Raw genomic sequence first — 108630 nt, 5'->3', positions numbered from 1 at the left:
GCACTCAAGGTTCACCTTCCAACAGGACAATGACCCTAAGCACACAGCCAAGACAATGCAGGAATGGCTTCCTGTCAAGTCTCTGAATGTCCTTGAGTGGCCTAGCCAGAGCCTGGACATGAATCCGATCAAACATCTCTCGAGAGACCTGAAAACGGCTGCTTCCCATCCAACCTGCCAGAGCTTGAGAGGATCTGCAGAGAATAATGGGAGAAAATCCCCAAATACAGGTGTGCCAAGTTTGTAGCGTCACACCCAAGACTTGAGGCTGCAATCGCTGCCAAAGGTGCTTTAACAAAGTACTGAGTAAAGGGTCTGAATATGTAAATGTAAAATAGTTTTTATTTTTAATACATTTTCAAAAATGTCAACCTATTTTTGGTTTGTCATTATTGGGTATTGTGTGTGGATTGCTAAGGAAAAAACTTTAATCCATTTTTGAACAAGGCTGTAATGTAACAACGTGGAAAAGTCAAGGAGTCTGAATACGTTCCGAATGCACTGTACGTCATTGATCAAAACACATGGTGAAACTGAAACATCACTAACATCACACTCACCACATTCTTTGGGCGAGATTGGAAACACAAATTGGTTTACACGGACTGGCCTGGTTTAGATTTTATCTGTCGGAAAGATATCAGTTTGTCCTCTGACAAATCAACTGTAAATTTCGGTGTTCCTCAAGGTTCTGTTTTAGGACCACTATGGTTTTCACTATATATTTTACCTCTTGGTGATGTTATTCGGAAACATAATGTTAACTTTCACTGCTATGCGGATGGCACACAGCTGTACATTTCGATGAAACATGGTGAATCCCCAAAATTGCCCTCCCTGGAAGCCTGTGTTTCAGAAATATGGAAGTTGATGGCTGCAAATGTTCTACTTTTAAACTCGGAACAAAACAGAGATGCTTGTTCTAGGTCCCAAGAAACAAACGGATCTTCTGTTGAATCTGACAATTAATCTTGATGTTTCAGTCGTATCAAATAAAACTGTGAAGGACCTCGGCGTTACTCTGGACCCCGATCTCTCTTTTGACGAACATATCAAGACTGTTTCAAGGACAGCTTTTTTCCATCTACGTAACATTGCAAAAATCAGAAACTTTCTGTCCAAAAATGATGCAGAAAAATTTATCCATGCTTTTGTCACTTCTAGGTTAGACTACTGCAATGCTCTACTTTCCTGCTACCCAGATAAAGCAATAAATAACTTCAGTTAGTGCTAAACATGGCTGCTAGAATCTTGACTAGAACCAAAATATTTGATCATATTACTCCAGTGCTAGCCTCTCTACACTGGCTTCCTGTTAACGCAAGGACTGATTTCAAGGTTTTACTGCTAACCTACAAAGCATTACATTGGCTTGCTCCTACCTATCTTTTCGATTTGGTCCTGCCATACATACCTACATGTACGCTACGGTCACAAGACGCAGGCCTCCTTACTGTCCCTAGAATTTCTAAGCAAACAGCTGGAGGCAGGGCTTTCACCTATAGAGCTCCATTTTTATGGAATGGTCTGCCTACCCATGTGAGAGATGCAGACTCGGGCTCAACCTCTAAGTCTTTATTGAAGACTCATCACTTCAGTAGGTCCTATGATTGAGTGTAGTTTGGCCCAGGAGTGTGAAGGTGAACGGAAAGGCACTGGAGCAACGAACCGCCCTTGCTGTCTCTGCCTGGACGGTTCCTCTCTCTCCACAGGGATTCTCTGCCTCTAACCCTATTACAGGGGCTGAGTCACTGGCTTACTGGTGCTCTTCCATGCCATCCCTAGGAGGGGTGCGTCACTAGAGTGGGTTGAGTCACTGATGTGATCTTCCTGGCCGGGTGACAAGGTACAAATCTGTCGTTCTGCCCCTGAACAGGCAGCTAACCCACTGTTCCTAGGCCGTCATTGAAAATAAGAATTTGTTCTTAACTGACTTGCCTAGTTAAATAAAGGATTTATTTTTTTTAAAGTATGCTCTCTCTAATTTTCTCTTTCTTTCTTTCTCTCTCTCGGAGGACCTGAGCCCTAGGACCATATCTCAGGACTACCTGGCCTGATGACTTCTTGCTGTCCCCAGTCCACCTGGCCATGCTGCTGCTCCAGTTTCAACTGTTCTGCCTGCTGCTATGGAACCCTGAGCTGTTCAACGGACGTGCTGTCCCAGACCTGCTGTTTTCAACTCGCTAGAGACAGAAGGAGTGGTAGAGATACTCTAAATGATCGGCTATGAAAAGCTAACTGACATTTACTCCTGAGGTGCTGACCTGTTGCACCCTCGACAACCACTGTGATTATTATAATTTCACCCTGCTGGTCATCTATGAACATTTGAACCTCTTGGCCATGTTCTGTTATAATCTCCACCCGGCACAGCCAGAAGAGGACTGGCCACCCCTCATAGCCTGGTTCCTCTCTAGGTTTCTTCCTAGGTTCTGGGCTTTCTAGGGAGTTTTTCCTAGCCCCCGCGCTTCTACACCTGCATTGCTTGCTGTTTGGGGTTTTAGGCTGGGTTTCTGTACAGCACTTTGTGACATCAGCTGATGTAAGAAGGGCTTTATAAATACATTTGATTTGATTTGATCAAAACACATGGTGAACCTGTAACATCACTAAGTAACAGCTCCATTGGCACAGATCTAGGTTTTCTCTGCATCTCCTATCAATTATAAATCATCAAATATGTTGTAGAATGTTATACATTAAAAAGGAATGTTTGAATTATACAAGGAAAACCAGGGATGCTAGACATCCCAAGTGGGAATTTAAAAAACAATATATACTTAAATCATACTTCGTTAACATATTTTAAGTATATTTAAATTGGAGAAATATTAAATATTTATTGCATGTAATGTCAATTTTATTAGCGTTTAATATATTAACTACATTTCAAATTATCTAAATTGGGAAACCTGTGCTTAATTATATTCTTTGTATATTAGATAAAGAGCTTAACAAATATACTTTGAATACACCTTAAGTACATTTTATGTATACAGTATTTCTGACAATTAGAAATATACTAAAAAGGTATTTGAATTAGAATTCCTGTGTTTTCTTTACAAAACATTTTTTGACAGTGTTTCAAGTATAGTTTTTCAATACACTTCTGCTTATTAATCACATTAGCTATATAAAGGTTACCTTGATTGACCATGGAAGTTTCTCAGCTTTAAAAAAATATATATATTTAACTTTAATTTAACTAGGAAAGTAGGTTAAGAACAAATTCTTATTTACAATGACGGTCTACCACGGCCAAACCCGGACGACACTGGGCCCATTGTGCGCCGCCCTATGGGACTCCCAATTACGTCCGGATGTGATACAGCCTAGAATTAAACCAGGGTCTGTAGTGACGCCTCTTGCACTGAGATGCAGTGCCCAAGACCACTGCGCCACTCAGGAGCCCTTATAAAGCAGTTGAACAGGAATTCAGAAAGTACTTCAAAACGAATTATTGGCACTTGCAAAAGTATTCATACACCTTGGATTTATTCACATTTTGTTGTTACAAAGTGGGATTCAAATGGATTTAATTGTCAACAATCTACACAAAGTACTCTAATGTTAAAGTGGAAGATTTATCTTCTTTTTTTTTAAAGATTGATTGAAATTAAATTACTAAAATATAGTAAGTATTCAGCTCCCTGAGTTTATAGTATGTAATGACACTGTTGGCAGCGATTATAGCAGTGAGTCTTCTTGCTTAAGTCTCTAAGAACTTTACACACCTGGATTGTGCAATATTAGCCCTTTATTCTTTTCATAATCCTTCAAGCTTTGTCATGATGTTGGTGCTCATGGCTAAACAGCCATTTTCAAATCTTGCCATAGATCTTCAAGCAGATTTAAGTCAAAGCTGTAACTTGGCCACTAAGGAACATTCATTGTCTTCTTGGTAAGCAACTCCAGTGTAGATTTGGCCTTGTATTGTAGGTTAATGTTCTGCTGAAAGGTGAATTCCTCTCCCAGTGTCTGTGGTAAAGCAGGCTGAAGCAGGTTTTCCTCTATGATTTTGGCTGTGCTTAGCTCCATCCCGTTTCTTTTTATCTGGGAAAAACTCCCCAGCATTTGCCGATATCAAGCATACCCATACCATGATGAAGTCACCACCGTGCTTGACAATAAGGAGTCAGTTACTCAGTGATATTTGTGTTGGATTTGCCCCAAATACAACGCTTTGCGTTTAGTTTTTTTGCAGTATTACTTTAGTGCCTGCATACAATGTATTTTTGGGAATATTCTGTATATTTGTATTAATATTTTCACTCTGTCATTTAAACAATTATTGTGTCACGACAATATCAATTTTTCCCATCACAGCCATTAAACTCAGTACGTATTTTACAAATCACCAATGGCCTCATGGTAACATTACTGAAGAGTTTCATTCCTGTCCTGCAGCTCAGTTCAGAAGGATGACTGTATGTTTAATGTATCTGGGTGGTTAAATACATATTCCACAGCATAATTAATATCTTGACCATGCTTAAAGAGATATTCAATGTCTGGTTTGATATTGTTACCGATCTAGGAATCACTGCCCTTTTATGAGGCTCTTGAATGGCTCCCTGGTCTTTGTAGTTGAATCTGTGCTTGAAATTCAATACTTGACTGAGGGACCTTACATATGTTGTATGAGGAAGGGTTAGTCATAAAAAAAATCATATCAACCCCTCCATGTAACATATTCTGTGATTTGTTAAGCCTGAACTAATTTATGCAGGCCTAAACAAAAAGGCTGAATGACTATTTTAGTTATCAAATTTGTATTCATCTTATTATTTATTTATCTTCCACTTTGACATTAGAGTATTTTGATAACACGCATGACAATTAAAGTTTTAGGGAAGTTATAGGCCCCGGATTGAACATAATTATACACTCGCAAAGCCAACTAAAAACGAGGGCTGAGGGCCTTACGTTGAAAACTTCCCTTGCTTGGCTAATCATTTGGACCACTCGCCAAGATGGCGATGGGGATTCCCCCAAGGGCATAAGGCGAGGGTAAGTGGACGAGGGTGTGTCTTTTAAGTCAAATCAATGCTTCAATTTAAAAACAACCAAGTGTATTTTGAATTAATATACTAAAATTACAATTCAAGCGTTTCAAATTGAAGTACAGTTTTAATGAGTGTGTTTAAGTTTAAAGATAGTGAACATATAGTATACTAAAAGACTGAAAAACAATTAATTTAAACTATATTTTGAATAAGTGTATTGAAGGTTGACAATAGTATATTTATAGTATACTAAAAGCTTAAAAACAATTCATTTAAAGTACACTTTTAATAAAGGTGTAATGATAAGTGTAATGATATTATATTTATAGTATACTTAGGATATACAAGAGAAAAATCTCGTATTTGATGTATATTATTATATTTTTTTGTATATTTAAGTATACTTGTAATATATTAAAATATTACATATTTTTCGCATGGGATGTTAATCAGCAAATGTTAAGATCTTGGATTTAATTCAAGATGCTAGATTGTGTCAATCCAAATGATTTCCTGGGTAAAAAATATAGCATTTTACAGTCTGAAAAATGTAAATCTGAGACGTTATCAATATACTGTATTTATGTAAATTATCAACAGAAAACTATATGTTCCTTCAATAGCATAGCCTATAGTTATTGAAACAGATAACAGTATAATTCATTGTTTTGCTTGTAGCAGCTCTTATTCTCTTTAGCTATTTAAAAAGGATCCTTACAGTTTACATTCTAATATTTTAGTCAAAGTTAACCATGTCTGAGTTTATGTGCAGGAGGGTATGCATTGCTGAAGTCTATGTAGCCTACACATGAGACATGACCATAAACAGTTAAATGTAACCTTTTTGCATCAATTTCCAGACCTTAAACATACTGCGGAATACCTTACCTCTATATCAGTGTGCCAGTTCCACCTTGTGTTGCCAGGATTGTGTTGCCAAGAATCTCAGGATTCTTATTAAAGTCATGTGTCTTGTTTCTGATTAAGGATTAGTTCACATAAATCAATTGTTAAAAATACATATTGATCAGTTCCAGGATGTTGTAAGGGACATGAGAAGGGACGGTGTGTATCAAGCCTGCAGATAGTTATTCTGATACAGAATTGACTGTTGTACAACAGAGGCATCTGGTGGTGACACTGACTATCTGATAGTGACCTGTTACTGTGGCCTTTGGATCTATTTCCATCACCCCAGTTTCCCATTTAAAATCATAAGAACATGTTGCGCTTTGGGGGTTGTAAAACCATTAACACAGAGTCCATGAATTCATCTTCATGATCGTTTAATGTGATTGAGGAAAATAATAAGGGTTATATAATGCTGTCACGTGAAAATTTTGATAGAGAAAATTACGAGCAGCATTCCTTGCATTTCATCAAACATCAAATAATGTCCTGATTCAACTTAAAGTTAAATGTGTTGAGGTATTACTGTTCTGTATAACCACATTACTGTGTAGTTTTTTTGCAGAAATTTAAGTATCAAAATGTTCACTGTTACAGTAACTGATGGAAATATTGCCTTCTCAAAATGTAGAAGATATTCTTATTCAACTTGCATGCAAATCAAATACGGATTTTTTGGGAGGTCAAATTGGTATGAAGACATTGAAATCAATGAAAGGGAACAAAATAAATTGCTCTGCTTCCAACTATCATTAGTTACTATAGGTTAGACACCTTATGTTACCCCCAGAATAAGAATAATGTTTTAAGGTTTTAACTGTACCTTAGACCTACAGTGATAATTAAGAAATTATTAGTGACAGTTAGTATTTTTCAAATGAACTGACTTCACCAGAAGTACAGTAGATCGATCAACCAGGTGTATATGTTTTTTTTTTTTCTTCTCATAGACAAGGAAACAACAGAGGAATCATTCAAAGTTATCTTTCAGTGGACCATTTTGAAGAGGCCTGGTGGTTTTAGGTTATTTTGGAGGTGCACAGGCAGAGGGCGGGACACCAGGCGTACACCAAAGAATTGCTGCACCCGGCCTGCTTTTTCATGGCGGCACAGTTGGCATACTTGTTTACGTAAGGACAGGGATTGGCTGAAATGACACATGAGAAGAAACATTGGCAGTCAATTCATTGTATATTGACAGTTTACATTTGGTGATTATTGTACATTGAACCCGTGTGTGAACATGTTTTTAAAAGGCATCACTAACATTGCTGAGTCATATTGGTAAGATTTTAGACGGCAGGCATGTGTTTTCATCCTGTCTGGTACTTACTGCAAAGCTTATTTTCGCAGGAGTTGGGGCAGTCAGCACATGTGGCTCCTTCCTTGTATGGAGCCACTCCTTTGTAGTTTCCCCTGTTAACCAAAGTATTGAAATGATTCCCGGATGATGCCTGCCTTCCACTACCAGTTACAGTAAATAGGGTGAAATTGTACACAGGTGTTAGGTGCATTTTGGGTGTGATTGGTGCAACATACGCTCTGTAGTATTGGCATCCATAGAAGTAGACTGAGCCAGGACACAAGGCCACACCACAGCCAACCTTGTACGAACTGTTCCAAACCACCTATATGAAAGGAAACGCAGTTTAGTGTTATCAGAGTTTCATTGGCAAATATCCATAATGACACTTGTCGGTAACTACGCACCTCTTGGTCACATGAACATATTTAGCAGATGTTATTGCAGGTGTAAATTAATGGTCCATAACAATATACAGTACCGGTATACAAAATGTTAAGAACGAAGAACACCTGCTCTTTCCATGACATAGACTGACCAGGTGAATCCAGGTGAAAGCTATGATCCCTTATTCATGTCACTTGTTAAATCCGCTTCAATCAGCGTAGATGAAGGGAAGGAGACCGGTTAAAGAAAGATTTTTAAGCCCTGAGACAATTGAGACATGGATTGTGTATGTGTGCCATTCAGAGGGTGAATGGGAAAGAGTCTTTGAATGGGCTATGGTAGTAGGTGCCAGATGCACCAGTTTGTGGGGGGGGCAACTCAATATTAGGAATGTTTGGTATACTCAGTGTATGTACAATACAATGACTGAAATTGCTACCAAAATAAATGTCAATGAGTTAGTAATCTATTTTGTAAGTATACTCCTTTGGTGTCAACAAGTATATGCAATTAAATATCTCTGAAAATGTATGTGACAGAATATGAACTGTAGTTTTGGTGTGTGTTTCCTATCTGACCCTAATTAGTGGTGGACATGTAAAATGTATAAAAATACAACATAGTCCATTGTGGGTCCTTTTGTACCTAAAGGTCCAGTGTTAAGACTGCATAGTGTTGTTGGTGTGCACTCTGTTTTGGGTGTGGTCGAATCTGTTCAGAGGGTATGTTTATTTCTCTATCGGTGTGCTTAGGGTTGTTGTCCTGTTGGAAGGTGAACCTTTGCTCCAGTCTGAGGTCCTGAGCGCTCTGGAGCAGGCTTTCATCAAGGATCCCATTGTACTTTGCTCCGTTCATCTTTCCTCGATCCTGACTAATCTCCCAGTCCCTGCCACTGAAAAACATAATCACAGCATGATGCTGACACCACCACCATGCTTCACCGTATGGATAGTGCCAGTTTTCCTCCAGATGTGACGCTAGGCATTCAGGCCAAATAGTTCAATCTTGGTTTCATCAGACCAGAGAATCTTGTTTCTCATGGTCTGAGAGTCCTTTAGGTGCCTTTTGGAAAACTCATAGCGGGCTTTCATGTGTCTTTTTATTGAGGAGTGGCCTCTGTCTGGCCACTCTACCATAAAGGCCTTATTGGTGGAGTGCTGCAGAGATAGTTGTCCTTCTGGAAGGTTCTCCCATCTCCACAGAGGAACTCTGGAGCTCTGTCAGAGTGACCATCAGGTTCTTGGTCACCTCTCTGACCATGGCCCTTCTCCCCTGATTGCTCAGTTTGGCCGGGTGGAGAGATCTAGGAGGAGTCTTGGTGGTTCCGAACTTCTTCCATTTAAGAATGATGGAGGCCACTGTGTTCTTGGGGACCTGCAGACATTTTTTGGTACCCTTCCCCAGATCTGTGCCTTGACACAATCCTGTCTCGGGGCTCTCAGACAATTCCTTTGACCTAATGGCTTGGTTTTTACTCTGACATGCACTGTCAACTGTGGGACCTTATATAGACAGGTGTGTGCCTTTCCAAATCATGTCCAATCAATTGAATTTACCACAGGTGGACTCCAATCAAGTTGTAGAAACATCTCAAGGATGATCAATGAAAATTGAGCTCAGGTGCATCCTGTTTTCAAGTCTCATAGCAAAGGGTCTGAATACTTATTCAAATAAGGTATTTCTGTTTTTTGTTTTTAATAAATGTGCAAAAGTTTTCGCTTAGTCATGATGGGGTATTGTGTGTGGAGGAAGTTGTTTTATTTAATCCATTTTAGAATAAGGCTAACAACAATGTGAAAAATGTCAAGGTGTCTGAATACTTTCTGAAGGCACTTCATGTCATAATGTATCTGCACATAAGATGAATATTACCTGTGTGTAGTGGCCGATGGGTTTACCATTGATAGATCCATTGGGATAGGAGTAATCTCTGACCTCACTGTGCCAGGCTGTAACGATTTGAGTCCAATTCCTCGAAGCGGAGGACATGAACAGGTTCTCACCCATTTCATAGTCTGTTCATAAGTAAAGCATGCATGGAAAAGTTTGCTACATACTGTCGGTGGGTAACAATGAAATCAAACTGGAACAATTGACGAAAATGTATTTGAATGCAGGATATAAGATGTCAACAAATATAAGATACCAGGTAAGTTACCATAGTCACTGGTGATAAGAAATCATGACATTCCAAATATATTTCAGCTTAAGATTGCGCTCACATTGATACCATTGCAGCGAAAGTCTTGAGTTGCATGAACCAATCAAATATATTTGTCTTAGTTTGCTCTACAGCAGGGGACGAACAGGAGATGTCAAGGAGAGACAAAGGGGAAAACGTACCGCCAAGCATGCGACTGCTGGGTGGGCCATGAGTCATGGAGCAGGTGTCAACCCAAGCCTGAGCACTGGCCGCTGCCTCCTCGCTCCAGTTCTGCAGATCAGATACAAAAAACTCTAGAATAATGCCATCCACAAGACTGCCATCCACATTCTAGTGTCCAAGGAGTATACCATAGGGCTGCTCTATGAATTACATATCAGGGATTATACTCTTTACGGTGGATTTTGGGGAATACTATGTTGGAAACATTGATTCTGAGGTTGTTACTGATGGAAAGTATATGAATCATGAAAGCGTACCATCTTGAGCATGTCTCTAGCAGTTGGCGTAACCGCTCTCCGGAAGGCGTTGTGCTGGTTAAGGATCTCAGTCTGAACTACTGTGCTGTCTGGGCACATTTCTACACACACACACACACACACACACACACACACACACACACACACACACACACACACACACACACACACACATATTATATTGTGGGATTATATGCACATTACTAACCCCACAGGTAAATTCTTCACTAAACCATAATACAAAGCAACTATTTGCTCCTAATGTATTTTCCAACATCTTGATTATGAGTCCCAAATCAATCCACTTTCTTTTGAAAAACAGCACGTGATGAATTAAACATTGTGTGTAATGACTAAATCCAGTTTAAATAGTTTAGAATCATGTTGGTAGAGGATAGTGAAAGTGCACACCGTTTGCAAAGTCTTCACGTTTTGCTGCATGAAATTGAAAGGGATTAATTGCAGGGGGGGGGGGGGGGGGGGGGGTGTTCTCCTACAGTACAGATCTACTCAACCTACTCCACCTTTCTGAAGTAAAATTAAGTTATAGAAAATGTAAACACACTACAACAAAAAAAACAAAGATGTTTTGTTTTTGCTTATGTCTTCACACCCCAGAGTTAATACTTGGTGGAGCAGCCATTACAGATGTAAATCATTTAGTATAACATTCTACCGACTGTGCACAACTCTTAGGGCAGCATATGCCAATTATTTTTTGTCAGAATTGCTCAAGCGCAGTAAATTTGGTTGGGTATCATTGATGGAAAGCATATTTGAAACCTCTTTTCAAGCAAATTTATGTCAGGACTGAGTCCAGACCACTCGGCGACACAACACCTTTTGGAAATCCATTCGGGTGTGTCTTTGACATAAGGTTAGGTATAATTGTCTCACTGAAAAATACAACTCTATCCCAGGGTTTTCAGAAGACTGAGGAGGGGATTTTTTGGTCAATATTTACCTGGGCTTTGCGGCTTTCATATTTATTTTGAAATTGACAAACTCCCCTGTCCCTGCCGATGACAAGCTTTACCAAAACATGAATCTGCCACCATAATACTAACCCTGAGGTAGTTTTTTTTTCTACAGGAAAATTATAACTATTTTAATGCCAAAGACACGCCTGAATGGCTTTCCAATAGGTGTTTACTTGTTCCTGAATGGTCCAGTCTCAATCCTGAATTAAATCTCCTTAAAAAAGGTTTGAATATTGCTGTCCATCAATGATTCCCAGCCAAAATTACTGAGCTTTAGCAATTCTGACAAAACAATGAATACATGTTGCCGCGTTGTGCGAAGTTGGTCGAATCTTATTCAAAATGATTCAATGCTTTTAAGGGCTGCCAAAGGTGCTTCAACCAAGTATGAACTCTGGGATGTCAAGACATATGCAATCAAGACATTTTCATTTAATTTAGAATTGATTTGGAGAATGTTCTACAACTGTCTTTCACTTTTAAAATCTGGAGTCGGTCGTGTGGCTCTGTTGTGGAACATATGAAAATGAATCGCTTTTTAAATGTTACGGCAGCAAGGGGTGTGTAGACACTGGACACTGTGTTAGAATGTCCGCAAGGCATTGTACTTACGTGACTGTGGGCACAGCAGTAGGAGATGGCCCAAGGGAAAGAATGAAAAGCTTTCAGAGTCAGACCTTTCATAAATACTTTAACATGCAATTGGCCTCACATCTAATGTACTGTTCCATATTACATATGTGGTTTTCTTTTCAGTAATTAGTAGGAGTACTTACCACATTGCACGCAGAGTACACGTCATGCAGTGTCAGGATGCAAACCAATAACGCAAACATTGTGTCTGAAATCCGGGAGAGAGACACTGCACCTATCTAGAATAAGAATCCACATGATCAGAATGGAGTACCTTGCCTTAGTTGACCTGTTGTCAGAACCTTTGCACAACTGTATGAAAGTATTTATTGCATTTTTGTTACTGTATTTTAACACCAACTTTTGTCTTTTCTCACTAACATATTCACATTGATAGCCATAAGCGAAAAATGCACTAAACAATGAAAATAGGCAATCCTTTGAGAATCAAGAGACTAGCCTTTGCACATCACGGAGACTGATGAATTCATATTTTAACTTGCATGTTCTCGAATAGTTAATGCTGCAAAGATCTGTAATTCTTGCAGAGCGAAGAGGCTTACCTGCTCATGGGTCTTCAAGAGGTTGAGTGGCGCTCGGTGCTGTTCTTTTTCCTTTTATAGGGCCAACGCCGGGCTACATTCGTGACTGTGGTAGGCTCACCTTTTTTTTCACTACTAATGATGCAGAGGCTGTCAATATTACACAATAGATGCAGAACAACAATGCATCCAGAAACCAGCATTGAGAAGCTGACAGAGGTAAATATGAATTTGTAAGCGCATGGGGTGTAGTTTCTCCACTCTGCAGCCCTCCACAAAGAAAGGAGAAGCGCTCTGTAAATACTAGTGTAAATAAAATAACAATTATGGATGGCGTTGACTGCATATGAGTGGATGCATTTCTTTGTTTGGAATGATACACCAATTAGGGAGCAAATAGTCTTCCTTGAGTTTGTTCTAGCTTGCACTTTTGTCAGTCAGATTAATTAGCCTTTGAAGACTTTGCCTGTGGGGTCTGCCTAGTCAATGTGTCTGGGTCACAATAATGACTGTTTAGTGTGTATGACCAAATCCTGTTGTATAAATTCAGTTAACAGAAGGATTTATCCTTTGCATAATAACTATCTGCTCTGAGGTCAGAGGCATTTCTTTAAAAATGGAATGCATGACTTGTTGGCAACTGACATAATACAATTGGAAATCATTTTGTACACCTTATCATGATGCAAGGTGACTTTGGGTGTTCAGAAAGGTCCCTAACAAATAAAGTGGAAACCTAGTCAGTTGCAGAACTGAATGCCTTCCGCATTTAAATCAACCAAAAATGTGGGGGGATGCCTTAATCAACATCCACGGCACCCAGGGAACAGTGGGTTAACTGCCTTGCTCAGGACGACAGATTTTTACCTTATCAACTCGGGGACTCATTCCAGAAACCTTTCAGTTACTGGCCTAATGCTGTAACCACTAGGCTACCTGCCACCCTCAATAAGATTATTTGATTATGCTAATGACTTGACTTTATATCAAGATCTCGTTAACTTTGATTAATAAACCAATAAATCACTGAATTGACTGTGTATCATTGCTAATAAACAAATGTCTGTCATAGTCAAGGTGTAATTCGTTTTTTCCAATCCGATTCCCTCTATCCCTAAAAGGCTGAAATTCAGTATGTCTAGAGGGCACATAGAAAGTGGGTAGGTACATTTATGAGAATAGTTTTTTTTAAAAATCTGCAACACACTTAAAATGCAATGAGAGAATATGCTGAAACCAAGCACCCAGGTCATGTCTTTCAATGTCATATCACGTTTACCATCATTAACCTGTCAAGAACGCCTGTGATGTTTGTATATTTAACTGGGTGTTGCTCTCTACATACTATACATTTTTGGGTGCAGCAAATACAATACATGCTCTCTGACCTAAAAAATACCAAATAAAGTACAAATGCAACATTCAACAATTACAAAGATTTTACTGAGTAACAGTTCATATAGGGAAATCAGTCAATTGAAAGAAATTCATTAGGCCCTAGTCTATGGATTTCACATGTCTGGGAATACAGATATGCATCTGTTGGTCATAGATTCCTTTTTTTTTAAGTAGGGGCGTGGATCAGAACCAGTCAGTATCTGTTGTGACCATCATTTGCCTCATGTAGCACGGCATCTCCTTCGCATTGAGTTGATCAGGCTGTTGATTGTGGCCTGTGGAATGTTGTCCAACTCCTCTTCAATGGCTGTGCGAAGTTGCTGGATATTGGCGGGAACTGGAACATGCTGTCCTATGTGTCGATCCAGAGCATCCCAAATATGCTCAAATGTTGACATGTCTGGTGAGTATGCAGGCCATGGAAGAACTGGGTCATTTTCAGCTTCTGGAAATTGTTATATTTTTGGACCTGATGTGGTAAGACAGTTGAAATGAAATCACAATCCATTTTGAAAGTTATATTCTTCAAGACTCAATGGCTACACAGTATATTCATTGAAATGTCCTGAAATGGATGTACCAATCCCTGATTGCTCCTTTTAAATAATGTTTACAGTTTTTTTTTTTTACAATTACTAACAAGCATTTACTTATACGTAAGATACTTTTTCTAATGTCTTAACACAGCAACATCACACAATTAGCCAAATAGTACATTTTCTGCTCAAAACCACATTTTGTTCCTTAAACACCAACTCTCCATTTTAAAATACAAAAAACTTTCTCTACGTACACTAACTCTATCATAACACGGCAAACCTGACTCAATATCTAATCATTGTCAAAACACTTACGCATGTTTTCTATCCAAGAGGAACATATAGGAAATCATAGCACAGCGACTTTCAAAAATACTAACAGTTGATGGCATTACAAAAACTGCATTACTTTTCATGTTTCAGTTCTACCTGCATACAATAGACAATACGAAATCCATAGTGTTTCATAATTCAGTTTCCTTTTACTGTAAACCACTACATTTTTTGGTTGAGTGTTGAATGTGTGCATTTTTGGCAACATACTATCTAAAAGTGAATGAGTCATCTTTACTTTATCGAACGTAGAGTAGAAAAAAATATTAAGTGACAGAATTGCTGCAGTAAAATCTTTATTAGCAACATGAAATTGCTGCCAGTGATCAATAACAAAACACAACATACGTGGCCTTTGGTTCCAAATGTGTAAAATTAAAACACAATTACAGTACAAAAGGGGAAAAAACACAAAAATGCACAGTCCTGTTCTAATCTATATGATCTTCAGCATTTGGCCACATGTTCTCGTCCACATCACATCTTATGTCGTCTCTCGCTATGCAGCTTGGATAGAAATGCTTGGCATGCCTTATCCACCCCTGGCAGTCTTCAGCTAAGAAGTCTCTGCACCCAGCATCCATTACATCCAGGAGGGACATTTGGTCATGTGGACGATGATCATCCACTTTCCACCTCCAGGCAGAAAGAAAGGTGAGTAGGTGGGGAGGAAAAGGAAACCATTCTTGGATGGGCTGCAAACCAGTTTGTGATTGCATGTGAATGGTGGAATGCTACATTGCCTCATGCAATCACAAATGTTGTACTTTGTACTGCTCCCCTGATTCCTGCTTCAGTGGGAGAGAGATCGGTCCCTCTTTTTGTGTGTCTGACAGTTTGCCATTTATATACAAACAATTTAAAACTTGATAGTAATGGTAATTTCAGTAGTTTATCAAATGTTTATATCTCCATTGGAATGTCCAGGCTAGGGCTTTTCCCCATCCGAAAGGAATGAATTGCCATCGATAATTCATTTTGTGTAATTAGACCTTCACAAGAATCCTGTTTTTTTGTCACATAGTTTATAAAAAGATTGGTAGAAGGATATCACAACTCATCGTGAAGTGAGGTTGGAGGAACTTGACAATAGAACATTTATTTACAACATTTTACTTCCTCATTCAAAATCTCCTTTGGTGAGAAGTATTTCTGTAGGCAATTTTTTTGTTACGTTTATATATTGAAGGTTGAGGCATTTTTTGTCATTCTCCATCCAGTTTGTTCCGTTTTTTTAAGATAAGGGAAGCCTGATCTTTCCTGATTAAGATCCTCAAACTTAGTCCCTGACCCCCCCCCCCCCCCCCCCCCCCACACACACACACACACACACATACACACACACTCAGTTGTATGACCTATAGATATTGAACTATCCTTAGACTGTACAGTTCCATTTGTCCAGTGTCTCTTGAATATTTGAGCCATGTGAAGCTACACCTTCAGTAATAGACACTAGAGGGCATTCTCACTTATTAAAAGGATGAGGCAGCTACACTCTCCTCCGTATGTATTTGGACAGTGAAGCAGAAATGTAAAATGTGGCTCTGCATTTTGGATTTCAGATCAAATGTTTCATGAGGCAACAGAACAGGGTGTCACCTTTTTGTGGCTATTTTCATGCACATCTGTTTTACAGTTTAGAAATTAAAGCACCTTATCTAAGTCCCTGAACACTTCTAAATGAATCCTGATAATGCCACGGTTTCCTTTCAATGAATAATGGTCAGTGAGAAGGTTAGAGGCTAGAACAAAACATGTTAACCTCTTACATTTTTTTATCTGCAAAACACTTAAAATGTAATGAGAGAATATGCTGAAACCAGACACCCACGTCATGTATTCAATGTCATATCACCTTTACCCTCATTCACCTGTCAACAACACTTATGTTTGTATATTTAACTGGGTGTTCCTCTCTACACACTATACATTTTTGGGAGGCAGCAAATACAATGTATGCTGTCTGACCTAAAAATACTGAAGAAAAGTATAAATGCAACAACTTCAGAGATTTTACAGAGTTACAGTTCATATAAGGAAATCAGTCAATTGAAATACATTCATTAGACCCTAATCCATGGATTTCACATGACTGGGAATACAGATATGCATCTGTTGGTCATAGATTCCTTTTTTTTTTAAGTAGGGGCATGGATCAGAACCAGTCAGTATCTGTTGTGACATCCATTTGCCTCATGCAACACGACATCTCCTTCGCATTGAGTTGGTCAGGCTGTTGATTGTGGCCTGTCGATTGTTGTCCCACTCCTCTTCAATGGCTGTGCGAAGTTGCTGGATATTGGCGGGAACTAGAACACGCTGCCGTACGCATCGATCCAGAGCATCCCAAACATGCTCAATGGGTGACATGTCTGGTGAGTATGCAGGCCATGGAAGAACTGGGTCATTTTCAGCTTCTGGAAATTGTTATATTTTTGGTCCTGATGTGGTAAGACAGTTGAAATAAAATCACAATCCATTTTGAAAGTTATATTCTTCAAGTATATTAATTGAAATGTCCTGAAATGGATGTACCAATCCCTGATTGCTCCTTTTAAATAATGTTTACAGGTTGTTTTTTTTTTACAGTTACTAACAAGCATTTACTTATACGTAAGATACTTTTTCTATTGTCTTAACACAGCAACATCACACAATTAGCCAAATAGTACATTTTCTGCTCAAAACCACATTTTGTTCCTTAAACATCAACTCTCCATTTTAAAATACAAAAAACTTTCTCTACGTACACTAACTCTATCATAACACGGCAAACCTGACTCAATATCTAATCATTGTCAAAACACTTACGCATGTTTTCTATCCAAGAGGAACATATAGGAAATCATAGCACAGCGACTTTCAAAAATACTAACAGTTGATGGCATTACAAAAACTGCATTACTTTTCATGTTTCAGTTCTACCTGCATACAATAGACAATACGAAATCCATAGTGTTTCATAATTCAGTTTCCTTTTACTGTAAACCACTACATTTTTTGGTTGAGTGTTGAATGTGTGCATTTTTGGCAACATACTATCTAAAAGTGAATGAGTCATCTTTACTTTATCGAACGTAGAGTAGAAAAAAATATTAAGTGACAGAATTGCTGCAGTAAAATCTTTATTAGCAACATGAAATTGCTGCCAGTGATCAATAACAAAACACAACATACGTGGCCTTTGGTTCCAAATGTGTAAAATTAAAACACAATTACAGTACAAAAGGGGAAAAAACACAAAAATGCACAGTCCTGTTCTAATCTATATGATCTTCAGCATTTGGCCACATGTTCTCGTCCACATCACATCTTATGTCGTCTCTCGCTATGCAGCTTGGATAGAAATGCTTGGCATGCCTTATCCACCCCTGGCAGTCTTCAGCTAAGAAGTCTCTGCACCCAGCATCCATTACATCCAGGAGGGACATTTGGTCATGTGGACGATGATCATCCACTTTCCACCTCCAGGCAGAAAGAAAGGTGAGTAGGTGGGGAGGAAAAGGAAACCATTCTTGGATTTTATTTTATTTTATTTATTTTTTATTTTACCTTTATTTAACCAGGTAGGCAAGTTGAGAACAAGTTCTCATTTACAATTGCGACCTGGCCAAGATAAAGCAAAGCAGTTCGACAGATACAACAACACAGAGTTACACATGGAGTAAAACAAACCTACAGTCAATAATACAGTATAAACAAGTCTATATACAATGTGAGCAAATGAGGTGAGAAGGGAGGTAAAGGCAAAAAAGGCCATGGTGGCAAGGTAAATACAATATAGCAAGTAAAACACTGGAATGGTAGTTTTGCAATGGAAGAATGTGCAAAGTAGAAATAAAAATAATGGGGTGCAAAGGAGCAAAATAAATTAATAAATTAAATACAGTTGGGAAAGAGGTAGTTGTTTGGGCTAAATTATAGGTGGGCTATGTACAGGTGCAGTAATCTGTGAGCTGCTCTGACAGTTGGTGCTTAAAGCTAGTGAGGGAGATAAGTATTTCCAGTTTCAGAGATTTTTGTAGTTCGTTCCAGTCATTGGCAGCAGAGAACTGGAAAGAGAGGCGGCCAAAGAAAGAATTGGTTTTGGGGGTGACTAGAGAGATATACCTGCTGGAGCGTGTGCTACAGGTGGGAGATGCTATGGTGACCAGCGAGCTGAGATAAGGGGGGACTTTACCTAGCAGGGTCTTGTAGATGACATGGAGCCAGTGGGTTTGGCGACGAGTATGAAGCGAGGGCCAGCCAACGAGAGCGTACAGGTCGCAATGGTGGGTAGTATATGGGGCTTTGGTGACAAAACGGATTGCACTGTGATAGACTGCATCCAATTTGTTGAGTAGGGTATTGGAGGCTATTTTGTAAATGACATCGCCAAAGTCGAGGATTGGTAGGATGGTCAGTTTTACAAGGGTATGTTTGGCAGCATGAGTGAAGGATGCTTTGTTGCGAAATAGGAAGCCAATTCTAGATTTAACTTTGGATTGGAGATGTTAGATATGGGTCTGGAAGGAGAGTTTACAGTCTAACCAGACACCTAAGTATTTGTAGTTGTCCACGTATTCTAAGTCAGAGCCGTCCAGAGTAGTGATGTTGGACAGGCGGGTAGGTGCAGGTAGCGATCGGTTGAAGAGCATGCATTTAGTTTTACTTGTATTTAAGAGCAATTGGAGGCCACGGAAGGAGAGTTGTATGGCATTGAAGCTTGCCTGGAGGGTTGTTAACACAGTGTCCAAAGAAGGGCCGGAAGTATACAGAATGGTGTCGTCTGCGTAGAGGTGGATCAGAGACTCACCAGCAGCAAGAGCGACCTCATTGATGTATACAGAGAAGAGAGTCGGTCCAAGAATTGAACCCTGTGGCACCCCCATAGAGACTGCCAGAGGTCCGGACAACAGACCCTCCGATTTGACACACTGAACTCTATCAGAGAAGTAGTTGGTAAACCAGGCGAGGCAATCATTTGAGAAACCAAGGCTGTTGAGTCTGCCGATGAGGATGTGGTGATTGACAGAGTCGAAAGCCTTGGCCAGATCAATGAATACGGCTGCACAGTAATGTTTCTTATCGATGGCGGTTAAGATATCGTTTAGGACCTTGAGCGTGGCTGAAGTGCACCCATGACCAGCTCTGAAACCAGATTGCATAGCAGAGAAGGTATGGTGAGATTCGAAATGGTCGGTAATCTGTTTGTTGACTTGGCTTTCGAAGACCTTAGAAAGGCATGGTAGGATAGATATAGGTCTGTAGCAGTTTGGGTCAAGAGTGTCCCCCCCTTTGAAGAGGGGGATGACCGCAGCTGCTTTCCAATCTTTGGGAATCTCAGACGACACGAAAGAGAGGTTGAACAGGCTAGTAATAGGGGTGGCAACAATTTCGGCAGATAATTTTAGAAAGAAAGGGTCCAGATTGTCTAGCCCGGCTGATTTGTAGGGGTCCAGATTTTGCAGCTCTTTCAGAACATCAGCTGAATGGATTTGGGAGAAGGAGAAATGGGGAAGGCTTGGGCGAGTTGCTGTTGGGGGTGCAGTGCTGTTGACAGGGGTAGGAGTAGCCAGGTGGAAAGCATGGCCAGCCGTAGAAAAATGCTTATTGAAACTCTCAATTATGGTGGATTTATCAGTGGTGACAGTGTTTCCTATCTTCAGTGCAGTGGGCAGCTGGGAGGAGGTGTTCTTATTCTCCATGGACTTTATAGTGTCCCAGAACTTTTTTGAGTTAGTGTTGCAAGAAGCAAATTTCTGCTTGAAAAAGCTAGCCTTGGCTTTTCTAACTGCCTGTGTATAATGGTTTCTAGCTTCCCTGAACAGCTGCATATCACGGGGGCTGTTTGATGCTAATGCAGAACGCCATAGGATGTTTTTGTGTTGGTTAAGGGCAGTCAGGTCTGGGGAGAACCAAGGGCTATATCTGTTCCTGGTTCTAAATTTCTTGAATGGGGCATGTTTATTTAAGATGGTTAGGAAGGCATTTAAAAAAAATATCCAGGCATCCTCTACTGACGGGATGAGGTCAATATCCTTCCAGGATACCCCGACCAGGTCGATTAGAAAGGCCTGCTCGCTGAAGTGTTTCAGGGAGCGTTTTACAGTGATGAGAGGAGGTCGTTTGACCGCTGACCCATTACGGATGCAGGCAATGAGGCAGTGATCGCTGAGATCTTGGTTGAAGACAGCAGAGGTGTATTTAGAGGGGAAGTTGGTTAGGATAATATCTATGAGGGCGCCCGTGTTTAAGGCTTTGGGGAGGTACCTGGTAGGTTCATTGATCATTTGTGTGAGATTGAGGGCATCAAGTTTAGATTGTAGGATGGCTGGGGTGTTAAGCATGTTCCAGTTTAGGTCGCCTAGCAGCACGAGCTCTGAAGATAGATGGGGGGCAATCAGTTCACATATGGTGTCCAGAGCACAGCTGGGGGCAGAGGGTGGTCTATAGCAGGCGGCAATGGTGAGAGACTTGTTTTTAGAGAGGTGGATTTTTAAAAGTAGAAGTTCAAATTGTTTGGGTACAGACCTGGATAGTAGGACAGAACTCTGCAGGCTATCTTTGCAGTAGATTGCAACACCGCCCCCTTTGGCAGTTCTATCTTGTCTGAAAATGTTGTAGTTTGGAATTAAAATGTCTGAATTTTTGGTGGTCTTCCTAAGCCAGGATTCAGACACAGCTAGAGCATCCGGGTTGGCAGAGTGTGCTAAAGCAGTGAATAAAACAAACTTAGGGAGGAGGCTTCTAATGTTAACATGCATGAAACCAAGGCTATTACGGTTACAGAAGTCGTCAAAAGAGAGCTCCTGGGGAATAGGAGTGGAGCTAGGCACTGCAGGGCCTGGATTCACCTCTACATCGCCAGAGGAACATAGGAGGAGTAGAATAAGGGTGCGGCTAAAAGCAATAAGAATTGGTCGTCTAGAACGTCTGGAACAGAGAGTAAAAGGAGGTTTCTGGGGGCGATAAAATAGCATCAAGGTATAATGTACAGACAAAGGTAAGGTAGGATGTGAATACAGTGGAGGTAAACCTAGGTATTGAGTGATGAAGAGAGATATATTGTCTCTAGAAACATCATTGAAACCAGGAGATGTCATTGCATGTGTGGGTGGTGGAACTAATAGGTTGGATAAGGTATAGTGAGCAGGACTAGAGGCTCTACAGTGAAATAAGCCAATAAACACTAACCAGAACAACAATGGACAAGACATATTGACATTAAGGAGAGGCATGCTTAGTCGAGTGATCAAAAGGGTCCAGTGAGTGGAGAGGTTGGTTGAGGGTCACGGCGATTTAGACAGCTAGCCAGGCCATCGGTAGCAAGCTAGCATAGGATGGAGGTCTGTTGTTAGCCACCTCTTGCGTTCGGTCAGTAGATTAGTGGGGTTCCGTGTGGTAGAGGGGATTAATCCAAATCACACAACAACAACAAAAATAAGAACAATAGATATAGTTATAGAGGCCCGAGAAGAAAACATAATAATAATAAAAATAAATAAATTGTCCGATTGTCTATTCAGATAACAGCCGGTAAGACAGCTAACGGTTAGCGGGCCGCAGATGGGCGTTCAGGTAACGTCGCGACGGAGGAGCCAGCCGGATCTCCTTCAGGTAGATAACGTCGGCAGTCCAGTTGTGAAGGCCCGGTGGGGCTCAGCGTAGGCAGTAAAACGGGTCCGGATAGGTGACTGCAGCCCAGGAGTGAATGATGGAACTCAGGAGTGATTGACGGAGCTGGCTAGCACCGGAATAATTGATGTTTGCTCCGGAATCGACGAAAGCCGATTGTCACACGGATAGCAGCTAGCTAGCTGTGAGATCCGGGTATGAATGTCCAGAGAGCAGTTGAAATCCAGGGACATGGAGGGAAAATTGGTCCGGTATGTTCCGTTCCGAGCTCCTGGCTAGCATCTGGCTAGTTTCTGGCTAGCTTCTTGGAGTTTCTGGCTAGCTTCTTGGAGGATTACAGATCTGAGGTAAATAATACTTTTTTATAAATATAAATTGGTGAGGCGGGTTGCAGGAGAGTGTTTTGAAGATGAGTTGATGGAAAATAAAAATGATGATAGTAATGGTAATTTCAGTAGTTTATCAAATGTTTATATCTCCATTGGAATGTCCAGGCTTCGGCTTTTCCCCATCCGAAAGGAATGAATTGCCATCGATAATTCATTTTGTGTAATTAGACCTTCACAAGAATCCTGTTTTTTTGTCACATAGTTTATAAAAAGATTGGTAGAAGGATATCACAACTCATCGTGAAGTGAGGTTGGAGGAACTTGACAATAGAACATTTATTTACAACATTTTACTCCCTCATTCAAAATCTCCTTTGGTGAGAAGTATTTCTGTAGGTAATTTTTTTGTTACGTTTATATATTGAAGGTTGAGGCATTGTTTGTCGTTCTCCATCCAGTTTGTTCCGTTTTTTTTAAGATAAGTGAAGCCTGATCTTTCCTGATTAAGAAATGTAAAATGTGGCTCTGCATTTTGGATTTCAGATCAAATGTTTCATGAGGCAACAGAACAGGGTGTCACCTTTTTGTGGCTATTTTCATGCACATCTGTTTTACAGTTTAGAAATGAAAACACTTTATCTAGTCCCTGAACACTTCTAAATGAATCCTGATAATGCCATGGTTTCTTTTTAGTGAGTAATGGTTAGTGAGAAGGTTAGAGGCTAGAACAAAACATGTTAACCTCTTACATTTTTTTTATCTGCAAAACACTTAAAATGTAATGAGAGAATATGCTGAAACCAGACACCCACGTCATGTATTCAATGTCATATCACCTTTACCCTCATTCACCTGTCAACAACACTTATGTTTGTATATTTAACTGGGTGTTCCTCTCTACACACTATACATTTTTGGGAGGCAACAAATACAATGTATGCTGTCTGACCTAAAAATACTGAAGAAAAGTATAAATGCAACAACTTCAGAGATTTTACAGAGTTACAGTTCATATAAGGAAATCAGTCAATTGAAATACATTCATTAGACCCTAATCCATGGATTTCACATGACTGGGAATACAGATATGCATCTGTTGGTCACAGATTCCTTTTTTAAAAGTAGGGGCGTGGATCAGAACCAGTCAGTCTGTTGTGACATCCATTTGCCTCATGCAGCACGACATCTCCTTCACATTGAGTTGGTCAGGCTGTTGATTGTGGCCTGTCGATTGTTGTCCCACTCCTCTTCAATGGCTGTGCGAAGTTGCTGGATATTGGCGGGAACTAGAACACGCTGCCGTACGCATCGATCCAGAGCATCCCAAACATGCTCAATGGGTGACCTGTCTGGTGAGTATGCAGGCCATGGAAGAACTGGGTCATTTTCAGCTTCTGGAAATTGTTATATTTTTGGTCCTGATGTGGTAAGACAGTTGAAATAAAATCACAATCCATTTTGTAAGTTATATTCTTCAAGACTCAATGGCTACACAGTATATTAATTGAAATGTCCTAAAATGGATGTACCAATACCCCCCCCCCCCCCCCCCCCCCCCCACACACACACACACACATACACACACACTCAGTTGTATGACCTATAGATAATGAACAATTCTCAGACTGTACAGTTCCATTTGTCCAGTGTCTCTTGAATATTTGAGCCAAGTGAAGCTGTACCTTCAGTAATAAACACTAGAGGGCATTCTCACTTATTAAAAGGATGAGGCAGCTACACTCTCCTCCGTATGTATTTGGACAGTGCAGCAGAAATGTAAAATGTGGATTTGGATTTCTGCATTTTGGATTTCGGATCAAATGTTTCATGAGGCAACAGAACAGGGTGTCACCTTTTTGTGGCTATTTTCATGCACATCTGTTTTACAGTTTAGAAATGAAAACACTTTATCTAGTCCCTGAACACTTCTAAATGAATCCTGATAATGCCATGGTTTCTTTTTAGTGAGTAATGGTTAGTGAGAAGGTTAGAGGCTAGAACAAAACATGTTAACCTCTTACATTTTTTTTATCTGCAAAACACTTAAAATGTAATGAGAGAATATGCTGAAACCAGACACCCACGTCATGTATTCAATGTCATATCACCTTTACCCTCATTCACCTGTCAACAACACTTATGTTTGTATATTTAACTGGGTGTTCCTCTCTACACACTATACATTTTTGGGAGGCAGCAAATACAATGTATGCTGTCTGACCTAAAAATACTGAAGAAAAGTATAAATGCAACAACTTCAGAGATTTTACAGAGTTACAGTTCATATAAGGAAATCAGTCAATTGAAATACATTCATTAGACCCTAATCCATGGATTTCACATGACTGGGAATACAGATATGCATCTGTTGGTCATATATTCCTTTTTTTTTAAAGTAGGGGCGTGGATCAGAACCAGTCAGTATCTGTTGTGACATCCATTTGCCTCATGCAGCACGACATCTCCTTCGCATTGAGTTGGTCAGGCTGTTGATTGTGGCCTGTCGATTGTTGTCCCACTCCTCTTCAATGGCTGTGCGAAGTTGCTGAATATTGGCGGGAACTAGAACACGCTGCCGTACGCATCGATCCAGAGCACCCCAAACATGCTCAATGGGTGACATGTCTGGTGAGTATGCCGGCCATGGGAGAACAAGTTCATTTTCAGCTTCTGGAAATTGTTATATTTTTGGTCCTGATGTGATAAGACAGTTGAAATTAAATCACAATCCATTTTGAAAGTTATATTCTTCAAGACTCAATGGCTATACAGTATATTAATTGAAATGTCCTGAAATGGATGTACCAATCCCTGATTGCCCCTTTTAAATAATATTTCAACCCTGAACCCCCCCCCCCCCACACACACACACACACACACATACACACACACTCAGTTGTATGACCTATAGATAATGAACAATCCTCAGACTGTACAGTTCCATGTGTACAGTGTCTCTTGAATATTTGAGCCAAGTGAAGCTGTACCTTCAGTAATAAACACTAGAGGGCATTCTCACTTATTAAAAGGATGAGGCAGCTACACTCTCCTCCGTATGTATTTGGACAGTGAAGCAGAAATGTAAAATGTGGCTCTGCATTTTGGATTTCAGATCAAATGTTTCATGAGGCAACAGAACAGGGTGTCTCCTTTTTTGTGGCTATTTTCATGCAAATCTGTTTTACAGTTTAGAAATGAAAACACTTTATCTAGTCCCTGAACACTTCTAAATGAATCCTGATAATGCCACGGTTTCTTTTTACTGAGTAATGGTTAGTGAGAATGTTAGAGGCTAGAACAAAACATGTTAACCTCTCATATTGCAAATAATGTGAGTTTATCATTTTATGTTTTTTTTTGCAGGGGGGGGGGGGGTGATCTTTGTGCCTCTGTATCCTCACATATTATTAACGATTCATTCATGATTATCCATGATCATGGCAGCATCCACAGTAATGTAGAAGTGTTCAGAAATATCTTATAATATCTTATATTCTTACTTACAATAAAAGTAACTCCAAAATGACAATACATTATTCACCATTCAGTTATTTTGGGTTAAGTTTGACCCGAAATGCAACCAAAACAAACTGCAAATGTAAAGTCACAAGCTTGATGTAGTCATTGAGTGCAAGGAATATGGGATCAAATAATTTTGGACTATTTTAATACACTAAGGGAATTTGTCCAAATACAGTACTTTGCATCAAATGAGGGGGGGGGGATAGATGCATAAAGTGCTTTCATTTCTAAACGGGAAAACAGATATTTTCAAATGAGGCGACAGTACGGAATGCCTACCTATTTTGTGAGGATGTTTTCAGATGAGAGATGGGAGAATATGACGAAACCAAGCACCCACGTCATGTCTTTCGATGTCATGTCACCTTTACCCTTACTCATCTCTGTCAAGAACACTTATGTTTGTATATTTAACTGGGTGTTCCTCTCTACACACTATACATTTTTGGGATGCAGCAAATACAATGTATGCTGTCTGACCTAAAAATACTGAAGAAAAGTATAAATGCAACAACTTCAGAGATTTTACTGAGGTACAGTTCATATAAGCAAATTAGTCAATTGAAATACATTCATTAGACCCTAATCCATGGATTTCACATGACTGGGAATACAGATATGCATCTGTTGGTCACAGATTCCTTTTTTAAAAGTAGGGGCGTGGATCAGAACCAGTCAGTCTGTTGTGACAACCATTTGCCTCATGCAGAACGACATCTCCTTCGCATTGAGTTGGTCAGGCTGTTGATTGTGGCCTGTCGATTGTTGTCCCACTCCTCTTCAATGGCTGTGCGAAGTTGCTGGATATTGGCGGGAACTAGAACACGCTGCCGTACGCATCGATCCAGAGCATCCCAAACATGCTCAATGGGTGACCTGTCTGGTGAGTATGCAGGCCATGGAAGAACTGGTTCATTTTCAGCTTCTGGAAATTGTTATATTTTTGGACCTGATGTGGTAAGACAGTTGAAATGAAATCACAATCCATTTTGAAAGTTATATTCTTCAAGACTCAATGGCTATACAGTATATTAATTGAAATGTCCTAAAATGGATGTACCAATCCCCCCCCCCCCCCCCCCCCCCCACACACACACACACACATACACACACACTCAGTTGTATGACCTATAGATAATGAACTATCCTCAGACTGTACAGTTCCATGTGTCCAGTGTCTCTTGAATATTTGAGCCAAGTGAAGCTGTACCTTCAGTAATAAACACTAGAGGGCATTCTCACTTATTAAAAGGATGAGGCAGCTACACTCTCCTCCGTATGTATTTGGACAGTGAAGCAGAAATGTAAAATGTGGCTCTGCATTTTGGATTTCAGATCAAATGTTTCATGAGGCAACAGAACAGGGTGTCTCCTTTCTGACAAAGAGGAGTAGTACGAAGGATCAGAGGACCAATGCGCAGCGTGGTAAGTGTTCATCTTGTTTATTTGCCTGAACACTAAAATACAAAATAACAATGTGAATAAACAAAACAAACGAAACAGTCCCGTGTGGAACAAACACTGACACGGAAAATAATCACCCACAACTCAAAAGTGAAACCAGGCTACCTAAGTATGGTTCTCAATCAGGGACAATGATTGACAGCTGCCTCTGATTGAGAACCATACCAGGCCAAACACAGAAATCCCAAATTATAGAAAAAGGAACTGCCCACCCCAACTCACACCCTGACCATACTAAAACAAAGACAAAACAAAGGATCGAAGGTCAGAACGTGACAGTACCCCTCCCCCCCAAAGGTGCGGACTCCGGCCGCAAAACCTGAAGGGAGGGTCTGGGTGGGTCTGGGAGGGTCTGGGTGGGCGTCTGTCCGCGGTGGCGGCTCTTGCGCGGGACGTGGACCCCACTCTACCGTAGTTTTTGTCGCCTCTTCACCTGCCTCCGTGGCCTCTTTACACCCTCGCTGCCGACCTCGGACTGGGGACCCTAGCCCTGGGTCCCGAATGGATTGGAGATTCTGGAAGCACCGGACGGACGGGAGACTCCGGCAGCTCCGGAGTGAAAGGCGATTCCGGCAGCGCTGGAGTGACGGGCGATTCCGGCAGCTCCTGGCTGACGGACGGCTCCGGCAGCTCCTGAATGACGGACGGCTCCGGCAGCTCCTGGCTGACGGGCGGCTCCGGCAGCTCCTGACTGACGGACAGCTCCGGCAGCTCCTGGCTGACGGGCGGCTCTGGCGGCTCAGGACAGACGGGCGTCTCTGGTGGCTCAGGACAGATGAGAGACTCTGGCAGCTCAGGACAGACGGGAGACTCTGTCAGCTCAGGGCAGACGGACGGCTCTGGCAGCTCAGGACAGATGGGCGGCTCTTGCAGCTCCTGACTGACGGACGGCTCCGGCAGCTTCTGACTGACGGACGGCTCTGGCAGCTCCTGGCTGACGGGCAGCTCTGGCGGCTCAGGACAGACGGGCGGCTCTGGTGGCTCAAGACAGACGAGCGGCTCTGGCAGCTCAGGACAGACGGGCGGCTCAGGACAGACGGGCGGCTCTGGTGGCTCAGGACAGATGGGCGGCTCTGGTGGCTCAGGACAGATGGGAGACTCTGGCAGCTCAGGACAGATGGGAGACTCTGGCAGCTCAGGACAGATGGGAGACTCTGGCAGCTCAGGACAGACAGGCGGCTCTGGCAGCTCAGGACAGACGGGAGCACCTGTAGGGAGGAGACGGAGAGACAGCCTGGTGAGGGGGGCTTCCACCGGAGAGCTAGTGCGTGGAGGAGGCCCGGATAGACCGGACCATGGAGGCGCACTGGAGGTCTCGAGCACCGAGCCTGCCCAACCCTACCTGGCTGGATGCTCCCCGTAGCCAGGCCAGTGCGGCGAGGTGGAATAGCCCGCACTGGGCTGTGCTGGCGAACCGGGGTCATCATGCGCCAGGCTGGTGACATGTACCCCGGCCCGCACTGGAGACCAGATGCGCTGAGCCGGCTTTATGGCACTTGGCTCGATACCACTCTAGCCTGTCCGATACGAGACGCTGCTATGTACCGCACCGGGCTATGCCTGCCCACCGGGGACACCGTGCGCCTCACGGGCTAACACGGTGCCTGCCCGGTCCCCCTCTCTCCACGGTAAGCACGGGGAGTTGGCTCAGGTCTCCTACCTGACTTAGCCACACTCCAACTGTGCACCCCCCAATACATTTTTGGGGCTGCCTCTTGGGCTTCCAACCGCGCTGCCGTGCTGCCTCCTCATACCACCGCCTCTCGGCTTTCGCTGCCGCCAGCTCTGCCTTGGGGCGGTGATACTCTCCCGCCTGTGCCCAGGGTCCTTTGCCGTCAAAAATCTCCTCCCATGTCCAGGAGTCCGGAGATCGCTGATGCTGCCCGTTACCACGCTGCTTGGTCCTTTGGTGGTGGGTGATTCTGTAACGATTGTCCTCCTCTTCTTCTGACAAAAAGGAGTAGTAGCAAGGATTGGAGGACCAACGCGCAGCGTTGCCAGTGTTCATCTTGTTTATTTCCCTGAACACTAAAATACAAAATAACAACATGAATAAATGAAACAAACGAAACAGTCCCGTGTGGAACAAACACTGACATGGAAAATAGTCACCCACAACTCAAATGTGAAACCAGGCTACCTACGTATGGTTCTCAATCAGGGACAATGATTGACAGCTGCTTCTGATTGAGAACCATACCAGGCCAAACACAGAAATCCCAAATTATAGAAAAAGGAACATAGACTGCCCACCCCAACTCACGCCCTGACCATACTAAAACAAAGACAAAATAAAGGAACTAAGGTCAGAACGTCACAGCTTATGTTTGTATATTTAACTGGGTGTTCCTCTCTACACACTATACATTTTTGGGATGCAGCAAATACAATGTATGCTGTCTGACCTAAAAATACTGAAATAAATAAATGCAACAACTTCAGAGATTTTACAGAGTTACAGTTCATATAAGGAAATCAGTCAATTTAAATAAATTCATTAGATCCTAATCTATGGATTTCACATGACTGGGAATACAGATATGCATCTGTTGGTCATAGATTCCTTTAAAAAAAGAAGGGGAGTGGATCAGAACCAGTCAGTCTGTTGTGACCATCATTTGCCTCATGCAGCACGACATCTCCTTTGCTTTGAGTTGGTCAGGCTGTTGATTGTGGCGTGTTGATTGTTGTCCCACTCCTCTTCAATGGCTGTACGAATTTGCTGGATATTGGCGGGAACTGGAACATGCTGTCCTATGTGTCGATCCAGAGCATCCCAAATATGCTCAAATGTTGACATTGTGTTTGTTGTGATTGTGACAATTTTACCATCATTATTTACAATATCATTCATAATGATACCTTCCATATACATTTTTTCCAAATAAATGGGTCTTTGCTCTATCAGTATATTGGAGTTAAACTGTAATATTTGTTCTGCCTCTTCTGGAGGATGAAATTAGAATTGTAACCAACTCTGTATGACTTCATTTTAAAAAAGGACACTTTAAACAGGGTTCCATTGTCAAGCCACCTGAAATGGTAACATGGGATGACGCTAGAGAGACGAAGCAGGTACGGGGAATAAAACGCTTAATATAGAACGGACATGGAACGAGACAGTAACAGCATCAGCAAACAGGGAACACAGACAAAAAACAACAATTAATGCAGCAGTGGGGAGCAGAGCAATGTAACTGACAAATATGGGGGAGGAAATAAACAGATGATGAGTGAGTCGAGGTGAGTCCAATATCGCTGATGCGTGTGACGAGGGAAGGCAAGTGTGGGTAATAGATGATAGGAGTGAGTGATGCAGGGCAGCCTGGCACCCTCAAGCGCCGGGGGGGGGGGGGGGGGGGGGGGGCGCAGACGTGACAGACATGGTGGGTTTTAATCTGTATTATGGCGAAAAGGCCCCCTTTTGAACATTGGTTGTGCCTCTCTAAGGCTACGTTTACACAGGCAGCCCAATTCTGATATTTTTTCACTAATTGGTATTTTGACCAATCAGATCAGCTCTGAAAAAGATCTGGTGGGAAAAGTTCAATGTGATTGGTCAAAAGACAAATTATTGCAAGAAATATATATTAGAATTGGGCTGTCTGTGTAGACGTAGCCTGAGTAGCCTACTAGGAAAACCAGTTTGGATTTAGATATCATTTCGGCATGGGGGTTTTGAGAGGTTTAATGGCTTAATATTTAATTGCGTAGTCTCTAATCCATTAATTTTGAGCCCCTTAATGTTATCATTACCTCCGATTTTTAAAGCTAACATTTCAATAACCATAATAAATAAGAATGGTGACAGAGGACTTCCTTGTTTTACTCCTCTTGACAATTCAAATTTCTCAGCGAAATAACTTAGTTTTACACAAAGGATTGTTGTACAAGACGTTTACCCTGCATATAAGAGTTTCTCAAGTAAAACAAATACAGGCACTTAACAAATTCTGGACTTACTGTATCATCATATTTCTATAAAGATTACACCTGGTTTCCCTGCATTTTCTTACATTTTCAATAATTTTTCAAATATTTTTTTTAAGAATCCCGTCTGATGATTATTTTTAAATTCTGAGCAATACATTTTGCCAATATATTTGTGTTGCAACATTGATGGGTGAGGGGCCTCAAATTCCTCCAATTTCCTGATTCCTGCTTCAGTAGGAGAGAGATTGGTCCCTCTTTTTGTGTCTGACAGTTTTCCATTTATATTCAAGTAATTTAAAACATGATAGTAATGGATCCGTTCAGTAGTTCAGAATTTTTTTATATCTCTATTGGAATGTCCAGGCTAGGGCTTTTCCCCATCCGAAAGGAATCAATTGCCATCGATAATTAATTTTGTGTAATTAGATAATTGTAACAAGAATCTTGTTTTTTGTCACATCTTTTTTTTTAAATTGGTAGAAGGATATCACAACTCATCGTGAAGTGAGGTTGGAGGAACTTGACAATAGAACATTTATTTACAACATTTTACTTCCTCATTCAAAATCTCCTTTGGTGAGAAGTAGTTCTGTAGGTAATGCTTTTGTTGCATTTATAAATTGAAGGTTGAGGCATTTTTTGTCATTCTCCATCCAGTTTGTTCAGTTTTTTTAAGATAAGTGAAGCCTGATTTTTCCTAATTAAGTCCCTCAAACTTATTTTGTTTTATGTCTAGATTATTCAGTGCTTCTGTAGTACATTTACCAATACCATTAATGTGTAATGTTAGATGTTCTATTTCTGTTGTAAGTCTTTTCTCCATTGACCAATAACATTTTTGTTTTTTTTGGGATGAATATTTAAAGGCATCCCATACAATAAGTGGGTCCACTGAACCTGTATTGTGCAAGAAAAAGTGAATTCCTATGAATTCCTTTGTTTTTGTTAAAGTACTGTCAGTCAATAAACCCAAGTTAAATGTACAATATGTTCCAAATGTTTCTTTGCAGTTCTCATCATTATGTTTATCTGTGTAAAATCTACCAAATAAACTGTTACATTTCAGCACATAAGTTAGTTCAATTATTTGAAAATTAAACATTTGAATCTGGAAATGTATTTGGTCATGTTTTTTTAATCTCAACTCAATTTCTCAAGATTTGGCAGTGTTTACAGTTATGCTACAATGACACAAAGTTCCATCTAAGCAATTTCTTTAGACTTATTTTGAGTATGACTTGTATGAAACACCAGCATGCACAAAGCTACGGCTAAAGCTAGGTGCTGCTATCCCATTTGAATGGTTTCTGAGCTTGTGTCAGTGGGAAAATGTCAGTAAAACCAGTGGTGCATTCCTTTAGGGTCATCTTAGGGTTACAGTCAAGTATAAACCTAATAACACCACCCAGGCATTCACTCTGATGACATCATGTAAATGTCCTTTGTTTTCAACATGATTATTTTTGACAGATTATAAACTGATTACCCGCGACTAAACATGGTGGCAACTACACTGTGGAAGATCATTACTGTTCTTCAGGCTTCAGCAAAGGAGCTATTCTGGCAGACTGGCTGCTTTTGATTTCAGTTGTAGCTTATAACAAGCGGGAAAACAGCTACCCATCCTTTACCATCAGTGCTGCGTGTTACGTGATATTTCAAATCTTCTCCAAGGGCAGAGTAGTACTCCTGGAACAGTTTTTCATCCAATGTCACCTTTGCCTGAAAAATGTACTCCAATGCTAAATATGCCATATTAAATTGGATGCGTGTAGCCCAGAACTAAATGTGTGTTGGCAGTTCCTATTCTTGCTTTCAGGGGGTACGTTTGAACTCTAATAGGGATCCTGTTGTGTAGTAGAAGAGAGAATCTCAAGCTTTCAACAGAGATGCATCATTAATTTGTGACCCGAAGAAATGGTTGCCTTCTGACTGAGGCCCAACACCACTGGAAGAGGTGTATGCCCTTGGATGAAAGTGCCCTGTTTTGAGCATACAACTGCCCTATTGTTCAAGGAAATGGGCTGAGGCCAGGATTCTTCCAATTGCAGAGTGGCTTTCCAGATAATGCTTTCAGAAGCTCATACAATGTTCTAAGCATAACTATGATGTTGTATGATAATTTCTTTGTCCAGAAAGGCTGAAATGTATGTAGTGTATTTCTAGAAATGTTCCTTGGGATGGAAGTCTGCTGTCATGGATATGCTTTGCATGTGATTTTCAAATGTCAGGCCATGATTAAAGTTGACACAAGCCATTTTTAACAACAATTCAGAGAGTTCTGACATGTTCATGATTTTCTTATGACCAAGAGCATCATGAGGCTATCATCTGCAGCGCAAGGGAAAGGCATATGTTTATTGATAACATTTCCAATGAGTAACGCAAAGGACATTTTAAAGCAGAATCTTGAATGCCAAACTCAATTTTATTTGCACTCCGATTTGTCATCTAGATGGACAAAGGAATGCTTCTCAGCCAATTTGTTAGCTAAAATGTGATGACTCACTTGCGATAAACTGAGATTCCTTGTGATTTCTGCCTTCCATGTAAACTCCCCTTGTCTACTGACTTCTCCAGGGCAATGGCATCTTTCTCAAGGCATTGCCTCTGGTCCTTCGTTTCAGATATTAAGCCAGAGACACACTGAGACGCACGAAAACAGATGGAATCGTATATGACGTACATAATTTTCCGTCAAAAGTACAACTCAAGTGAACTATTTTCGGACGATTTGCCGCCATCAAAAGACAGACTCTCTCATTCATTCTCATTCTCTCAACAGATGACTCCCATTGGAAAAGCATTGGTTCCATGTGAATTACTCAGACAACAGTGTGTTGCCAATTCTGGTGGCAACATCTGAACTGTCCAGCAATGTTTTTGCTGCTCCATGAGAGAATAGTATCCTCAATGATGCAAGAGCCCCACATGTACACAGTAGACCCAACGCTGATGTCCCATAAATGATCTGTCCCATCCACCTGCACAGTGGTGTAAAATACTTAAGAAGAAATGCTTTAAAGTACTACTTTAAGTTGTTTTTTGGGGTATCTGTACTTTACTATTTATATTTTGGACAACTTTTAATTTTCTTTAGGAGTGAAGTAAAAGTATGTAATTTTTACTCCATACATTTTCCCTGACACCTAAAAGTTACATTTTGAAAGCTTAGCAGGACAGGACATTGTCAAATTCACACCCCTGGTCATCTCTACTGCCACTGATCTGGCGGACTCACTGAACACAAATGCTTTGTTTGCAAATTGAGCAATGTTGAGTATCTGGCTATCCGTAAATTTAAATACACATTGTGCCATCTTGGTTTGCTTAATATAAGGAATTTGAAATTATTTAAACTTTTACTTTTGATACTTAAGGATATTTGAGCAATTACATTTCATTTTGATACTTGAGTATATTTAAAACCAAATAGACTTTTACTCAAGTAATATTTTACTGGGTGACTTTCACTTTTTCATTTTCTATTAAGGTAGCTTTACTTTTACTCAAGCATGACAATTGGGAACTTTTTTCCACCACTGCACCTGCATAAAGAATATCTTCCATGTTACAGTAAGTTGCAATCGTTTCCCATGTTGTTTTGCTTCAATGTTCGCTTCTGTGAAAATCCCTGGTTTCTGTGTCAGACAACTGTCTCCAGAGCAGTGGTCCCTCTCACAGCCTGGTGTGAATAATGAATATGCAGCTATAGGGGGCCTCGACAGGATCGTATTAAATATGTATAGTCACCACAGAAGTGCTGACACAACAACTTACCCACCAAAACATTCTCACACCCTGTACCCTACCCATAGTCAACCCCACCAAATTCTCAAGGAATACACTAGTATGTATAATACATCATATCTCTCCTTGAAATTACAATTTTTATTTTCCATCCTTCTGTCTCCCCAGCTCTTTCTCCACTTTTACTCCTTGTACACCCTTTCTTGTTTCCTCACCTCTCCTCATTTCGCCCTCTCTCTCTCTCTCTGGCATCCCCCCACCCTTCCCTCTCGCCCGCCCTCTTTCCCCCAGCCTCATCCTCAGATGGATTCTTCAGTCAGTCGACTGGAACTGGTGCGGCTCCCGGAGAAGCCTTGAGTGAGTGAAAGAGAGGGAGAGGGAAAGATAGAGGGGTGGAGGGGCTGCGCCGAACAGAGGTTGGGTCAGAGCGCTCCATCGCTTCAGACAATCACAAGAGAGGAAGAGAGAGAGAGAGAGAGAGAGAGAGGAGGTAGATATGTGACAGGATGTGGTTTCCCTGAGCTTGCAGAACATAGCCGAGGCATACTTTGAGCATGACCTAAACGCACGCGCTCAAAGTGTTTGCTGCGCACCGTTAGCTAGTGAGCCTCTGGCGAGGATCGAACAAGCTGGCAGAGCTACTGATCCCATCCAGATTTTAGTCTTCTTGCTGTCTTTTTCCCCTCTTTGACCCAAAAGCCTCTGTTCGAGCTGTATCTGCAGGACCTGAGTGAAGAATCGCAGAGGATCTGAGCGTGGACTGTTGCGCGGTGCTGTTCTCCTGTCAGTAGAATGTGTGTGTTTGTTCGGGGAGCCGTTCCAGTGGCGTTCTCTTGATCTCAACAGTAAACTTTCCAACTCCTGTAGTCAACAGCTTCTGATCAGGTAACTCCCTTTTTTTTCTACTTTAACTTGCATGTGTTTACCACTAGTCTACATCCTTATTTCTCAAGGCTTGAGAAAAGAAACATGTAGCCTACAGGAAAAGACACTGATAAAGACAGACTGTACATCTCTTTGGACAGAAGTCACAGACAACTTAGTGTTCTAGTTGTTTATAGCATAACAACCGTTCAGAGGCAGATTAATGAGCATGAATGCATCAGTCAAGGGATGCCGCAAGCCACAAGTTTGGCTTGTGTGCAATGCCTTACAAGAAACTCCTGATCACCAACCCACACTCCTCCAAACGTGCGCGCGCATACACACATAAACACCTTCTTATGCTCAGAGCAGTAATCGCGTTGATCAATGAGCTGGTCGGTTTGAAGTCACATAAAAAAAAACATGTATTTTTATTTTTTTAGTTCACCTTTATTTAACCAGGTAGGCTAGTTGAGAACAAGTTCTCATTTACAACTGCGACCTGGCCAAGATAAAGCAACACAGTGCAACACAAACAACACAGAGTTACACATGGGTTAAACAAACGTACAGTCAATAACACAATCTAAAAATCATTATACAGTGTGTGCAAATGTAGTAAGATTAGGGAGATAAGGCATTAAATAGGCCATAGTGGCAAAATAATTACAATTTAGCATTAACACTGGAGTGATAGATGTGCAGAAGATGAATGTGCAAGAAGAGATACTGGGGTGCAAAGGAGCAAAAAATAATAACAGTATGGGGATGAGGTAGGTGGGTGGGCTATTTACAGATGGGCTGTGTACAGGTGCAATGATTGGTAAACTGCTCTGACAGCTGATGCTTAAAGTTAGTGAGGGAGATATAAGACTCCAGCTTCAGTGATTCTTGCAATTCGTTCCAGTCATTGGCAGCAGAGAACTAGAAGTGTGGTACCAGAGGGGTGAGAATGCCAAAAATGTCTACCTAGCTCCAATCACTGAACCCTGATGGCATTTCAAGATGTGCTTGACATACAGTATTAAACCTTAGGCTCTACTGCAGAGAGAGAGAGAGAGTGTGAGTGTGTTTGCCAGTGTGAGAGAAAGCAAGAGCGAGGGAGGGACAAAGTAGAGCGAACGAGTTGAAGGATGTGAGAAGGGATAAGAGGTTGGGAGAAAGGAGAAGAGGGCATGAGAGAGGAATGCACACAGACAGGAAGAGTGAGAAGAAATGAGAGAGAGCGTTAGGGAGTGAGTGAGGAAGAGAGAGAGTTTGAGTGAACTGTTAATCAGTTCCAGCTGGTTGGTTGTGAGGGCTGGGCTGTTAACCCTATATTGTTGCTGGGTCACGAGCTAGCACGCACGCACGCACGCACACACACACACACACACACACACACACACACACACACACACACACACACACACACACACACACACAGGGAAACACTTTTCACCAGGAACCCCCAAATGACTGCATCACAGACTAGCCACAACCCAAATATAACTGGCCAGCCCTGAATGGGAAAGTCATTGTGGTATCTGCTCCATGCTGTAGGCCTCATTTGAAACAGAGAATAATAGATGGGACAAAAGGTGAATCGAGGGAGCCGGAGCAGAAACAGTTTCATGACATAATGACGGTGTTAAATTGAATACTCGCCTGATATAATCTATAAGGCCTACATAGTAGGAACTCACTATTTTGTGTTTCATAAAGTTGATCATGGTCACAGATTTTCTGAACATTGACTTCTGTCGTCCAGCTGCGTTGACGTTCAAACTTCCATTTGAATCCAGTTCCCACATGTCTGACATTGGACCAGGGTGTAGAGATTTATCTGGTCCTGAGTTGAATTTGAATAGAATGGGAAAGTCTTGCTTGATTTTAAACCGTTTCCGTTTAACGGAATTCATCTTACCAGAATCTCCCCAGAAGCGGCCTGATGCTAATTTAAATACATGTATACAAAATTACCCGATTTAGTAATTTTAAATGTTACTATTATACATTTTATACATACAAATTATACCAACCCATCCACAAAAAAATTGTGTTTCAGCGTGCCTGTGCCTGGCCCACCACAGGAGTCGCTACAGCGCGATGGGACAAGGACATCCTGGCCGGCCAAACCCTCCCCTAACTCAATTGTGCGTCGCCTCATGGGTCTCCCGGTTGCAGCCGACACAGGTCTCGAACCAGCATCTGTAGCAATGCAGTTTGCACTGTGATGCAGTGTCTTAGACTGCTGCGCCACTCGGGAGGCTCCATCCACAAAGATTTTAATGCTTATCAATTGCCTTGCACAAAGTATCAAAATACTCAAATACTACACAGGACTCTTAAAGAATTTCATTTAATTGTTCATTGTATTTTTTGATCACAGACACAATGAGAAAATATGGAAAAATAAATAATTAAATGTTAATTATATAAAGCAGCCCGTGTAATCATCTGCCAGAGAGTAGCCCCCAATCGGCCCAAGCCTCAAGTAATATATTTGGGCCAGATAACTCTCACTGGAATCAGTCTGAGGCCCAAGTAATACATTTGGGCCAGAAAACTCACACGGAATCGGCCCGAGCTCAAACCCACATCCTAGCCACAAGTAATACTGCCGAAGGCGGCCCAGACTCGGGCCACATGACGTCGGTCGTGTCTGACTCTAAGCCGAGTGCCCCGACTATCAGCCGGAATTGGCCCAGATTCACTGTGCTAGCTGGGATAGTACTTGAACATAGTTCTGTCTTCCCATAAAACATATTTTAAACAAGAACCAAAACTGAGAATTACTGAAATAATATTTCCATATTGAAAGACTCTACACACACACACACACACAATTCCACACATACTCTATTTATCCCTATTTGCCTCCCTACAAGTACCTACCCACCGTATTTTAGGCCTTTTGGGTAAACAGCTTAGCCTGATTACTTGCTGAAAGATGACGGGTAATTCTTTGCATTTCTCCTGACAGCGATGACAGTCTAAATGGATTATACTCTTGCATAAGCATCACATCTATGTCCTTTGAAATGCTTCGGTACATGATCTGTGGCAAAGATTGTACCTTTTTCTTTCTTTAGTGATGGGCTTTTGAAGAGACCAATTTATTCAAGCCTTTGGCATAGCCTGAAAGTACTTAGAATGGATATTAAGAGAAATCCCTTTGCTGGAAGGAAAACATGGTGGTATGCAGTATTCACTTGTTTTGTAGTCGCTAAGCGAGGAAGAAAACTTCCCTTTGATACTGCATTTCTCGAAGGAAAATTGACTGGGTGGTCAAGAACTGCAGCAGTATTGATCAAGTAATGTTCAAGGACTTGTCGATACTGTATCTGAAAAGCAAAACTTAGCTTCAGTTGGCTGTAATAAAAAAAATGGCCCGCCTCCAGCAAGTTTGCATGAAAACAATGAGTCATTCCTTGAAATCTCTGTGCCTATGTTTTGGAAAATATAATATTATTAACCAGATTTTCCTCTTTCGCAATGTTATTTCCATTCTTGCTGTGTGCCATTCACTTTAGCCATGATCGGACTCATCCATTGCAATGTTTATGCATGATAGATTTAGAAATGCTTTGAGTTCAGGGTATTTTATAAAACCCAGAGTGAAGAGATTATACACACTTTATCAAGATAATGACTGTCAAACAAAGCAAATGCAAAATACAGACCTGAAAGACAGAGACTGGGAGGAAATTAGAGAGAAGACCTTACAGGCAGTGAGAGAAAGAGAAGGGAGAGACGAGAGCTTAGCCCTTGGAGAGAGGAAAATAGAGATATTGGTGTCTATTATTCCCCTGAGAGGGGAAGTAGTTCTAAAGGGGCTGGTTCCCATGGCAATAGCTCCCTACAGTACATGTGTGTCTGGGTGCAGCATATGTAGCCGGCTGTGCCCAGGCCTTGAGACGATAGAGGGATGGCTTGGCTGGAACCAGATCGAACCAACCACCGGGCCAGCCAGGACACTCAGCCTTGAAGCACTGGAGAGGCTCAAGCAGACGCTTGTTTACTACGCTCTGTTTTTACCAGCACTTATCTCCCCTCATCTTTCAGCAAGGCTCTTTCTTTATGTGTGTCATTATGTCTTGTCCTTGGAGATTTATATTGAATGTAATAAACTGTGTCTAGCTGTGGGTTTTCAAAAAAGCTTTTCAGTTTTCAGAGAAGGCCCAGTATTTGGGATTGTGCTATGGTCATTGTTTTCATCTTAACTACAGGGCTTTCAAGCTATGTAATATTAGAACTGGTCTAATTGTTTTTGTTGTTGTAGTATGGTCACCAACACCACCTAAATCCCAGCCCACCTCTGTTTTTCCTCTGTCGGGCCCCTTGCTCCTATCCTCCTTGTCCACTGTCCCGCCCAGGTGAGAAGCCAAGGAAGGAAGGAGGGAGGAAGTCCAAACAGGGAATGGCCCTGCTCCGGGCCCCTGAGAGCACTCTCCCCCCTGAGTGGACAACACAGCAGCTGCCAGGAAACTGTGCCTTTTGCACAACTGCTTTATTTGTCACATTTAAGAACCCGGGGTAAACGGGGTTACTGTGGTAGACACAGGCAGAAGTCCGGGGTAGAGACGGAGGCAATGTAAGAGATGGCCGTGTTTTAAAGAGCGTCTGCCCCTGAAAAGCAACTTCTTAGTTTTGAATACAGCCTGCCTATGTGGCATCGATGAGAGTCAAACGTTTATTCGATTGTCATGTCCGCTGCATTTCTTAATGACCAAGCCGAAAAACAAGGCCAAATCAGGAAGTTCAGCCGCCCTTTAAGTTTGGAGATGGATAACTCTTCCTCTAATCTAGCGGTCACCAACCTTTTCTGAGTCAAGATCACTTTCTAAGTCAAAATGCAAGCCTAGATCTACCACTCAGATTTTTTAACATGACTTAAATAACGTAAGCCTATGTAACATTACCCAATTAAAAACAGTACTGTAGCAATGAGGTTTGTGCAGTGGGCTATAGGACCCAAACATTGTCACTGCATATTGGCTATGCTTGAATTACCCTGACAATGTTGTTCTCAGACCCTTTTGGAATTATATTTAAAATTAGGTATATGATCACACTGGTAGTAGATCATTTGTTGCATTACTTGTGAGCCACAGCTAAGTAAGCATAATAATTGGTTTCTATATTTTTTAATGTATTTATTACTGGACTGATGGTCAGTTTGAGGGGAGAGAAGGAGCAGCATTGAGGCTGCCTCTCACCCGACTCATCGACCTCCGCTCTCCCTCCCTCCACCGAGAAAAGGGGACACAGTCTTCCAGCTGATGGCGAAACTCAAGTCACACTGCATTATTTTTGCCTCATACACAAATTCATGTTATTCCTATGACCAGAGAAAGTGAAATATTCCTCCTTATTAAAAACGACACAAGCCGCTAATAATAACAACACAAGCTTATCGTAACACTTTTCTAACATTGTACTCATTCATTGCAGCTGCAGTGCTGGTTGTAGCATGAGTGGAAGTAGGGAAAACGCGCATTTATGACAAAAGTATTGAACAAAGTTTTGACAGTGCTGAATAAACATGAACTTACTCATAAAAACAGCAGCCCTATGTTGTATTTTTTGGCTTTTGAAAGTTTTGAAATCTCAAGAGTACCAATCTCAGAGTAGCAACTTTGCTGTGTGTGCGAGGCTTTTTACAGTCTATGGCTCGAGGAAGCTGTGCAGCCACACTGATCTGAGCTATCTGATTGGTCAGCGGAAGGCCTATAGGTGCACTTGATTTGCTCTCTGGGCATGTCGGGTAGGCAGAGTTCTACCTTCAGACTTCCCGGCACTAGGGCTGCTGAATCATTGTGCACCTACCGGCAACTGCGCAAAACAAATTAAAAAAATAGGAACACAAGGCTTTATCGTTGGGTTTTTTACTGAAATGTTTAGTGATCAACTTAGAATCCGATCAAACGGTTGCTGACCACTTCTCTAATCCTTTCTAGTCCAAATAGATATTTTCCTCACAAGTTGAGCTTTGTTCTCAGGGATTTGTGTCTTTACATGACACTTCCAAGAAGACAAATTATTTTATGATTAGATAGCATTATGGAAAGATAAATGAATCATCACTCGTTAAATTGTTGCCCATATCTGATCCAACCAAATATTTACAGAATCATCGTACATTATTAACTCATGTATTAAGTTTACTCCCATGCAGATATAACAAATTCTGTGCTAGGCAACTGTGGAGACGTTGGAAGGTTATGAAAGATGTTTAACCATTGAATTCTATATTTATTAAGGATCTACTCTTCCTAGGGTCCAGCACCATTAAGACGGTTATATTCCGTTCCAAACAGGTTCATAGCTAACAAACATGACTTTCTACACGGAACAAAAATAGAAATGCAACATGTAAAGTGTTGGTCCCATGTTTCATGAGCTGAAATAAAATATCCCAGAAATGTTTCATATGCACAAAAAGCTTATTTCCCTGTTAGTGATGAGCATTTCTCCTTTGCCAAGATAATCCATCCACTTGACAGGTGTGGCATATCAAGAAGCTGATTAAACAGCATGATCATGACACAGGTGCACCTTGTGCTGGGAATAATAAAATGCCACTAAAATGTGCAGTTTTGTCACACAACACAATGTCACACATGTCTCAGGTTTTGAGGGAGTGTGCAATTGGCTTGCTGACTGCAGAAACTTCTACCAGAGCTGTTGCCAGATAATTTCATGTTGATTTTTCTACCATAAGCAATGTCGTTTTATAGAATTTGGCAGTACGTCCAACCGCCGTCACAACCGCAGACCATGTGTAATCACGCCAGCCCAGGACCTCCAAATCCGACTTCTTCAAATCAAATCAAATGTTATTTGTCACATGCGCCGAAGGTGTAGACCTTACTGTGCAATGTTTACTTACAAGCCCTTAACCAACAATGTATGGTCTGAGACCAGCCCCAGACAGATGATGAAACTGTTGGTTTTCATAACCAAATAATTTCTGCTCAAACTGTCAGAAACCATCTCAGGGAAGCTCAACTGCATGCACGTCATCCTCATCAGGGTCTTGAATTGACTGCAGTGGGAAACTCTGTCTTGATGAATCCCGGTTTCAAGTGTACCTGGCAGATGGCAGACAATGTGTATGGCGTGGTGTGGGCGAGCGGTTTGCTGATGTCAACGTTGTGATCAGAGTGTCCCATGATGGCGGTGGGGTTATGGTATGGGCAGGCATAAACTGCGGACAACAAACACAATTGCATTTTATTGATTGCAATTTGAATGCACAGAGGTACTGTGACAAGATCCTGAGGCCTATTGTCGTGCCATGTATCTGCCGCCATCATCCCAGTTCTTCCATGGCCTGCGTACTCACCAGACATGTCACCCATTGAGCATGTTTGGGATGCTCTGGATCGACGTTTACCACAGCGTGTTCCAGTTCCCGCCAATATCCGTCAATGAAGAGGAGTGGGACAACACTCCACAGACCACACTCAACATCCTGATTAACTCAATGCGAAGGAGATGCGTTGCATGAAGCAAATGGTGGTCACACCAGATACTGACTGGCTTTTTGATCCACGCCCCTACCTTGTTTATTAAAGGTATCTGTGACTAACAGATGCATATGTATTCCCAGTCATGTGAAATCCACAGCTTAGGGTCTAATTTTTTTATTTAAATTGACTGATTTATTTTATATGAACTGTAAAATCATTTAAATTCTTGTATGTTGCGTTTATTTTGTTCAGTGTATATCCATCCCATCCAGTTACAACAAACCCTTTGGACTTCTATAACATCTTGCCTTACAAAGTCTTATCGAGTAAAACCTCAAATGCAATTAACTCCAAACAAAAGAAGGAAAGAAACAGTGAACCGATCGTTACTAATTCAGCAAAGAATCAATGCCTTTCTGTTTTTCTGACAATATCGAGCCGTTATTTGGACTGTTGGTGTAACCCAAACTCCCTCGCTGTCAGTCTGAAAAGCAGAGGAGATTAACCAAAGCAGGCCCATAGAGGCAGAGCTCAGACAGAGCATGCTCAGAACAACACCTCGATTCCGAGGAGACGTTTGAGAGGGAAAACAGTCCCTCTGAAAATCATAAACATCTCACACTTCTTCGGTCAACTCTAAAAATACCCTGGCCCCGCCTCACTCCCCCCGTTGGTCTCCAGGAGCTATACGAATAAGAGCCCCTACGTTTTTCTAAAATGTTCAGCCTTTTGTTTTTCTCTCTTCTTTTGTTCAGACTTCTTCTGCCTTTCCTGTACACTACATTACGGAGCCTCTCTCCGGAGTTCACTGGAACTTAGACAGAGCACATCTGAGATAATATTAAAAACTATGGATATTTTACTGTAGTATTTGCCTGTTTTCTTTGATGACAGAAAAATGGTGATGTCATTGAGCCGAGTTGCTTCAGAGTTCAGTCCTGGGGGGCTGTTTTGGAGAAATTGAACACTTTTAGGGAAATGGAAGATCTGTTTTTGGGGGATTTGAAATGTGTGCTCTTGATTTTGGAACTGAGACATGAGCCCCAGTTTATTAGACACAGAGAAGAAATTACACAATTCCCGGAGATGACTCGCCGAGTTCTATTTTAAACATTTAAAAACCAATTTTAAAACTTCTTTGAAGCATATTTACAAAAATACAAAACATCAGATCCTGCAAGCATTCCTTGTATTCACTGGTGTACTAAACGCCCTGCAGCCACTGCAAGGCAGGACAAAAGCCATGGCAAAATGTGTAGAATAGCAGGAAATATGCTTAAAGAATGCTAAATTCTCTCAGCCTCATTGCAAAATGTGTAGAATAGTATGAGATGGTCAATAAAACTGTGGTATGCCACTGCTTGTATTGACTTGAAAGCCTGTAATTGTTATAAATTATACATGTTATGCACACGTATGACATTTATTAAAAAGAGACAAAGATTATAGGTGATACACACATTTCATTTCATAATACAAACACGGATATCTATGTAGGTGTTGTGGAAGACAGTGGCTCTCATGACAATACTTTTGAATCTCTGTCATCTCCCTCTTCTCGTCACTTCTATTCAACAGGGTCTAATTACAGTGGCCTATCTCTCCAGACTCTACTTGCCATGCATTACCTAACTCGTCTCTCTAGCGAACAATCTCCAACCAGCCACCCATTTCCTCTTTTTCCCTTGATTGATTCTCACCTTTTCATTCTTCCTGCTCACCTCATTAACAGAGCACCGGTTCGCTCCTGTCCCCCCCCCCCATCCTCCTGTCTCCGCCACGGCCTCTTGGATTAGTCCGCTGGCGGAGCCCGGAACGGCGTATAATTAGAGGGGAACATAATACAGTGCGTTCCTCATCAGCTGGGGGGCCGGCGCCCCCTGGAACCCCCATCACACCCTCCCGGGTTTAATCAGCAGAGCACAATGGGATATTACCTGTGCCAGCCTGAGCCAATGGAGATGCAGCACCGCTGTCACAAGCCATTTGGGTGACGCCCGGTGCACAGGCTCTTTAGAGGCCCCTTTCCATAGTCTTTCACGGTTGTCTCTGTTAATTTGTCCCCCAGGGAATGAGGGCTCCGGAACCCATGAAAAATCAAGCTCATTTATGCCTTATTTATTTATTTATTTGGAGCCGCTTATCCAGCATGTTTTTATTTATTGGTTTTCCCTCTGAGACTCCCTTGGGGCCCCATACGTGAGGTATGTGTGTGTGTGTGTGTAGGTGTGTGTGATAGAGAGATTAATCCATCTCTCCCTAAATTGAACATGTCTTATGCTTTGGGACTGGTGTCCAGTTTCACACACACACAAGCATCAGGTAGCCTAGCAGTTAGAGCGTTGGGCTAGTAACCAAAAGGTTGCTAGTTTAAATCCCAGAGCCAACAAGGTGATGGCAGACCCTGGCCGTGACTCCACTCTTTAAGGGTGTCTCAAGGGGATTTAGGATATGCAAAAAAACTAATTTCAAATTCACAAGTGTATTAATAAACACTTGTACATGTGTGAAATAGGACAGATATATGAACCCACCTTATTACACACACACACACACACACACACACACACACACACACACACACACACACACACACACACACACACACACACACACACACACACACACACACACACACACACACACACACACACACACACACAAATCTCATTCTGCCCCATCTATTCCCTATGTAGGGTCCACACACACTCTGGTGAAATGGGCTGTGGACTGAGGAAGCTGAAGCCATCAGAGGAGAGCAGTCCAGGGAAGATCTACTCCACCCTGAAGAGACCACAGGTGGAGACCAAGGTGGGCGTAGCCTACACATACCAGTACGTCGACTTCCTCGTCGGGAAAGACGGTAAGACATGCAACGTTTCAGAGACAATTCAGTGGTTATTTCTAAGCCGTTTGAAAAACGTACTAAATCACTGTTACAGTAAGAATACCAAATTATAATGTTTTCCAACTCTCTTTTTACACACCAAAGATATGCTGAACAATCATATTGTCCATCATATTGTTCAAGTTCAGTACCAGAAATTAAACTGACATGCACTCCAACCACAGAACATGCTGCCCGCCGCCTCACACTTAGATGGAAATACATTCCTCCACCATAATAGACTCCATCTCCTTCTCCCACCTACTCACACACCCGCAGCCAACAGAGGCGTTTCTTGTTGCAATTTGAGGTGTTGATGAGATGCAAGCTGGGGTGTTGCTTCCTGAGACCTGCTCTGCTCATGGCTCAGGGGCGGGTATATGGGGCGAGCAGCAGAGACCTATGGAAGCTGGGGATAAATATAGCCATCACTTTATTTCCCTCCATGAGAAGTTACAATTCAAACAGTGTGAGTGGTGGTGTGATGGTGGGAGATGCAGCCCTCTGGAGCCGGGAGAAGCTGGGAGATGTAGTGTGCTGTGTGTTGGCTGTGACAGTTTATTAGACTCCATTAGCTAGTCAATCTGACGGGGAGAGAATGGGCACTAAGATACACCATCTGGGTGTCTGGGGCTGTATGTGTGCATCTCTCTCTCTCTCTCCTCTTCCCCCCCACCCCCACTGGGTCTGTCTTGACTGTCTCTCGCTCGCTCGCTCTTTCTCAGTTCTCTGCCTCGCTCTTTTTTAAAGCTGTGCCTGTTTATGTCTCCTAGGACTATACTGAGTCTGTGTAGTTGTGTCCCTGTAGTGTTTGGGTCTGTCTGAAAATCCTTACATTACCTAAGCAGTTTTTAGGGTAACTGTTGGGGGATAACTTACTGTATGTAATTATATTGTACCAGGCATGTGACTAGGCTACAGGGAGTTTCATAGTTCCTGCAACTCTTAGTGCTGTTTCCTACAAAATACACAACATTTCATATGATCACTAAAGTGCACTATACGTACTCATGGCTGTATATACTAACTGGCCTGTTTATTCCAATTACTTGGGTATAAGGCCTTTGTAATGTAAATGTGGCCTCTGTATATCCGGGTTCATACTTTCTTGTTCTAGAAAGTGCTTTGGTCTCAGCAACAAGCTCTAACCAAACATTTTCGACTAATCAAATCTAGGAGAATTTAGGCAAGAAATTAGGACATTGGAAGATTACAAATGTTCTAGTTTATTTGTTTCCAATCATGTCCATAGCTCAATGTATCTCTAAAACAGGCACTATATAGTACTGCCAGCTACTTTTAGGGTGTTTTCACAAATGTAATTTGGTACCCTGGTTCGGTTTCCTGGAGCAATTCTACAGAATACGTTTTGCTTTCACAAGACCTGAAAATACTGGGAAAGAAAGTTCCACGCAACTCGTGCTGCTGTGTCACGATATCTGGTACTCTGGTCCTGGATCTTGGTCCCGCTACTCACACAGGTCCAGGATTCATTTCAGCCAGGGTTCGTTTGCGTTTCACACATGCTTTATAGCACGGATCAGGGTACCAAACGCTCCAGGATCCGGATCATAAGGGGATATGTGAAAGCGCCCTTAAATGACTAAATGACAGGGGGCCATGTTGAGCCACATAAAGACCGGACCGAGGTATGAAGAGCAATGTGTCATGAGCTTTTAATAAACTGCCACTGTAAATACCAGGCAGCCTTAGCTAGCAAGCTATAACCCCACGTTTTATGTAAGTATATTACTCACATTCACAAACATAGCCATGCTGCTACCTTTCATTTACCTCAGAAAATGGTTTTCAAACAAAGAGGCAAGAATTATTTGATATTAACACCATGGCCCCATAGGGAAAGGACAAACTGAGTGCTGTGCTAACCGGTGTGGAACGAAACCATCTCACCGTACACACATAGAAAGGCTCTTGGAGTGCCTGGCACGTATTTTATTTCCTAAAATGTGATTTCAAATGTTTAAAATGTCAAGAGGATGAAAAATTGAAAACACACTTATGTTAGTTTCCAGTAGACAGCATATAGCTACAGAGATTTTGTCCTTGAAATCAAATCCAGCTGACAGACACACGCACACACACACCATTTGATTTCATCTTGGCTCCAGACACATTATTTATATGCAAAACCCCCAGAGCCTGAAGTCCTCTTGTTAATATAAGCTTTCCTCACCGCTCCGTGTGACTGACATGTAGAAACAGCGGCGTTCCGCCTGTGCTCTGATCGGAAGCGGGAATATGGAGCACGGAAATGAGAGGTCAGTGGAATTTTAGAACACCGTAGTGTGTTCTGAGTGGAGATTAGCCCCTGGATGCGGGGAGCCAGAATTTATCCCGGTTCACCACTCCGAGAGGGAGAATTGAACAGCGGTCGGTTCTCGGGGAATGACATTGAAGTGAATTCACGGTCATCAGGTTTTACTTTAGATTTACATTATATTCTCATTGCATGGGTGAAGTGTTTGCATGGCACATGCTCGATTCCATTCAACATGTTGTTTATAATGTAGATATGACCTAAACAGAAAAGACACACATAGGGTAGATGTTGACCCCAACCACAGATCTAGGATCCCATGACCTTACACCCCCTAATCCTAACATTAGAGGTATTACAAATGAATGAGCCTGTAGGACTACTAATGATTATGGCTATTTTATATTCCAAGACATGCACACTGTTTTATTTAACTAGGCAATTCAGTTAAGAACAGATTTGTATTTACAATGACAGCCTAGGAACAGTGGGTTAAATGCCTTGTTCAGGGGCAAAACCACAGATGTTGACCTTGTCAGCTCGGGGATTTGATCTAGCAACCTTCCTGTTACTAGTCTAAAGCTCTAACCACTAGGCTACCTGCCGCCCCATGTAGGATGCACATCTGCCTTAAAGTGTGAATGTACAGTTGAAGTCGGAAATTTACATATGCTTAGGTTGGAGTCATTAAAACTCGCTTTTTCAACCACTCCACAAATTTCTTGTTATTAACAAACTATAGTTTTGCAAGTCGGTTAGGACATCTACTTTGTGTATGACACAAGTCATTTTTTCCAACAATTGTGAACAGACAGATTATTTCACTTATAATTCACTGTATCACAATTCCCAGTGGGTCAGAAGTTACATACACTAAGTTGACTGTGCCTTTACACAGCTTGAGAAATTACAGAAAATGATGTCATGGCATTAGAAGCTTCTGATAGGCTAATTGACATAATTTGAGTCAATTGGAGGTGTACCTCTGGATGTATTTCAAGTCCTACCTTCAAACGCAGTGCCTCTTTGCTTGACATCATGGGGAAATCAAAATAAATCAGCCAAGACCTCAGAAAGAAGAAGACCTCCATCTCCACATTGGTTCATCCTTGGGAGCAATTTCCAAACGTCTGAAGGTACCACGTTCATCTGTACAAACAATAATACGCAAGTATAAACACCATGGGACCACGCAGCCATCATACCGCTCAGGAAAGAGACGTGCTCTGTCTCCTAGAGATGAACGTACTTTGGTGCGAAAAGTGCAAATCAATCCCAGAACAACAACAAAGGACCTTGTGAAGATGCTGGAGGAAACAGGTACAAAGTATCTATATCCACAGTAAAACAAGTCCTATATTGACATAACCTGAAAGGCCGCTCAGCAAGGAAGAAGCCACTGCTCCAAAACTGCCATAAAAAAGCCAGAATTTGGTTTGCAACTGCACATGAGGACAAAGATCATACTTTTTGGAGAAATCTCCTCTGGTCTGATGAAACAAAAATAGAACTGCTTGGCCATAATGACCATCTTTATGTTTGGAGGAAAAAGGGGGAGGCTTGCAAGCCGAAGAACGCCATCCCAACCGTGAAGCACGGGGGTAGCAGCATCATGTTGTGGGGTGATTTGCTGCAGGAGGGACTGGTGGTGCACTTCACAAAATACATGGCATCATGAGGCAGGAAAATTATGTGGATATATTAAAGCAACATCTCCAGACATCAGTCAGGAAGTTAAAGCTTGGTCGCACATGGGTCTTCCAAATCAACAATGACCCCAAGCATACTTCCAAAGTTGTAGAAAAATGGCTTGAGAACAACAAAGTCAAGGTATTGGAGTGGCCATCACAAAGCCCTGACCTCAAACCTATAGAAAATTTGTTGGCAGAACTGAAAAAGCATGTGCGAGCAAGGAGGCCTACAGACCGGACTCAGTTACACCAGCTCTGTCAGGGGAATGGGCCAAAAATCACCCAACTTATTGTGGGAAGCTTGTGGAAGGCTACCCAAAACATTTGACCCAAGTTAATCAATTTAAAGGCAATGCTACCAAATACTAATTGAGTGTATGTAAACTTCTGACCCACTGGGAATGTGATGAAAGAAATTAAAGCTGAAATAAATCATTCTCTCTACTATTATTCTGACATTTCACATTCTTAAAATAAAGTGGTGATCCTAACTGACAGGGAATTTGTACTAGGATTAAATGTCAGGAATTGTGAAAAACTGAGTTTAAATTTATTTGGTTAAGGTGTATGTAAACTTCCGACTTCAACTGTAGATGTTGTGATAGCGATGGAAACCTCTGATGTTACTGGTCGGATTAGCATACTTAATCAATAAACCACAGAAGGCTTTGGACAGCAGACAGCTCCTACTAGGTTACATTTGTAACCAAATACACTGAGTGTACAAAACATTAACACCTTCCTAATATTGCGTTGCACCCCCCCCTTTTCCCTCTGAATAGCCTCAATTCGTTGGGGCATGGACTCTACAAGGTGTCGAAAGCCTTCCACAGGGATGCTGGCCGATGTTGATGCAAATGCATCCCACAGTTGTGTCAAGTTGACTGGATGTCCTTTGGGAGGTGGACCATTCTTGATACACACAGGAAACAAATTGAGCTTGAAAAACCCAGCAGCACCTACTACCGTACCCCGTTCATAGGCACTTAAATATTTTGTCTTGCCCATTCACTCTCTGAATGGCGCACATACACAATCCATGTCTTAGTTTTCTCAAGGCTTAAAAATCCTTCTTTAACCTGTCACCTCCCATTAATCTACACTGATGGAGGTGGATTTAACAAATGACATCACTAAGGGATCATATCATTCACCTGGATTCACCTGGTCAGTCTATGTCATGAAAAGAGCCGGTGTTCATAATGTTTTGTACACTCAGTGTATGTCATACACTGTAAGTAGGATGTTTAACTATTCTGTAAATAAGTCACATATAAATACCCTTTGAGGTTGCTCGATACAGGAGGCATATGTTTACAGGTGTCCATACAGCAACAGATGATTGCTACTATGCTACTATGTAGTGCTGAATGTTCCTTACTATGGATTTGGACCACTCAAGCAGTCAAATACCAGCCTATTGTTTTTAAAAGAAAATGTGTTGGAGCAGCATTAAAATGTCTGACATTGTAAAACTCAGCAGGTTCTTAATCATTAGGCTTCAAACAAGAGCAACTGCTGACAACGTTTTCATCAACAGGAAACGCAGATTTCTGTACAGTTCCTTCCTCTCCCCCTCTCTCTCTACCTCCTGTATCTGAGCCTGTGTCTGAGGCAATATGTTTGAGATTAGCCTTGATTCTACAGGAGGGGATTCTTCTTATTCTGCAAATACTGTTTCCTGTGTCTAAGGGTCTATCTTCTGTGGTGCTATGTGAAATATGTGTACATACAAATATGTCCCTTCTCCTTCTTGGAGGCAAATAGTCTGTTCATTATTAGGTTTTACTGGCAGCCCAGATATAAACCTGTCTTATTTAGTTTTCAGGAGAGTTCTCTTTCTCTCTCTAGAGGTGTGTGGGGATTTATGTGTGTGGGGTCTGTGTGCATTATGTGTTTGTAAATATACTGTAAGAATGTGTGTGTGTGTGTGTGTGTGTGTGTGTGCGCGCGCACGTGTTACACGTGTGTGTGTTTGAATGCCTGTTTTTACCAACCCCATTTTCGATCCTAGCTTCCATCCTCTTCCCGCTACTCTGATACACAATACCCCCTATACGCCCCCTCACAGCTTTATTGGGTCTTATTATCCTGTTGCTCTGATCCAATATGACAGTATTGATTGTGTTGAAATGCAATCTAGGCAAAGATAGCAGAGGAGTAAACAAGCTAAATTTAACCAAACACTTCTGCCCCAGCCTTCACACAACCCAAATGAGGAACAATGATATTTGTCTGCTGTAAAAAGAGGATATATTGTATCCTCTCATGGATGTTCTTGGACTTTATAAAGAAAGCACTGGGTTGTTGCTCACTGTTCACAGGAAGTGTCCTCATTCTGGAGAATCTTGACCTCACTTCCTGAAAGCTAGGTTTGAACATTTCTGTTTTCAAAGGAGGTCTTGGTTGAAGGTTCATCTCAATGTGCATGAGGCATTGCTTTTCTGTGAAAGCTTGAAATTGTAATGACAAGATACAGAATGTACTGAGAGTGTTTTCATCTTCATTCTCATTCAGTTAGTGGAATTCCAGTTGTCATTCAAAAAGTGTCACTGAATAATTGACACGCACAGCTCAAGACTGCCATGCTACTTACTGCTTATCCTACAGCCATGCTCTCCCATCAACCACTAACGTAGAGCTTCAGACATTCTGGAGCTGTTTGAACTCCTCTGAGCTGTCGTGTTATGAAAAGTCAGACTTTTCAAAAGCATATTCTTTAGTTATATCTCATTAGATCGATGTAGATATGGGAGGGGGCGGGGGGGGCGGGGGGGGGGGGGGGGGGGGGGGTTCTCTTCAGATTTCTGCTGTGAGAACCAACACAAGACTCCACTGAGAAATCATCAACCCTCAAATAAACCTGAAGGACGAGAGTAGCCTACCAACGGATGACTTATCCTCAGCTATCGACAAACTTGGGGAAATGCTTGCTAAACGGTGTTCATTCGACTCCGTTGGGCTATCTGGGTTCTCTGAAAACCACACAGAAGAAAAAGTATCGTATTGACAAAACGTCTTCTCTAAATAGTCATGTCAAGGTTTGAGCCCACCTCACCAACACACACTGGTTGGGTGTGCTTTCTCCATGAGCCTGTCTCTCATACTGTGTAAACGGAGTCAATCGTACGTAGCACTAGTCGTCTCTATCTGTTCTCTTTAATAATATATTCATATGTTTTTCAGTCAGTCATTCTCCTGCCTTTTACTTATTTCATAATTCATGGGAACACAGGTCTTGTCCTTCAAGAATTCAGTACATCGCTTGTGAAGTATGTAGGTATCACAGCGTCAATTGTATATATAATAATCCTCTGTCTATAGCAATCTATTCTGGTCATTTAGAAACAAAAGATGGTGTTTCGCAGGCACTGTAAGCAATTCATTATAATAAAGATCATAGACACATTCTGTAATTATTGCAGATCTGTCTCATATTTCACTCATACGTCTGAGTTGTTAGCGAGGTCCCAGGCATTGTTTCCATGGGTTCAATCATTATAGTGCCGGGGATGGTTTCCATGACGATCTACCACCTGTTGTTTGGTGGAGCTCCCATCTGCTGGGAGACTGAGGTGTGAGTACAGGGCTTTCTGTAATGGGAGTTAATGACTAGTGAAGAGGGTGTGGATGATTAGAGTATCTGTTTATTCATTTAGGATAGTGTCTCTTGATGTATCCCACTGGCCCCTTCAGACTCAGTCTGGGGAATCAGTTAGAGTTTGGGGTCCTATTGTTTCCCACATGTCTCCCTAACTTTTGTTACTGCAAATGCTAAGTGCATCTCTATGGAAAATATGAGGAAGAGTAGAGTTATTTATTACTGCTATGTAAGAGAATGAGATGATTCACACCGTGTGTGCAGGTGCAGACACATGTTTTACAGGGCCGGCTGCACATAGAAGTGGATCATCTACTCTATACAGTTGTGAAAACACTTAGTGCCTTCAGAAAGTATTCACACCCCTTGACTTTTTCCACATTTTGTTGTGTTACCAGTCAGAATTTAAAATGGACTAAATTGAGGTACCCCATAATTTCGTAGTGGAATTATGTTTTTAGACATTTTTACAAATTAATTAAACATTAAAAGCTGAAATGTCTTGAGTCAATTAGTATTCAAACCCTTTGTTATGGCAAGTCTAAATAAATTCAGGAGTAAAATTAGCTTAACAAGTCACATAATAACTTGCATGGACTCACACTCTCTGTAATAATAGTGTTTAACATGCTTTTTGAATGACTCTCTCATCTCTGTATCCCACACATACAACTGTAAGGTCCCTCAGTCTAGCAGTGAATTTCAAACACAGATTCAACCACAAAGACCAGTAGGTTTTCCAATGCCTCTCAAAGAAAGGCAACTATTGGTAGATGGGTAAAAAAAAAGCAGACATTGAACATCCCTTTGAGCAAGTTATTAATTACACTTTGTATAGTGTATCAATACACCCAGTCACCAAGATACAGGTGTCCTTCCTAACTCAGTTGCTGGAGAGGAAGAAAACCGCTTAGGGATTTCCCCATGAGGCCAATGGTGACTTTAAGACAGTTAGAGTTTAATTGCTGTGATAGGAGAAAACTGAGGATGGATCAACAACATTGTAGTACTCCACAATACTAACCTAAATTACGGAGTGAAAAAAGGAAGTCTGTACAGAATAAAAATATTCCAAAACATGCATCCTGTTTGCAATAAGACACAAAAGTAAAACTTCATTTTTTTTTGGGGGGGGGGGCAATTTCTGAATACAAATCGTTATGTTTGGGGAAAATCCAACAAAACACACATTTCTAAAAACATGTTCCACTTTGTCATTATAGGGTGTATGTAAATGGGGGAGAAAAAATACATGTAATCAATTATGAACTCAGGCTGTAGCACGACAAAATGTGTAATAATTCAAGAGGTATGAATACTTTCTGAAGGCACTGCATGTGGTTTCTCAAGAGGCCTGTGTTCAGCTGAAAAACATGTAACACCTCATTGATAGTTTTACGCAGCCACATTTTATCATCAAACATATTTGAGTTCACAGCCTTTGATATGGGGCTTGTACTCAGCCCTGAGGTATACCACTATATTGTCTACTACTGCACCGAGGTGTTCTACTCCATTGGGTTATTATTTAAAATGTTGGACCTTTTATTTAACTAGGCTTTAGGTATTGAGTTGCAGTTGGTTCTCCGTACCAAGGGCACTACATGAGATGTTTAAACTGGTGATCCCAGAGGAATGCCGGGGACCTAGGGCTGTTTGCATGTCATTATCAATGTGGATACCGCCTTCCACCCACGTACAATACAGAAACAGACACGCACACAACCTCCGCCACCCACAGCTAACCAGACAGACCTACCATACAGCCTTGTGGTTTGTAATATCTCTCTATATGGAATGATATGATCCCCATAGTCATAGTGGTGGTGATTTATACATCTAGTACAAACACAGACGGTAGGCATTATAAAAACTATTTTGTTTTTCACTAAGACATATTACCCATGTTTTCCTAAGAAGAAATATTCTCACAGCTGGAGCTATGGTCATTGGTATCCCTCCCCAAAACATTCTCATACATTATATAAACCAAGAACAGAAGTAAAGAAGATTATGGACTTGAGAGTAAACAGAAATGCATTTGATGCCAGGGACAAGGTGCCTGTAAATAAGGAATGTAAATCTAGCCTTGTTGAAGGGGTCTAATCCTTATGTTAATCACAAGCTACTTTGTCAAATTCTAATCTCCATATTTTACAATTCAAATTTTGGATCTTCCAATCAATTGGCGTTGAACACTTCTCTTATTCAAGTGTGGCTTCTTTCAATGGAACCCTAATGTCAGAAAATGTTGTGGAAATGGACTCCAACCTAAAGGGAGGAAGGAGAAACTCTTGTACTGTTGTGGAGACAGACTTGGGTTCAAATAGTATTTGAGATCTTGAGTGTTTACTTGATCCTGCCTGGAGTGCCAAGTGGGCAGGGTTTTCACTTTTGGGATTTTTTTCCCGATTGGTTCAATTGCGGCCAGGCAACCTCTGTCAAACACAGCTAAAGTATTTGAAAGATTCAGAATACTATTTGAACCCAGGTCTGCTGTGGTGCACTGCTGAATGTCGTCAATGGACTCATATGGGCATTGATAAACGCCTGCTTATTTAACACTGCTTGTCTCTCAAGAGCTGCCCGTCTCCGAGCAACAGGGCTGTCAACAGATCTACTTTCTCAGAAAACTTGCTTCAGAGACTTCCTGTCAAGAAAATCTGATGGGGGGAGAGACTTAATTCCAGAGAGCCCTTTTTTTCCTATTTATAAACCTTTTTACTGGCAGAACAAATTACAGGTAGTTTTCCGTCCATCAAGTCGCCGAGCGCCTTTTCATTTAGCCGTCGTAACGTACAGTGTTTAGACATTTAAAGAGGGAGCTTTTAGTTAACTCTGTGCTTTTCCACTCTTTTATAAGCTTATGTCTGGTTGTGCTGAGATTGAAAGTAGCAGGGGATGCATATGTACATGGTGATCTACAGATGGACGCTTAAATGCACTGTCTAGACTTCAAAAGTACAATTACATGAGCATTTTAGCAGTCCTTGTTGGAGACTCACTGCCTAGTCAAACGACACACTAAACCAAAGCTCTTCATCGATTATGCCTGCTTCGGACGGGTCCAGTCTCTCGATGACCGCCTACTCTTCTCATGATGCAGTCTGTTACGGTGCCACTGTGTAAGTTGTCATAAGACTTGCATCACCTTGTAATAGCATCTTGCAAGCTAGCAGTGACTCTTCCTCCCTCTGGAACATGACCCCTGGCAGTAGTTCAGTTTTAAATGATTAGAATGTGGTCATCTTCAACACTGTATCTGAGAAGGGAACAGGAGCAGGTTATCTCCCACTTCGCCAGAGCACAAGGTGTGAATGCCCGTGTGTGTGTGCGCGCGTGTGAGAGAGCAAGCATACATGTGTGTGTGTGTCTGTCTCTTTGTGTGTGTTTGAGAGATTGTGTGCTTACCGGGGTTGGTGTGCCTAAGTCTTAGAGAGCGTGCATTTTTGTTTACTTCTGAGCGAGTGGCGGGCCAATGCACAGCACCAGCAGGCCTCTCACAATGACTCATTAGTTAGGTAATTAAGGCACAAGGCTGTGCCCCCGGGGCTCCACAGTGGAGCACTGTGAGCTAGGACTGCTAATGATACTAGGCCCAGAGCAGAGAGAGATGGAAGGAAAGTATGGTCCATAGGTTCTGCTCTCCACAAAGGAGGGTGGTGGGGGGAAGAAATGGGGGAGAGGTGCGGACAGGGGACCTGCCGGCATTTTCATTATGGGTCTATGAAAGCTAATGACATAGGACAGGGCCTGGACAGGGGATACGGGTCCAGAGGTTGTGCTCAGTGGAAAGAAGGGTTCAGGGAGAGTATTTTAATTGGACACAGATGAGGGTATGAGAACTTTGGATACTTACTGTATACTGCAAGGGTGGATTAACACAGACTTTAAATGGTCTTCTGTGGTCATTTGTAAGGCTTTATGAACTGCCGTAAACCCCATAGGTATCCCCACAATTCACGACCATGTACTCCCGTTAGGGGAGAAATAGGAAAGGGCCTGGACAGGCTATTGTCATTTTGAGCATGGTGCTACATTAGTCATTGTCCTTTGGATGACATATTGTAGTATCCTAATCAAATTACAATATGGAGGCCCCTTCCTGTATGGTTTAAGGATATTCTACTCTACAGTATGCATATCGTTTTGTCATGCAAAACACCACTTCCCATACCCTGAACTCATAGCAGCTAACTTTTTCAATTGAATGAAATGATACTATAAACTTCAAGTTGTTTGTACATCAGTTTGAATATGATATTGTCCATAAGCAAAATGAGTTATTAGTGTGGTAGGAAAATATACAGCGCTTTAATTGTGATGAGGGAAAATGATGCTGAACAGCAGATAGGGAAAAGTGAAACCTTCTTCCTGCTGAGTCCTAATAGCTAATTTATTCCGGGTCTATTTTTCCCCACTCAAGTTTCATGCAAATCGTATTGAACCATGTCCCCCAGTGGCGGAGTACCGAGTGTCGGTGGAGCCCACACGCTCAAATCTCTCAGCTTATTAATTTCCTATTTACTCATTTCATTTTTAATACATTGACTGATGGAAGTGCAACAGCCGAGCTCAACGGTGCTTACATGGAACTGATGGTAGAGGGCAAATGAACAATTGAGCCGGTGTCATTATAAGGGATGTCAGAGTCTACACATGTCTTAATGCTGTATGGCAAGTGGGGTGTATGATGCTATTATATTGTAAACATATTGGCACTGCAACATTGTATCATTAGAGGATGTCAAAATAGTGACATCTACCCATTGTAGTTAGAGTATATTTCACCTGGGCTGACATTAGTTGAATGTCACCTTTGATGACATATGCCTCGCATTATATAATTAAGTGATACTGCCCAAGAAGCCAGTGTTTGGAGGATATATTGGCACGGGTGTTAGGCACGAAACGAAGTCAATGTCACGGCTGGCTGAAGGACTGGACCAAGGTGCAGCATGGTAAGCGTACATTTTCTCTTTACTAAAAATGACGCCGACAAAACAAAGAACAAAACCAAACCGTGAAGCTTTGGGCTATGTGCCCTGAACAAAGTCAAAGTTAACTTCCCACAAAACAGGTGGGGGAAAAGGGTACCTAAGTATGGTTCTCAATCAGAGACAACGATAGACAGCTGCCTCTGATTGAGAACCACACCCGGCCAAACACATAGAAATAGAAAATCATAGAACATAGACTGCCCACCCAAATCACACCCTGACCAAACCAAAGTAGAGAAATAAAACGCTCTCTACGGTCAGGGCGTGACAGTCAAACACTGGCTTTAAGGACATAATCACCTTTATACAACGGGTTACCAACATATTACAATAATGATTGACATTTTCATTAAAAATATATATTTTTATGATTTTATTCATACAATTTCACCCTTCCACAAGAAATAGTCCTGACACAAATCTAGGGTTGCTACCCAAGCTGTTCGTTCTATCGGTTCGGTTGCCAGAAATGCGACCCAGTCGTTCAGTCTTTTTGTTGAGTGTCTACGGACGCGACCCAGGAATTCATTCTAAATGTTCCATTGCCATATTGGCTGGCAACATTCTTATCCCTTGCTTGCTAGCTAGCCAATTACGGCTAACTTACAGTCACGTTAAACAGTGTAGCCAGAATAACAACGAAGTAGCTGCATTAGCATTTGTTTAAGCTGTTTAACATTTCTTTAAGCTGTGACATTTATTTGGATACATTCATAACAAGGAGCTGATGATGCACGATTTCACCTGGCATAGAAAATGTGCTTTCTCGTCAGGACACTGTTGTTCACAGGAGCTAGCCAACTACACAGCTAATACAATAAATTCAAACTGAAGCTGGAAAGACTTCAAAACGTTCAGACTTCCCAATTCCCAAAACATTCATTACTATGGGACAGCTGGAGGTTGAATTTGAATATTGAAACAACGTTGCAAATGTTGGAGAGACAGACAGCAAGGTTTATACAAATCTCTGCTGTTGAAATCTAAATGTTAGTCTAAAAGAAATGTGAGATAATGTCTTGATGCTTTTTATAGTGGAGATCAAGTTTATAAATTGCCTGGCTGGGCTGATGAGACAGCAGATTGCGCAGCCAGATGGAACAGAGTAAATAGGCAATTTAACGTCATAGATTTAGTCGGTGGTAACTTGTGGAATAGACACCGTCTGGAATACGCCTGTATCTTTGTAGAGACTGAGGGTATTGATACACTATCCAAAGTGTAATTAATAACTTCACCATGCTCAAAGGGATATTCAATGTCTGTTTTTTTCTCTTCACAGATCTACCAATAGACACCCTTGTTTACCAGGCATTGTAAAACCTCTGATCTATGTGGTTGGTTGGTTTGTGTTTGAAATTCACTGCTCGACTGAGGGACCTTACAGATAATTCCACTTTGACATTTTGGGGTATTGTGTGTAGTCCAGATAATTAAATCTAAATTTAATTAAATTACATTTCAGGCTGTAAGACAACAAAATGTAAAAAAGTCAAGGGGTGTGAATACCCAGGTGAAATATACAGCCTCTGTGAAATATACAGTGCATTCGGAAAGTATTCAGACCCCTTGACTTTTTCCACATTTTGGTACGTTACAGCCTTATTCTAAAATGAATTCATTCATTTTTCCTCATCAAGCTTTTTTATTTACCCCATAATGACAAGGAAAAAGCAGGTTTTAGGAAGTGTTTGCAAATTGATCAATAAAAAAACACTGAAATATCACATTTACATAAGTGTTCAGACCCTTTACTCAGTACTTAGTTGAAACACATTTGGCAATGATTACAGCCTCAAGTCTTCTTGGGTATGATGCAACAAGCTTAGCACACCTGTATTTGGGGAGTTTCTCCCATTCTTCTTTGCAGATCCTCTCAAGCTCTGTCAGGTTGGATGGGGAGCATCGTTGTACAGCTATTTTCAGGTCTCTCCATGTTCAAGTAAAATGTAATAAAATTGTATTTTTCACATTTGCCGAATACAACAGGTGCAGATCTTACCCTGAAATACTTACCAAGCCATGAGGTCGAAGAAATTGTTCGTAAAGCTCTGGCTGGGCCACTCGAGGACATTCAGAGACTTGTCCAGAAGCCACTCCTGCGTTGTCTTGGTTGTGTGCTTGAGTGTTGTTGTCCTGTTGGAAGGTGAACCTTTGGCAAACTCCAAGCGGGCTGTCATGTCCCTCTTACTGAGGAGTGGCTTCTGTCTGGCCACTCTACCATAAAGGCCTGATTGATGGAGTGCTGCGGATATGGTTGTCCTTCTGGGAGGTTCTCCCATCTCCACAGAAGAACTCTGGAGCTCTGTCAGAGTGACCATAAGGTTCTTGGTCACCTCCCCGACCTAGGCCCTTCTCCCTCGATTGCTCAGTTTGGCCGTGAGGCCAGCTCTAGGAAGAGTCTTGGTGGTTCCAAACTTCTTTCATTTAAGAATGATGGATGCCACTGTGTTCATGGAGACCTTCAATGCTTCAATCCTTCAATGCCTTCCCCAGATCTGTGCCTCGACACAATCCTGTCTTGGAGCTCTACGGACATTTCCTTCGATCTCATGGCATGGTTTTTGCTCTGGCATTCACTGTCAACCTTGGGACCTTATATAGATAGGTGTGTGCCTTTCCAAATCATGTCCAATCAATTTAATTTACCACAGGTGAACATCTCAAGGATGATCAATGGAAACAGGATGCACCTGAGCTCAATTTCGAGTCTCATAGCAAAGGGTCTGAATAATTATGTAAATCATGTTTTTCTGTTCATTTTTTCACTTTGTCATTATGGGGTATTTTGTGTAGATTGCTAAGGAATTGTTTTAATTTAATACATTCTAGAATAAGTCAAGGGTTCTGAATACTTTCCGAAAGCACTGTATATCACTAATGTATTGTGTAGTAGGACCAAGATGATTGAAAAGTATTTGAAACTTGTTTGGATCATCATGTTCTTGGGGATGACTCACACACAAGAAAATGGCTTCATGTGCACATGTGGTCAATGCCAGGCAGTTGCCATGTAAAGAAGATCAACTGAACTAATAACTTTTTATTTTTTTTACAATAATAGGATCCAACAGTTAAACTTATTTTCATCTAGTATGGCCTGTGTGTGGACATAACCTGGAGAAACAGATAATATTTTTTTTTAAATCCCACATTTTGTTTACTCTTCATTGTTAAATGGGAGTATTTTGTTTGATGACTCTGTGCTAACAGAATTTGACAGAAAACTAATTTATTGGCTGTCAGCCAGGAGCCTTTTCTTTCATTATTTATCAAGGTACGATTCATTTTTTCCCCTTCTGTTTATGTAAGTTAATTTATTTTCTGGGTAAACAAAAAAAGGGAAAAGAAATTGGCTTCCAATTTGTTGATAACGTTAACCAGACTGCCTCAGTCTGAATATGGGCTTTTCAAACAAGGGCCCTCACGTTTACGATATTAAACGCAGACATTGACTTGAGATATACATATACTGCACAGAATCTAATCTGAATTGATCTACTTAAAAAAATGGGTTTCTGTATGGATAACAGGGTCTTATTGCCAAATAAACGCTCTCACCGCATCACACATTTTTGTGAGACCTCACATTACCCTGCACTAGGCTTCAAAAGAGATGTTTGAATGATAAATATACATATCGGTTGGTCACCGTATGACGGCTTTTGGATTCGATGTCAGGATCAGCTCTCATAGCGATTAGAGGCAACTTAAAAAGTCCCCTATGGGTGTGTTTCCATTGGCTCTTCATGAAAAACATATTCTATATTTACTCATCTCAATGGAGTGTTCAGAAAGTAAGCAGAGAGAATTCTAGTCACGTTATTATATATACACCATCTCACAGACCCAGCATACATACACAGCACAGAACCAAGCCTCAAGGGAAAGGAAAAAGAGTTTGTGGATCATCAAAACAAGAAAATAAAATCACAGATCACAGAAGGATTAATTACATTTCCAACGGCAGTAGGGCAGAAAAGAAATGATGTTCCACACATTTTGAGAGGGTGGCCTATTTCTTTTCTCTGTCATGCCTTTTAGCTCTGGAAGCTCCTGTATTGTGTTGGAGTAGGACAGAGTGTGATTGAGAAAATGTGGGGATATTTTTAGCCAACCAGTTACTGGCCTGAGGGGAAAGAGGATTTTTTTTGTAGCTGTTTCACAATGAACCTCTGGTTCCATGCCCAGGAGAGACTTCAGATCCTCACTGAATCAGCTTTCATCTCCTCCACAATGCTGCTGTTTCCTGGTTGGCATTACAAGCTCCACTGCTCCCCTTTCCTCTATTGTTGTTCTGGTGATATACTGCAGGGTTTCCCAAACTCGGGCCTGGGGCCCCCCGGGTGCACGTTTTATTTTTTGCCCTAGCACTACAGAGCAGATTCAAATAATCAAAGCTTGATGATGACTTGGTTATTCGGCCCAGGACAGAGTTTGGGAAACCCGATATACTATACTGTTAGTCACACTATTGTGTTACAGTAGTGTGCTATAGACTGGTAGAACAATTGAGTTATTATATTAATTCACAGACACTCAGTTAACACAGTGAAATGTATCAACCAAAGTAAATGGCAAATAGAAACAGGCACATTATGTCTTTTTGATTTGTGGTTTGACTGGGAAAACACTAACTTCATCATTTCGCTTGAGAGAACCCATGTCTGTAGCACCATCACTCTGTTGGATCTATTCAACCACAAATGCTAATGTGAGAGTTACACTAATTTTGTCCTAAGCATTTTCTTGTTGATGACATGAAGTTGTGAATATTTCTCTATGACCAAATGATCCTTCCCTGACCGTGACCTCTCATATACTTTCCGTTCCGACGTTCCCATGGACTTTGCCTTTTTCTTCCCACTTTATGCCGCATTGATTCCAATTACAGCAGTGACATTCCCACAACTTGTTTCACCCCTCCTCCCTACCTCCATCCTGCTCTTTGTCTTGACTGTCTCCCAAGCGGGCAAACTGTTTGGACCTGTTTAAATGTCGCCTCACAGCGTGTTCTGGAGCTGTGGATGGCTTGGCCGAGCTGCTTGGATTGTGCTGAGACGACTAGGCTTAAAATACACCCCCCTCCTTCTCCCCCCTACGTCAAAATATCTGGTCACTCAGCGAGTCTACTATCTTGTTAATTCCAAGCGTCTGTCTTCACCACTGCTATTGCTATTGGGAGGTTAAGCCCTGTCGAGAAGGCATCAAAGCTGTCCTCGGAAAGCGGCTCGTATCATAGAGCTAAACAATCAGCTTTGATTGGATTTTTATCCTGTCTTATTAACTCTCAGACCAGGGAGCCTTAGCCAAAGGCATGATGCTAATTGCCAAAACAAACTGAAAATGCTCCGTGGATCAACACTGACATCCGGTCCTGCTTACGTTTGGGTTGTTGTACTGCAGTAAAGTATTATGACATTTGATAGGGATGTTTTCTGTTAGGCAATTTGGTTGACCTCCCTCCGTATCTCTATTTGACCTGGTCATGGATGAGTTCAACTAGATTCCATTTGAATGTAACCTTTTTGTGAGACTTTTCTTGGCTGTACATGATAGTTCCCTGTGTATGTTTAAAATTCCGAAGGAAGACCAACAGCCGAAACGCTTCGGTTCTACTTTTAACAATGAAGCTTTTATTTATTGAATTCCATTGTCCTCCAAAGGTTGCTGAATCTCCTCTCTGTTTATCACTTTTACCTGAATTTGAGTATCATTCACTGGACTACTACTATAGTCAGTACTATCACTATAACTTCCACTACCATGTCAAAACACCTGAACCAACCACACACACGTTCTTCAGAATCTGTACCTTTTCTCGTTCCCTGTCTTTCAGATGGCTCATCTACACTGTGTCTTTCGTCTGTGCGGGAGCTCCCAGCCCAGCTCCAGGACCTGTACCAGCAGGGCTTCTCCCTAGTTGCCGTTCACCCCTTCATTCATCCCTGTGGCTCCGACGCAGTCAGCCCCCAGCACCAGCTCTACAGGGCCGTGCTGATCCGACTCGATGATGGGTACGAGTATATACACATTGCACTTATTCAGAGCACCTTCATTGACACAATTAGCAGAAGCCTTATCCAGGGTCAATACATTTGTGTTTATGTAAGCTTTGTCATTACGTAATATGTACAGCAAATAAAAATGTATATTACTACATGGATGTAGACATTGGTATTGCAGAGGTTGTTTTGGGCTAGCTGTCACAGGGCTGTTGTTTTGGTCGTTAGCAAGCAAATAATCTCTTTCCAAGCTTTTGATGCTCCGGCCAACATGTGGAATGGGCCAAAGTCACAGCTGCCTCCCCATGTCTGCCCTCCACCCGGGCACCTGTCAGCGAGCCCTGGGTGAGAGTCAGCTTGGATCAGGGCATGGTTTTACTCCAAGTGTATGTGAAGGGCATGGTGGGGTGGTGCTGGTAGTGGTGGTTTCCGGCTGAAGCCCTGTCTGGCTTGCCTCGTGTGCCCTGTGTTCTACCAGCTGGCTGTTATGAAGGACAGCGGTTTCATGCGTGTTAGGCCACATGCAGGTCTGTCTCTGGGAATGACTGCCTGTGTGAAGCAGAACCAGACACTCACTAGTCACTTTCCCCACAGAGAGGTTAGAGGGGCAGCAGTTGAACCTCTCACCCTCCCCTCTTAACAGTGTTTTATGGCCTGGTCTGTTCTCTCTCGTGGATCCAGAGCCCTGGGGTCGGACAGTGACGCCACACTCCATAAATCCCTGGACTCTCCTCTCGTTGAATTATGATCCAGGAATTAATCTCGAGATTCCTAAAATAAATAATTCCAAACATGGACAAATCATTCCTGCACATTCCTCATTGTATTGGGGTTTAGGCTCCGTGCCCTGTTATTCTTGTTTTGTGCTTCCTGGTTGCCTAGTGTTATCTTGATAGGATCAAACCATTTGGCTGGTACAGGTGGAGGGTTTAGTTAGTTGTAAAGCACAACAATCCATCCACTCAGGTGGCTCTTGCCTTCTTTCTAAAGACAGCCTGTGCCCATTAATGAGCTCCTATGGTCTAGGGAAATACATCACACCTCTCTCCCACTGTCTCTACACAAAAACCACTCACAAACAAGTTCCAGACACTAATCCTATGCTGGGAGCACATAAATATTGATTTTGTATGAAAAGGGATGGATGAATGGGCAGCAGCATGGTTTTTACACACCGACATGGTTGCCTTCCTCTGAAGGAAAAAAGAGAATATGAGGAATAGAAAGCGGTAGAGAGAGAAAACAAGATCACAGCTGGAGTGTGACCGAGAGAGCGGGAGTTAGAAAGAGAGAAAGGGGAAAGGGCTGCCATCCTTTGATGGCTCCGGCCAAACCGTCCTGCTTTATCTCAGAGTCTGTCACCGTGGAGACGGCTGCTCACATCAGCACCAGCCCCGGGGGGGAGGGGTGGGATAAAAGAGAAAGAACAAAAAAAAAATCAACCAGGTAGCATCTTCCTCTCCTATTCCCTTGTCAGTCCCTTGAATCAGGGAGCCAAAACTGCAGATGACAGCGCAACCATTCATCACTCTCCCAAAGCAAACAGACCCAAAAGTGTCTTCTTCGCTCTGCAGTGCGCTATGCGTCAGCTGGAGACAGACAGAAGGAGAGACAGACAGAGGGGGAGAGATAGTGTGTGTGTGTGTGAGAACCAGAACAAGAACAGCAGCTAGGCTATGCTTAGCAGCAGCTGGATGTGCTGTGTTTAGTATGCACACAATGTCTCTTTGGATACAATCCCAACCAATTTTCTACAGTATTAGCCCCAATTGTAAAGCCTCAGTGAACAAGGGTATAGCTGCACAGTAGTGTGACATTGCAAAAGCTTCTAGAGACAGGAATTACACAGGGGCGGGTAGCTTATATAGAGCTGGGAGCCAGTATTGTTCATGTTAAACACTGTCACCTGGAACAACTATTTAGTTCAAGATAAACTCTCAAACTTGTATAATTTCAGCCAGTAGTTTTGAAAGTGGCGCTCACGAGCCAAAAGTGGTCCCTTTTTTGTGTGTACTATGTCATCAAATTGGGTACTACAGTACGTCATTCATTTTGTATGATATGTTATGTCCTGCAAATATATTTTCAATCCAATATGTACTATAGGTTCCGAATTTGTTGTGCTTGAGGTCCTGGAGTGCATCTTTAAGTAGGCCATAACTTTAAAAGCCTGTTGTCTCTGACTGTGATTTGTCACTGGTGACCGTGGTAACCTGCTCAAATCTGTGGATCAGAGAGAATGGATAGGACCATTTTAATTTTCAAATGTCAACTGTCAAATTTCCCAATGTTCAATTTGGTTGCGGCGTAGAGGGGTTACAGTTCAGCAGGCAGTGTCTGATGGGATATATTCATCATCTATTGGATAATTGTAGAATTCACATGCGCTCGGGGAGAGAGCTGTATGGACCAGAAACCATTAGAGGGGATTCGTCCAAAGAAATTATTCATGACTCTGTGAAAAGCTGACATTAGAAAAAGATGTGCTATATTATTAAAGGCCAGGGATGAAAGATTGCTAAACACAGGTTCGATGGTGGAGCCTGACCGAGCCGTTGTCATGGAAATTGTGATTTTTGGAATTGCGATTTTGGCGCCCGATGTGAGGGCTTCTGGGTTTAAAGCTACATTCTGGGTTTCAAAAAACTTAATCACGCCCAACTATATCAAGAATTAAAATAACCATCCCCAGATTCCAAATCCCAGAATGTGCCTTTAATAGTCCCTGTGGTCCGGGATACAGAACCTTGAACGGTTGAACCTGACTGACAGTGCAGCTGAATAGATAGCAGCAGCAGTCTGCATAAGGAGTGGGAAGTCCGGCAGACGTACACCCAGGAGGAGGCTGCAGTCAGACCAGCTGCAGGCTGGAGCCAGGCATGCGTTTGACACTTACTCTAGCAGCCTGGCGGTAGACAGCAGATCAATGGGGTTGAATGCAAGTAACCTGGTTCACACCGAGAAAATGGACTGCAGGTGATGGGGATATTTTTAAAGAAGTCCTTACCGATGGGAGACTAGTTATTTTCTCCCACTTTGTCCATTATGGATTTGAGCCCTCTGTCACGGCCGTCAAAAGAAGTGGACCAAGATTCAGCGTGGCGAGCGTACATTTTCCTTTTTATTCAAAATGTCTCCAACAAAACAACAAACGAAATAAACAACCATGAAGCTTACAGGGCATTAGTGCCACAAACAAAGGTAACTACCCACAACGAAAGGAGGGAAAAAGGGCTACCTAAGTATGGTTCCCAATCAGAGATAACGATAGACAGCTGTCCCTGATTGAGAACCATACCCAGCCAAAACATAGAAACACAAAATCATAGAAAACAAAACATAGAATGCCCACCCCAAATCACACCCTGACCAAACCAAAGAGACATAAAAAGGCTCTCTAAGGTCAGGGCGTGACAGTACCCCCTCCCTCCCAAAAGGTGCGGACTCTGGCCGCAAAACCTGAACCTATAGGGGAGGATCTGGGTGGGCATCTATCCGCGGTGGCGGCTCAGGTGCGGGACGCAGACCCCGCTCCACCACTGGCTCACCCCACTTTGGTGGCACCTCTGGTGCGGGGACCCTCGTTGCCGACCCCGGACTGGGGACCCTCGCCGCGGGCGCCGGACTGGGCACCCTCGCCGCGGGCGCCGGACTGGGCACCCTCGCCGCGGGCGCCGGACTGGCACCCTCGCCGTGGGCCCCGGACTGGGGACCATCGCCGGGGGCCCCGGACTGGAGACTGTCGCTGGGGGCTCCGGACTGGGGACCCTCCCTAATGGGAGGAGGCGTATAGACAGCCTGGTGCGTGGGGCTACCACGCACAAATGTCGCCAACAAAACAACAAACGAAAGGAACAACCATGAAGCTTACAGGGCATTAGTGCCACAAACAAAGGTAACTACCCACAACGAAAGGAGGGAAAAAGGGCTACCTAAGTATGGTTCCCAATCAGAGACAATGTTAGACAGCTGTCACTGATTGAGAACCATACCCGGCCAAAACATAGAAACACAAATCATAGAAAACAAAACATAGAATGCCCACCCAAAATTACACCCTAACCAAACCAAATAGAGACATAAAAAGGCTCTCTAAGGTCAGGGCGTGACACCCTCCAAGTTTACAGATCCTATCTGCTTTTCATAACTTCAAATTACAGAACAGGAAAACAAATAGCAAGAATTCAGAGGTTTTCCTTTACATTGGCGCTTCACGGTGCTGTGAATTGCACAGTAAGTTTGCAAAAACATTTGCATCCAATGTGCAGATTTTCCTTGACACAGTTTGCTACTGACATTTGATCTGGGATAAGTTGCATAATGATGGGGGACTGGCGTGACAGTGACGTCTGACTTCTGTGGGGTTGTTTTTGACTGTGAGAGATGACTCAGGTTCCCGCTGTGTTGTGAAGTCCGTGTGACAGAGAGAGAGCTAGGCCTGGGCTGCATGGGATAATGTTTAAAGTCTCCTTACACACACACACACACACACACTGTACACACACACACGTACGTACTGTACATACACACACATGCTGTGGCGAGGGTGGAAGGGTCCCATCCGTGTTGTCAACAGGATGAGAGGTGAAGCAGAGTGATGGAAGCTGGGGCATTGGCCTCCTCCAGGGCTAGCTGTGGGATTTCCTCCAGAGAAGATAGACAAATACAGACCCATATACATAGATTCCATCCACCCACAATACTGATAAGTGGAAAAACAAGACAAGATTAGTATTGCATTGAGTTTCCTATCCCACCCTAATGTACCCCTTTCAATCCTGATTTGTGTCTACGTTAAGTGCTCCTTCTTTTTTTTGGTCACACAGGCCAACAATTACATTAACACGGCTCATATGTGATTTATTAATACATTATTTTCATAAATCCATAAATACTTCATTTCCAAAGATTTCTCTGTGCAACCATTTCAGAGATGTATTACAGAATGTGGTGTATGTCTGTATCGTGTATGACTGAAGTGACTGTGGCTGAAATGTGTTGTTCCTCTCTCCCTTGCTGTGTGGGCTGCTACCGCAGGTTGGAGAAGAGCCAGTCAAACTGTGCTCCCTACTGTCTGCAGCTGGAGCAGTGTCTGTCTACTGACCAGGTGCCCACCCCTGAGCTCATCCAGGGCTATGTGAAGAAGGTGAGCCTCAGATAAGGCCCTGTCACATTACTGAGACGAGCTGAGCCAAGCCAAGCTGTACTGAGCTGGCCAGGTTAGGCGGTTAGGCATCCACAACTGTGCTGAAAAGGACATCGATGTGAACGAAACTATTAAGCCTGCACAGTTTTGTTCAGGTGGCGTGATAAGTGTGAAAAGGGTATAGTGGACTCAAATCACAGACACAACTGACCAGCCTATAAGTCCTAAAGGCGCTGTGGGCAAAAACTATCTGTTGGGTTTCTTCTTTATCTTGACTTGCTTTCCACAGCCAGTAGACGAGACGGTCCTTCGTTTTAATAAAACATTGGGGAGTAGAAATGGGTTATCAATTCAGCCGGCCAGTCGCCTGAGGACCTGAGTTTCATTCTGACCTTCAAACTATCGGCTCCTGGAGCACTCTCTCTAATATCTGGAAAAATAGGAAATATATAGCCTATGTAGAACTGGAAAATGAAAGTCTTTACAGAGGGCTGCTCTCATTCTGCAGTGAGGACATGGTAACACTAACCACTCTCAAGCAAGCTGATGGCCATAACCATATCATGTTAGGAGATATCACAGGCGTCTATTAAAAGGAAAAGAGACTTGTTATTATAAATAGCAATGTAACAGAAACAGGACGTTTACCTGTTTCTCTGACCTGAGCACGTGCAATACACAGTAGTGTGATTCTCCAGTCAATGCGGACCATTTCAAAGGCTATCCATTACCTTCACACCCGAGTCGACCCACATTAACACACACACACACACACACAGTAGAAATGATCCCTCTCCCTCATTGACTGGCAACGTTACCCTCAAATGAGATACAATATTTTTATTTTCATCTTGGCAATTCCATTTTGCAATTTGTCTGGGAATAAAAATGTGCAAGTGCTGAGCGAACGTTCAATAGATATTAAACAATGGAGCTAGGAAACGATGGGACTGTTTTACAATTTCATTTCATAGAGGATAACCTGTGATATGGCACCCATGCTGATTTGATTTGGATTCTCCTGGTCCCCGGTTGCAGATAGCAGAATGTACTGCCTCTGGCTGGATCTTATGACAGAATGTGAATGGAGAATGGCATCATTAACACTGCTTGACAGTTAACATTTCAATTTCATTTTGATGGAAAATCCCAATATTGACATAGAATGCCAGATGACAATGAAATGGGAAAAGCAATGCTTGATTTGGGATGCAGTCCTGCCAGGGCTGGAGCCATTGCAATCCAATCAACTCTAGTTCAATTTGAATGGCTGATGCTGGGAAGAGGGGTGGAGGGAGGGGGAGTGCCTCTATAATTATATGATAATACCAGGTATGTAAACAGTTCCCCTAGAATCCATTTGGTTGATAAAATAGGGAGTAAATGGGGGAAATTCAGGGGAAAAAATAGCTATGGTTCTATAATGGTATGACTTAGCAATGTGTGCTTATGTTCTAGATTGTGTTTCAAGATTATCACACATTTTTTAGAAAGTCCATTGAGCACTAGCTCCAACTTTGATCTTACTCATGATTAGCCATCATGATCTTAAATAACAGTCCATCATAACAGAGCACACCGTATGAAAGGTTGGTATTATTAAATTGTATTTGTAAAAGTCAGGTCGTCCACGGATCTCTCTAAGGCGGTTGTTTTCTATCTGTCTCTCCAGCAGATCCAGGATGCTGCAGACCAGGGGGTCATGTTTGTGGGCTTCATCCAGGAGCCGTGTGGGTTACGAGGTACCCAGACCAGAGAACCAGAGACGCCCTCCCTCTCCCTCCACTCCAGCCCCAGCTCCATGCTAGGCTCCCTGAGCAGCCGAAGCCCCACTAGCCCCCGGACCAATGGAGAACCAGGAGCCCAGGAGCAGGCGATGGACACTGGGGCTGATGAGGGCCAAGGCTCCTTATGTAAGGGTGGGGAGGGGGAGGACCAGACTAGGGACACTGTGGGGAGTGAGACCACTGTTGGGGAAAGCAACCATGATGGGAGGTCCTCTCTTCCCATAACACCATCCACAGAGAGCAAGCAAGATGATGATCAGGATGTTATAGTGGAAGACACACTGACACACAACAATAACAAGACAAACGTCATAGAACTGAAGGAGAAGCCAAGCCGTCACCCTCAGCGAGCCAATGGTGAGTATTGTCAGATTTCTATTCGTTACTATGTAATTGGATTTGTATAATGTATGCCAGGCAAGATTCAACTTGAAACCGCATAAATGGTTCTTAAATTTCCTCAGACTGTGGTGCAGCATAAAGTTGGATTAAATTAGCATATTTCAGAATCTTAGAATACCAGATGGACAGCTCTTCTCTTCTCTCACACATTCTCTTTCAACCCCAGTTGGAAAACATGTTCATAAATGTGCATCTGTGTTGAATGCTCCCCTCTGTGTGTGTGTGCATGTGTGCGCCCATACATACTTGGCTCCCGGTAGACAAAGCACCCTGGTCCATCTGGACGTCCCTCAAGTGTGTATTGCAGTGAGATAATCCCCCCCCCCCTACCTCACTCAGCCTCATCCCTCCTCCCCAAACCAGTGAGATAATCCCCCCCTACCTCACTCAACCTCCTCCCTCATCCCCAAACCAGTGAGATAATCCCCCCCCCACCTCACTCAGCCTCCTCCCTCCTCCCCAAACTAGTGAGATAATCCCCCCCTACCTCACTCAACCTCCTCCCTCATCCCCAAACCAGTGAGATAATCCCCCCCTACCTCACTCAACCTCCTCCCTCATCACCAAACCAGTGAGATAATCCCCCCCCCCACCTCACTCAGCCTCCTCCCTCCTCCCCAAACCAGTGAGATAATCCCCCCCCCACCTCACTCAACCTCCTCCCTCATCCCCAAACCAGTGAGATAATCCCCCCCTACCTCACTCAACCTCCTCCCTCATCACCAAACCAGTGAGATAATCCCCCCCCCCACCTCACTCAGCCTCCTCCCTCCTCCCCAAACCAGTGAGATAATCCCCCCCTACCTCACTCAACCTCCTCCCTCACCCCCAAACCAGTGAGATAATCCCCCCCCCCTACCTCACTCAGCCTCCTCCCTCACTCAACCTCCACAGTCTACACCACCACCACGGCATAGCCAGCATTGTGTGTGACCATGTGCCAAGTACCCTTGTCCTCTTCGCTAATTCTCTCTGCTGAAATTGACTCAAAGTCTCAGTTCTGGGTGACTTTGCCCCCATAATCCTCCTGAACAGCAGAATGTGGAACAGGGAACAGGGTCACAAGCCAACAGTCAGAAGTGAAACTGGGACTTGAAACCGACGTGCTCTAAAATAGCACCAAAGATCGTTGAGGTTATTGAAACTAGTGCTGAGAACATTCCTGTGGGATCACAGGTGTGAGAGGAGGAAGTGATGGTATAAAAAGAAGACAGAGATTGGACAAACATCACAATGGTCACTCACATTATTGCCGTTACCTCTTAGAAATGAAGCAGTATGAAGCTAACCACTCTCCAACTAAGAATCACGTTGCAGAGAAAGCTGGTCTACATGTTGGTTTGAGCATGTATTCATTATGAAATGTTAGTCCTGATTAAATCAGTGTTGAGGAGGGTGGATTAGCAGAACAGATGCTGTCATGTTCAACAGTGGTTCTGTAGAGTACACATTACCAGTTAGGATTATGGGGCCTGACCTTGTCACTTGGACAGGCATCCATCAGACCAAACTTTAAAAGGAGACCCATTTGGAATGTTGCAATTGCGTTCATGCGCTCGTTTACTCTTTAGTCGTCAATCTTCTCAAATGATTGGACCACACAAGGTATCGTCTCATAGCAGGTCTGTCATTTCCCATGCGACTGTGGCCTGGCAGGTCTCAATAGCCAATACACCCTATTGTTTGTGTTATCGCCATCCGACTCTCAGGGCAAGTCGAGGGCGATCCTAAAATATTTGTTTAACTTTGATGCCCCTGATGCTGAAATTGTCGAGTCAGTTGCGCTTTGAAGTGGTCATCATGTGGGAACTGATCTGACAGGTATGGACCCTGGGTTATCTTTATCTCCAGATTACCGTAATTCAGATTTAACCTAGCAAATGGAAATAACCTATGCCGCAAATTGTTCTAAGTGTTGTTGTAAAATGTATGTTGTACAATTTACCACGATTATCTCATCTTTAAATGAGTTCCCATTGAGCTGTCTGATTTAGTCAGATGCATTAGTGCAAGGTTTCTGTCAGCTATGCATAAATTATAAACGGTCTGTGACACATTGCAGACGCAGAGCATTTAGTGGGATGGTGAAGCTAGCAGTTCCTCAGAACCGCTGGCCTTGAACGAGTAAACATCAACTTTAATATCATGTGAAAGCCTCATTTAAATTCACTCTTTTGGGGGAAAACAACAGAACAATTAAGATTAGTGGAGCGACTTTGTTGTATTGACTTGGCTTGGTTTTCAATAAGTTTGTAGTTTTTCCAACGTATGCAGGGAGAGTTGTGATGCATTATTGTCATTCAGTTGTCATTCTGGAGCTTTGAAGAGTGGAAAAAAACGACAGGATTTGGGGAATTTGGTGGCCAGCTGTCACATCAGTCAGACGTGGCAGAAAGGAAATGGATATAAATGATTCATTCTTCCTGGGTGTCTGACTGAATGACTGACAGAAAACCAGAGCAACTGAACCATGGTCCCCTCTGATGCACTCTGTGTGTGTGAGGCGTGCGTGCATCTTTTGTGAGTCTTCGTGTGTGGGAGTCTAACACATTCTGGCCCTCCGTCTGGTTCACATGGGAATGGCAGATATTAGCATTAAAAAGAGAAGATTATGCCGCACTTCATTTAAATGGCTGCTGCTAAAACAACAGTCCATCCAAATTTGTAAGCATTGGTCCATATTAAAGGACCAATTCAATTGAGGCACAAGCCTTTGGTACGGGATTGTGGGAAAATGATGATGAGTCAACTCTGTTATGTGTTATTAATCACCTCTGTTATGGGGGTATGAGTCAACTCTGTTATGTGTCATAAATCACATCTGTTATGGGGTATGAGTCAACTCTGTTAAGTGTTATAAATCACCTCTGTTACAAAGTAGCAACTCTGTCGCGTTATGAATCTCTGTTGCATGACATGTTTCATGTCAGCACTATCTAAAGAGATTGAGATTGAGTGTTCTGTGTTCTCAGGGGTGGAGCTGCTAGCCCTGTTCAACCACCCAACTGACAGTGAGGGCCAACTGAAGTACTACACTGTGAAGGTACCGCTGAGGGTTCAACTCCGTGACGAGGGGGTCAAAGGGGTGGAGGCCAACTGGCTGGATCACATGACCCAGCACTTCAACAACGGGGCCTCACTCGTTGATGGATATTTCCACCTGGGCAACGACAACGGTAAACAAACTATCCAACGTCCACTTTGTGTTTTTACTCACATTACATTTCAAGGTAACATCTGTTCTGCTATGGTATAGTACTAGCAAAGTAAACTCAAAAAAAGAAACGTCCCTTTTTCAGGACCACGTCTTTCAAAGATAATTTGTGAAAATCCAAATAACTTCACCGATCTTCATTGTAAAGGGTTTAAACACTGTTTCCCATGCTTGTTCAATGAACCATAAACAATTAATGAACATGCACCTGTGGAACGGTCGTTAAAACACTAACCGCTTACAGACGGTAGGCAATTAAGGTCACAGTTATGAAAATTTAGGAAACTAAAGAGGCCTTTCTACTGACCCTGAAAAACACCAAAAGAAAGATGCCCGGGGTCCCTGCTCATCTGCATGAATGTGCCTTAGGCATGCTGCAAGGAGGCATGAAGACTGATGTGGCCAGGGCAATAAATTGCAATGTCCGCACTATGAGGCGTTTAAGACAGCGCTACAGAGAGACAGGACGGACAGCTGATTATCCTCGCAGTGGCAGACCATGTATAACAACACCTGCACAGGATCGGTGCATCCGAACATCACACCTGCGGGACAGGTACAGGATGGCAACAACAACTGCCAGAGTTACACCAGGAACGCACAATCCCTCCATCAGTGCTCAGACTATCCACAATAGGCTGAGAGAGGCTGGACTGAGGGCTTGTAGGCTTGTAGAAAGGCAGGTCCTCACCAGACATCATCAGCAATAATGTCACCTACAGGCACAAACCCACCGTTGCTGGACCAGACAGGACTGGCAAAAAGTCCTCTTCAATGAGGAGTCACGGTTTTGTCTCACCAGGGGTGATGGTCAGATTCACGTTTATCGAGACCTGTACTCTGGAGCGGGATCGATTTGGAGGTCCGTCATGGTCTGGGGCGGTGTGTCACAGCATATCGGACTGAGCTTGTTGTCATTGCAGGCAATCTCAACTCTGTGCGTTACAGGGAAGACATCCTCCTCCCTAATGTGGTACCCTTCCTGCAGGCTCATCCTGACATGACCCTCCAGCATGACAATGCCACTAGCCATACTGCTCGTTCTGTGCGTGATTTCCTGCAAGACAGGAATGTCAGTATTCTACCATATGGCCAGCGAAGAGCCCGGATCTCAATCCCATTGAGCACGTCTGGGACCTGTTGGCTCGGAGGGTGAGGGCTAGGGCCATTCCCCCCAGAAATGTCTGGGAACTTGCAGGTGCCTTGGTGGAAGAGAGGGGTGACATCTCACAGCAAGAACTGGGACATCTGGTGCAGTCCTTTGTTCTGGGACACATTATTACATTTCTGTTAGTCACATGTCTGTGGAACTTGTTCAGTTTGTGTCTCAGTTGTTGAATCTTGTTATGTACATACAAATATTTACACATGTTAAGTTTGCTGAAAATAAATGCAGTTGACAGTGAGAGGACTTGAGTTTAGTTATGGAAAGTACTCAGTCATTTTTTCATCCCTCTGTCAAACCAATTATTTTGTTCCACAGTAGTAAACAATGTAAACAATTATTAATAATAAGACAAAGGAAATGATGACTTAGCTATTGCCATAATGTCTCCATATCATGTCCCCTTTCAAACTGTCCAGTCTGTGCTGCTGTTGTTCTGGTAGTGTGCTGTGCTACTCCTCTACTGCACATTGCACTCTGCATCTAGACCCTGGGGCATGCCACTTAATTCTGATGGTGACGAAAAACCTAAGCTTGAGTAAATAAGAGTCATAATTCATTAATCTCCTAAAGTGAACGCATCAGCGCCTCTGAAACACAGATAATTAACCTGATGGCAAATGAGTGCCTCCTTGCATATTTTCTCTCTTTAGAATGGGGTAATGAACCGCGTTATTATAATTCCTTTTTTCTAGTAAGTTATTCTAATATATTTACCATTTTTATGTGTGGTTAAGATACGCATCTTTTATTACAGAATGAGTGTATTCTAAAAATAAATATTGGCTAGGCCGTGTTCTGTATTGATCTGGAAAATGTCAGCTCCCTATCAGAAATAGCTTGTCAAGTATACTGTATCGGGAACAGCCTGTCAATGCATGCCTGCCAAACCCTTTTCAAAACAGACAAGTTTGTCTAGGTGAACGTTGTGTTCGTGTGACCCTCTTGGGAACTGTGAACGGTAGGATATCAAAGCCAAGGCAACATCATGTGTTTGTTGCTAATTACATCAAAACGGAGGAGCGTCTGGTTTTAACAAGCCTGAGAACCCATGGCCGTGCAGACGAATTTAGCACCTCTTTGAGATCCATTTGTGAATACATTAGAGCATGAGAAGAAACTCTTGTCCCTGGCGCTTCAGACCGTCTCCTCTCTATAAACATCAAGGGCATTCTGGGACGTGAAGCAGCACAATAAAAGATGTAGCGTGTCAGTGGCGATGACACTCGGTTTGATTGGAGATTATAATGACAGTCACAGCAGAGCATCAGAAGTGCAAAATAAGTGTCTCTGATTGTCATCATGTCCCCTGTGCAATACAACTGTGTACCAGTACACTGCATGATCTTCTCGTGCCTTGTTTTTTTTTCCCTTTTTTTTTCAATTTCCCTTTTGATGTTGTGCATCTACTTTCCCGATGTTCTCCCACTTTCCAAAACATCACAGGCCTACCAAAGTAACCGCCAGTGGAATATCCTATATATGTAACAACCCTAAAACAAGCCAAGCAAATTTGGTTAGCGGTAGGCAGTTACCCCTTTTAGGTTCTCTTTAAAAACAGAATTAACAACGCTAATAACTATACATCTCCCTGTACCTTCTAGTTACAGAGGAATCATCTCTCAGCAATGTAAAGTTTCCCTCCATTGTTCTGAACTTGTTTCGCTGTTGTTTACTCCTACAGTCCTACGCCTCTTCGAATACATATTCATGACTTCTCCCTGCTCGGCTGGCCTTTTGCTAAACCCGGCGCTACCTCCCGATTGTGGCCGGCTGTCGACAACCATACCAGGGGAATACCACACATACAGTCTCTCCTCCTGCTCCTCTGCCCTCGCCCCTGAAGAGATGGGTTTCCATGGTGAAGCTCACTGAGGAGGTGGGGCAGTGGGGGGAATAAGTCCTGTTTAATATCCCAGCGTGGCTAGGTGGGATGGAGGCGGGAGACTGGTGGGAGTGGGTTCAGAGAGGAAGAGACCTCTCCGGCACGGAGGGTCGGATATTAGTTTGTTATTGAATTTGCAGATCGTTGCACTGGCAGGCGGCTCCTGTGTAACGTTAACGGCCCCGCCACCCTGCGGCGTTATGAGAGGGGGGCATTAAAGATTTATGCCCAGCCCAGCGTGTCAAAACGCCCTTGCAGCCCTACACGGCTACGCCACAGCTGGAGTTCTGAAGGGGAGCGGTTTGTTTACTGGTGAATTGACACTAATGGTGTTGATGGGAGGTGTTTTCTTTGTTACACTTAGCTTACGCTATCTCCGCCGCGACAATGAGGATTTGTAGCCGGCACTGTGAAACATTTGAGCTATTCATATGCATGACAGCTAGCATAGCGCTTGGCTTTCTATATTCAGGCAAAGCCGGTGGAGAGAGAGAGAGAGAGAGAGTTCCACAGAATATGAAATTCCAATAAGGTATTACTTCAGAGTGAAAAGAATTTGGAGGAAAGTTGTGCTGGCAATTTTTATGGCCAAAGATTGGTTGTGCAATAGGGCTTGAAGGCCTGTGTGCGTGTGTGTGTGTGTGTGTGTGTGTGTGTGTGTGTGTGTGTGTGTGTGTGTGTGTGTGTGTGTGTGTGTGTGTGTGTGTGTGTGTGTGTGTGTGTGTGTGTGTGTGTGTGTGTGCGCGTGCGCGCGTGCGTGTGCGTCACTGTGAGCAGTGGTGGAAAAAGTACACAAAAGTAAAGAGACCTTAATTGAAAATGACTCAAGTAAAAGTGAAAGTCACCCAGTAAAATACTACTTGAGAAAAAGTCTATTAGTATTTGGTTTTAAATATACTTAAGTAACAAAACTAAATGTAATTGCTAAAATATACTTACGTATCAATAGTAAAAGTGTAAATTATTTCAAGTTCCTTATATAAAGCCAACCAGACGATGTTTTTTTACAAATATGCAGCAGCACCCTCCAACACTCATAATTTACAAACAAAGCATTTGTGTATAGTGAGTATAGTTCAGTCTGCCAGAACAGAGGCTGTAGGGATGACCAGGGATGTTCTCTTGATAAGTGTGTGAATTCCAAATGTAACGAGTGCTGTTGAATGTCCGGAAAAATGGATGGAGAATGTAGTGGAGTAAAATAGAATGTAGTGGAGTAAAAGATGTAAAAAATAGAGTACAGATACCCCTAAAAAAACGACTTAAGTAGAACTTTAAAGTATTTTTACTTAAGTACTTCACACCACTGACTGTGAGTGTGATTTTGAAAGTATATGCCTTTGTGTAAGGCAAGGTACATTATTCATGTCATATTCCTCAAAACCCTAGCTACAACCAGAAGTCTGCCCGGTAACCACAGGTACATGGCTCCCAGCCTCCAAACCTTTGGCTCATAGGAGGAAAGCCCTGGCCAATCAACACACATTAGTAACCCCACTCTTTCTATATCTCTCCTTCTCTCTCTGGATGCCTGCCTGTCCCGTTTTAAAATATAGATAAGCTGTCACAGCCCTCCTGTTCTCCCCGGCAGTGCTAAGCACACATGTTTAAGTCATGTCAGTAACAGACAGGACTTGGGGCAGGGTCATTCGGTTGCTTCTGCGGTCAATAAGGCTTTAGATTCCTCTCCCTGTTTTTTACTCCTCTGTGTCTCTCCTTCAAAGTCTATGTCAACCTAGCATCAGTCTTTCTCACTTAGTGCCTGTCTTCAGTCCACTCCCCTGTCACTGGCTGTCACTGGGCCCTAGTTAGGTTGATGCTCCGTGTCAGTCGGTGTCACGACTCACGCCGCCATTGTCACTATCTATCAGTACGTCTGTCACTCTTTGTCTTTCAATTCACTCTCTATGTGTCGGAGATAGTATGAGCACATCTCACTCAGTATGTTCAACCTCAGGTGCCTGGAGAGGATAGGCTAGTCGATGAGATTACATTGTCCCATTGCAAATGAACATGTGTTTCCCTACAAGCTTCTGTTTTGCTCACTACATTGTCAGTCAAGACTCAACTCAAAATGTTATGCTGTTATTTGTGTTGGCACTACATGTCCCCCAAACCTCTCAACCCCACAATGCCTCAGTGTCTGGCAGCATCATGCCAGGAGGCAGTGTGTTTCTCCTAAAGCAAAGGGACTCAATCCCTGTGTGCATCTCACCTGAGTAATCCAAGTGCATCGGCAGGCCAACACAATCTCCAAGAGGGCTTTCCAATTACACGCCAAGCAGGGAGACGTCTGATGAACAATGGATGGGGGGGTGTAAAGGAGGGGTAGGGTGGAGGAAGGATGGAGGGAGGGAGGGCGGGAGAGAAGGGGAATGAACAACGACAATGTCTGTATTTGAAAGGAGCCAATAGATGTCTGAGAGATCTTCAATTGAGCTCGTCCAGCAGCCTTAAATGGGTTCTCTGGGGGGAAATAAAGGACCCTGTCATCCCTCCCTTTCCAGCCGGCCCTCGTTCCCCCATTATTAGAGCAGAGTAATGAAATGTGGAGTGTCTCATGGTGGAGCCTGGGCCGCACCAACTCTATTAGTGTGTAAATGGTACAGGAGTAATGAGAAAGCACTCAGACCAACTGAGAGCCCTGGTCTGAAGGGCAATAGGTTCTAGCACACTGCTCAATGGAATCAAAAGAAATGCGGGATGGAGAAGAAGCTCACCAATGTTCCTATACCAATAATGCCCAAACTGGGAATGTTACCCTTATCCATGGGGTTCAAATGAAATGGAGTCTACAGAAAAGCATGTTTATGGTTTATGTCCCTGATAGTCTAATAGTCCTTCCATGTAAATATCTACAATATGTGAAGCATATCATTGTTTTCAGATGAATCGTGTTATGCTTCAACAATCTGTCCGTAATACCTGTCTGTTCATCTATAATCTCTCCAAGCTTCTTCCCTGAAGGAAACATTCTTCTCCCCCTGTCTCTTGTTCTGTCATAGCTACATAATCCATAATCCATAGCCCTTGCTTATACAAATGGTCCATGCTGCAGCCCTGCCTGGTAATAAATGGCCCAGTGTGTGTGTGGGTTGCTGGTCGGCTGCATAATGTCATTAACTTCCCTCTCCTCTTGCACAGCCTGGAGGCCTGGGAGCCAGACAGACAGACACCCTCCATTCTGTAAATACTAACTCCTTCATGGCCTCCCTCTCCATTTTCTACAGATTTGCAGCCTAAATCAGTGGAAAGCGTCTTCATCTTCCAGGAGGGGACGGAGGGCGGCGACCAGAGCGTGACCACCACGTACGACGCCATTGTTGTGGAGCAGTGGACTGTCATTGATGTGAGTGGGCTTTTTACATGGCTCGGAGTGTTTTCCAAGGTTGGAGCGGTTTGTCCTTACATTTTACTGTGAGAGTCATCATATGGAAATATTCCCTCTAACCATGGTGGCTATGGCACATGTGTCATGGTGGCTTGTCTTATCTGCAGCAAACAAGCCCTTATCTGGCCAGCCATTAAGTCCCCAGTTTGCTCAAATCCAAGTTGGAAATGGATTTCTGTCTACTTCTGAAGGGTTTGAGGCTTCTTTTTTCTGTCTGTGTGTGTGTGTGTGTGTGTGTGTGTGTGTGTGTGTGTGTGTGTGTGTGTGTGTGTGTGTGTGTGTGTATCACTGTCAGAGTTTGTAGTTTGAGGCTGTCGAAGTGTGAAAATATACTTATGTCCCCTAAATGTGACTGGAGCATCGTCCAGCTCAGAAAGGAAGTCGGCGCACAAAGACAGAATTTAACCCTCGACATCAAAATGCTCTTAACCCTTTAAAATGACTGAAGAATTCAGACTACATAATATTCGCCGCCTTAAAACGTCATGTTTGTCAGTGGCCCACACCACACAAAAACCTAGGCGCTTGTGTCTTGTGAAGGTTATACACCTGCGCCATTTTGAAAATCGTGGAGTATGTAGGTATCTTTATGTCAATACTGTGGTAAAGATACTGCAATAATGTCTTTATTAAAGATTTAGCAATTATTTTGTCAACCACTGAGAAATAACATGGATTTTATATACTTTTTTTAGGCACCTTTGGAAGTTCATTGAAGGACAAAGCAACAATGTGTAACAACTTTAGATGTTTCACATTATAGCTCCAATGGATCCAATCAAAATATGCTGGCCAGGACTTTATCAAAAGCAATTTTGCTCCACTTATCGCTCCTGAAGTTAGCTTGATAACACTACTTTACAAAGGATGATCAAACTTCATTGCTGGCACATTCATTATGATAACTGCTTAAAATGTATATGCAAATTATCCTCACCGCTCATTGTCATTTCGGTGCCAGAATAATTACTTTCAAATTATGCAGAATATTGATTGGGATATTTTTCTTCAGCGCTCTCGTTCCCGTCTTGCTGAAAGACTGACAGGTGGTTGGATTTATGAGCCGCGAAAACAAGAAAACAGGCTGGTTCACTGAGAATTCAATCAATATTGTTGTGTTGAAGCAGGAAGTGCAGCTTTTCTCAGAGATTTTGTTTTCGTATGGCATAGAACATGTCAGATTTTCTGTTTTAATTGATAGCAAACTTTTAAAACAAATCTGACTTTAAACCCAAATGAGGAGTTACAGTTTTTTTGTGCGCAGTATTCACAATCACGTTGGTAGAATGTGGTATGATTGGTACAGTGTAGATATGTAGAGCTGTTTGTGGCCAAACTGTTTGTGGTCTGTAATCTAGAAAGTCAGACCTTCCTCAATTGTCACTAATTTCACATTTTTGTGGGAGATGGGGTCATTTCGACAGCAATTTATTTGGTACTTTAAATTCATATTAGTCCATATGTATTCACCATATAAGAATGTATAAGTTAGACCATTTAATCAAGAAAGGTAAGGCTAAATAATAACTGTACAGATGCTCAGAATTCTGCATAGGTCTATGGATGGACATTCTACCTTAGCCAATCAGAAACATACTTCCCATTTTCTTCAATAAATGACTATGCTCTGATGAAGGCCGACTGACAAAGCTCGGCTACAATGAAAGACATTTGCATCTGACTGGAAGACCTTTTCCTATTTCTACAATAAATGACTAAATGAACTGAATAGGACATATAGTAGATGTTCATGGAGCCCACAAAATGAATAACTAGACATAATTTCCTACACAATGAAATTCAAATTAGGACTGTGCTCCCGTCTCTCGTATCAAAAGGAAAATCAATATGAAAGTTCAGCCTTGGATATAATGCAATGCCTCCCCTTATCACTGAGCTCTTAAAGCTGCAACAAAAAGTTCCTCTCCTAGAGACCTCTGAGAAATATTCTTTATAGATTTTGCAACCTTGTTATTAGTTCATATTGATGGAAGGGAATGAAATACTTAGAAAACCGGCATGTTAGTGTACTACTAACATGCTCAGTTTCTAGATAAATTATTTAACAAATAACATGAATGACAACGGAAAACAACAGGAAGTGGATGTGTGTGAATATTATTTTATGATAGCACTACTGCTAATATTTAATGCCTAACTGTGTCCTTTGGGGATTTGGAATGCATGTGGTGCAAATGGTCAACATTTGGGTTATACTGTACATTACTTGAGATTTTATGAAGTGTTATACTTAAGTGATAATGCCCAAAAACCAATATTTGGAGGATATATTGGCACGGTGTTGTTAAAAAAAAATAAAAATGTTTATTTAACTAGGCAAGTCAGGTTAGAACAAATTCTTATTCTACAATGACGGCCTTCCCCAGCCAAACCCAGACAACACTGGGCCAATTGTGCGCCGCCCTATGGGACTCCCAATCACAATCACGGCCAGATGTGATTCAGCCTGGATTTGAACCAGGGACTGTAGTAACGCCTCTTGCACTGAGATGCTGTGCCTTAGACCGCTGCGCCACTCAGGAGACCACAATATATCCTCCAAACACCAACTTCGAGGGCATTATCACTTCGAGGGCGTTACCAACACATTCAAATAATGATTTACATATTTGTATTAAAAACATTATTTTGATGATTTTTTTAATACTATTTCATCCTTCCACAAGGTATAGTCCCGACACAAATCTAGAGTTGCTACCCAAGCAGGCTGGTCATTAGTTCTATCGGTTCAGTTGCCAGAGATGCGACACAGTTGTTCAGTCTTTTTGTTTTGTATTTATGGACATGACCCAGTCGTTCGTTCTAAATGTTCTATTGCCACACTGGCTGGCAACATTCTCTTCCCTTGCTTGCTAGCTAGCCAACTACAGCTAATTTAGAGTCACGTCAAACAGTGCAGTCAGAACAACAACAAAGTAGCTGAATTGGCACTTGTTTAAGCTGATTTCTAGATACATTTATATGTGTATAGGTCCTTGTAAAAGTATTCAACCCCGTGGCGTTTTTCCTATTTTGTTGCATTACAACCTGTAATTTATAGATTTTTATATGGATTTCATGTAATGGACATACACAAAATAGTCAAAATTGGTGAAGTGAAATTAAAAAAATAACATGTTTAAAAATATATATATATTAAATATAAAAACTGAAAAGTGGTGTGTGCATATGTATTCACCCCCTTTGCTATAAAGACCCTAAATAAGATCTGGTGCAACCAATTACCTTCATAAGTGACATAATTAGTTAAATAAAGTCCACCTTTGTGCAATTTAAGTGTCACGTGATCTAATACTCTTCCGGCGCCGACAGAGATGGCCGCCTCACTTCGTGTTCCTAGGAAACTATGCAGTATTTTTTTTTACCCCCTTTTTGTGGTATCCAATTGTTAGTAGTTACTATCTTGTCTCATCACTACAACTCCCGTACGGGCTCATGAGAGACTAAGGTCGAAAGCCATGCGTCCTCCGAAACACAACCTAACCAAGCCACACTGCTTCTTAACACAGCGCGCCTCCAACCCGGAAGCCAGCCGCACCAATGTGTCGGAGGAAACACCGTGCACCTGGTGACCTGGTTAGCGTGCACTGCACCCGGCCCGCCACAGGAGTTGCTAGTGCGCGATGAGACAAGGATTTCCCTACCAGCCAAACCCTCCCTAACCCGGACGACGCTAGGCCAATTGTGCGTCGCCCCATGGACCTCCCGGTCGCGGTCGGCTGCGACAGAGCCTGGGCTCGAACCCAGAGTCTCTGGTGGCACTGCAATGCAGTGCCCTAGACCACTGCGTCACCCGGGAGGCCCGTATTTGTTTTTTTTACGTGTTATTTCTTACATTGGTAGTCTTAGGTTTTATTACATACAGTCGGGAGGCACTACTGAATATAAGAGCAACGTCAACTCACCATCATTACGACCAGGAATACGACTTTCCTGGACAATGGATTGGATCCCAGCCGGCGAACCAAAACAACGTCGCTGTAAAAGGGGCAGACAAAGCGGTCTTCTGGTCAGGCTCCGGAGACGGGCAAATTGCGCACCGCTCCCGAGCATACTACTCGCCAATGTCCAGTCTCTTGACAACAAGGTTGATGAAATCTGAGCAAGGGTAACATTCCAGAGAGACATAAGAGACTGTAACGTTCTTTGCTTCACGGAAACATGGCTCACTCGAGACACGCTATCGGAGTCGGCACAGCCAGCTGGTTTCTTCACGCATCGCGCCGACAGAAACAAGCATCTTTCTGGTGAGAAGAGGGGCGAGGGGGTATGCCTTATTATTAACGAGACGTGGTGTGATCATAACAAATGTCGACCGCATTATCTACCAAGAGAATTCGGCCCTGAACGAACTTTATTTGACTCTATGTAAACTGGAAACCACATATCCTGAGGCTGCATTCATTGTAGCTGGGGATTTTAACAAGGCTAATCTGAAAACAAGACTCCCTAAATTCTATCAGCATATCGATTGCGCTACCAGGGCTGGTAAAACCCTGGATCATTATTATTCTAACTTCCGCGACGCATATAAGGCCCTCCTTTTGGAAAAGCTGACCACGACTCCATTTTGTTTCTCCCAGAGACTAAAACAGGAAACTCCCGTGCTCAGGTCTGTTCAACGCTGGTCTGACATATCTGATTCCACGCTTTAAGATTGCTTCGATCACGTGGATTGGAACATGAGCGAATACAAACAGTGTAGCTATTCCCTCCGCAAGGCAATCAAACAAGCTAAGCGTCAGTATAGAGACAAAGTAGAGTCGCAATTCAACGGCTCAGACACAAGAGGTATGTGACAGATTACAAAAAGAAAACCAGCCCCGTCGTGGTCCAGGATGTCTTTCTCCCAGACAGACTAAGGGGGAAGGTGAGGGATCAGCCCAGAACTACACGGCAGGACCTGGTCAATGACCTGAAGAGAGCTGGGACCACAGTCTCAAAGAAAACCATTAGTAACAAACTACGCCGTCATGAATCAAAATCCTGCAGCGCTCGCAAGGTCCCCCTGCTCAAGCCAGTGCATGTCCAGGCCCGTCTGAAGTTTGCCAATGACCATCTGGATGATCCAGAGGAGGAATGGGAGAAGGTCATGTGGTCTGATGAGACAAAAATAGAGCTTTTTGGCCTAAACTCCACTCGCTGTGTCTGGAGGAAGAAGAAGAATGAGTACCACCCCAGGAACACCATCCCAACCGTGAATAATGGAGGTGGAAACATCATTCTTTGGGGATGCTTTTCTGCAAAGGGGACAGGACGACTGCATCGTATTGAGGGGAGGATGGATGGGGCCATGTATCGCGAGATCTTGGCCAACAACCTCCTTCCCTCAGTAAGAGCATTGAAGATGGGTCGTGGCTGGGTCTTCCAGCATGACAACGACCCGAAACACACAGCCAGGGCAACTAAGGAGTGGCTCCGTAAGAAGCATCCCAAGGTCCTGGAGTGGCCTAGCCAGTCTCCAGACCTGAACCCAATAAAAAATCTTTGGAGGGAGCTGAATGTCCGTATTGCCCAGCGACAGCCTCGAAACCTGAAGGATCTGGAGAAGGTCTGTATGGAGGAGTGGGCCAAAATCCCTGTTGCAGTGTATGCAAACCGGGTCAAGAAGTACAGGAAACGTATGATCTCTGTAATTGCAAACAAAGGTTTCTGTGCCAAATATTAAGTTCTGCTTTTCTGATGTATCAAATACTTATGTCATGCAACAAAATGCAAATTAATTACTTAAAAAATCATACAATGTGATTTTCTGGATTTTAGATTCCGTCTCTCACAGTTGAAGTGTACCTATGATAAAAATTACAGACCTCTACATGCTTTGTAAGTAGGAAAACCTGCAAAATCGGCAGTGTATCAAAGGCCCCAGAGTCTGCAACACCACTAAGCAAGGGGTGCCACCAAGCAAGCGGCACCATGCAGACCAACGAGGTCTCCAAACAGGTCAGGGACAAAGTTGTGGAGAAGTACAGATCAGGGTTGGGTTATAAAAAAATATCCAAAACTTTGAACAGCCCATGGAGCACCATTAAATACATTATTAAAATGTTTTAAGAATATGACACCATAACAAACTTGCCAAGAGTGGGCCACCCACCAAAACTCACAGACCAGGCAAAGAGGGCATTAATCAAAGAGGCAACAAAAAGACCAAAGATAACCGTGAAGGAGCTGCAAAGCTCCACAGCGGATATTGGAGTATCTGTCTTCAAGCCGTACATTCCACAGAGCTGGGCTTTGCAGAAGAGTGTCCAGAAAAAAAATAAAAAGGCATGTGGGAGACTCCCCAAACATATGGAAGTAGGTACTCTGGTCAGATGAGACAAACATTTCGTTTTTTGGCATTCAAGGAAAACACTATGTCTGCCACAAACTCAACACCTCTCATCACCCTGAGAACACCAACCTCACAGTGAAGCATGGTGGTGGTAGCACATTGTGGGGATGTTTTTCATTGTCAGGGACTGGGAAACTGGTCAGAATTAAAGGAATGATGGATGGCCCTAAATACAGGGAAATTCTTGAGGGAAACCTGTTTCAGTCTACCAGAGATTTGAGACTGGGACGGAGGTTCACCTTCCAGCAGTACAATAACCCTCAGCATACTGCTAATGCAACACTTGAGTGGTTTAAAGGGAAAAAATGTATCAAATCAAATCAAACCAAATCAAATGTATTTATATAGCCCTTCGTACATCAGCTGATATCTCAAAGTGCTGTACATGTACTAGTCAATGCCCAGACCTCAATCCAATTGAGAATCTGTGGTACGACTTAAAGATTGCTGTACACCAGCGGAATCCAGTTCAACTTGAAGGAGCTGGAGTAGTTTTGCCTTGAAGAATGGGCAAAAATCTCAGTGGCTAGATGTGCCAAGCTTATAGAGATACATCAAGAGACTTGATGCTGTAATTGCTGCAAAAGGTGGCTCTACAAAGTTTTGGGGGTGAATAGTTATGCACACTCAAGTTCTGTTTTTTTTGTCTTATTTCTTGTTCGTTTCACACCCCAAAAATATTTAGCATCTTCAAAGTGGTAGGCATGTTGTGTAAATCAAATGATACAACCCCCCCAAAAATCAATTTTAATTCCAGGTTGTAATGCAACAAAGTAGGAAAAATGCCAAGGGGATGAATACTTTTTGCCACATTCATAACAATGAACTAATAAGGCACGATCATGACACTGTTGTTCAGAGGAGCTAGCCAACAAGACAGCTAACAATCACTACAAACTGAAGCTGGAAAGACTGCAAACTAGCTGCATATTATTTATTTGTACCTGTTTTCTATTGATATTTCTTTGTCCATAAACATGTGGCCCTTTTCATGATTTCGACTGGCTGAGAAAAGCTGCCTGTCTGTCTTATCCTGACTCCCAACAATTACTATACGACAGCAGGAGATCGAACTTGAATATTGAAACAATGTTACAAATGTTGGAGAGACAAATGGGAAGGTTTATACAAATCTCCGCTGTTGAAAACTAAATGTTAGATAATGTCTAGATGCTTTTTATAGTGGATATCAAGTTTATAAATTGCCTGGCTGATGAGACAGTGGATTTCCCAGTCAGATGAAACAGAGTAAATAGGCATTTTAACGTCATAGATTTAGCCGGGGGTAACTTGTGGAATAGACACCGGCTGGAATGCGGTTTTAACCTTTCTAGCGCTCGCGGAACCCCTCGACAACATTCCGCTGAAAAGCCAGGGCGCGAAATTAAAAAATATGTTTTAGAAATATGTAACTTTCACACATTAACAAGTCCAAAACAGCAAATGAAAGATAAACATCTTGTTAATCCCACCCATCGTGTCATATTTCAAAAATGCTTTACAGCTAAAGCACAACATATGATTATGTGTGTCCAAGGAAGGGCCAGAAGTATACAGAATGGTGTCGTCTGCGTAGAGGTGGATCAGGGAATCGCCCGCAGCAAGAGCAACATCATTGATATATACAGAGAAAAGAGTCGGCCTGAGAATTGAACCCTGTGGCACCCCCATAGAGACTGCCAGAGGACCGGACAACATGCCCTCCGATTTGACACACTGAACTCTGTCTGCAAAGTAGTTGGTGAACCAGGCAAGGCAGTCATTAGAAAAACCGAGGCTACTGAGTCTGCCGTTAAGAATATGGTGATTGACAGAGTCGAAAGCCTTGGCCAGGTCGATGAAGACGGCTGCACAGTACTGTCTTTTATCGATGGCGGTTATGATATCGTTTAGTACCTTGAGCGTGGCTGAGGTGCATCCGTGACCGGCTCAGAAACCAGATTGCACAGCGGAGAAGGTACGGTGGGATTCGAGATGGTCAGTGATCTGTTTGTTGATCATTCAAGCATTTTTAGAAACTTCAGAGTGTTTTCAATCCAATACTAATAATGATATGCATATATTAGCATCTGGGAGAGAGTAGGAGGCAGTTCACTCTGGGCAAGCTATTCATCCAAAAGTGAAAATGCTGCCCCCTATCCCAAAAAGGTAAACCAATCAGCATTCAGGATTAAACCCATTCGTTGCAAAATGTGTCATAAACACATTCTTGGCAACTTCATATAGCATAGATGCTGTAGAGGTCAATAGAACTCAGACCACAGGGATAGAATGGCGCCAGATTGGTGCACATTCAATAAATCTAACAAAGTGGATATTCGTCAAATCCGTCATGATTGATGTATTGTAACAGGACCACAATGTGGTTACTAATGTCCGATTTGGATATATTTGGCTGTTTTCACTGCATAACATTTAGAAGTTGTTCCTTTTCAGGTTTAGAAGAAGTGACTGCTTAAGTTGCAACTCTAGGGGCAGTATTTTCATTTTTGGAAAAAAAACGTTCCCGTTTTAAACAGGATATTTTGTCAGGACAAGATGCTAGAATATGCATATAATTGACAGCTTTGGATAGAAGACACTCTAACGTTTCCAAAACTGCAAATATATTGTCTGTGAGTATAACAGAACTGATGTTGCAGGCGAAAGCCTGAGAAAAATCCAATCCGGAAGTGCCATATATTTTGAAAGCGCTGCATTTCAATGAGTCCCTATTGAGCTGTGAATGTCCTATCAACGAGCTTACGCTTTCTACGTATTCCCCCCCAAAAATTACGCATTCATGTTGAAGAATAGCCGTAGGCGGCTACATTGCGTAAGTGGTCACATGATGGCTCCCAGGGTGACTGTCACGTAAAATACAGAGGTAGCCATTACTCCAATCGGTCCTACTGAAAAACGAATTGTCCCGATGGTTATATTATCGAATAGATATTAGAAAAACACCTTGAGGATTGATTATAAACAACTTTTGCCATGTTTCTGTCAATATTATGGAGCTAATTTGGAATATTTTTCGCCTTTTTCGTGACTGCAATTTCCGGGCGATTTCTCAGCCAAATGTGAAGAACAAACGGAGCTATTTTGCTTACAAAAATAATATTTTGGGAAAAAATGAACTTTGGCTATCTACCTGGGAGTCTCGTGAGTGAAAACATCCGAAGTTCATCAAAGGTAAACGATTTAATTTGATTGCTTTTCTGATTTGTGACAAGGTTGCCTGCTGCTAGCAAGGTATAATGCTATGCTAGGCTATCGATAAACTTACACAAATGCTTGTCTAGCTTTGGCTGTAAAGCATATTTTGAAAATCTGAGATGACAGGGTGATTAACAAAAGGCTAAGCTGTGTCTCAATATATTTAATTTGTGATTTTCATGAATAGGAATATTTTCTAGGGATATTTATGTCCGTTGCGTTATGCTAATTAGTGTCAAGCGATGATTACGCTCCCGGATCCGAGATGGGGAGTCACAAGAAGTTAATGCGAACTCCTGTTCGTATAAGCTGGTATAATAGCTACACCAAAGTATTGAGATAAACTTTTGTTATTGACCAAATACTTATTTTCCACCATAATTTGCAAATAAATTCATTAAAAATCCTACAATGTGATTTTCTGGAATTTTTTTTCTCAGTTTGTCTGTCATAGTTGAAGTGTACCTATGATCTTATTTTTAAGTGGGAGAACTTGCACAATTGGTGGCTGACTAAATACTTTTTTGCCCCAATGTATAAAAATAGAATAGAAGATAGCATTGTTCATTTATGGTGCAAGGCTAACAAACCGCTAATCGCTAACAGTCATGCTAAAATGCTCATGCATTCCATTGCAAAATGTTAACTGTAGTGCTAGCGGGAAGCGCGAGCTAGCTAACAAGCTCAACACATGGTAATTGTACACAATAAACCACAAAACTTAGCTCCACATAACATGACACAGATCTCAAGGCACTTACGTTTAGATGCACGCACAATTAAACATCAGTCATACAGGGATTCAGTCCACAGTAGGAAAACTTCAGCAGGAGGGAAAACTGTGGAAGTGCTCATCAGGATGGAGATAGCACGTTTCTGACATAGACCAACTGAAACTGAAGTCCCGGAAATTAAGGCTGCTTATAGGCTGAACAAGATGTGATGATAAGTATTTGGCGTGACCTTGGCTAATAAGATACTAACAAAAGTGGGGGGCCTCTGAAAAGGAGGCTATACTGCCCGACTTAGAGCTAACCATAAAGGATGGCTAGAATCAGCTGACCGAAGCTGGCCATTTTAACAGGTGTCATCGGTCAGAGGGCCTCTCATGTTAACTTGTAGTCTAAACTCTAGTTCTCCCAACATTTGTCTGTCATGGTGCTATGCTTGATTTATATGATGTAATGAGCTAAAATATGCCATCAATCCTATTGGTGCTGCCCGATTTGAGCAGCCAATTAACATGCAGTGGGTGTTGCAAAATGTTGAATAGCCAGAATAGACTAAATTATAATCTCTGTCAGATGAATACCTCGTACCTACAATCCTGCCTGTATTGAAAGCAGTAACTCCCCTCAATTAATTCTGAACAATTCATGACATTTCAGGACCAAGAACATGGATTCAAAATAGCTTCTGAAGTTTCATAATTTTATGTTCACTAATGAGAAAATGTGGCCGTTTTTTTCCATTTCCTGAAAAGTTTGTGTTTTGGAGATGAGTTTTTCATTCAACAGCACCAATGGGTCTTGGGGAAATTAGTAATAACTTGCATGACTTTTTAAAGATTATCTAAGCATAGATATTGCTTGTTATTTGGCTTTTAACTGAAATATTTAACACATACTGGTCAAAAGTAAACCAAGGCATGTCAATAGTCATGTAGCAGCAGGTGTGGCAGGGAGACCACTGAAGGGATCATTAAAGTGTATCTTTTGCCAATGATTTATTTTTCCTCTGAAGCTGAGGTGAGACGAGCTGACCTATATACAGAGACCAATTTTCACTTTCCCTGCATGAGTCCACTCCTATGGTCAGACTAGTTTGATGAGGGATGTGGAAATTATGCTCATGGCTTGTGGATGAGGAAGTTCCCAGAGAATTCTGCTCACCGAAATATGTGACTAACAATTGGTTGACATCTAGGCTAACTACAATGGTTAAATGTCAAAATGTTGACATATTCTATTGAAACTATGTTGATTATTATTACTCTTATTATTATTATTATACTGTATATGGTGTGATTAGTCTTAATTGCAGCTGTTGGTTTTCAAAAATGTTCTCAGTCTCTCAATGATTGACATGCAGAGTAGGGACTTTTAAGCCTCGTTTCAGGATACCCTGTCCATAAAAATACAATGAGATTGTGGTGGAAGAAGTGCAGCTCGGTCCAAAGACAAAGTGATAGCTAGAAGGCTAGAGGAGTAGCCTAGATCATTTCCCTGGGCTGATAGACCAGACTACGGCCTGTAAAAACATGAAGGTCTGTCAATTCTTCTTAAATAGAAACGGTTGAGAATTACCTCAAAACAATAGAGCTCTGTTTTCTTTCCTCCAACTCTTTGTGAACTCAACACCACCCTGCTAGTTTTACTCTATAACACGGTTCTGTTTTCAAATCTTAGCCCCTACCTCACTGTTCTCCACTCTTGATAATGTAGCCCTTTACCACCCTAGCTTGCACCCTACCCTGTTTTTATATATAGATTATATTTAACACAAAAATCAGAACACAGAGTTACTGCTAAGGCCCCGGGTTCCGTTTCTCATGTGCTGATGCAGCAAGGTGACCACTGTGAGTTCAGGGGGAGGGAATCTTCCAAAACATGATTCACTCAGTCGAGTCTCAGTTACGCTCAGGAATGAAGAGGGCCATTAAACAAAACTTATTTCCCAATTTACTTTGCTTTTATGGCTTTGAAAATGTGTCCATTTCTGGCAGAAGTCCCAACACAAACCCTAAAACACAGCTCTCACAGCTCTGGATATTCGGAGGGATACTGGGACAGCAAATGCCAATGTAAATAACAGTTTCAACAGAGCCCTCTCTACCCTACTGCAGTGTTTCTCGAACAATGGGTCCTGGCCAATTCTCACTGGCTTGTGGCTTAAGACTTGATTGTGAGGCCTCCCGGGTGGCGCAGTGGTTAAGGCCGCTGTACTGCAGCGCCAGCTGTGCCACCAGAGAGTCTGGGTTCACGCCCAGGCTCTGTTGTAATCGGCCGCGACCGGGAGGGATATCCTTGTCTCATCGCGCACCAGCGACTCCTGTGGCGGGCCGGGCGCAGTGCATGCTAACTAACCAAGGTTGCCAGGTGCACGGTGTTTCCTCCGACACATTGGTGCGGCTAGCTTCCGGGTTGGATGCGCGCTGTGTTAAGAAGCAGTGCGGCTAGGTTGGGTTGTGTATCGGAGGACGCATGACTTTCAACCTTCGTCTCTCCCGAGCCCGTACGGGAGTTGTAGCGATGAGACAATAGTAGCTACTAAACAATTGGATACCACAAAATTGGGGAGAAAACGGCGTAAAAATAAATAAATAAATAATACATTATCTGTTGGTTTGGGACCCACTGCCCACAGCCTGTCCTGTGGATGCCCGTGTAGAACTACAACGTGTGCATGGATATATATATATATATATATATATATATACACTGCTCAAAAAAATAAAGGGAACACTTAAACAACACAATGTCTGTGAAATCAAACTGTCCACTTAGGAAGCAACACTGACTGACAATAAATTTCACATGCTGTTGTGCAAATGGAATAGACAACAGGTGGAAATTAGGCAATTAGCAAGACACCCCCAATAAAGGAGTGGTTCTACAGACCACTTCTCAGTTCCTATGCTTCCTGGCTGATGTTTTGGTCACTTTTGAATGCATGAGACGGAGTCTACAACCCACACAAGTGGCTTAGGTAGTGCAGCTCATCCAGGATGGCACATCAATGCGAGCTGTGGCAAGAAGGTTTGCTGTGTCTGTCAGCGTAGTGTCCAGAGCATGGAGACGCTACCAGGAGACAGGCCAGTACATCAGGAGACGTGGAGGAGGCCGTAGGAGGGCAACAACCCAGCAGCAGGACCCCTACCTCCGCCTTTGTGCAAGGAGGAGCAGGAGGAGCACTGCCAGAGCCCTGCAAAATGGCCTCCAGCAGGCCACAAATGTGCATGTGTCTGCTCAAACGGTCAGAAACAGACTCCATGAGGGTGGTATGAGGGCCCGACGTCCACAGGTGGGGGTTGTACTTACAGCCCAACACCGTGCAGGACGTTTGGCATTTGCCAGAAAACACCAAGATTGGCAAATTCGCCACTGGCGCCCTGTGCTCTTCACAGATGAAAGCAGGTTCACACTGAGCACATGTGACAGACGTGACAGAGTCTGGAGACGCCGTGGAGAACGTTCTGCTGCCTGCAACATCCTCCAGCATGACCGGTTTGGCGGTGGGTCAGTCATGGTGTGGGGTGGCATTTCTTTGAGGGGCCGCACAGAGGTAGCCTAACTGCCATTAGGTACCGAGATGAGATCCTCAGACCCCTTGTGAGACCATATGCTGGTGCGGTTGGCCCTGGGTTCCTCCTAATGCAAGACAATGCTAGACCTCATGTGGCTGGAGTGTGTCAGCAGTTCCTGCAAGAGGAAGGCATTGATGCTATGGACTGGCCCGCCCGTTCCCCAGACCTGAATCCAATTGAGCACATCTGGGACATCACGTCTCGCTCCATCCACCAACGCCACGTTGCACCACAGACTGTCCAGGAGTTGGAGGATGCTTTAGTCCAATTCTGGGAGGAGATCCCTCAGGAGACCATCCGCCACCTCATCAGGAGCAGGCCCAGGCTTTGTAGGGAGGTCATACAGGCACGTGGAGGTCACACAAACTACTGAGCCTCATTTTGACTTGTTTTAAGGACATTACATCAAAGTTGGAACAGCCAGTAGTGTGGTTTTCCACTTAAATTTTGAGTGTGACTCCAAATCCACACCTCCATGGGTTGATAAATTTGATTTCCATTGATAATTTTTGTGTGATTTTGTTGTCAGCACATTCAACCATGTAAAGAAAAAAGTATTTAACCTTTCTGATCTCCCCATCCCGGATCCGGGATCGTGAATACAGACTCAAGCTCATTACCATAACGCAACGTTAACTATTCATGAAAATCGCAAATGAAATGAAATAAATATGCTAGCTCTCAAGCTTAGCCTTTTGTTAACAACACTGTCATCTCAGATTTTCAAAATATGCTTCTCAACCATTGCAAAACAAGCATTTGTGTAACAGTATTGATGGCTAACGTAGCATTTAGCATTAGCATTCAGCTGGCAACATTTACACAAAAAAACAGAAAAGCATTCAAATAAAATAATTTACCTTTGAAGAACTTCAGATGTTTTCAATGAGGAGACTCTCAGATAGCAAATGTTCAGTTTTTCCTGAAAGATTATTTGTTTAGGACAAATCGCTCCGTTTTCTGCGTCACGTTTAGCTATGAAAAAACCCCTGTATCCAGGATTGTGTAAATCTATCAGCAAGCTCATTAGCATAACACAACGTTAACTATTTATGAAAATCGCAAATGAAATGAAATAAATATGCCATCTCTCAAGCTTAGCCTTTTGTAAACAACACTGTCATCTCAGATTTTCAAAATATGCTTCTCAACCATAGGAAAACAATAATTTGTGTAAAAGTAGCTAGCTAGCGTTAGCATTTAGCGTTAGCATTTAGCGTTAGCATTTAGCGTTAGCGTTAGCGTTAGCATCCAGCACGCAACATTAACAAAAACATAAAAGCCTTCAAATAAAATAATTTACCTTTGAAGAACTTCTGATGTTTTCAATGAGGATACTCTCAGTTAGATAGCAGATGCTCAGTTTTTCCAAAAAGATTCCTTGTGTATTAGAAATAGCTCCGTTTTATACATCACATTTGGCTACCAAAAAAAATCTGAAAATTCAGTCCTCAAAACGCGAACTTTTTTCCAAATTAACTCCATAATATCGACTGAAAACATGGCAAACGTTGTTTAGAATCAATCATCAAGGTGTTTTTCACATATCTCTTCATTGATACATTGTTCTTGGACACATGCTTTCTCCCCTGAATCAAATGGTAAAGTAGAAGCAGCTGGCAATTGCGCACCGAATTCGACGCAGGACACCAGGCGGACACTTGGAAAATGTAGTCTCTTATGGTCAATCTTCCAATGATATGCCTACAAATACGTCACAATGCTGCTAAGACCTTGGGCGAACGACAGAAAGTGTAGGCTCATTCGTTGCGCAATCACAGCCATATAAGGAGACAATGGAAAACAGAGCTTCAGAAATTCTGCTACTTCCTGGTTGATGCATCATCTTGGTTTCGCCTGTAGAATGAGTTCTGGGGCACTTACAGACAAAATCTTTGCAGATTCTGAAACTTCAGAGTGTTTTCTTTCCAAAACTGTCAAGAATATGCATAGTCGAGCATCTTTTCGTGACAAAATATCGCGCTTAAAACGGGAACGTTTTTTATCCAAAAATGAAATAGCGCCCCTAGAGCTCTAACAGGTTAATAAGAATATTTCATTCATTCAGATCTAGGATGTGTTATTTTAGTGTTCCCTTTATTTTTTGGAGCAGTGTATTTCTTTTCAAATCTGACATGTGCTGTGGTTTGTCAGTGAGGGCAGATGCAGAGGAGATGGAACACCACAAACACACTTCCTGTGTGAGCAGAGGCGTTAGCGCATGTGTGCGTGCGACGAGCGTGTGTCTTTAACCCAAATCTCATGTGCACTACACTATCATACCAGCGAAAGATCTAACAGAAATGCATGTATTTTGCTATGCATCATACATAGTTCATCATCTGTTGTCAAGAGCTTGGGTAAATCGTGGATATTTTCATAAGGTTTTAATGGTCTATGTGTTTATGCATGCATACATTTATGCGTGTGTGTGCCTGTCTGCCTGCGTGTGTGTTTTCATACGTTGGAATTTTGGGTAAAGATTACTTGTCATGCAAATGAGAACACAGTTATTGTCATAATTGTCATTTCTGTTAAAATGTTTTGAGCATCGGAATGCATCTCTGAAAAATAGCTACGACAAACCTAATGAGTACAACCCAGCTTTGGTAACACCCCTGTCTCAAAAACCTCTTGGAACTTTTGGAAATGAAGCTACTCCCAACGGTGCCATTCTGCTCGTAAAATGATTACTAACTTTACCCACTTCACGTAAAAATGAAAAACTGCTATTGAGTCATTTATATCTACTTGAATATGAAGTTGAATCCCCCTTCTCTTAAAATGAATATGCATTATGACTATTATGATAATTATTTTTGAAGTTCACAGTTATTGTCTATAATTGTCAGTAATAGGATTAAACGATAATTGTGCCAGCCCTACTCGTACTTGTGCTTGTGCGTACGTGTATGCATGCGTGTGTATAGTGTTTGTGTATAACTGGAGTATGTAATATTCATGTGTTTGTATTCTCTCTTTAGGGCTTGCAGGTGAAGACAGACTATGTTCCCCTGCTCCAGTCTCTTGCCATGTACGGCTGGAGACTAACGTGTGTGCTGCCTACACCCATCATCAAGACCAACAGGTAACTACTTTCACCTTCCAATACACACTCTCACTAATGTTGAGTTAGGGCCTGAATGACCATCATATCTCCTGGTTACCTAACTCTGGTATCGATTGGTCAACCTGATTAACCCTCTGGAGATTACACTGCCTTCTCTTTGATTTCAAAGAGCACCCATCTCATTTGGACAAAGCGATGGTCAGCCCATATGACTGTTCAGTTAACAGCTCAACTTAAATGGATTATGAAGTCAGTCAGAAGAACTCAACAGGTTGTTCAACGAAAATACTAACTGGCCCCAATTGGCAGGTTCATTCGTAACAGCGTGTGGTGCGAGACAGTTTAAACCCACAAATGTGTGTAACTGGAAAATCCCTTCAGAGAAATGTAACGGTTCTTCTGCTCAGCCTCTGCTGACTCATTCATCTTATATGAGGACTATGCACGCACACATTCGCTAGCAGTCAACAACTCAGTCATCTATCAGCATGCCACAACATGTCTTCCAAGTCTCTCACCTGAAACCCCACTTTACACAGTCACAAGCACAATCACTCATCATTATCACAAGTCAGAACACGTCCAATCCAATGATATGTACCCCTTGCATTGATCCTTGAAGAATATAACTTGTAAATAAATATCTTGTGAGCTTAGTTCAACTGTCGTACCACATCAGAACCCAAAATGGAAGCTTGTTTCACTCCAATGTTTGTAAACAAAGTAAAGGCAAACAAACACTGCATAGCCTGAACACATGGTTAAAACTATCATTTTAATATCATGGATGGTCCTTGCATCCATAGAATTTGAGTGGCAACATTTCTCCAACCCCATGCCCCCGTTTTTGACTGAAACAGTGGTGGGGAGAACACTTTGTTATTGTTTCAACTACTGATTGCTGCTAGTAGTCAGAGTTATGTGTTGTGTCATGCTTATGGAGACTCCAAGTATATGCTTAGAGTTCAACACGGTTGCAGTTCTAGGTTCACCTTGCGTGACCTTGTCTCTGGGGGTCGTCATGTTTGTGACCGTTCTGGAGCATAGCTGATTAATTACCGCTCTATTTTCCTCCCTTGTTTTTTCACCACTCTTTATTTGTATCTCTCTCTCTCAAATTGCAACAACACAACAGCGCAACATGGCTAATTAATCAGAGAGCCGGCCTAGATACAGCAACACAGCAACACTCATTTCTCTCCATCTCTGAAACACTCGTCTCTTTGTGCACAGCAACGATAGCTGATGACCCATTTCAGATTAGCTTGTTCATTACACTTGTATTATGTTGACTCTTCCATTTTCACAACTATATTAAAGCTAATGCACGTTGGGATACTATCTGAGGATGAGCAAAGTGCACTTCTTCCAATGGGGGTCTACATGGACTCTGATCTGCATAGACCTACGTACACACTAGTTAGCATCTAAAGTGAACATCCACCGGGACTCAAGGCTTCTTTAATCAACGTAACATGAATGTGAAGTTGCACGTGGTAATGTACAGCATATTTCTGCCACATGAAACATGTTACGTTTGGTGTAAATCTGATGTTTGGACATCGTAACTGTTTTAAGTAAATAAGTAAGTGCTTCATTATACCGTTATAAATGCTTAACATTACACTACAGAAAACATGAATAAAGCTGAATTGAACAACCACAGGTAACCACTAAACATGATACACCAAGTTCCCCTACCACTGTACCAAAGAAAGTATTGTTGCTGGTATATGAAGTTTCTGTTCCAGTACAGCAGACACTGACAGCTATGAGAGGACTGTAGCAACAAGACACTGACAGCTATGAGAGGACTGTAGCAACAAGACACTGACAGCTATGAGAGGACTGTAGCAACAAGACACTGACAGCTATGAGAGGACTGTAGCAACAAGACACTGACAGCTATGAGAGGACTGTAGCAACAAGACACTGACAGCTATGAGAGGACTGTAGCAACAAGGGTCCTGTAATTCATCCGCTCCGTTCTACTTTAACGGGCTTGGGCTTTTTCTTAGGACTCCGGTTGGCTTTTCCGCTTTCATTCAGCAGGAAGCTGTTGGGCAATATGACAGCCTGGAAAATAGGTTGTTGGAAACGCAGGGTAAGGAAGGAGGGATGGGAAAGGGGGGTGGTTTAGATAGTAAGCCTCTACAGGAGATCTGGAAGCCCATTTGATGTTGTGGGGAAGATTTGCAGCCAGCGCTATACCGTTGTCACCCTATCATACATTTCCGTTGTTCTTCATATGCCAAGTTAAGGATCCAGCTTAACTCAAAGCTGCTTCTTCCCCATGTGTATAAGAGTACATATATTTTAACGGATGAGGGAGTCCGAGAGAGGAAGTGACAGAGAGAGCGATCTGGAGAGGGAGATCAGGGTAAATACAAAAGAGAGAAGGGAGAAGGGAAAGGACAGAGAAAGTCTACATGAAGCTCACAGAAGAGGAAGAAGCAGAGAAGTAAAGTGAAGGAGACAGATAGTTAGAAACAGCAGGCTAAAGTAAGAAACAGAGTCGATACGTGCATGTCGGATGGAAAGATGAAGGAGAGAAGCAGAGAGAAGGTTATGCGTGTGAGATGGAACGAAGAGAGATGAACAGGAGAGAGAGCAAGCACGAGAGACCGGAAGCCCTCTGATGACAGAATCTCCTCGGTGGATTAGTCTGTCTGTCATCTGTGCTGTATGGGTTATCCATAAATGAACACAGAGTGTGACATGTGCATGGACAGGGATTATTTTGGAGAGGTTTATGAGGACAGCCATGTTTTGGGGAAACCAGTAAACATGGTCTCTTTCTCTTGGTCTCTGAACTCTCTCCTAAGCATAGAACATATTCACATTTACATACATCATTTCTCCAAATTCCTTTTTGGTTTCTCGTGTTAACAAGAAAGGACAGAAAGGGAAGGAAGTAGAATTATCGAGGTTGACCACTGCTATGTAACTCACATCTGTGGTAGATGTCAGCTATTAATATAGCATCAGCGCTGACCATACTAGTCACACAAACCATTATAAGGTCTACCCTGGAGTGTGGATTCCTCCCCCATGTGGAACTGGGGCATTATAATACAAACTGCATTTTCCATTCCTCTCTCCCTTGCTCTGAAATGACCCCAAGTATTTCTAAAAGAGCTTGTGGCAATCTGATTTGTGTGACATGGATTTCTTTATCGATGGTACAGATGTTGTTCTCTACAAATAAAGTAACAATCAAGAAAATGGCTATGATTTCCAAAGTTATTTGTATTTCAGTTCTAATTATATTCTCTCTCCCTCCCTCTCTCCAATTTCACCTCTACCTGTTATCTCTCCATCTCCCTATCTCTCCCTCTGCCCTAGTGATGGAAGTTTGGCCACCAAGCAGGTCGTTTTTCTTCAGAGACCTGTCCTTCCCCGCAAGAGGGGGGACTCCAAGGTGTGTGACCTCTCATTGTGACCCCTCCTAGTGTTTGTCTTGGCACATGTGGGTCGACTCGCAGCTTGTTCACTAGCCAGAGCAGCGCTCCAAGGCCAACATCACCCCTCACCATACCACACTTCTTTTTGTTTTCACAGAGATAAATATGCACACTGCCGGTCAAATGTGAATGAACCCCTTTCTTCCTGAGATATGAGCCATTCTGTGGTAACCACGGCAATGCATGTTGAGAAAGAACTTTCCATTTGACCCTAGATTGTACTGATATAACCTCCAGATTTGACCTTCGTCCTTTGTGGAATGAATCTATGTTGATATTGTCTGTGACCTGAATTTAAACTCTGGTCACCATTGGCAACGAAACTGATGGGCAATAACCCTGGCAGAGTGGGGCAGAGAATGATAATGTGAATGTTTGTGTGCAGGAAACATGCCGTTTGCCTCAGTATACTGTAAGTCTCAGCTAAAAGAGGGTCACTGGAGGCAATCTCAAAAAATATTACCAGCGATATTTTCTTGTTTGGTCTGTACCCCTGAAGGCACCAATCAATTCCCTTGAAATGACCATTTCATTCCCCACAATGAGAATCATTTTAATTAGTTATTTCCAAGTTTGCTATTATGTCCATTTCCAACAGTCTGTCTGTCCATCCTTAACATGACCAATGGAACAGCAGTTTAGAGAAACGTTCTTACACAAACATCCTGTCTTTCAGAAACTGATATTCAAAAGCAAGTCCAACAAGAACTCTGTTAAAGACACGTCAAAAAACAAGAAGAAGAAGAAAAACAAGCAATCGGCAGCAGAGAAAGATCTGGAAGATTCCAAGATTCTTGATGATGGGGAAAAGGTGCTCAAAGAGGAGAGGAACGTGAAGGGAAACAGGGGGAACAAAAAGGAGAAAGTGAAAGAGGTGAAGGTAGAGACTGTGTGTAAAGAGGGTGAGGCTCCCTGTGAGGTGGAGGAAGAGAAAAAAGTTGAGGCAGAAACTGAGGAAGGGGTAGAAAGCGGGGTAGAAACTGGGGAGGAGAGAGTTGGAGCTGCAGGAACAGATGACAAGAGCGACAAAGAGGGGAGAGTGCAGGAGGGAGAAGAAGCAGGGGCAGAGACTGAGGAGGAAAGAGATGGAGAGAGGGAGATCGTGGAAGAGAAAGAAAATGGGGTGGCAGTTGATGATGAAACCGAAACTACCAAGGGGTCAGAGGTGGAGGTGGAGACCAAAGAGCAAGGGCAGAAAGAGGAGAAAGGGGGAGGAGCTGAAATGGAAGTGAAGGAAAATGGGGTTGAGACTAAGGAAGAGACAAATGGAGGGGAAGACAATGGAGAAACTGAGAATGTTGACTTGCAACAAGACCCAGCTGACCAGGATGAACATTTAGTGCAGGAGGTGCAAAAGGCAGTAAAGGATGATGGACAGATCAAATTGACCAATCAATGCCCCGAAGAAAGTCAAAGGTCAGATGTGTAAACCTCTTCAGACCACAGCAGACATCACACCTAAGGGGTTTCCTACCCATCAATCATTTACCTACAAAACATCATAACCTGAGATAGGGGCTCCACAAAGTCACCATTACCCCCTGGAACAGCCTAAATTTCTGCAACATCCTCCTACCATGCAATCACTCTATCCTCTGCAGCATCTCTCCACAATGGACACACACCAGTCTCTCTCACAGCCTCAGACTGATCCTATGCCTATACATAGAGAACGTACATAACTGAGAATGATGCGCAGGATACTAATGTACGAGAGTCACTGGATATAATGGACAAATTGATGGAACCAGTGGGGCTTGGGTCTGAAGAAACACAGACTTTAACCAGGCAAACTCGCTTGTCCTTATTTGTACGGGACCATAGTGGTACAGTTACTGTATGTCACATGGGTTTAGATGAGGAGCACTGTGGGAAATGTAGTGGCTGTTGTTGCGACAGGCAATCCAATGCAAGGTGAATGGAACTTGATTTACTTTTAGCACATAATGTAAAGTACTACAGATGATGCTGATAATCGCTTTGATTCTTATACTAGGTATGATGCATTCGCCTTGCATTCCGAATGTGTCAATATCCAAGCCAAGTCAAGGGTTTGATAATGGAGTCAATCTGCATTGAATGTGTGTGGGTGAGTGGAAGTGAAGTGTGATGAGAACCAAACATGGAAATATTGAGTCAACTTTGAGAGTTTACTCACGTTTGATTTTAATAGCTTTTCCAATCAATGGTCATTAAAAAGTACTTGGCAAGTATGAGGGCAAGGTTATGGGCTGTGCCACGACTGGGTGTTCAAGATAGAAACGGAGCGCAGAAGAAGTAAAAAAAAAAAAAATGATTGAGCAATTTGGAATAGCTGTGTTCGAATTGCCATTTTCCATTGACTTTGCTTTAGTATTTCACCTCAAGCTTTTAAAAGCCCCTCTTGACGGTGTCATTTCTGACCATACCAAAATCATAACGTAGTCTTTCAAGGTATCATGTTGCTTTCCATTTTAAAGTGGTGCTGCATCGATGCTGTGTGGAGAAATCATTAACCGGCTAATGGACGTTGTCAGTGGGGTGTCAGTCAAGTCATACATTTATAATGGGGGTCACTTATGTGGCTATGGACAGTGGAAAACCTCACCTCGGAAAAATAACGAATAGCACTTCATTTGGATTGTGATTTTCATAGGGATTGATTTTTCTTGTGCTGCAGTTGCTAAGCAAAGTCTGTAGAAACCTGTATGTTTACAGATGAATATAGGCTTGTCGACGTTTTGTAGATGTGGTATTTTTCTGAATAACCGACTGTTCTGAAATGTTCATCTCAATGGCAGATGTATTGTATAGAATAGAATTCCAAACTGTGACCAGGATAGCCTTATTGTGGTACTGGGCCTAAATCGTGAAGTACAAATGTCAGAAGTTTCAAGGTGGTTTCAGTGTTATAGCCTGAGAGGGTTGCTACAATCAGTGTTTGAAGGTAATATGAGGGTAAGTTCAGTGTTCTCTGTTTTAGATTTGAACGGGAGGTAAGGAATTTGGCTTTAACAGGTGTTGTTGATTTAAAGGGTAAGTTTCTGTTTTTGATTTGAAGTTAGGCTCGGTGTATTCTGTCGTGCTAACGCTAGCTGAAGTGTGCTTTCTAACGCTCATACTGGAGCTAGCTACCTCCTTAGGCATATTGGGGATTTGTAGCTATGGAGTCATCATTGCCAACTTTTTCCACCATATGGTCCATGCTGTAGGCGTGAGGTCATTACTAATGGCCAAGTGGTCAGAGGTCATGTTTGAACCATATTTGATGGATTTTCCACAGCTTCTACTTGTTCAAGTAGAAAGGAGTTTGCCCACATGTCAAATAGCAGATTTGATATGAAGTCAGGATCTTTTTTTTATTTTGTGATATTATCTGTGGTATTGTTTTTCTCCAGCGACACTTCGCCTTAGGCGATTACGAGCTTTAATAAGCACTTGTTGTATTCAACATATTTTATTTAGCTTTGTGGGTCGCAGCTAGGGAGAGAATATTAAATGACTTGTCAGTTTTAATATTTGTGTGGCTAGGACGAATATGAGTAAGAAATGTAAATCTAAAACACCCCTCTGTGATAACTGTAGAGATTATCTGGACCTGAGACAGATTTCCCCATTGGCTTCTTATCAAGTCATTTTTTCTCTTTAGATTTAAACAAATCGCTTTTTGCCCGGAAATAAGATCACGTAGGACTGTCATATTTGCTTATTCATACATTGTTTATTATGTGTTCATCAGTTCTGTTGTTCATACCAATTTGAGTCCTTTTTTTTTTATATATGTGATCCTTGTTCCTTTGTATATTATTTTACAAGAAGACAATACTGCCTGTTCAAGTACAATGTACATCAAGTTATGGTAGGAAAGTGTGGAAAAATACAGCCAGGAACTATCAGGTGATCTCATCCTTTACATCATTGTATTTTAACACCTACAGCATTCCGGTAGGACACCATTAACATGGACAAATGTAACCTCCACAGAGTTGGGTCAAATGACACCAGGTCCTGTATCCGTTTGTATTACCTGGGGGGTCGTGAACTCCATGCCCTCATCTCTCGTGATAAGAGATGATTTGTGATTGTACATTTGCTCAGCTTTGACATAAGTAGACTCTGGGGAGAGTGGGTAGGCTACATTTTTCCTGATACTGAAAAACAAGGATATGGAGAGAAGGTGAAGCAGGATCTGGCACTTCATCAGTTAAATGATGCTGAATGTTGTTTACTTACTCTTCCTTGACGATCCCTCATCCTGTGACTAACTAACCTCAGCCTTGTCTATAACAAGCGCCTCCAACCCACTCATGGAAAAAAGGTAATCTACTATTTCCTGTCTTTATGTAACCATAATTGTCTAAAGCTCAGCAGTCAGTGGCAGTGCAATTGTTCTTGATAATGCTGTGCAAAATGTGTGTTCCAGGGTTCATTTCCTGTGTGTTATGATGTGAAATGGACAGATTAGAAATGACAGAAACATGATACAGTAGGAGGGCAATCTCTTTATGTCGTCACTTTAGCTTGCTCGTGGCCTCTGGAATTGTATTGTTAGGTTTCATCTCCGATGTTACTGTTTTCATCACCTGCGCTGCCATTTTGAATGTTGAGTGTCTTTGGTCATCGGCTACCGTCATGCACTGCAGTCTTTGTAAAAACGAAGGTATTCTTTGTATTCGCTTTTCATGGAAATGTCTACATCCCTACTGTTCATGACTGTACAATTTGTATATTATAAAATTATTTATATTTAATGTGCACCTGTGGTGTTTTATGTTCCTAGGGGAATTCTGAAAACCAATGCATTTTGCCATGTTTGGGGTCATTCCTAAACTCAAATCATTACCCAGCACTACACATTTCGCTCATCAGTGGTCTTTCAATTTTCAAGTCTCTTGTAAAGCTTTATGTGCAACCTTCAATGTCTTAGATTCCGTAAACACTAAAATGCACCATTAGACATTAGAATCACACGGGTGGTTAAACATGACATTGGCCAGTGAGAAAAACAAGCTGAGACATGTTTTGTTCAGGTTCAGTTCTAAGGGCCCGATTCACTCTCAGAAAATCTATTATTTTTTGATTTATTAAGCACTTCTCTGTAGTTGGTATCCATACTTACCGTATGCAGGTGTGTAACAAGCTTTGCAGGTGTGTAACAAGCTTTGCAGGTGTGGCTACCTTGCACGTACTGAATAAATATAATTCAACTGTTGAAAACACTCCCACTTGCTGGCCAACAGATTTTCTCGTGGAGTTTTCATTCGGAAGGGTTTTCAGTACATATATCTAAAGCCATCCCATTAAATATGGTGTACCTTTAATTCAAATTTTCTCGACAGACAGTGAGTGTACAAAAAATTGGGAACACCTTCCTAATATTGAGTTGCACCTCCTTTTATCCTCAGAACAGCTTCAATTCATCAGGGCATGGACTCTACAAGGTGTCAAGTGTTCCACAGGGATGCTGGCCCATGTTGATTCCAATGCTTCCCACAGTTGTGTCAAGTTAGCTGGATGGCCTTTAGGTGGTGGACCATTCTTGATACATACGAGAAACATTTGAGTGTGAAAACCCCAGCAGCGTTGCAGTTCTTGTCACACTCAAACCGGTGCGCCTGGCACCTACTACCATATCACATTCAAAGGCACTTAAATATATTGGTCTTGCCCATTCACCCTCTACATGGCACACATACACAATCCATGTGTTGATTGTCTCAAGGCTTAAAAATACTTATTTAACCTGTCTCCTCCTCTTCATCTACACTGATTTTAATGGATTTAATACATTTCTCCAATAAGAGATCAGAGCTTTCACCTGGAATCACCTGGTCAGTCTGTCATGGAAAAAGGTGTTCCTAATGTTTTGTACACTCAGTGTAATTGAGAGAATTGGTTCAGAATGGGGATTAATGAAAGAGCCATCTTAATACACACATATGTATCTCCTTTCCACCACCAGTTAGTAGATTTTAAAATACTCTGATCTTGTGTATTATTTAGGGTTAGGAAACGATTGTCATTTATATTTACAATCCCCTTATCCAAACGTCTTACTCATTTACCTAGCTCTCATCAATTTGTAAATTACAGTGCATGGAGAATGGTGTTATTTCTATCGGGGGGAAAAATTAAGTAGATGTTGACCTTATTCATTGTTTCATCATGTGTAAAGATGGTGTAATTATGAG

At 42.3% G+C, this 108630-nt stretch overlaps 2 protein-coding genes across 3 annotated transcripts; one reads left to right on the top strand and one right to left on the bottom strand.

The window, feature by feature from the left end:
- Positions 1-6278: 6278 nt before the first annotated feature.
- On the bottom strand, positions 6279-12482 carry LOC110487915 (cysteine-rich venom protein TEL1). The gene is made up of 9 exons (XM_021559836.2): positions 12425-12482; positions 12005-12100; positions 11841-11844; positions 10249-10349; positions 9949-10039; positions 9478-9620; positions 7455-7543; positions 7249-7331; positions 6279-7062 (listed from the first exon to the last, which is right to left on the bottom strand). Exons 2-9 carry the CDS (start codon positions 12062-12064, stop codon positions 6935-6937), a joined length of 699 nt encoding a protein of 232 aa, XP_021415511.2. The 5' UTR covers positions 12065-12100; positions 12425-12482; the 3' UTR covers positions 6279-6934.
- Positions 12483-35621: 23139 nt separating this feature from the next.
- LOC110487899 (raftlin) lies at positions 35622-107194 on the top strand. 2 transcript variants are annotated; one of them, XM_021559825.2, is made up of 10 exons: positions 35622-36176; positions 46309-46475; positions 64909-65086; positions 70112-70220; positions 71896-72364; positions 75382-75585; positions 81904-82022; positions 98911-99014; positions 102342-102417; positions 103137-107194. In XM_021559825.2, exons 2-10 carry the CDS (start codon positions 46331-46333, stop codon positions 103887-103889), a joined length of 2157 nt encoding a protein of 718 aa, XP_021415500.2. In that variant the 5' UTR covers positions 35622-36176; positions 46309-46330; the 3' UTR covers positions 103890-107194. The 2 variants fall into 2 exon arrangements, with proteins under 2 accessions (XP_021415500.2, XP_021415494.2); XM_021559819.2 differs by having other exon boundaries at positions 35623-36176; positions 71893-72364.
- The last annotated feature ends 1436 nt before the right edge of the window (positions 107195-108630 follow it).

The sequence above is a fragment of the Oncorhynchus mykiss genome, chromosome 2, assembly GCF_013265735.2.
Source record: "Oncorhynchus mykiss isolate Arlee chromosome 2, USDA_OmykA_1.1, whole genome shotgun sequence".
Classification (NCBI taxonomy): Eukaryota; Metazoa; Chordata; class Actinopteri; order Salmoniformes; family Salmonidae; genus Oncorhynchus; species Oncorhynchus mykiss.
This window is presented reverse-complemented; position numbering and strand designations above follow the sequence as displayed.

Bases quoted from the DNA above. Each gene is read 5' to 3' on its own strand.
- LOC110487915 (XM_021559836.2), bottom strand. From the start codon at position 12,064: ATGTTTGCGTTATTGGTTTGCATCCTGACACTGCATGACGTGTACTCT. The intron at 9,621-9,948 runs GTACGTTTTCCC...ACTTATGAACAG, and splicing joins CAGCAGTCGCATGCTTGGCG to ACTATGAAATGGGTGAGAAC. The intron at 7,332-7,454 runs GTATGTTGCACC...TTTGGTTAACAG, and splicing joins GGATGCCAATACTACAGAGC to GGGAAACTACAAAGGAGTGG.
- LOC110487899 (XM_021559819.2), top strand. From the start codon at position 46,331: ATGGGCTGTGGACTGAGGAAGCTGAAGCCATCAGAGGAGAGCAGTCCA. The intron at 82,023-98,910 runs GTGAGTGGGCTT...TTCTCTCTTTAG, and splicing joins AGCAGTGGACTGTCATTGAT to GGCTTGCAGGTGAAGACAGA. The intron at 99,015-102,341 runs GTAACTACTTTC...CCTCTGCCCTAG, and splicing joins CCCATCATCAAGACCAACAG to TGATGGAAGTTTGGCCACCA.